We start from the raw sequence: 114455 nt of genomic DNA, 5'->3' as shown, positions 1-114455 counted from the left end.
CTGGGTGTGTGTGGTGGTTGGACCCCATGCTTGCTTGCTCACATGCCCCTTGCTGCTCTGCACCTGGCTCACCCTTGGCAGGCATGGGATCTGGGTTGGTAGTGCAAGCCGAGAGCAACCTGCTGGGCTGAGTGGGCTTGAGCAAAACTCTAGCAGAGGTGCCGCTGGCCACGGAGGTTTCTAGCTGGTGAAGCGATACCCAAAGGATCCTATGACATTAGTGGCTGCATGGGCAGGTGTATTGGGGGCGCTCCTGCTGCCCTGCTCCCATGTGCCTCTGAGCACTGCACTACATAGACATTTAGGCCTTATAATAACCCCCTAGAGGAGGCTGAGCTCTGCATTATACAGACATTTAGGCCTCGTAACAACCCCCTAGAGGAGCCTCAGTACTTAAGTAGGTCCCATTTGATAGATGAGGAAACTGAGGCTCAGTCGTCCATGGCTTGTCGAAGGTCACCAGCTAGTGAGCACAGAACCAGGTTAGCCCAGGTGGTACAGCTTCAGAGCTCACATGCGTAACTTGTTAAATTATTCCTATCAGGAAGCAGAACCACCATGAACAGATGGCTGATTGAAGGAGGGACCAGCATAAGGAAAGGGGCAGGATTCAGGGGTGGGAGGGGAAATCGATTTCCGTTTTGGATGCATGTCAGCATCAGCGTGGGAGTAGGCAGTGAGCTGTTGAAAATTCTGGAGTTCAGAAATAACCGTGTCTTGCAAATCCAGATGCAGAGGTCACTGCTTGAAGGTGGCAGTTTGCACCTTGGATATGAAGGAAATTGCTGAGAAGAAAGCAGTGAGAAGGTAGGGGCACCAAAATTCAAGAAATGGCAGGGAAGGATCTGTCTGTGTGTGGAGGGAGGAGGAGGTCAGAGGTGGCTGGAGCCCCAGGATGAAACAGGCGATGCTAGCTATCGGCCACCTGTTGACAAGGGTCCCAGACTCAGCATGCTGAGTGGGTCTTCTCCTTCCCCTCTGCAGCCTGCCTTGCTTCACTGTTGCAAGCTTCCTAGTAAACCAGTCTTCTCCCTGCTATAATTTTATATTGCTTGTTGAAACGGTATTCCAACAAGTAATATAAATATTTTTGATATACTATGCTAAATAAAACATTTAAAAATTAATGTCACCTATTTATCTTCATTTTTCTAATGTGGTCACTAGAAATTTACAATTGCACTTGTGGTTCCCATGATGTTCCTATTGGGTGGTGCTGTGCTCCCACAGTGCAACGACTTCAATCCGCCAAGACCTCTCGTTTGAGTTCAGCCAGGAAAACAGATACCACTCTAGACATCTCAAGCATGAAAGAACATAGCTCCAGGGAAGGCCAAGTCCTCACGAAGGGATGCAGAGCTCGGTGGTAAAGAGCACTGTTTTCTAAGAATTTGCTTTCAACAAAAATTGGGAACGCCCAATCAAGTTATTCGCTGACACAAATTAAAAGAGATTGATAGATCAGTATGTGATTTTGGCATTTAAGTCCAAACAATAGAATGACATTGCTACTACTCCTTCATACGGGTGCCTCAGAGGGTCCCCGCTAAGGCCTCTCCCTCTCCACCCTATGGGCAGCTGACCTGCCGGGGGCCGCACCTGCTGGAGGAGCAACTGCAGGGGAAGCACCTGCCCAGGGCGCATCTACAGTGTGCAGGCTGCGGACCACCTGGACAGGTGCCCCATCGGCAGGGAGGGCGGTCACGGGGTCCGGCCAGGTCGGGGTGGGGTCCTCCCGGGGATCCAGACACGGCCCTGTGGCCTCTCCCCGCCCCAAACCTTTCCTTCCTCTGCCCATCTCTTCCTCTCCTTCCTCCTTCCCCGAACAGCGCCCGCTCGCAGCGCCCCGCCCTCTCCTGGACCGCGCACTCCCTCAGCGGAGGCCCCAGGACGCGCACGAGCACGCAGTGGACGTCGGCGCGCGCACCGGGCATGGGCTCCCCTGCTGTGGCGCCGCGCGTGCGCGTTCCGTGGTGCCCGGTAGGGCACTGGGCTTAGCGGCCTGAGGCCGCGCCCTAAGAGGCGGGGCATAGACAGGAGGAAGACTGGAGGGCATGTGGGCGGGGTATGATCTGAAGGCGGGGCGGAGCGGGGGTGTGGGCGGGGCCCGAGGCTCGCGGTGCCCCAGCTCTCGCGATAGCGGCGCTTGATGACGACAGGGAGGGCGGGGCCCGTCTGGGGCGCCGGCGGGTGCGTTTGAATCTGGTCCGAGCGCGGGAAACGGCGGGTCCCCGAGCCCAGGTAAGAGCTGCGGTGCGGAGCCGGGATTGGGTTCAGAGCAGGGGCTGGGAGGTAGCCGGGATAGGGCGGGAAACCCCTCCTCAGCTGGTCGGGGTCCCGGCCTCCACTCCCCTAAAGAGGCGGCCGACCTGCGCGCGGGCAGTGCTGCCTCTGACGGGACCGGACAGAACCGGCGACCCCGGGCCATCCCCGCTACCCAGCTCAGCGACTCCCGTCCTTCCTGTCCATGTCAGAGGAAAATCCCAGCCCCGGGCGCGGGCACTGCCCTCAGAGAGCGACCCCCTAGCCCTGAGCATGGGCACTGCCCTCAGAGAGCGACCCCCTAGCCCTGAGCATGGGCACTGCCCTCAGAGAGTGTCCCCTCAGTCCTGAGCATGGGCACTGCCCTCAGAGAGTGTCCCCTCAGTCCTGGGTGTCGGTACTGCCCTTAGAGAGAGTCCCCCTGAGCCCTGGGTGTAGGCACTGCCCTCAGAGATTATCTCCCCAGCCGTGGATGTGGGCATTGTCCTCAGAGACATCAGTCTCCTGAACTCTTGTTGCTGGTTTGATGCCTCTTGTTGTGTCAGTGAAGGAGTTTGGGGATGGAGTGGGAAGTCACAGGTGGTGAGAAGGTAACAGGGATTTCTTCTTTTTAATGCTCAACTTGATTCAGTACCAGACCTCCTGTGCAAAGAGTAACCTGCTCTTCGGACTGATAACTGGATGGTGAGATGACTCCTTACCTTGAAAGTAGCATTCTGGCTGCAGGGCTGAGGTCTTATGCACATATGGTACAAGAAACATGGAATATTGCCACTTTGGGAGATGGATTGAAAAATTAGCCATTAAAAAATTACAGTCACTAATATAAGAGGGAAAATGGGAAATATAGGAATAAGTTTGGTAGGCTAGAGGAAGTATACCACTGTAGGTTGGACTAAAATGCCAAAGACATACACTTGGAAATAGAGCAAACAAGAAAAGTGACCAGAACTATGAAAAAGTGGAGAGTGTTCACAGACTTGCCAGGCGAAGATGTATGATTCCATGTGTTTGCTGCCCCTTACTGGATTATTTTTCTAAAATCATGAATTTGTCCTAGCCACTATTCATTATGCTTGTTACTGGCCACTCTCCCCTCCCTCCCCATTTTCTTTGTCAGTAAAAAGTGTGCCAGTCTTGCCTGATTTAAAGAGGGAGACACGTTGTCGTTCGGCAATTTCATCATTGCATGAACATCACAGAGTGGACTTGCCTACACCTAGAGGGTGTAGCCTACACACATAGGCCATATGGTGTAGCCTACTGCTCCTAGAATGTTACTGTACTGAATACTGTAGGCAACTGTAACACAATGGTAAGTATTTGCATCGCTAAACATATCTAAGTATAGAAAAGGCACAGTAAAAATCTGGCATTATAATCTTATGGGACTGTGGTCATACATGTAGTCTGTTGTTGACTGAAATGTTATGTGGTCCGTGACCGTAGTTCATAGTTCAGCCATTTGAGTTGAGGAATGAGATGACCAGACTTCACTGTTAACTTATTTGGGGAGTCATTAAACTGAGGTTATTTTCTGCTTCATTCAATTTAGACATTAAAATCTAGTATTATATGTTTAAGATGACTCTCTGCCCCCATAATTATTGGCAGTAATTTTGCATATTGCTCTATTTATAATGGTGCAGGTGGTTTTCATTTATGTTTAAAGTGAGGGGGCTCCTACTGCAAATATGTTCCATCATTTCTATTACCTCAGCTTTAGGTTAATGTTTTTTTAGTAGGGCACCAGTAGCACCAGGTATTGTGAATGCGAAATAGAATTTCCTGGAAAAACACAGGCAGGATGGAGGGTATACAAAGTCCCCTGAGCTCTCATTATCCCGAAGGGGTGGGAGGAGGGTGCTGTGGTTGGGCATGCCTAATGCATAGTCTAACAAGATCCCAGGTGACCCCCGGGGCCACTGTTTTCCATCTCACTTTGAATAACAAGATGACACTAACAGTGGGATTTTTTGATGGAGGAATGGCCTTTAGAAAGGGAGCATCTTCAGAATCTGCAGCTGGGATCAGATTGTTCTTTTGTTGAATCAACTCAGATCTGCCGAGCCAGCATCTTGCTAAGGTACTAAAATGGAAGAGATGGTGGTGAGCTTCCTAAGGCTATTTGGATTTTTCCCTCCTTAGTTGGTAATTTTATTAACAGTTGTTGATGAAATATCATTAATATCATGTTATTAACACCCCCAGTAAAGGAAATAAGTAAATTGTTTTTCAGCTATTATAATGTGTTTTATGTCAGAATATTTTTAGAAACTGTCTGCCATATGTGGTTCAGGAATTTTCTTGCAGTTCTTGGATGTTAATATCAAATTAAATCTTACAGGAAAAGATATATTTGCAAGTGTTTCGGTATGATTGTGTTTTCCACTAGGGTTACAAAATAAATGCCATTTGAAAAGTGCCATCTGTCATGGAAAAACGTGACACATTTGTACAAGCCGTGTCTAAGGAGCTGGTTGGAGAGTTTTTGCAATTTGTTCAACTTGATGTAAGTTTCATGTTTTAGTTTTGTTGTGATTTTTGACTGTGAATATGAAATATGTTCTAAAATCATTATGTCCCCAAACGAAACATAGTTATCTCAGTGAATCCTTAGTGACCAATGTTTATTTGAAAGAAGAAAACAAAACCCTTTATACTCAAATCTACCTGCTGGTGGGCTAAGCTAAGATGTAAAAGATAAACAGAAGTTAACCAGTCAAAGAGGGATGTTGGGGGGAAGGACCCATCTAACCAAGAAGGTCACTCTGAAGGCTAGAGAAGGTTTGTTGTGTTTGAACTTGAAGTTCAGCAGGAAGGCAGAAGATGAGGCTGGGGGCTAGGCTACACAGGTCTTTACCATTTTAAGGAATTCAGACTTTATCTTGAGAATGGTGGGTGCTTGAAGCAGGGAGCGAGCTGTAGGCAAGGGGGGAAGAGAACAAAAGAGAAGGAGAGAGAACTAGTGGACAAAATAGAGGTAAGGAGAAAAATATGGTTTGTCTTTTGGAAATATTCCTCTGCAAGTGAGAAATATGTCAAAGGGACATATTTAAGGCTAATCTCTTAGGTCGTACTCTTCATAATGATGGTTGAATTAGGAACTGGAAATGGGAAGCTGCTTGGTAGTGAAGTGATGGCACTATTGGACTCACTGGATATGGGTATGGTGGGGAAGGGCCCAGGCATCTGACTGTGTAGTACCATTCAGCAAGCTCATGAACGTGGGAAGAGGGCAGATTCAAGGGAGAAGGTGGCTCCATTTTGGAGGTGCCAGATGACTGGTGGTGGGATGTGCACCAGCGGATGGCCAGTAGTCAGACATGCACGTCTAGATACCAGGGGAAAGGGCTGGGCTAGAGACAGGTTGGGCATGGAAGCCTAAGTCGTGGGAATGCCTGCAGTTATCTCTGTAGTGTTTCAGAGAAAAGGGCCTAGGACACATCTCTGAGGAAGCCAGCATTGGAGGCACTGACCCTGAAATACGAAAGTGTCTTTGGGGCAGGAGACCCTTGGCACACTTGTCTCACTTGTTCTTATTATGTGGTGAAAATCAAATTAGTGACAACAAAGAATTAGGGAGGAATCTAATAATGAATTTGTCACTAGCAACATTTAAGAAATCGGTTTTCTTTATAAGAGAAATGAGCTTATAACATGTTTCGGTATTATAAAATGATATCCTGTAAACTTAAAAATAATCACAAATTCATAGGCATCTCATCACCATAGAAGTGTTTATAAGAGCAAATTAGATAATATAGCAGTAGCAGTGTATATGGATTGTATTGGAAATGTAGTACATACATATTTTAAAGTCTAAAAGATTGTTGTCGCAAAGTGCATACCATAATGTTAACAAAATCACAGCAAACTAAATTGAAAATCAGAGGTAAAAATAGCAACTCAAAATCACACTGGTGGCCACAATGACAGGTGCCCTTCTGGGGTGCATTGTTTCCAGCCACCTGTTGTGTGCCAACCAGCCTTTGCAGTGTTGCTGGGCAGCCAGCAGACATCTCAGGAGAATACTGAATTAGTCCTTATACTAATGAGGCATTAACTCTAGTTTATCAATAATAAGCTTCATTAACATTATTCAGCTTAGTACCTAGTCACCGTGTAGCTCTTAAATGTAAAAATGAAAATTTGTAGGATTGTGCATCACGTGGTTTCATCAAGTTGAATGACATAAATGCCGTTTTATATAATAATGATGGTTTCCCATAGTTCAATTTGATAAGAACTTAAATCAGTTTGAGGCCTATCAGGTAGATCTTTCCAAGTACAATTAGTTCTTCTATAATCCCACACATGCATTACCAACAGTCACTGCACTCTGCAGAATTGGGTAAAATAAATAAATAAATAACCCAGAGAGATTATGGGGAAAATGGAGTTAGAGGGACAACACTAAAAAATTTTGCCAGTGACACATTAAAAACAGGAACCTAATAAAACAGTAGCATAATTTTATATGTCAAATCACTAAGAAATGCATAAATACTATAGTAAACATGGCACTTTATCTTGAAAAATATTTACATTCTATAGTTGGAAGTGGGTGCCTGTGCTCCCAAGGTACACCTGCCCTTCTGTGTGTAAGAGGAAGAAAATTAGGTAGAACAGAGGAGAAAAAGGCAAGCTAGGCGGATGGGAATAGGGAGCATTAGAGAACACAGTGGGCCTGGGGAGGGTGCAGTGAAGTGGGGTTGGGGCTTTTGGGTCATAGCAGGTGAGGGGCACAATGTGTGGCCCAGGTGTGAATGGACTGAGCTGCTAGGTGTCTGAGATGTGTTTCATGGGATCCTGGTGGCTCCAGTCAGTGGGTGCAGTTTTCTGCATTCACCTAGTATTTCTTGCCTATGAAATCCCACATAAGCAAATGAGAAATTTGCCTTTGGTCAAATTGTTCCCTGATGTATTGACAATGTTGGAACAAGTTTTGATTTTCAAGCAAGTGTTCTAGAATGGAGCTGATTATACTGTACGCCCTTGTCCTTCTTGGAGAATCAGTGATGGGGTGGAGGACACAGCACTGAGGAAAATTCCATCATTTAACAAACATGTCCCAAGTGCCTTCTGTGTGCCAGGCACTGCACTGAGAGTTGGGGTTATAGTACACACAAAGCAAAGTTTCTGCACAAATGGGGGTTTATGTTCTAGTGGTAGAGGAAGAAAAACAAGACATATATGTAAATAATAAAGCAGGTGGAGGCTGGGCACAGTGACTCACCTCTGTAATTCCAGAGCTTTGGGAGGCTGAGGCAGGAGGATCATTTGAGGCCAGGATAACACCGGCCTGGGCAACATAGTGAGACCCCGTCTCTACAGTAATGTTAAAAAATTGGCCTAGTGTAGTGGCTTGTGTCTGTGGTCCCAACTACTTGGGAGGCTGAGGCAGTAGAATTACTTGAGCCCAGGAGTTTGAGGCTACAGTGAGCTATGATTGTGCAACTGCACTCCAGCCTGGGTGACAAAGTGAGACCCTGTCTCAAAAAAAAAAACCTACTACTACTGATAAAGCAAGTGAAAGTGGAAGTTGGGGACGATGGTGTGGCTAAAGAAAACCTCAGAGGAGATGATATTTGAACAGAGTTGGTACAGTCACATGACTCTTGATGAGGATAGGTTCTGAGAAATGCATCATTAGGTAATTTCATTGTGTGAACATCCTAAAGTGTGCTTACATACACCCAGATGGAGCAGCTCAGTACACACCTGGGCTAGATGGTACAGTCTACCGTCCTAGGCTACAAACCTGTATGGCATGTTACTGTACTGAATACTGTAGGCACAGTGTTGTAACACAATGGTGTGTATCTAAACATCGAAAAGGTACAGTAAAAACACAGTATAAAACATAAAAAATCGTACATCTGAATAGGGCACTTACTATAGCTGGAGCTTGCACAATTGTAAGTTGTTCTGGGTGAATAACTGAGTAGTGAGTAAATGTGAAGGCCTAATACGTCATTGTACACTACTATAAACTATAAACACATTACACTTGGGCTACAGTAAATTTATAAAAACATTTTTCTTCAATAATAAATTAACCTTAGCTTACTGTAACTGTTTTACTTGATAAACTTTAAAAAAATTTTAAACTTTTAAAATCCTTTATAATAACACTTAGCTTAAAACACAAACTTATTTTGCTTTACAAAAAATCTTTCTTCATTTTATTTTATTTTAACTTTTATATTCAGGGGTACATGTGCAGGTTTGTTACATAGGTCAACTTGTGTCATGGGGGTTTATTGTACAGATTATTTTGTCACTGAGGTATTAAGCCTAGTTATTAGTTATTTTTAGTTATTTAGTTATATTAGTTATTTTTCCTGATCCTCTCCCTCCTCCCACCCTCTACCCTCCAATAGGCCAGTGTGTGTTGTTCACCCTGTGTCCATGTGTTCTCATAATTTAGCTTCTACTTATAAGTGAGAAAATGCTGTATTTGGTTTTCTGTTGCTGTGTTAGTTTGCTGTGGATAATGGCCTCCAGCTCCATCTATGTCCCTGCAAAGGGCTTGATCTCATTCTTTTTTATGGCTGCATAGTATTCCATGGTGTATATGTACCACATTTTCTTTATCCAGTCTATCATTGATGGGCATTTAGGTTTATTCCATGTCTTTGCTAAAAATGCTTTCTTTATACCCCTATTTGATAGCTTTTTTCTATTTTTACTTTTTTTTTTGAGTTGGAGTCTTGCTCTGTTGCCCAGGCTGGAGTGCAGTGGCATCGTCTCGGCTCACTGCAACCTCCACCTCCCGGGTTCAAGTGATTCTCCTGCCTCAGCCTCCTGAGTAGCTGGGATTACAGACATGTGCCACCACACCAGCTAATTTTTGTATTTTTAGTAGAGACAGCGTTTCACCATGTTGGTCAGGCTGGTCTCAAACTCCTGATCTCAGGTGATCCACCCGCCTCGGCCTCCCAAAGTGCTAGGATTACAGGTGTGAGCCATCGCACCCAGCCATCTATTTTTACTTTTTAAACTTTTTTGTTAAAAACTAAGACACAAATACACCATGAGCCTGGGCCTGTACCAAGTCAGGATCATCAGTATCACTGTCTTCCACCTTAACATCTTGTCCCAATGGAAGGTCTTCAGGGGCAATAACAGATATGCAGCTGTTATCTCATCTCCTGTGATAACATTGCCTTCTGGAATTTCTCTTGAAGCACCTGCCTAAGGCTAGTTTACAGTTAACTTAAAAAAATGTAGAAGGAATATACTCTAAAACAATGATAAAAAGTAGGTTTGTTTACACCAACATTACCACAAATGTGATTAATCTGTTACACTATGATGTTTTGACAGCCATGGCATCACTAGGTGATAGGAATTTTTCAGCTCCATTATAGTCTTATGGGGCCACTCTCATATATGTGGTTTGTCATTGACTGAAATATCACTATGCATTGCATGACTGTATTTGATCAGAGATCCAAATGGGCCATGTAGAGATTTGGGAAAAGAAGATTCTAGACAAAAGGAATGGGAAAGGCGGAGACCCTGAGGCAGGGCACATTTGGGAAGCTAAGGGTGTGGACTTACTGAGGAGGAGGAGGGTGGCAGGGTTAGGGTGGAGAAGTAATTTCTTTCCTGTTGAAATAATTGCTAAGTTAAAAGAAAAGTTGCAAGAGGAATTCAAAGGAATCCTGAATACCCTACGTCCAGGTTTACCAGTTGTTACCACTTGCCACATTTTCTTTATCATTCTTTGTATTTACATTTTTTTGAATCACTTGAGTCAGTTGTAGGCATTGTGCCTCTTTATCTCTAAACATTTCAGTTTGTATTTTTCTAAAATAAAGATATTCTGTTATATAACCACATTAAAATCCTCAAAATCAGCAAATTTAACATTGTGGATAATCCTGTTAAATAACCCTCTGCAGCCTATGTCGTCTTCTCTTGAATCTGGATTGGGCTTGTGCCTGTTTTGACGGACGGAATATTGAGGAAGTGGCCTTCAGAAAGTTTGGCAGCTTCTACTTCCTCTTGGAGTCCCTGGTTGTCATGTAAGAAGTGCAGGATCACCCTCTGCTGGAGAGAGAGACCACACACAAAGGCTGGAGGATAAGACTGTAGAGGGAAACCTCATTAGTGGGCACCAAAGTGCCAGACATCCAACACCCAGCTGCCACCTTAAGCACAGGCATGTGTCCCCAAGAGTGAGCATCTGATTCAGGAGATACAGTAAAATTGTTGCTTTATGCTACCAAGTTTTTTGTTACGCAACAAGACTTCCCCTGCTTCATACGCATCGTGCCAGTCACAAGAGAATACCACCCTCTGGACATATAGACTACAAAAAGGCACCTTTCTGGGGCACAGGTGGCCAGGGCACTCACACAGGGAGGAGAGGCCCTGCAGGATGTCCACCCCACTGGCCCCTCAGCCTGGTACGCTCTGTACAGCACGGGGCTGCACAGCTTCTGCATCCTGGGGCTGGAGGAGGTTGTGGAGGGATGCCCACAGGCAGCTCGCTAGTCTGCACATGTTCTTTCTAACTGCTGGGCTTTTGTGTTGCCCTGCCTTTGCCCAGTGTCCTATGGCCCTAGAGGCCTGGGCCGTCACTGCTAATGTCGTGGCAATGCCAGGCAATGACCACCCCAAGGCCATGCTGGGGAGAGGTAGAACATTTTGATATTTGAACAGCTTTTGTCCCTCATCCTTTCCTTGCCCTTCCAGCCAGCTCTTCAATGCCCTAGGCAACAGCCACTCATTTCTCACATCCCCAGCTCCAAACAGCCTTCAGTGAAGCTGGGTGTGTGTCTCATTTTGTTGCTATAGTTTGTTACTGGAACCTCTCTCACTCATTTCTTCAAGGTTGATTTTTCAGGAAGGAGTTAGCAGCCCATCCTAATTTGTCACATAGGTGGATGGGCAGCTCTTTCTTTTCCTTCAGGCTATAGCCTTCAGCATACACCTCTAATAGATTTTAACAATCTGTAGGTTGTTATTCTTGCCCCTAGACTGTGAACTTACTCAGGGAAGGGTGGGACCTGATTCATTTCTGTGCTCTAACCATCAGTCAACTAGTATTTCCTGATGTAAGCATCATGGATCAGCCCAGTCATTTCTCTGGTCACCTTCAGTCACCAGAGTTTGACCTGAATAGAACCTCTTGATCTTTGAACACAGTAGCTGTGGTCCGTTACCCAGACTAGTGACCCCGGCACCAAAACTGTCCGTTAATGTACTGGAAAATTACCGTTAATGGACTTAAATGGGCCATTAACTTATTTTTTCTGCATAATTGAGGCATAAAGAATTATTCAACATTCACGATTGAATGTCTTGTCTATAGGTAGATCAAGATACTGTCTAAGGTCAAACATTTGAGAGCTGGTCTGTGTTTGCATGTGATTGACGGGCAAAGGCCTAAGGAAAATGGAGTAGAGAAATGAAGGGGAGGAGGGTCAAGGAAACGAGGAAAGAGAGGAGATAAAAGTGAACAAACGGAGGTGGAAAAAGCTAGATGAAAAATGAAGGAGCGCTAAGAAGAGAAAAACGCCAGGGCAGGAGAGGAGCTAGGAGAGCAGGAAGAGAGGATAGGGAGGGATGGAGGGCTTATGAGGTATCTTTACTCTAGTTTCTCCATTTTACTGTGTTTTTTATGACCCTGACAGTTTTGAAGAGTGCAAGTGGCTCTTTTGTGGTATAGCCTTCAATTTGCATCTGTTGAGGATCTGATTAAATTTTAGTGTGCATTTTGGCAGGAACCGCTTAGCAGTGTTAGGTCCTCGGCGCTGTCAAGACAGGAAGCGCATGGCGTGGTCTGTCCGTCCCTGTGTGGGTAGGTGTCCGCCAGGTCTCTTCTGGGAGCCTGCCTCTGTGGGAAAGTGGTGACACTGTAATGTCCTGCTGCTCACCAGGCTTCCACCCACTTGTTTTAGCATCTTCTGCCATAATTCCTGCCAGAGTCCATAATTATTGTGATGGCTATAAAATAGTGATTTTCTAACCTTGTATTGCATCTATATTTATTCACTGACATTCTAGAGCATGCAGGTGCTATTAATTAATGGTTTGATATTTATTATCAGTATGCTGTCATTGATTTTTTCTTTTTAGAGACAGGCTCTTGCTATGTTGCCCAGGCTGGAGTGTAATGGTACAATCACAGCTCACTGCAGCCCTCTCTCCCAGAGGGGCTGGCTTGGCCTCGTCGATGCTTATTTTATTCCATTGGTTATAATTAATCACTGTCACTGTTTTGGTGCTCACATTGTTTCAAATTTGGCTACAGGGAGTCCCTTTAACTGGATTCTGTGCCCTTTTGATGAGGGCCACTATTTGCTTCATCAAAGAGTAGGTGAGGTCATCTCAGATAAGAGGAAATGGGTTTAGAGGGTTGTTGGAGGAGATCTGAAATCATCTTGTTGGCTGGTGGGAGAGAATGATATTGAGGAATAAGTAGAAGGTGGTGTTGAGGGCCCACGTGGGGCTGGAGTCTGTGGCCACAGTATTATTATTGCCATTGTTATTGAACTTTAGACTACTTTTGTAACCTAATTCTAGGTATGGAGATGGTGGACATTTGGGTCCCTTTTAGGGAGGGTTTTGCTAAGTGGGTGAAATTTTAAAAACTCTGAAGATTAGGATACTAGGAAAGAATAGGTGGAGAATCCCCGTGCTTCTTCCCTTTTAGGAAGGGATTTTGAATACTGCAACCAAACTCTTGAACTTGTAAGGAAGTTAACACTTAACTTTTCTTTTGATGACATTATGAAAAGGATATGATTAATTTTTTGCATTTGAAATGTGACACTTGCTATTTATGTTACAGAAAGAGGCCTCTGATCCTTTCAGCCTAAAGGAATTACTAGATGAATTATCAAGGAAACAGAAAGAAGAATTATGGCAAAGGCTGAAGAATTTATTGACAGATGTGTTGTTAGAAAGCCCAGTGGATGGGTGGCAGGTAGTGGAAGCCCAGGGTGAAGACAGTATGGAAACAGAACTTGGCTCAAAAATGGTAGTATTTGTTTTTCAGAAATAAGAAACATTTTTCTCTTTTTTTTTGTTAAAAAATAACTGTTCATTGTGTATCATTGAATTTTACATTAAGACAAATTTTGAAGTTAGAAGTCAAGAATTTTAGAAGTTTAGTCTGTTGTAGTTTTATTCACTTTTCAACCCTACTGTTATTAATATAATACTAAATATTGCTGTTCTTTTAGGATGATTTACTTTTATTCAACTTTAATTCTTTTTAGAGTAAGCTAGAATTGTGGCTTGATTTTTAGAAAATTTGTAAGTGAAATTTCTGCTAAAAAATGATTTTAAGTTGATGATTTTAATTCACTCATGCTTTGATTTTTCATTTATAGAGAAAAAGCATAGAAATAATTTATGCAATTACATCTGTGATTCTTGCTTCTGTGTCTGTAATAAATGAAAGTGAGAACTATGAAGCCCTACTGGAATGTGTTATTATATTAAATGGTGAGTTGATTTTGTTATAAATGGCATATTTAGAAGTGGGAGTTGAAATACTTGTTTTTGTTTCTGTTTTTATTTATTTAGTTATATATTTTTTTTGAGACAGAGTTTCACTCTTATTGCCTAGGCAGGAGTGTATTGGCGTGATCTCGGCTCACTGCAACCTCCACCTCCCGGGTTCAAGCGATTTTTTTGCCTCAGCCTCCCTAGTAGCTGGGATTACAGGCATTTGCCACCACGCCCGGCTAATTTTGTATTTTTAGTTTAGACAGGGTTTCTCCATGTTGGTCAGGCTTGTCTTGAATTCCCGACCTCAGGTGATCCACCCACCTCGGCCTCCCAAAGTGCTGGGATTACAGGCGTGAGCCACTGCGGCTGGCCTGAAATGATACTTTGTGAAAGGAAACTAGTTGTTTTCATGAGCATTGTTGAATTCAGTAGCAGAAGTGGTATAAAGGTATAGCTTTGCAGTCAAGTTCTTTTTCTTCAGTTAGAATAGGAGCATACTTACATAAGAGCTGTCCTGAATACTTAGTTTATTTATTTTATATTTATCATTTTTTTTAGAGACAGAATCTCGCTCTGTTGCCTATGCTGGTGTGCAGCTCACTGTAGCCTTGACCTCCTGGCCTCTAGCTACCCTCTCACCTCAGCCTCCTTAGTAGCTGGGACCATGGCCCATGCTTTTTGTTTTGTTTTTTGGTAGAGACAGGAACTAACTGTGTTGCCCAGGCTGGTCTCAAACTCCTGGGCTCAAGTGATCTTCCCACCTTGCCCTGGCAAAGTGCTGGGATTACAGGCATGAGCCATTGTGTCTGGCCTAATTAGTTTAATTTAAGCTCCATTCAGATGTTATAGATGGTGAGATGGGCAGTACTCAGCAACTAACTGCTATTTACAGGTTTTTCAGGGAAGTCTGACTTACTGGACCAATGATCAAGAACTTGTTTAGAAGAAAATACCTGATTATGTGATAACCATTGCTAGGTAGTGTCCACTTAACTAAGAATTTGTGACATTGAATTTTTTCTTTAAGTATGTTCTGAACATGATCTGAGGAGTAATTGTTGACTCCTAGGGGAGTTTTACTGTATTGAAATTTAAATGATGGTACTTTTCAAGTTTTAACAAAACTGTAAAACTAGTTATTAATTTAGGAGGTACATTAGTCTAAGTTAATGAAAATATTTGATTATGAAATATATAAAATTTTAGTTACAAAAGTTGTAAAAATGTCTTAATGATTTTTAAGAAAACTTCACATACCCTCATCCCTCACTGTGTGAGTGTAATTAGTTTCATGTGACAAAGTATCTCATCAAGCTTCTTATTCTTAGCATCACTTGGATTTATGTATGTTTTATAGTACATTGTTTTATTCTGAATTCTTGAGTTGAAATACAGTGTCTTATTAAAAAGTCACCCCAATCATAATGAAAATAGCTTCCAAATGCTTTGTGAATTTTACTATCAGTTTATTTGTATGGTCTGCAAATAACTAGTGAAATGATTAGTGCTAACACTGTAGTTGCTATCAACTTCCCTGTTAATTCAGGAATGTTATATTAGTGTAATGACATTCAGATACCTACAGATTATAATTATGAGCATTAATATTATTAATCTAATTATTGAGCTTTTCTGTTAATAAAAGCACTGCAGTTTTTGTATTCATTATGTTAATTGCTTTGACTGTTTTTCACCTCTGAGCCAAAATTTGAGGCTGGCACATTGAGGGATAGTAGTGGATTATTGATTGGTCAGTAGACCTGTCTTGGCTCTGGTGTTAACAGAGATACCATTGGCATTGTTACACTGAGGTTTAGTTAGCCTCAGCATCTGCCTTTCTAAAATTGGTGATATGATTTCTCTGAGACTTCCAGTTCCAAAAATCTCTTTTCTGTTATGTCTGTTGAGGGTCTTTTTATAACAATTGTCAAACAGTTTTTTAATTAACATTATTTGCATTTTATAATTAATGTATATAAATCTTTGGCAAGTTAAACATAAACTAATATTATTTGCTTAGCAAAGCTTTAAATAATATGTAAAGTCATAATACTCTAAACTGTTGACTCTGAAGTAATAAGAATTTGCCTTACTAATTGGAAAATTACTGTGCTGTATTTTAGGTATTTTATATGCATTACCTGAGTCTGAACGAAAACTACAGAGTTCTATTCAGGATTTGTGTGTTACCTGGTGGGAGAAAGGCCTGCCTGCCAAGGAAGACACAGGAAAGACAGCCTTTGTCATGTTACTAAGGAGGAGTCTGGAGACTAAGACAGTATGTTCACTTTTTTTTTTTTTAAAGACAGGGTCTCTCTCTGTTGCCGACACGGAGTGCAGTGGCATGATCATAGCTCACTGCAGCCTCAAACTCCTGGGCTCGAGCAATCCTCCTGCCTCAGCCTCTCGAGTAGCTGGGACTTCAGGAGTACACCACCTAGCTAGGACTTTATTTTTAAATGTCTTCCTAAAATTCTAAACCTGCACTATTCAATGTAGTAGCCACTTGCCACAGAAAGCTGTTTAAATTTTAAGTTAAAAATAATGAAAAATTCAGTTCCTCAGTTGCGTTAGTCACATTTTAGTAGCTCTACAGTGAAATGTGGCTAATGTCTACTGCACTGGACAGTTCAGATGTATAAAATCTTCATCATCGAGGAAGTTCTTGAACTTGCTGAATTTTTAATTATTTTCCTTATGTTTTAAAAAAATGTTCTGTAGAGCTACAGGTGGCATTTGCAAATTTTAAAATCTGTTTTTATTTGTCATTATTTTTTAATCTTTGATGAATCAACTAGAATTACCATTATTTATGATATAAAATATACTTGATTTGAAATATGACTTTACTGTTCATTAAAAAAAGTGTAACATTTTTTGTGTCATTCCTAGGGTGCAGACATATGTCGGCTTTGGCGTATCCATCAAGCTTTATATTGCTTTGATTATGATTTGGAGGAAAGTGGAGAAATTAAAGATATGTTACTTGAGTGCTTCATAAATATTAATTATATCAAGAAAGAAGAGGTAAATAGGTATTTGTTTTTTGATCTGTTTGTGAGCTGCTTCTTAATAGATGTTTCTCCTGTGTTCACATGGCTCCTGTCTGCACCATGCTCGGTGTTGCCATGAAGGTCAGCTTAGCTACCAGGAGCTATTTACTGCACATCATATTTACTGCATGGCAGTACCGGAGAAAACATTTTACAAGTCCTTGCTTATTTCATCATTAAATTGGATGGTAACAGGTGGCTGTGTGAATCCTAGGGGAGCCGTAATTACATTTTAAATTAAGAATGATTAAAAATAAGGTTGAGAAAGCACTTCTCTATGAATGAGATCTGGCCTTCTGCCCTAATTCCATTTTAATTGCCATGTACTCAAAACTGTCATCCCATAATATCCTCCATTTCTTTTTTCTACCCATCCTGTAAATCCAGAGAGGCTTCTGGCCTGTTGTTGCACTGCCCATCCTGGGGTCAACTCCCACACGAGGCTACTGAGCACCTGAAATGGGACCCATCTGAACTGAGATTAGCCATAAGTATAAAATACACATGGATTTGAAGATTCAGTGGCAAAGAAATGAATATAAAATAGCTCATTAACAATTTTTGTTATATACTTAATATAATAGACAATATTTTATTGTCTATTATATTAAATATTGCTTTACATAAAATATATTATTAAAATTAATCTTCTTTACTTTTGTTAACGTGGCTACTAGAGAATTAAGAATTACAGAGAGGCTCGCATAGTTCTTCTGTGTTAGGGGCCTTCTGCAATTGTTTACTGAGCGTCGACTACATGCTCAGGCAGGGTCACTGGAGACTAGAACAAGCCTTTGCTTTGGATGCTCATGGCACAGCAGGCACATCTCTGAGGCAGAAGGAGGAAGTCATCCCTCCTCCCTGAAGGAGGTAGAGAAGGGCTTCAGAGGAGGAGGAGGACCAGCTCTGAGGCACAGAATAAGTTTCCTCCAGGTCTCACAGCTGCTTAGGGGCAGAGACAGAACTGGACCCCGGCGAGCCATCTGCAGTCCGCCAGACAAGGGGCCATGTGATTAGGACTGAGACCTTCGGCTCCCAGGGTCCTTGTTCACTTTATAGGTGGTGACCTTGGTCAGGCCTTTCAGCCTCAGTGTTTTCTTCTGTAAAATAGGAGCAACAGTTACTCTTTCACAGGATTGTTGTGAGGAACAGATGAGGTAATATGTATCAAACCGCAGCCCAGGTGCTGGTGGATAAGAACCCTTGGGGAGGGCTGCCCTGTGCCATCCTTGCTGTGTCAGCACCATCGTTATTACAAAGATGTTGGACACAGCCTGTGCCCCACACATGTCTCCAGGATTGTCCTGAAATGGGAGAGTGAAGAAATTCATGATGGATTCAAACAATAAACTATTTTATGTTGACTTATACATGAGGAGTTGATGAATCTTACTTGTTAACTTATATATGTGTGCAGATATATAACAGGCATAAATGTATGTGTGTGTTACAACCCCTACCCTTTTAAAAAAATTGATGTCTCCTTTGAATTTAAGATATCTAAGTGTGGTTTCCTACTCAATCATTAATTTGGTCAGGTCAGTTTCCAGTCTTTCTGGGTAAACCATAAACAGCTTGTACTGTACTGGCAGGTTACTTCCAGTGAATATTACTTTTTTTTTTTAACTTGCCTGTTGTAAACATGGTTACCCTGCATTTGAATCAAAATGTATTGCATTTCTGTAGGATTCCAGTTCTGTGCAGTGGTGTGCTGCTAAGAAATAAAGGTGCTATTCACTGAGAGAATTCTAGATAGATGTATTTTATGCACTCTATAGAGTATGAATATTGTATTCATTCTTTTTAGGTTCAGATATATAATCTAGTAGCATGCATATAAATTATCATCACATGATGTATTTATGACTTGAAGACTGTGTGTTTGGAAATTCTAGCTTGACAAACACTTAGCCTTTTAACTATATGAGTCCTCAGTTTTCTCATTTATAAATGAGAAGGTGAAATGAACTGGGATATTCAACTCCATTCCCACCCACCTATGCTAGACTTAAAGCTTTCTTTCATTTGAGACTATGGAGCCATCCATGACAGAGCCAGAATGAGATGTTTATGGACCCGTGGTTACTGTCTGTGGTCTCCATCTCTACACCTGTGGTCCTTGAGGACAGAGGTCAGTGTAGTGGCTCAGTGTAGTGGCTGCTCAGCCCTGGGGGAGGAGGCTTGTGTGGCTCCTGGCTGTGCAGGCCCCACAGACAGCTCAACTCGTGCGTGTGCTCTCAGTTATAACTACATGTGCCTCCTTTTTAGCAATAGCAATGTTTAGCTTACTAGATGTTCAAAGAATTGTTTGTTATTTGAAACTTTTTATTTGGTTGCAGTTTAAACATTATATCCTTTTTTTATTTATAGGGAAGAAGATTTCTTAGTTGTCTCTTCAACTGGAATATAAACTTTATCAAAATGATCCATGGGACCATTAAAAACCAGTTACAGGGATTACAAAAGTAAGTGTTAAAAGTACTTAAGATTTTGTGCTGTCTTAGTCTGGTTTTGAAAGATTCCATTTGGTCTGACTTCTTAAAGTTATAGTAATGGATTAGAAGCTTTAGAAATATTTATTATGTACCATTGTATCACTGGGTAGCTTTTTCCTTTTATAGGAAATCATTCTTTTCCAGTATTGACCACTGAAATTAAGGTTTTAATTTGTGATAGTTCTTTAAATAGTTAAAATAGTTTGCAGTTGAACCTTAGCCTCGCTCATAATAAAGCTATGTCCATGGTACATTGAATGCAATGTGTGCTTTTTGGTTGAACGTGGCCTGGCCAGTGTGGCTTCTCAGAAGAGCCTGTGGAATCTGCAGGAGCAGCAGGGAATGTTGCAGTCATGACTCTGCCACTCCCTGCGTGATGGAGATGTCAAGTGTATGCTTGTTGTTTGCCAGGCACAAGGCAGAGTACTTCATTTGCTCCAGCGCTGAGTACTCAGTCTGCATTTTAAAATTTAATCCTCACAACTCTCTTTTGAGGTAGGCTTTGCTTTCTAAATTTCCCAGTGTCAGGCAACTGTATAAGTACCAAGTTGGGATCTGATTCTGGATCTCTGATTGCAAAGCTACTGTTGTACACTAGATTGCTTTTTCATATTTCCTCATCTTCAGAATATTTGAGTTGAACTAATAGATTTCTAAGCTTATGCTTCTTAAGTTGGTACTGGTATTTTAGGGCTTCTTGTACCTGAGGAATTGGTAGCATGAAAAGTCCAACGTGACTCCAAGTCGACAATTTATTTATATGTAAATATTTTTGACTTTAGAATTTTGTTCTGGACTTATGCACTCATAGTTTCACAGAAAATAGTAAAGTTTTGGGTAAGCCTTGACTGAGAAGGAGGAAATAGTTTGTCACTTCAGTTTCTTTTCCCAAAACCTTCTCCATTTTCTACTTTTCGCTACAGGTAGATAACCTATTTCTATAGATGATTTGCAAAGCACTAGTTTAAACTGAGTTTTTTCTTCACTATGGTTGGAGAGTAGCTGAAATGATACATGTTGAAAGTATAATTCTTTAAATTTGCATTAAAACTATTTTGATCTTTTATATAGGTCTTTGATGGTATACATTGCAGAAATTTATTTCAGAGCTTGGAAAAAGGCTTCAGGGAAAATACTGGAGGTATTTTCATTTTTTTAAACGTTAACACTTATTATATTTTAGTTACTAAATAAGTAGTCAAAGAAGGGTTATTTAAGATCCATGTTTATGCACTCTGTCAAAATAAAGCCAAATAATGAAAGTCTATTTGATGGGCAATCCAGTCACTTGCTAAGATGTGTGGTTTGTGGGAGCTAGGACTGTGCTCTTTCAGCTGGGAGGGAGCTCTGACCCTGATCTTTCCAGCCATGTGCTCGCTGGGCATTTGGAACGTGGCCAGTCTGAATCAAGATGTGTTGTAAGTGTAAGAAACATACCAGATTTCAAAAACTTCATATGGAAAAAGGAGAATATAAAATATCTCAGTATTTTTTGAAAATGTTGAGTGAATGTTGAAATGATAGTGGTTTGGATGTATTAGGCGAAATGTGGTAGTTGGCCCTTTATGGGTTTTGCATCCATGGATTCAATCAACCAAGGATCGAAAATATTTGGGAAAAAAATGCATTGTACTTAACATGTGCAGACTTTTTTTTCTTGTCATCAGTCCCTAAACATATAGTGTCACAACTATTTACATAACATTGACATTGTATTAAGTATTATAAGTAGTCTAGAGACGATTTAAAGTGTGCAGGAGTGCGTAGGTTATATGCAGATGCTACTCCACTTTTTTTTTTTTTTTTTTTTGGAGACAGAGTCTCAATCTGTCACCCAGGCACCCAGGCTGGAGTGCAGTGGCGCAATCTCGGCTCACTGCAAGCTCCGCCTCCTGGGTTCACGCCATTCTCCTCCACAGCCTCTCCAAGTAGCTGGGACTACAGGCGCCTACCACCACGCCTGGCTAATTTTTTGTATTTTTAGTAGAGACGGGGTTTCACCGTGGTCTCGATCTCCTGACCTCGTGATCCGCCCGCCTCGGCCTCCCAAAGTGCTGGGATTACAAGCATGAGCCACCGCGCCCGGCCCAGCTACTCCACTTTTTATGAGGAATTTGAGCATCTGCAGATTCTGGTATCTGAGGGAGGTCCTAGAACTGATCCCCCATGGATACCAAGGGATGACTGTGTAATATTAATTTTACTTGTTTCTTTTGTCTGTTTTTAATGCAGCCACTAGAAAATTTAAAATTGCATCTGTGGCTTGCAGTCAATTTCTATTGGATAGTGCCATTGAGGGACTTCAAGTCACCTCTTTTAGTTACATTATTTTTGAGAATTTGAAGATATTTTCTTTGATTATGGGTAACTCTGGTGAATACATAGTATTTATGTTATAAAGATAGGGATATGTAATCCACAATCCCAACTCAACATCCAGACACCCTTTTGGACAAAAAAGTGTCTTTGTTTTCCCTTATATTTTTCTTATACCAGGTTCTCAATCATTTTATTTTTCTCTGAGAATAAAATTTTTACTCTAGGTCAGAAAGGAGCCTCTAACAACCCTGTGTTCTATCCTGACTTTTCATTCCTCTTTGGAGAGCAGGCCCTGCACTGATGGGCAGAGGGAGGAACCTGCAGGGTGGACAGAGGCTGCCCCATGTCTGGAGTTTACTTCCATCCTCTCTGCTCCTCTGCACAACTTACACTTGAGTTGTATTGCCAAGGTTTATCACTGACTTCTAGAAAATAAAAAATAGGCTGGGCGTGGTAGCTCACGCCTGTAATCCCAGCACTTTGGGAAGCTGAGGCGGGTGGATCACCTGAGGTCAGGAGTTTGAGACCAGCTTGGCCAACATGGCGAGACCTTGTCTCTACAGAAAAATAAACAAAATAAAAACTATTTGACTAGATGTATACAAAATTGGTACCAACAATGTGTATTTCTCAGTCTCACTCCATTCCTCTCTGCCCTCCCTCTAAGTTTTTCAGGCAAATTCCAGACATGACATTTCATTTCTACATACTACTTTGTTCATCTCTCAAAAATGTGCTTATAGCATGCCATTATAAGACCTAAAAATGTGACAGTAAATCCTTGGTATTTTTAAAAATAATCAAGCCACATTAAAATTTTTCCAGTGATCTCAAAATATCTCCTTAGAGTTTTTTTGAATTAGGACTCAACAAGTTGCCCACATGGCATTTGCTTGTTATACCATTAAAGTCGCTTATTCTAGAGCATTCCTCCCTCCTTTCCTTTTTTAAAATCTATGCCATTGGCATGTGAGGAAACTGGACCAGTTGTCCTGTAGAATGTTGGCATTCTGATAGTTAGCTCTAAAGGTTTGGATTCAACTTTTATGGCACAAATAACTTCCCAGGTAGTGCTGTGTATCTCATCTTTCATTGCAAGTCAGACAATGTGTGGTTGTCCCACATTAAGTGATGCTAAGTGACTTCAGGTGAAGGAAGTATTTTCAAATATAATGGGGAAGAGGAACTTGAGCATCTGCAGACTCTGGTTTGTATTAGTATTAACCCTAGGAGCATTTCCTTAGGTCCTTCCCCAAAGCCATAGAAATCCCGCTCATGTGTGAGGGCGGGCACAGAGTACAGGTACAGACATAGGGTCCACTGGGGTTTTTTGCTACTCTTAGAGGCTAGGCCTTCTAGTTGCTGCACTCTGAGTACCATTAGTGCATGGGACTGATGAAGGGCTTCCCACACCTTCCTTGCTCAGCCCTTCTCAGTAGTGGCCCTGAAATATCTTATTTACAGTTTCCACTGTAGAGGTAGTTCTGTTTTTGTTCTGTGGAGGCTGTTGGAACAAATCCAGTCTTCTGAAGGTTGTCCAGGTCAGTGATGAGTCAGAAGAGGGGACTCCACACTCACCATGCACTCAGTCTCTGAAATTTTTCTGATTTGAACTAGCCTTGAGTGGTAGGTGGAAGCTTACCTTGCCATTTGGCACAGATTGATATTTCATCAAATAAAAGAGAAGCAAAGCATTCTCCTTGATATATGAAAACCAAAGGAATTCTAAGAAGCATGGACTTAAAATAAGAAAGCTTGGACAAAAGGATCCAGGTTTTTTTCTCATGAAATGTAAGATGGACAGATCACACTCTTTTTGTACTCAAATGCTGCACTGCTTGTCAGGTTGTCAGTAGGACACACACACACCAAGTGCTTTGCATTGCATTTGTTATTTCAGACGATTGAAAATGATTGCATCCAGGACTTCATGTTCCACGGGATACACCTTCCGAGGAGGTCTCCAGTGCATTCCAAAGTGCGGGAGGTAAGATGGTGAACAGATTGTTTTTGAAATAATGTTTCCTCTGTTTTGTTTTTAGATAATCGTTTTGGTTAAATTTTAAAATTAAGCTTTCACATACATCAATTAGGGGGATTTCTCAGAACCTTGATATTTGATGTCTGGCAGTTTTATTCCTGCCACCAAAGTTTTAATGAGGAAAGCAAAGGTGTATTGTTGAGGTGGTTAGTATTGTATTTGAATGACCTTAAATTCATTTCTCTGTCCTGAGATTTTCCAGAATTATTGGTTTCTAATGGCCACTATCATTTTTTTCAAAGATCTTAGAGGGTATTTGAAATTATTTTTATTATTTTACTTATTAAATTCCAATTTTGCTGTTCTGCAAACCAAATGAATAAATGTTTTGATTGTTTCTTTTGATATTTTGTTCTGTAAAGGTAATTTCAGAATTTATATATGAACTTTACCTTTATATTAATAATTGTAAATGGACTGACTAGGTAAGATTCTATCATCAGTGCCATTACTACACTGATAGGTGTTTGCTGGATCATAAGGATCCTGGCAGGAGGAATGGGAGAATCTGGTCTGCTGTGTTTGGTTAGATTAAGCAGCTACTGTTGATCAGTGTTCTAACCCATGGGATGCCTTGTTTGCTTGCTGTTAGTTTTGGCAACCATATGTCAAGAAACCAAGTGAATAAAGACTACTCATTTCTTTGCTTTGTTGTATAGTGAAACTACTGCTATTTATAGAATGTAAATACACTAATTATATTAATTTTGGGTGGATAAGAAAATGTTTCTTTGCATTATTGATGATTTAATTTCAGTTACACAAGGATAAAGAACCCAGAGATTTATCTAGACTACTGAGTTTTCCAGAGGATTTAAAAAATCGTGATTGCATATATTTAGGATAAATATGTTCAATGAACTCCCTGTCCTACCCACCCCCCACCCCTATCCCAGTGTGGCTTTATTTAGTTGTAGTCAGTTTGGGTTATTTATTTCACATAGATGATTTGGTGTTTCAAATTTTATTTAGTAGAATTGCATTAAACTATGTATTTATGTAAACTATATTTATGTTTATGTAAACTATATGTGTAGTTTATATGTAAACTATGTATGTTTTCATACGTTATTTTCTGCTGTGGTAGTCTGAGTAATTAAGATATTATAAGTATAGATATCACTTTGGTAAATTTATGGAAAAATGCACAAAAAAATTTAAAGGGAGAATATTAGATTTCACTCAAGTGAAATGTGTTACTCAACTCCAAGTAATTGTTTTTGTCACAACTTATAACACATTATAGTTTCTTCCTCAAATTGTTTTTATTTGATAACTATTAAATTTATCTGATAAGTCATTTTATTGATATTGAAAGAGGTTTCAGGCAGTGCTTCAGACATCATTTGAAATTAAAAATCTCAATATTGTTGATGAAAATGTTCTAGAATTAGATAGTAACAATGGTAGCATAGCTCTAAATATTCTGAAAGCCACTGAATTGTATACTTTAAAACAGTAGATTTTGTGGCATGTGAATTAATTCTTAAGCTGTTTAGAAAATTTTTCTATGAAGCAAGCATACTGTTGATATCAAAATTTGATAGTATTATACACAAAAAGCAAACTATAGACTAATGTCACTTATCACCATCAATAAAAACTACAAAATAATAATCAGAAAAAAATAATCCCCATACTGCAGCTCTTCTAGGGTTAAGTTGATACAAGCTCACTTAAAGTGTAGGCTATTCTTTTATAGCCTGTTTAATCTTTCAAAATTTTCATGTTTCACTAATAAAGTTTAGCCCCAAAAGGTGTGAATAGAGAAGTAAGGCAAAATTAATTGTTGTTAGGGACATGAGTCTACAAAGAATTTTGGGAAGATTCTGACTGGGAAAGAAGTGGGTAGGAAAAGAAGAATGAAAGCTACAAGAATGATCATTTTCTGATTTTTTCATAAGTTTTGGGAGGAACTTGATACCTAAATTAATCTCGTACAGTGAGGGGTCACTAAGTGTGACACCCGCTTGTTACCAAGTTATGAAACAGTTACCTCATGTTGATAATAAAGAGGTTTAGTTAGTGTTTTGGAACAAGCATGAGCTATTAGAACCATTTAGGAATCTCCCCCTTTCCATTTTATCCTGAAGGTCGGAGGTTTAAAGGAGTCTTTTTCTGAGGTTATGTGGCTGTTGGCAGAATAGCAGAAACTAGAACCCAAACCATTTTATAGCCCAAGGCCATTAATCTTTTTATTTCAGCTGTAGATTCTTTCTTGTGATTGACTGCATTTACTACTGTCCTATATCCATTGAAGTTACTCCTGCTAAAGAATTGTCATAACATGTGGATGGCAGCCAGAGCCTACTTGTGGTGGAGAGAACAATTCTCCCTGTTGCTCTTTCCAAATGCCATTTTATTTTATTTGTTTATTTTTTTGTTAATGCCTTCCTTTTCCTTTTTTTGGTCCTTAGGTTCTGAGTTACTTTCACCATCAAAAGAAAGTTCGACAGGGAGTGGAAGAGATGCTTTATAGATTATATAAGCCCATCCTTTGGAGAGGATTAAAGGTATACATTTCAAATACTTTATCCGTGTTTGGAATGTACTACTTGTGCTTTTGAATTTAGCAAACTCTAATTCAAAATTACAATAAAATAGTAAAGATAAGGCTGGAGACTGAATGCTTTGTGAAATTTTTGAACAAATGTTTTTTTCTTTTATTAAAAGCATTTCTTGGTTTCATTTAACTGGAAATCTGGATTGGTTTAGTGCTAACTACACAGTTATTTTTAAGTAACCATGTTTAGGGAAGGAGATTAGAGGCATGCCATAAAGCAAACCAGCTGAGGCTGTAGGTGGTCTGCCGCGCTGGCCTGGGCTGTCCAGGGCTGTTCCAGTCCTTGAGATCTAACAAACACACAATAACTTTCAGTGCAGACAACCTGGTATCTTTAGTGAGGATGTGGGGTGACCTTTGAAGTCAGGAAGCTTTATCTTTTCATAGTTAATCTGTTGACATTGAACTGAGCAATGTCTGGTCAATTTAAATGTTATAATTGTCTGTAATTTGAAAATAAATTTGTATCAAGATAATTAAAGTGTTACTTTGGGAACACTGTACTTAAGCCTTCGTATGTTAACTCTTTGGGATTCTGAGATACTCTTCTTTTATTATTATAGGCCAGAAACTCTGAAGTTCGATCAAATGCTGCATTGTTGTTTGTTGAAGCATTTCCTATTAGGGATCCAAACCTTCATGCTATTGAAATGGATAGTGAAATTCAGAAACAGTTTGAAGAGCTCTATGTACGTACTTCAGGTGGTCAAGCTTCTTACAGATACCAGCTTTGTCCAGGCTGTGGCATGTACTGCTTGTGTGTGTCCCCACCTCCCCTGTAACAGCCAGAGCTCTGCTCCCACACGGCATGGTTTCTAAAGCTGGACTATTCTTCAGAGAGATGCCACTTCTCCCTGGGGCCTTCTGCAACAGCGTGGACCTGTGGTGTCTTTTTCTACTTTTGGGACGTTTAATTATTTATTACTATGTGTGGTTTTAAATATTTTATGCATGTGCCTGTTGTTTCCCCAGTGGAGAGGTGGTGTCATATAGTGGGTAAATCACATGCTCTGGTGTCAGCCTCCTGCTTTCTGGGGTCAGATTCCACCACTTTCACTTAATAGTTATGTGGCTTTGGGTAAGTCACTTACCTTCTCTGTGTCTTTCTCTGTAAGTGCGATTGCGATATTGCCTATCCTAAAGGTGTTGGGTAGCATAATGAGCAAACACTGGTTATATTTCAGGGCAAGCCTACAAATAACGCCTGTGGCAGTTGATTTTTTGGATGAGGTGCTAGGATGTTAAGGTGCGGCATTCATTTCCAGGGAGTATTGTGGATTCTTTTCATCTACTTAGTCTGTGTTTCCTAACACAGCTCACTTAAGCAGCGCATACTATCTACTGTCCTAAGCAGTAAAGTTTTAGGAAATAATGACAACAAAGTGCTGTTGTCATGCTGTCACCTATGGTGCTTCTGAAATGCTCCCTTTTGTTTTTATTTTTATTTTCTAACTTATGGAAAACCTGACATGCAGAAAGTTGGAAGTAATAGTATAATAGGCCTGCACAGTGGCTTACGCTTGTAATCCCAACGCTGTGGGAGGGCAAGGTAGGAGGACTATTTGAGGCCAGGAATTTGAGACCAGCCTGGGCAACATAGTGAGACCTTGTCTCTACAAAAAGTTAACAACAACAACAAACAAAAAAACAGCCCAGGGTGGTGGCACACGCCTGTGGTCCCAGCTACTTGGGAGGCTTCAGCCCAGGAGGTCAAGTCTACAGTGAGCCATGATCACACAACTGCACCCTAGCCTGGGTGACAGAGTGAGACCCTGTCTCAAAAAATAAAAAGAAAAAAAGTGTAATAAATATCTGTATACTTCTTCATGCACACACACACATCCCTAAATGAAGTCATTAGTATTTTGCTGTGTACGTTATGTGTATTTATCTACAATTCCTTTTTTTTAAAGATTCCTTATTTTTAAATTTTATTTTATTTTATTTTATTTTAGAGACAGAGTCATGCTCTGTCTCCCAGGCTGGAGTCCAGTGGCATGATCATCACTCACTGCAGCCTCAAATGGAAGGATCGCTTGAACCCAGGAGGTCAAGGCTACAGTGAACCATGATTATACTACTGCACTCCAGCCTGGGCGATAGAGCGAGACCCTGACTCTTATTTTAAAAAGAGAAAAAAACTTTGTGGACAACAAAATTTTAACCTCATGTAATTTTCACATGCCATAAAATGATAATTTGTTCATTTTTTCCAACCATTAAGAAATATGAACCATTCTTTGCACTGTGGGCTGTGTAGCAGCAGGTACCAGCTGGGTCTGGCTTGCGGCCTTGTTCACCAAAGCTGGCTGAGAGCTCCTGTCCCTGGTGCTGTACCTCTTGAGGCTTTAACTCAACCTTTAGATGGAAATTAGGCTCTTTCATGAGGAGACAAAGCAGGTGATCTGATAAATAAGAGCAGTGGTTATTTCCTGTATGCTCCGTGTACCTTAACTGTTTTCTCATGCTTTTTGCTTTATTGGTATTTCTTAAACCTGAGTAATATGGAGAACCTTTTTTTTAAAAAAAATAAAAAAGGGTGTAGGTGCAGTGGTTCACGCCTGTAATCTCAACACTTCGAGAGGCCAAGGAAGAAGGATTGCTTGAGCAATCCTGGGCAATATGGCGAAACCCCACCTCTACCAATTAAAAAAAATATATAAGCTGGGCACTGTGGTGCATGCCTATAGTCTCAGCTAATCAGGAGGCTGAGATGGGAGGATCACTTGAGGCTGGAAGGTCAAGGCTGCAGTGAGCCGAGATTGTGCCACTATACTCCAGCCTGGGTGACAGAGCAAGACCCTGTTTCAAAAAAGAAAAGGATTCTTTGAATGTTTTTAAATGAAGAGATGCGACAGAAACAGCATTGCAAGTCATGTGCTGTCATTTTGAGTGCTTATCTGGTGACGGTGTAATTGCAAACAGGTCTGGACACTGAGTCCAGAGAGGATGTGGTTGTAAGGTGATTGTCCAGAATATATTTTTATTATTTTTAAAGATTATTATTGAAAGTAATTCATAGAAAACAAAATGTATAAAAACTTCGGAATCCCAATTACAGGCCCTCAGATTCCTAAAGTTCTTTTCTAATTTTTTTTGTTTTTTTATCATCTTTTTTTCTTCCTGTTTGCCTTTTCTTAAATGACTGGTCATCTTTTCCATTCTTATGTTTGGATAGAGGATTGGGTTGGTAAGGTAGTTAGCAAGTGTTCTTCTCTAGTTGTGTAGAGTTGTGTCTCAGGTTTGCCTAAATGGGCAAAGTGCAACAGCAGGAGGGCTTCCCTTAGTTTCTGTGGAGGAAGAGCAGGCAGGCAGGTGACCCCTCAGTACCCAAGTACAAAGGGCCCTTTTCTTCTGGGTGGCATTGCTCTTCCTTCTTTTGCCTTTCTGGTGGCTCAGAGTTATTGCTGGCTCTTTTTTTGTTCTTCTTTGTCTGTTGCCCAGTATCTATTTCAGGAACTCTTTCTGGCAGATTACACACTTGGTTTAGAAACCATTTTTAAGACTTTATCCTGGGGGGCACATCCTTGCTCCTGAACTCCTGCTGGCCTGTATGCCTCATCAGGGATTGTTTGCTGCCCTTGTCACAAACTCTTTTCTCAGTAACCTGGGCTCTGGGTTCGGGGTTGATGTGAGCTCTCTGAGGTCACAGCCTCCTGTCTTTAGAGCACCCTTACCTGGGAATGTCTAGGTTACAACCTTTTATGCTCTTTTCTCCATGAATCTGTTCCTTATTCCTTTTCTTACAGAAATTTCTGTCTTTTTGTTTCTATTATTGCTAATAGAAATTGATCATTTTGGTCAAATTTGGGGGAGGAGATGGGGTAAATGCTTAATTTTAACTTGAAGCCTTTTTTTTCTAATTAAAGTAGTAAGAATTCTGTTGTGTTTTCAACATTTCTAATAGAAAACGTCATGCATAATAAAAAAGAGACTGGAGTAATAACATTACCCTGTGTGCCCACAACACAGTTTTACTCATTGCTGACTAATCCCAATCCGATTTCTTCTTCCCCTGTCTTGAAACATATTTGGGACATCATATCATTTCAGCTCTAAATGGGTCAGAAGGTATTGGTAAAAGATAATCTTTTTTTTTTAATTATGCCATGATCACAGCTAAAGATAAATTAACGATGATTCCTTAGTGTCTTTGGGTACCCATTCGTTGCTCTCATTTTCTCGTTTTGTTTGAATGTTTCTCTAATTAAGGCCCATGTGCTATGACTAACTGACATGTTGCTTAAGTCTCCTGGACCACGAGCTCTCTCGCCATAATCTTTCTGTGTTTTGTTTTCTTAAAACTTGCTATTTTTGTTGTCATTGAAGAAGCAAATTATTCTATGATGTTTCCAGCAGTCTGGATTTTATAGAACCCATTCCTGTGATGCCATTAGTGTGTCCCTCTGCCCTTTGTGTTTCCTATAAATTGGTAGTTAAATGAGAGAGTTGATCCGATTCATGTATTTGGGATTTTGTTTCGTGAGATTATTTCCCTGGTGATGTCAAGTACTCCCATCGGGGTACTTACTGCCTCACTGTCTGTTTTTGAATTTTTAGTACCACTGACGATCATGGCTTGGATTAGTTCATTACAAGTAGAATTATTTTATTCTGGGCTCTAAAATGCATTACAGCATTTTAGAATTCAAAAGTGTGGTGTACGTGGGCCATGCCTAATCTGAATGCCTGCCACGGTCGGCTGAGTGTGCAGGTCTCACTGAATGACAGAGCTGGTTTTGAGGCCCTGCTGTCAGGGGATATGGCAAATAAGGCACCCCATATTTCTTAAATACTCTGCTTTAGAAGTGATAGCAAGTAATCTCAGGTCTAGGAATCCATGTGTCCAGTGTTTCTACGCTCAAAGTTTCTCTGACTAAGTTACGAATCCCCGAAGTGCTCATGTGTGAAGCAGATGTTGATTTCGGGAAATAACTCAAGGTTTTTAAGCCTTTCTCCCCTCCTACTTATAGAGCCTTTTAGAAGATCCTTACCCGATGGTCCGTTCCACAGGGATCCTTGGTGTTTGTAAAATAACTTCTAAGTACTGGGAAATGATGCCCCCGACCATTCTTATTGACCTCCTGAAGAAGGTGACTGGGGAACTGGCATTTGACACGAGCTCAGCTGATGTTCGTTGTTCTGTCTTTAAGGTAAGATTTTTTAAATTATGTAAGTAATGTTTATTTATTGTAGAATAATTAGAAAAACAGGAAAAGAAAAAGATTAAAATAATACCTGTAATCCTACTCCACAGAAATAACATTTTTGACTTGTCGTATATCCAAAGTAAGGTTTTTAAAAACCAAATTAAAAGTGTTTTCTACAAAAAATGACGACTTGAACTAATAGTAGTGTAGGGGGGAAGGGGTCCCAGTACCGTTGAATTTATTCTCTTTTGTCTCTTTGTGTAATGTCTTGGAGAAATATGCTTTACATAGAATCTTGTACATATATTTGGATTCACTTAAGTAATTTTTTAGTATCTCCCCCCTATCACCAACACCAATTGTACCTCAAACCTTGCAAGAAGAACTCACATTTTATTTTCTAAGCAACCTGAACTGTCTTCAGGTTTATAGAAATTGTAATATGTATGTTAGATGGTAGTGGGGTGGCCACTGATCTTTTTTCCCCCTGACTTTGGTGAGAAAATGTGAAACGGCTAGGTGTGGAATGAACCAGAGGGAGGGGGCTACCCAGGCTGCAAAAACAAATGCTCTCGGAGGGAGGGTTTGGAGAATCTAAGGCTCTCAGAGAGGCCAATTCAGAGAATTTCTTGAGGGACTGTGAGATGACCTAAGAAGAACTGATCTCACTTTCCTACTACTGGAATCAACCGTTTAGAAGCTCTGACTCCCCTGAGCACAAAGCAGGTGACTTCCTCTTCCCTCATGTGCAAAACAGACATTTTCAGAGCAGCCCTTGGGCCTCGTGGCCATGCCCTAGTGGGGGCTCCTGTGGATCTTCCTCCCCACTTCTCAGGAACCTGCTTGCTTATTTTCTGTATTGGAAAAGTTTTCTGGGCTAGGTGCAATGGCTCACACCTGTAATCCCAGCACTTTGGGAGGCCAAGACAGGTGGATTGCTTGAGTTCATGAGCTCAAGACCAGCCTGAGCAGAGTGGTGAAACTGTGTCTCTACAAAAAGCACAAAAAAAAGTAGCTGGGCATGGTGGTGTGTACCTGTAGTCCCAGCTACTTGAGAGGCTGAGGTGAGGGGATGGCTTGAGCGTGGGAAGCAGAGGTTGCAGTGAGCCAAGATTGTGCCACTGCACTCCAGCTTGGGTGATAGAGCCAGACCTTGTCTCAAAAAAAAAAATTTTTTTTTTTTCTGTTGCATGTTCAACCTCTCCCTCTCAGCAGTACCCTTCCTATAGGTTTGTAAGCATGTTCACGTCTCTATCTCAGGCAGAGGCTCCCCCATCTCTCCTCATTGCAGAAAGATATTCTGAGGAGCATGTCTGTGTTTGTTGAGTGATCAGACATTTGGGCTCATGCCTGTTGCTCTGCAGTAATTGTTAGGAACAACCTTCTTACTCTCAAAAGAGTCTTAGTTTAGTGGTCACCGAAATAGTCTATCTCCATTTCCTGCCATTCCCCAGTCTACTGTAAAGCATCTTCTATGTCCACTACTCCAGTAAAGCATTTCTAGCCAAGGTTGATTTCACATGACTGCTTCACTAGACCTTTTTGACCTCTGAGCAGAATTCATTCCTACACCATTCCCTTGTCCTTCTGGATGTTGTGGTAAAACCTCAGTCCCTCTTCTTCCTCTTGGTCTTTGGTTGAATGCTCTTACTCTTTAAGTGCTGGCTGAGGAGTCAGGGAGCCATGTGCTGCTTGCCCTGTGATGGGCTCACCCTGGCGATCTGGTTTCCAGCCTTGCTGTAACTGCAGTTTGCATGTTGCTGGTCCCAGTTTACAGACAAGCGTCTTCTTGAGAGCTCTGCTCAGGTGACCAACAGGTAGCTCTGAGATTAAGATTATCCACAGCATGCAGATTAGGAAGTGCTCCTGGGGTGCACACCTGTGGAAGGGAAGGGACATTAAGCCATGACACAGCCTGGGAAAGCCTCGTGCAGACCCACGGGCAGCTTTGGAGCCAGCAGAGCCCTTCAGACTGGGCCCATGCTGATTCACTATTGCACACTGGCTGCCCAGGAAGAAGGCATTTTCTTCAGGAGGCCATCCCTAAGCATCCAGCTGGGGTGAATGCTTCATTTCTGATGGGGCCTTGGTTGTACGTCATAGCAACCACCCTGTCTCCACTGCTGAGTTTATGACCATCTTTTCCAAACCTGCTGCCATCCAAGAGTTTTATTTATTTTCCTCTCTCCCCCTTGCTCCTCTTTCTCCTTGAAGTGATGATGCCATCTGCTGAGTCACTCACTTGCGTGCTGTTCTTGCTTCTTCCTCCTTCACCCAAGTCCTGTCTTTCCCTTCCTGGAGTCTGAGGTTCACCTGCTCCTTCCTGTTGCTGTCACCCAAAGTGGCTGCAGCTCCCTGGCCAGTATTCTCTTGGTCCTGACCTTCCGACCACAGTCTGGTGCTTTCATGCTTCTGAGGAAACCCTTGCAGGGCCACTCTGAGATGCCTCCCGGGCCCAGATGGGTCATCTGTGAGGAGGGATGGGTGGGCTCTGGAGTAGAGGAAGAGTCAGCAGAGAATCTACAGAAGAAAGACCAGAGAAGTGGAAAGAGAATTAGGAGAACACAGTGTTGTAGCAGGGGCTACAGGGGCTGTGGGATTGGGGGAACTGGCAAGGTAGGTGGTGGCCGGTGGCCGGTGGCCAGTGGGAGGGCAGGATCAAGGGGAGGCTGTGGACCCAGGTGGAGCAGATGATTCAAATCAGTCTGCCCTTGAGTGCTTTGGAGGAAGAGCTGTATATACTTGAAATTTTTTGAAAAAATTATCGTCATTAAAATATATGTGGCCAGGTGTGATGGCTCATGCCTGTAATCCCAGCACTTTGGGAGGTTGAGGTGGGCGGATCACGAGGTCAGGAGATTGAGACCATCCTGGCTAACAAGGTGAAACCCTGTCTCTACTAAAAATACAAAAATTAGCCAGGCGTGTTGGCGGGTGCCTGTAGTCCCAGCTACTTGGGAGGCTGAGGCAGGAGAATGGCATGAACCTGGGAGGCAGAGCTTGCAGTGAACTAAGATTGTGCCCCTGCACTCCAGCCTGGGCAACAGAGTGAGACTCTGTCTCAAAAAAAAAAATATATATATATAACACACACATTTTTGGAATACTGTATATTCTTTTTTTTTTTTTTTTTTTTTCTTGAGACGGAGTCTCGCTCTGTCGCCCAGGCTGGAGTGCAGTGGCGCAATCTCGGCTCACTGCAAGCTCCGCCTCCCGGGTTCACGCCATTCTCCTGCCTCAGCCTCTCCGAGTAGCTGGGACTACAGGCGCCCGCCACCGCGCCCGGCTAATTTTTTCTATTTTTTAGTAGAGACGGGGTTTCACCGTGGTCTCGATCTCCTGACCTCGTGATCCGCCCGCCTTGGCCTCCCAAAGTGCTGGGATTACAAGTGTGAGCCACCGCGCCCGGCCAGAATACTGTATATTCTTTTAATAAAAACCTGTGAAAATGTCCTTTCTCCTGAAACTAGATGGAGAAGGCAGTAGAGCTTAAGCAGTGCTGGAGCTTGGGGGCCCAGACTGAGCCTTGGCCTATGGAGGAGTGCCACCTGCTACATGGGCACTGTAGTCAGCCAAGAGTGCGTTCGAGTCACACACGCTGGCTCTGTTCCCTCCAGTCCTCATGCAGTATCGAGTCAGGAAATGCAGAGTTCTTGGACTTGGTGCCTTTGGAGACCATGTGACCAGTAGTTATTCGTGTTTCTTTCAACTCAAAAATCCTCTAAAATTTAGCTAAGAGAGAGCATTAAAGATTTCTTTTATAATTGCTTTAATCTTATTTGAACAAAACAGTGGATGGACCAAATAGCAGTGGCTGGACCTATACTAGTTCATTAAAAGTATGCCTTTTATATGAAATAGTTCTAGAAAAAGTGGTACTTTTCATAGGTATATTTATTTCACTAGTAGTTCTAGTAAAGATGGAACCGAATGTTTTCTTTAATGAAGTTTTCCTACCTGAACCTTTCATTGGCATGTTCTGATTTTGAATCGTTTATCTTTCTCTCTGTTGTAGTGTCTGCCAATGATTTTGGACAACAAACTGAGCCACCCATTGTTAGAGCAGCTCCTTCCAGCTCTCAGATACAGTCTCCACGACAATTCGGAGAAAGTGAGGGTGGCTTTTGTGGACATGCTGTTGAAGATCAAAGCTGTGAGGGCTGCTAAGGTAGGATGAATAGGGCTTTTTTACTTAGGACATGAAATAGGGATATGTGTTCATCAAACAGAAAGAAAGTAGTTTTAATTCCACATTTTAAACTGATAACTGATATTATTTGACCAGTTATCTCTGTCAAAAATGTTTTGTGTTTTTCATCGAAGGTTCTAGAAATATTATCAATGTGTTTTCTTTTCGAAAGACGTTAATGTAAGCACCCCCTGCCTTCCATTATATTTTTATCATGTATGAAGGTTTTCACTGAGATATTTGGTGTAATATTTGGGTACTTGGCACCTGGTGAGCACTTCTGGAGAGTGTCTAGTATGAGCCACCCCCACCCCCCTCCCCCCTCCCCCCACACAAAGTGAAGGAAAGAGACACCCGCTTTATGAGAGATGTGCGTTTTGACGTTTTACAAACTACTGAAGTGGTTGTTCTCTTTCGGCTCTAGTTCTCTTCAGCTTTTTGCTAAGAATGTTGCTTATAATGTTCTTGACTTCATTATTATTTGGTACCATTGTGAACTTTCTTTCTCCACTAGTTCTCAGAAATTTTCTTTGAGTGCCTTTGAAACTCCTGGGCTCAAGTGATCTGCCCACCTTGGCCTCCCAAAGTGCTGGGGTTACAGGTGTGAGCCACCGTGCCCAGCCAATGATGGGGATCTTGTCACTGAATGTAGCACATATTACTTTGTGTGTTTTGAGTTTTGATCTGTGAATTTTTTTATGTTAGAAGAAAACAAAGGATATTTTGAGTGACCAATGTAGTATTAACACCCAATGTCATATCCAGTTGATTTACTTTGATGCTTTTGTTGAAAGTCATTGACCATGTGTGTGGTCCTTTTCTGGACTCTGTCCTGTTCTGTTGATCCATTTGTTGTGTATGGATCTTACAGGAAGTCTTGCAGTGTACATTCTCCAGCTTTGTTGTTCTTTCAAAATTCTTTGGCTACTTTAGGTCCTTTGCATTTCATATAAATTTTAGAGTAATAGCCAGGTGTGGTGGCTCATGCCTGTAATCCTAGCACTTTGGGAGGCTGAGGTGGGAGGATCACTTAAGCTCAGAAGTGTGAGACCAGCCTGGGCAACATAGTGAGACCTTGTCTCTTAAAAAAATGTAGAGTAAGCATGTCAATTTTTTTTTTTTTTTTTTTTTTGAGTCGGAGTCTCGCTCTGTCACCCAGGCTGGGGTGCAATGGCACAATCTTGCCTTACTGCAGCCTCTGCCTCCCAGGTTCGAGTGATTCTCCTGCCTCAGCCTCCTGAGTAGCTGGGACTAGAGGCGTGTGCCACCATGCTCGGCGAATTTTTTTTAAATTTTAGTAGGGTTGGGGTTTCACCATGCTGGCCAGGCTGGTCTTGAACTCCTGACCTCAGGGGATCCACCTGTCTTGGTCTCCCAAAGTGCTGGGATTATAGGCGTGAGCCACTGCGCCCGGCCAAGCATGTCAATTTCAATAAAAATACTGGCTGCAATTTTGATGGCATTTTTTTAAGCAGCCTGTTAAAACTGTAGTTCTGTGCTTTTACACTGTTGATGGGAGTGTAAATTAGTTCAACCATTGTGGAAGACAGTGTGGCAATTCTTCAAAGACCTAGAGGCAGAAATACCGTTTGACCCAGGAATCCCATTACTGGGTATATACCTAAAGGAATATAAATCATTTTATTATGAAGATATATGTTTGCATATGTTCATTGCAGCACTGTTCACAATAGCAAAGACATGGAACCAACCTAAATGCCCTTCAATGATAGACTGGATAAAGAAAATGTGGTACATATATACTATGGAATACTATGCCACCATAAAAAGGAATGAGATCATGTTCTTTGCAGGGAATGGATGGAGCTGGAAGCTATTATCCTCAGCAAACCATCGCAGGAACAGAAAACCAAATACCGCATGTTCTCACTTATAAATGAGAGCTAAATGATGAGAACATGTGGACACATGGTGGGGAACAACACACACTGGGGCCTGTTGGAGGGTGGAGGTAGGAGGAGGGAGAGCATCAGGGATAATGGCTAATGGATGCTGGGCTTGATGCCTAGGTGATGGGATGATCTGTGCAGCAAACCACCATGGCACACGTTTACCAATTTAACAAACCTGCACATCCTGCATTTGTACCCCTGAACTTAAAAGTTGGACCAAAAAACCCAGAAAACAAAGTAGACTTTAAGGCAATTATTGGAGAAAAACAACTTTTTGGGAATATTTTTATTTTTTGTTTTAATTTTTTATTTTGAATTTTCAAACATATATAAAATCAGAGCGACTAATATAGTGAATTAGATGTACCCATCACCCAGCTTCAACAATTATTGCTATGTCGAATCTTGTTTTATCTAAACCGTATCCAGGCCACACTGCCAGACTATTTTGAAATAAATTCCAGACATCATATGGTTTTCTTTGTATTTCAGAATGTATTTCTAAAAGATAAGCACTTAAAAACCACTCTACCATTATTTTATAAAAAATAAAAGAATAACTCTTCAGTAAAACAAAGCAGAAAACCGTAGTAGGTAAGGAGGGCGGAGGACCCAGTAGTGGGTAAGGGAGGGTGGAGGGTCCCAGTAGTGGGGAAGAGGGAGCAGAGGGACCCAGTAGTGGGTAAGGGGTGGCGGTGGGACCCAGTTGTGGGTAAGGGAGGCGGAGGGACCCAGTAGTTCGTAAGAGGGGGCGGAGGGACCCAGTAGTGGGTAAGGGCAGTGGAGGGACACAGGGTCTGTAAGGAAGGTGGAGGGACACAGGATCTCTGGCCCACCAGGTAGTTTGAGTGCCAGAGCAGAGCAAGAAAGCAGAACGTTTGCGTTTCAGTCCTTATCTTTGTAAGTGTAAGGCAGACAGCCATTTGGTTGTGAGGTCTCTGGAAAGGTTTGTGACGGGCATGCAAGCTAATTTCCCTTGAAAGTTAAGGTTACAGAATGACATGAGTACAAGAGGCAGTCTGACTGGCCAGAGGACAGCTGTTGGAGCTGACTGGAGGGCATTGTCTGTGGACAGGAACAACCTGGCAGCATGAAACCAGGCTGCCGGGCCTGGCGTGACACCTCAGTAATGGGTGCCCTGGCCCAGTGGAGGGTCTTGTACATGCAACTCGAGAAGGAATGAGAGTTATACCTTCTCTTTGTTTCCTTTGTTAACTGTGGTAGGCCTTGAAAGGGATGCCGGCAAACTCAAACCACACCGAGTATGGCCAAGAGATCTTTATTGGAGAGGTTGAGGTCAGGTTGCGCAGGAGAGAGAGAGAGCTGTTGGGTGGAGTAATTTATAGCCCCCAGGGCTATGTGGGCACTGATGATTGGATGGGGGGCGGGCCTGAAGGGAGGAGTAGGAGGTGACTTTTATTGGGTCTCATGTGGCGGGCCGACGTAGTGCTAGGTGAAGAAGAACCCGGAACCAGCGCCATCTTTTGGCGCCTTGCGTCACCTAACATTCCTCCCTATTGTTTCTCTTAGAGGTGGGTGGAGGGGCGTCGTATCTCATCTGGCTACTTCCTGCTGAGTGGGGGCGTTGAGAGGAGGTAAAGGGAGGACTGTTAGGGGCATTTATCAGTAGAGTAAGCCCGAGTAGTGTGGCGGCGTATGTAAACGCCTCTTGGGGTGTGAAGTCCGTGAAGGTTCCTCTAACATTGTGATCCATTCGAAGGGTAGCGATGGATTGCCTATGAGCCAGCTGTCGGTGCGGAGATCATTGAGAAATTTGTGGAATGGGTTGGCGGTTGTCATGACTGGCTTGGGTTAGCAGGTTGTGAGCCCGTCTGTGGAATCTGTCCCGTCCTTGCTGGTGGCTAAAAGTTGGTAGTTTCTGAGGAGAAGCTGGTTAAATGTTTGGTTAGATATGGAAGGGGTTTGGTTTTTCATAAACTTAATGAGGCAGGGGAGTACTGCGCAGAAAGCGAGGATACCCGCTGGGGGCCTAAAGAGGGAAGGAGCCAAGCTAAGAGGGGGGTTTTGAGGATTTCCCAAAGGGAGGAAGTAGTGCTAGCATTCATTAGTTTACGTTTTATCTGATGTAGGTTTTTAATGCTAGTTTCGATCACTTGGGACTCATTAATGTAATAACAACAGTTCTCCTGTAAGAAGATGCAAATACTGCCTTTTTCGGCTGTGAGTAGGTCGATGGCGCGGCGGTTTTGAAGGGTGACACCAGCTAGAGATGTGATTTGTCGTTGGAGGGCGGCTAGAGACTGAGCCGTTTCCTCAATGGCCGTCTGAAAATTGGGATACGCTGTATACCTATGAGAGAGGTTGTTAGAGAGATTCCAAGCATGATAGGTAGGAAGATTGCTTTTTTTTTTCTGACGGTCTTCAGGAGAGTTGGGTTTAGGGTGATTAAACTGATAGGCTGGAAGGCCTTCAGAGAAGGAGAGCAATGTGAGTTGAGGGACTAGCGTGGTGGGTATGCAGGGGCCAGGGATAGAGGAATTAATGGCTGTTACACCAAAAAAAAAAAGCTGTCTGGAGCTGGAAAGTTGGGGGGGGGTGACAGTTTGTTTGCACATTACATTGTGGGGCGATGGGTGGTAGCTGGTGTTGTAACAGGTAGGAATAGGGACGCTGAGGTTGGCAAGGAGGGGGACATGGGAGATTACAAAGTCGGTGGTCGGGGGGGAGGAGTTGCTTGTGTTTATGGAGCTAGATAGTGGAACCGCAGCAAGAGGGGGTTTGTTGATGTTTGCGCATAAGAAACAATCGGAAGTGGGGACCTGAGAGGTGTTTAATAGTAGTAATCCCTGATTGAGGAACGGAAGCCAGGAAGCCTGTATGGAGGTTGTGTCGGCCTGTGGATGTAGCTGGGATTGTAGTTCAGTCTCTCCTTGAGAAATATGTGTAATTTCGGCTAGCACCTGTTGGGAGTCAGTTTTTAGGGTACGGGTGATGGTTATAGTTTGTGCTGGATAAAACCAGGCGTTGCTTGGGTATATTCCCCCTGTGGCTGCCTGGCCCCAGATTGCGTTGGCTGGGTCGGTGATGTGAATTGCTCGAGATGAGGCATTGTTTTGGTGACATAATATATGAATGGGGTCTGTCTGTCTGTTTTTTTTGGTGATTTAATTCATAACACAGCTGGTCCAGGGACACCCACGGATTTAGGGCCATTCAGTTTTACAGGCGCTGTGGGATTGTTGGTGTGGAAAGCAAATGGCAAAGTGGAACATGTGGAAATAAGGGTCCTAACCGCTATTTATTATGGTGAGTTTAGGGAGGGGAAGGTTTACTGAGGATGCGTCGATGGAGCATCGGGTGTAACTGATGACATTGGTGTGTGACCTCCGGTTAGCGTTGTAGGTTTCTTTGAGGGTGAACAGGTAGTAGGGTTGTGAAGGGGTCCTGTTGGAAGAGGAAAGTCTGTAGAAGAAGATGTAAGAGGCGGAGAGCCAGAAAAGCGGGTTCGGAGCAGGCATGAGGGCGGCAGCTTACGCCTTAGGAATAGTAGGAAGGGAGGGCGTTTTAGAAATGCGAACTTTGAGAGGGTTATGGGGTATGGGCGTGCCTGGCTTTAGAGGGGTTTGTGGGTTCGTGTTTAAGGAGAGACAGGCAGGAGGGTGGTGGGATTGAGGGGTGCACATGTTTGGAAAGTTACAGCGGAATCGTGCAGGAAGGAAACTAGGAGAGACAGTACGCGGCAAGGGGGAAGGGTTTGTAGACTTTTATAGGTCAGGAGTTCCTTGAGTTGATGGGGGGAGGTAATGACAACAGCTGCCCTAAACGTTAATTTCTTTGACTCTTGAAGTAGTAGGTAGGCTGCAGCCAGGGCCTGAAGGCAGGGGGCCCACCTTCGCACAGTGGGGTCTAGTCGGCCGGCAGGGATGCAGAGCCTCCCATGGTGAGAGAGGAAGGGGTATATGTACACGGCGGCTGGCTGAACAGGGCGTCCCCTATTAGCCGATGGCTGTGTTGTGAGTCAGAACCTTCAAGCCGGTCGTCACCGAAACGAAAGAACTGATGGGCCTCTGTAAGGCCGAGGACCGTGGGTTACCTGGTACCAGGATTTTTTGAGCGAGAGAAGGGAGGAAACCCAGGCCGGACGAGTGAGGAGGGAAAGGAGAAAACTCAGTTCCCTGCGGGCCGAGTTCGCTCTCAGAATTGTTTGGATAGGTATGCAACTGCCGCAAAGGTGGGTCCATGCATCTGACCTAGGACTCCAAGAGCCAAGCCATTGTGCTTATGTACATATAGAATGAAAGGTTGTTGTAAGTCTGGAAGATGTAGGGCTGGGGAGTGACAGGAAGGGCTGCTTGACTGTGGCCTCTACAGGCTTGGATAGGGTACCTCGGGAGAGATCATATAGGGGCTTTGCTAATAAAGAGTAGTTGGGGATCCAAGTTCTAAAGTAGCCTGCTAGTCCTAAGAAGGAGAGTATCTTTTGTTTGGTTTTTGGGATGAGACTTGAGTGAGGGAGAGCTGGACCTTTTGGGGGGATACTCGGTAGCCTCGGTCAGCAAGGAATTTGAGAAGAGAGGTGGTGTCAGTTTGTGAGACAGTTAGAGAGGGACTGCATAGGAGGAGGTCATTAACGTATTGTAGGAGGGTGCACTGGGGAAAGTGTAATTTTTGTAGGTCTGAGGCAAGAGTTTGACCAAAGATATGGGGGCTATCCCTGAACCCTTGGGGAAGCACTGTCCATGTGAGCTGTTGTGACTGTTTAGTGTCTGGGTCAGTCCAAGTGAAGGCAAACAGGTCTTGTGACTGAGGGGAGAGGGGAATGGTGAAAAAGGCATCTTTAAGATCTATGACTGAGAAATGTGTGGCACTAGGAGGAATAGAGGATAAGAGCTGAGGTCTTGGACGAGGCGGAACGTACCATTGGGTTTTTTTTTCTGCTAGAATAGGGGTGTTAAATGGAGAATGGGTTGGCCTGAGGAACCCTTTTCTTTTCTTTTTTTTTTTAAATTGTATTTAATTTTAATTAATATACATTTAAATTTAAAAGTGATACTTGATCCAGTTATTGAAAAACTGAAGTTTGAAACAACTTGGGTATGTGAATCTGCTTTTTCTTTTTTTTTTATATATTTTATTTTATTTTTTTTTGCACACAAAACAATAAACATTTTCTAAAAGTACATACGAACAAAAAGATGCATATCAAACATATTAGGAAGGTTGCACATGGGAAGACGGGGAATAGAAATGGGGGGTGGGAATTAAAGAAAATAAACGAGAGAGGGACTTTGTATGGATCAATGATAATAACTCAATCCTCTATTTGACAAAGAAGAAGGAGAAGGAAGAGGAAGAAAAAGAAAGTGGGATAAAGGATCAGAAAGGGAGGAAAATAGAAAAAATTAGAGTACGACTCCAGGGTAGACCTGTTTTGTTGTCGCTTGGTTCGTTGGTTGGTTTGACAGTTGTATTTTTCATATGTTTCGCCATGTTGGCCAGGCTGGTCTCGAGCTCCTAGCCTCAAGCGATCAACCCGCCTCAGCCTCCCAGAGTACTGGGACTACAGGCGTGAGCCACCACATCCAGCCCCCACATTGCTTCTGGCCTCTGTGGTAGACCTCCCAGACGGGGCGGCCGGGCAGAGGCGCTCCCCACATCCCAGACGGGGCGGCCAGGCAGAGGTGCTTCTCACTTCCCAGATGGGGCGGCCGGGCAGAGGCGCTCCTCACATCCCAGACGGGGCAGCCGGGCAGAGACGCTCCTCACTTCCTAGACAGGGTGGCGGCCGGGCAGAGGCGCTCCTCACTTCCCAGACAGGGTGGCCACGCAGAGGCGCTCCTCACTTCCTAGATGGGGTGGCGGCCGGGCAGAGGCGCTCCTCACTTCCCGGACGGGGCGGCCGGGCAGAGGCGCTCCTCACTTCCCAGACGGGGCAGCCGGGCAGAGGCTCTCCTCACATCCCAGACGATGGGTGGCCGGGCAGAGGCGCTCCTCACTTCTTCCCAGACGGGGCGGCCGGGCAGAGGTGCTCCTCACTTCCCAGACGGGGTGGCAGCCGGGCAGAGGCGTTCCTCACTTCCTAGACGGGGCGGCCGCGCAGAGGTGCTCCTCACATCCCAGAAGGGGCGGCCGGGCAGAGGCGCTCCTCACTTCCCAGACGGGACGGCTGGGCAGAGGCGCTCCTCACTTCCCAGATGGGGTGGCTGCGCAGAGGCGCTCCTCACTTCCCAGACAGGGCGGCCAGGCAGAGGCGCTCCTCACTTCCCAGACGGGGCGGCCGGGCAGAGGCGCTCCTCACTTCCCAGACGGGGTGGCCGGGCAGAGGCTCTCCTCACATCCCAGACGATGGGTGGCCGGGCAGAGGGGCTCCTCACTTCCCAGACGGGGTGGCGGCTGGGCAGAGGCGCTCCTCACTTCCTAGACAGGGCGGCCGCGCAGAGGTGCTCCTCACTTCTTCCCAGATGGGGCGGCCGGGCAGAGGCGCTCCTCACTTCTTCCCAGATGGGGCGGCCGGGCAGAGGCGCTCCTCACTTCTTCCCAGATGGGGCGGCCGGGCAGAGGCGCTCCTCACTTCCCAGACGGGGTGGCCGGGCAGAGGCTCTCCTCACTTCCCAGACGATGGGTGGCCGGGCAGAGGCGCTCCTCACTTCTTCCCAGACGGGGCGGCCGGGCAGAGGCGCTCCCCACCTCCCAGACGGGGCGGCCGGGCAGAGGTGCTCCCCACCTCCCAGACGGGGCGGCCGGGCAGAGGTGCTCCCCACCTCCCAGACGGGGCGGCCGGGCAGAGGCGCTCCCCACCTCCCAGAAGGGGCGGCCGTTCAGAGGCACTCCTCACCTCCCAGACGGGGCGGCCGGGCAGAGGCGCTCCTCACATCCCAGAAGGGGCGGCCGGGCAGAGGCACTCCTCACTTCCCAGACGGGGCGGCCGCGCAGAGGCGCTCCTCACTTCCCAGACGGGGCGGCCACGCAGAGGGGCTCCTCACTTGCCAGGTGGGGTGGCCGGGCAGAGTCACTCCTTACATTCCAGACGATGGGCTGCCGGGCAGAGGTGCTCCTCACATCCCAGACGATGGGCGGCCAGGCAGAGACTTTCCTCACTTCCTAGACGGAGTGTCGGCCAGGCAGAGGCGCTCCTCACATCCCAGATGATGGGCGGCCAGGCAGAGACGCTCCCCACCTCCCAGATGGGGCGGCGGCCGGGCAGAGGCGCTCCTCACCTCCCAGACGGGGCGGCTGCGCAGAGGCGCTCCTCATAACCCAGACGATGGGCGGCCAGGCAGAGACGCTCCCCACCTCCCAGATGGGGCGGCGGCCAGGCAGAGGCTGCAATCCCAGCACCCTGGGAGGCCAAGGCAGGCAGCTGGGAGGCAGAGGCTGCAGCGAGCCAAGACCACGCCACCGCACTCCAGCCTGGGCAACACCGAGCACTGAATGAGCGAGCCTCCGTCTGCAGTCCCAGCACCTCGGGATGCCGAGGTGGGCAGAGCACTGGAGGTCAGGAGCTGGAGACCAGCCTGACCGACATGGCGAAACTGCGCCTCCAGCCAAAGGAGAAAAACCAGGGAGGGGTGGTGGCGCGCGGCGGCAATCCCAGGCAGCCCGCAGGCCAGGGCAGGAGAATCACGGGAGCCGGACGCAGGGAGTCTGCAGCGAGCCGAGTTTACTCCAGCCTGGGCCACAGAGGGAAGAAAGAAAGAGAGAGAGAGAGAGAGAAAGAAAGAAAGAAAGAAAGGAGGGAGGGAGAGAGGGAGAGAGGGAGGGAAGGAAGGCCTTTTTTTTTTTTTTTTGAGACGGAGTCTTGCTGTCGCCCAGGCTGGAGTTCAGTGGCAGGATCTCGGCTCACTGCAGGCTCCACCCCCGGGGGTTCATGCCATTCTCCTGCCTCAGCCTCCCGAGTAGCTGGGACTACAGGCGCCCGCCACCTCGCCCGGCTAATTTTTTGTATTTTTAGTAGAGACGGGGTTTCACCGTGTTAGCCAGGATGGTCTCAATCTCCTGACCTCGTGATCCTCCCGCCTCAGCCTCCCAAAGTGCTGGGATTACAGGCGTGAGCCACCGTGCCCGGCCAGGAACCCTTTTCTTAAGAGGTCTAAAATAATTGGTTGTAATCCTTTCAGGCTGGAGACGGGGAGAGGATATTGGGGTTGGCTGGGGAAGTGGTGTGGGTTTTTAAGGAATATTTGTACAGGAGGACAGAGTGCTAATGAGGAGGTGGTGGTGTCCGACACTATGGGGTTGACACTGGCTGGGAGCGAAGGCAGAGTAGGAGCAGGAGTTTGATCTATGGAACTCGCCACCAAGGCAATGAGTGAGGTGGATTGCGGGAGGGTGATTGGGTTGAAGGTGATGGAGGTTTTAAATTTAGAGAGAATGTCTCTTCTTAACAAAGGGAGTGGGCATTGTGGCATGACTAGGAATCGATGGGAAAAGATGTGGCCAGAGAAAGTGCAGGAGAGTGGAGGAATGGGTCTTGGACGTATGGTTTGGCCTCCGACCCCGACTATGGGAGATCCAAAGAGGGACGTGGTGCCCCAAAATTCCCTTAAAACCGAGAAAGTAGCTCCGGTGTCTAGGAGAAAGGTGATGGGACGTCCATCCACTGTTAAAGAGACCCTGGGCTCCTGTGTGGTGATGATTTGTGTCGGGAAGGAAGTCCTAAGACCCCGTCAGTCTTGAATGGCCAATCCTAGAAGATCGGGGGTAGGGATGGTGGCCGGCCCGGCCCCGCTTCGGGAGCCGGGGCAGTCTATGCCCCAATGGCCAGATTGGTGGCATTTAGGACATGGCTGGTTGGGGGGCCTGGGATTTGGGCACTCTCGGACCTAGTGCCCTTCTTTTCCGCATTTGAAACAGGGCCCTGGGAGCTGACGTTGGGATGGACGGGCAGATGACAACTTATGGCCGTGTGATCGAGGGGAGGCTTGAAAGGCTTGTGCCAGTAACTGGTACTTTTGCCTCTTTGCCTTCTCATCTCGATTGTGATACACCTTAAATGCCGTCGCTAAGATCTCGGTTTGAGGGGTGAGGGGGCCTTTGTCCAGTTTTTTTAGTTTACCTTTGATATCAGGAAAACTCTGAACAAAAAAATGGGACATGAGGAGTTGCCTGCCGTCTGGGGTTTCGGGATCTATGTTGGTGTGTTGTTGGAGTGCCTGTGTAAGGCGGTCTAGAAAAGTGGACAGGTTTTCATTTTTATCCTGTATGACTTCATGAAGTTTTTCAAAGTTAACTGCCTTTTGAGCTGCCCTCTGTAGACCGGCTATGATGCAAGTAGTGAAATGGTCTCGGGCTGATACTCCGTTTTGGGTGTTATAATCCCAATTGGGTTCATGCTCAGGTACTGCCTGCGCTCCTAGCGGTAGGGCTGGGGTTGTTTGATGAACCTCATCTGCATAAGTTTGAGCTTGTTCCTAGACTCGCCTACACTACTCGGGAAGGAGGGTGTTAGAATCATATAGATGTCATGGAAGGTAAGGCTATAAGCTTGGATGAGGTATTGGAATTCTTTGATATATAAAGCAGAATTGGAAGTGTAGGAGCCTAGGCATTTTTCTGTTTGTGATAAGTCAGCCATAGAAAAGCGGTCGTGGACTTGGACAATACGTTCAGCTCCTGCCACCTCTCTAAGGGGGGCAAGGACGGGGGGGTGTGACTTTGAGTGAGTGGTTGGGGGGCTGAAGGCCGGGGCTGACGGGATAGGCGGTTGAGGGTGTGGAGCGGGGGGCGGGGGGCAGCAGGAGGCTGGGCGACTTCCGGTTGGGTGGTGGCCGGAGGGCGCGGCGGAGGGTGGTGGTATGGGGGGGGTTTGTCGGCTGGGTTGAAGTCAGGGGCAGAGGGAGAGGTTGGCGGTTTAAGAGCGGCAAGGAGCTGCTGCGGTTTGCAAGGGAGACAAAGGTTAGGTCTATCCCGTAGGAGAAAGAAGCCGTGGATATATGGGATCGCTACCCATTTTCCTGTTCACTCGCAATAATTGTAGAGATCCTGGAGAATGTTAGGATTGAGAGACCCATAAATGGGCCATTTGCTTTGGTTGTCTAGGGGATATGTGGGCCAGTTTTGCTATTTGGGGTCTACCGTGGCCTTAGGGGCTTGAGGCGAGGCGCTTCGTGGGGGTCTCTTGCCTGCCTAGAGAGGTAGACCCCAGAGGGGAAGACTTACCGAGACAAGGCCGGTGTTGGGCGAACAGCTTGGCGAACAGGAGAATGGGTGAAGGCTGGTCGGGGGTTTGGGTTGAGTCTAAGAAGAGATCAGGATCCCACTAAAAGTGGGGAGTCCCGATCCGAGTCACGGCACCAAATGAAAGGGATACCGGCAAACTCAAACCACACCGCGTACGGCCAAGAGATCTTTATTGGAGAGGTTGAGGTCAGGTCACGCAGGAGAGAGAGAGAGAGCTGTTGGGTGGAGTAATTTATAGCCCCCAGGGCTATGTGGGCACTGATGATTGGATGGGGGGTGGGCCTGAAGGGAGGAGTAGGAGGTGCCTTCTTTTATTGGGTCTCATTTGGCGGGCCGACGTAGTGCTGGGTGAAGAAGAACCTGGGACCAGCACCATCTTTTGGCGCCTTGCGTCACCTAACAGGCCTGGGCTGCTGGGCTGAGCCCAGTGGGCCAGGAGATGTCAACACTCTCCCTTCAATGCATTGTCTTATTTTTAATTTTTTTTTTTTTTTTTTGAGACAGGGTCTCCCTGTGTTGCCCAGGGTGGCCTCAAACTCCTGGCCTCAAGCGATCCTCCTGCCTTGGTCTCCTGAGTTGCTGGGACTACAGGCGGGAGCCACTGTGCCCAGCCAATGAGTCTACTTCTATTTCTACAGCAGTGTGTGGCCTGTGCAGCTCTGATCTGTGCATTTGTGTGATACTGAAAGGCAGCGTGGCAGACTAGATAAAAGTGCTATGATCTTGTACTTAATCACTCTAAGCCTCCTTCTTACCTGTAAAGTGGGAATACTAATATCTATGCTGGGGGTGGTTGCAAAAATACAGTAAATAGTGGTTCAGGCCCTTGGTTCTGTGCTTGACATCCTCAGGCATTTCCAGAAAGGTTGGTTGCCAACAACACTGTCACCTGCAGGCCTGCTGGTGCAGTGTTCAGGGCTTGATGCCTCGCTCTCAGAAGTAACCACCCGCTGGGGCTGGAGCCTGTGGCCAGGAGGCTTTTGTGTGTTGGGACGGGCAGAAGGGGCTCAGGGTGGAGGTGGACAGAGTTGTTCTCTGGTCAGAATATGAGTCCTAGTATTTTTCTCTTTCTTGTCCTCTTAAACCATGACAGCACAGCCTCTCACCCTTAGGTAAGAAATCTCCAGTCCCTTAATTTCCAAGGCTTCAGTCAGGTTTGGCAGAAGATTCTTGTCCCTGTGGCTGTAGGTGAGAGCTGGGAACCTTGGCCCTGTCCACTGTCCTGTGGCTGCTTGAAGTACTGGGGTAATGCTCTGTCATTCCAATGCTAGAATGTGAGTAAACTGCCCAGTGCGGGATTTGGGGTTATTGTCCTTACTACAGTAACTTTTTCAGAAATACCAAGAAGTGCCTGAGTGGAAGTATCCCAGGGGCGCTTCAGGTGGTAGTAATGACAGTGTCGGATCTTGCAGATTTTGTCTGAGTTGAGGGTGTTCATATGTCTATTTGAATTTGCAGTATGAGATCATGACCTTGGCAAGAACAACTTCAGTGAGGGTGGACTGCAGTGTCGATGGGGTTGGGAGGTGAGATATGGAAGTGGAGGTGGAATGCAGGCACACTTAGGAGCAGGTCGACTGACAAGGGGGAGGGAAGGTGGGAGCCAGGAGATGGGAACCTCAGGTTGAGTTTTGTGTGTGGGTTTTTGTTCTAAGAGTTAGAATGAGGTAAACAAGAAAGATCAAATTGAAAATACCAGAAAGAAGGATTGGTCCTTGGAGCAAGGTTCTTGAGAAAAATGCAAGATCGAGGGTTTCGCCCACCATGCAGGTGAGGAGGCCGAGGCAGGGCTTGATGTGGTGCCATTCAATTTTGCTTTGTCATGTTCTGCATTTTTCTTTTGTCTTGAATTTCTTGTGCAGAAGATTGCTGCTTGCTTTCTGTAGGTAGTTCGAATGCTTTTGAGAAGAGGCACACTATGACTATGATCAATTCTGATTTTTTGCAGGTTGTCCGGAGGCTGCATGTGAGATGGGTGGGGGGAGATGAGACTAGGCTGTGGGGGTCCATGATGATCTGGGCAGGCTTATGTCAGAGAAGGAGTCACTGTGGATGGGACAGGCAGCCCCAGGGGTTCAGGAGTGATGCCCCTGCTTCTTAGATAGGAGATGGAGTGTCCATGTCAAAAATGGTATATATATTTTTACTCACTTTTCACATTAATGGGCCAAAAGTTAAGGTACTTTAAGAAATTAAAAAATATTAATTGACAATCATAGCTATCATTGGAGAGTTTCCTGTGTGTTAATCATGGTGTTAAGTAATTTTAATTAACCCTCTTAGCAACCTAATACTTCGGTGCCTTATATAACAGTACTTTTAAAAATATAGATTTAGCCTGCCTTCCTTTCTTTCTTTCTTTCTTTCTTTCCTTCTTTCCTTCTTTCCTTCTTTCCTTCTTTCCTTCTTTCTTTCTTTCTTTCTTTTCTTTCTTTCTTTCTTTTCCCTCTCTGGCCCAGGCTGCAATCTACTCGGCTTGCTGCTGCCCACGCCGCGGACTGCCTGGGACTGCCGGCACGCGCCACCGCCTGCCTTTTCGCTGCAGGCACGCGTTCGCCATCTTGGCCACGCTGGTCGCCAGGTCCTGACGCCGACTGCTCTGCCCGCCTCAGCCTCCAGAGGTACTGGGACTGCAGACGGAGTCTCGCTCACCCAGTGCTCGGTGTTGCCCGGGGCTGGAGCGCGGTGGCGTGGTCTGGCCTCGCGGCAGCCCCCGCCCCCCAGCCGCCTACCTTGGCCTACCAGGGTGCTGGGATTGCAGCCCCTGCCCGGCCGCCGCCCCATCTGGGAGGTGGGAAGCGCCTCTGCCCGGCCGCCCCATCTGGGAGGTGAGGAGCGCCTCTGCCCGGCCACCCACCGTCTGGGAAGTGAGGAGCGCCTCTGCCCGGCCACCCACCGTCTGGGAAGTGAGGAGCGTCTCTGCCCGGCCGCCCCGTCCGGGAGGAAGTGAGGAGCGCCTCTGCCCGGCCACCCACCGTCTGAGAAGTGAGGAGCGCCTCTGCCCGGCCGCCCCGTCCGGGAAGAAGTGAGGAGTGCCTCTGCCCGGCCGCCCCGTCCGGGAAGAAGTGAGGAGCGCCTCTGCCCGGCCGCCCCGTCCGGGAAGAAGTGAGGAGCGCCTCTGCCCGGCCGCCCCGTCCGGGAAGAAGTGAGGAGCGCCTCTGCTTGGGCGCCCCGTCCGGGAAGAAGTGAGGAGCGCCTCTGCCCAGCCTCCCATCGTCTGGGAGGTGAGGAGCGCCTCTGCCCGGCCACCCCGTCCGGGAAGAAGTGAGGAGCGCTTCTGCCCGGCCGCCCCATCCGGGAAGAAATGAGGAGCGCCTCTGCCCGGGCGCCCCGTCCGGGAAGAAGTGAGGAGCGCCTCTGCCCGGCCGCCCCATCCGGGAAGAAGTGAGGAGCGCCTCTTCCCGGCCGCCCCATCTGGGAGATGAGGAGCGCCTCTGCCCGGCCACCCATCGTCTGGGAAGTGAGGAGCGCCTCTGCCCGGCTGCCCTGTCTGGGAAGTGAGGAGTGCCACTGCCCGGCCACCCATCGTCTGGGAGGTGAGGAGCGCCTCTGCCCGGCCACCCATCGTCTGGGAGGTGAGGAGCGCCTCTGCCCGGCCGCCCCGTCCGGGAAGAAGTGAGGAGCGCCTCTGCCCGGCCGCCCCGTCCGGGAAGAAGTGAGGAGAGCCTCTGCCCGGGCGCCCCGTCCGGGAAGAAGTGAGGAGCGCCTCTGCCCGGCCGCCCCGTCCGGGAAGAAGTGAGGAGCGCCTCTGCCCGGCCGCCCCGTCCGGGAAGAAGTGAGGAGCGCCTCTGCCCGGCCGCCCCGTCCGGGAAGAAGTGAGGAGCGCCTCTGCCCGGCCGCCCCGTCCGGGAAGAAGTGAGGAGTGCCTCTGCCCGGCCGCCCCGTCTGGGAAGAAGTGAGGAGCGCCTCTGCCCGGCCACCCACCGTTTGGGAAGTGAGGAGCGCCTCTGCCCGGCCACCCACCGTCTGGGAAGTGAGGAGCGCCTCTGCCCGGCCACCCACCGTCTGGGAAGTGAGGAGCGCCTCTGCCCGGCCACCCACCGTCTGGGAACTGAGGAGCGCCTCTGCCCGGCCACCCCGTCTGGGAACTGAGGAGCACCTCTGCCCGGCCGTCCCGTCTGGGAAGTGAGGAGCGCCTCTGCCCGGCCGCCCCGTCTGGGAAGAAGTGAGGAGCGCCTCTGCCCGGCCGCCCCGTCCGGGAAGAAGTGAGGAGCGCCTCTGGCCACCCATCGTCTGGGAAGAAGTGAGGAGCGCCTCTGCCCGGCCGCCCCATCTGGGAAGTGAGGAGCGCCTCTGCCCGGCCACCCACCGTCTGGGAAGTGAGGAGCGCCTCTGCCCGGCTACCCACCGTCTGGGAAGTGAGGAGCGCCTCTGCCCGGCCACCCACCGTCTGGGAACTGAGGAGCGCCTCTGCCCGGCCACCCCGTCTGGGAAGTGAGGAGCGCCTCTGCCCGGCCACCCCGTCTGGGAAGTGAGGAGCGCCTCTGCCCGGCCACCCATCGTCTGGGAGGTGAGGAGCGCCTCTGCCCGGCCGCCCCGTCCGGGAGGAAGTGAGGAGCGCCTCTGCCCGGCCGCCCCGTCTGGGAAGAAGTGAGGAGCGCCTCTGCCCGGCCGCCCCGTCCGGGAAGAAGTGAGGAGCGCCTCTGCCCGGCCTCCCATCGTCTGGGAGGTGAGGAGCGCCTCTGCCCGGCCACCCCGCCCGGGAGGAAGTGAGGAGCGCCTCTGCCCGGCCGCCCCGTCCGGGAAGAAGTGAGGAGCGCCTCTGCCCGGCCGCCCCGTCCGGGAAGAAATGAGGAGCGCCTCTGCCCGGGCGCCCCGTCTGGGAAGAAGTGAGGAGCGCCTCTGCCCGGCCTCCCATCGTCTGGGAGGTGAGGAGCGCCTCTGCCCGGCCACCCCGTCCGGGAGGAAGTGAGGAGCGCCTCTGCCCCGCCGCCTCGTCTGGGAGGTGAGGAGCGCCTCTGCCCGGCCACCCATCGTCTGGGAGGTGAGGAGCGCCTCTACCCAGCCACCCATCGTCTGGGAGGTGAGGAGTGCCTCTGCCCGGCCACCCATCGTCTGGGAGGTGAAGAGCGCCTCTGCCCGGCCACCCATCGTCTGGGAGGTGAGGAGCGCCTCTGCCCGGCCGCCCCATCTGGGAAGTGAGGAGTGCCTCTGCCCGGCCACCCATCGTCTGGGAGGTGAGGAGCGCCTCTGCCCGGCCACCTATCGTCTGGGAAGAAGTGAGGAGCGTCTCTGCCTGGCCGCCCCGTCTGGGAAGTGAGGAGCTCCTCTGCCCGGCCGCCCCGTGTCTGGGTAGAAGTGAGGAGCTCCTCTGCCTGGCCGCTCCGTCTGGGAGGTCTACCACGGAGGCCAGAAGCAATGTGGGGGCTGGACGTGGTGGCTCACGCCTGTGGTCCCGGCACTCTGGGGGGTGAGGCGGGTTGATCACTTCGGGCTAGGAGTTCGAGACCAGTCTGGCCAACTTGGCGAAACATGAAGAATACAACAGACAAACCAACCAACCAACTCAGTGACAACAAAACAGGTCTACCCTGGAGTCATACTCTAATTTTTTCTATTTTCCTCCCTTTCTGATCCTTTATCCCACTTTCTTTTTCTTCCTCTTCCTTCTCCCTCTTCTTTGTCAAATAGAGGATTGAGTTATTATCACTGATCCATATAAAGTCCCTCTCTCATTTATTTTAACTCCCACCCCCATTTCTATTCCCCGACTTCCCATGTGCAACCTTCCTAATATGTTTGATACGCATCTTTTTGTTTGTATGTATTTTTAGAAAATGTTTATTGTTTTTGTATGCAAAAAAATTAATAAAAAAAGTAAAAAAAAAAAAAAAAAAAAATATAGATTTATTAATTCTAATTTCTCTACAGAAAGTCACAGATTTTGGTATAGTCATTTGAAGTGAATTTTCTTAAATATAAAAATTAGTTCCTTTTTTGGTTATGCTTGAAATTTTTCTTAAGCTGTTTCCAGGGTTGCAGGCACAATTGATTATTTCCTTCTGCATATGTGCTTTTCGCACAGTTTTGGAAAATATGCCCCATGGAGCACATTCTGGTTCGTCTGGAAACTGATTCTCGACCTGTGTCTCGGCGCCTGGTGAGCCTCATCTTTAATTCTTTCCTGCCTGTGAATCAGCCAGAGGAGGTCTGGTGCGAGCGCTGTGTCACCCTGGTGCAGATGAACCACGCTGCTGCCAGGAGGTTCTATCAGTATGCCCATGAACATACCGCCTGCACCAACATAGGTAGGGAGTGCTGTTATTTCTCAGTTCTTATTATGTTTCCCCCCAAAAGCATAGTACAAATTACAGAGTTCAGCATTTGTCAGTTTAATAAGCTTCATACTTTAATGCATTTCTGAATGATTTCCCTTAAAATAGTACTTTTGACTAATTGGGATTATAATTTCACTATCAGATAGTTAATTTTGTAGAAGAAACACATCTGTTAATTCTTGTTTATCCTAAACATTTCAGCAAAGCTGATTCACGTTATTCGTCATTGCTTAAATGCCTGTATCCAGAGGGCAGTGAGAGAGCCTCCAGAGGACGAGGAGGAAGAGGACGGAAGGGAGAAGGAGAATGTGACTGTGAGTAGAGCAGGGCCAGGCCGGGCAGATAGTGCGTCAGTGGGATCACTCCCATGGGCCATTATGTTAGGAATATTCCTATGTTTTCTTTATTCCTTTAGTATTGTTAATTAAACAAGTTATTTTGGAAGGTCGTAAATAATATTTTTGAAAGAATTGCTATGTATCCTTGGTAGTTCATTTTGGAGCTCAGGTAGGACTTAATACAGAAGAAAAATTCTTACCAGTCACATCTTGTCCCAGATTTTCTTTACCTTAAATGTCTCTGTGTGTTTCAATTCAACCCTAGGTGTAGCATGGCTGGATTGGATTCTGGGTACTCCCATATTTTTCAAAGTATAATTTATTCAACAATTCTTCAGAATCCAAAGTAACCAATTATATTAGAAGAAAATAACGTTTAAGACTTAGACACACTTGTTACTTATAAGCATTATCTTAAGCTTCTAAACTCCTACGCTTGTGGACATCTAAAGTAAGATTTTGGGGTCATTTTACAATGCCCACTACATTAAGAAACTGGACTTTAAAAGGAAATCACAAAACACAGTTTGCCCTGTGCTGAGGCACAGTGCTGGTGTGCTCCCCTAACAGCTGGTCCTGAGCCAAGTGCTTCTGGGTCTGACCCCACTGTGTCCTTCCTAGCAGGGGCAGCAGATGGCTCACCCAGGCCCTGCTCATGCCCCATGGTGCTTTCTCCTCCATCTCCCTCCACACCCTGATGGGCCACCAGCCCAGCCCTTCAGTCAGTTATGCTGGGTTGAAATTGTTCAGAAGGCACTTACCAAAAACATACAGGAAATAGATGGGGAATAGAGAGAAGAGTTCAGCGAGAGTGAGGGCCACTTCCGTCTTCACAGCCATTGGGCAGGCCACCTCCCTGGGCTCACTACACCCTCACTGCCAGTGTTCGGAGCTTCAGAGCTGGTTCTGCTCTTGGTTTCAGTGGAGTTTGAGTTTCTTCTCTCAGGGCTTCTCCCTCAGTATACGTCAGAGTTGCGTGACAGGCCTCCGCAACAGGGATTGTTGGTGGGTCTGGCTGTGTGTCTGTGCTGGTGAATGGGCATGTCCGCTTACTGGCATGCAGCCACAATGCACGTATGTGTGGCTTACAGTGTTGACAGCGTGGGACTGCTGGCTCTGGGTAGAAGAGGAATTTGTTAGAGTGTGTTTGTAGTTTAAAGTGAACATTCAGGTGATTACTGTGCACTCTCAGCATATGCTCAGGAAAGTGTAAGTAGGTCTATTTATTTTAAAACAAACTAAAGAAGCCCATGATCTAGTGGTAGTCGATCATAGTCATTATTCCAGCCTCTCAGGCTGTGTTATGCCTGCCTGTAGGGTGGAGTTGGCCAACCAGAGACTGTGTCCTTTCTGTGACCTGATAGGCTGGGTTTTGGTGGCTGAGTTTCAGTAGCAGTCACCTTGGAGGAAAGTAGGCTTTACCATTCCCCTCCCGCTGCATCGAGATTTGTGGTCCAAAGTGATGTCTTTTAATAAAGCAGAAGATACAGTGAAAGAAGAGGCATGTTTTTTAATGGGGTGTTACGTTCCTAGATGGATAGTTCATATGTTCTCATTTTTAGAGGAGTTGTCTTCATATAAACTGTTTCTTTAAAGGATATAGAGTTACTTTGGAATTTATATCCTGGGTGGGCATTTAAAAATAAATTTACCTCCCTAGGATATTCTAAAGTAGAGAGTAAAAGACATGAAAGTAAGACTGATATTCTTTACATTTTTGCTTTAGAGCTCTAATTCTGAGATGCTGTTACCTTTTAGTAGTTGTTATGATTAGATTCTTTCACAATAAAATTATTTTTATCTTAGGTTCTGGACAAAACACTGTCAGTAAACGATGTTGCATGCATGGCAGGTTTACTAGAAATCATTGTGATTCTCTGGAAAAGTATTGACAGAAGTATGGAAAATAATAAAGAGGCCAAACTTTACACCATTAACAAGTTTGCCTCTGTGCTTCCAGAGTATCTGAAAGTATTTAAGGTAAGTCTTGAACTGTACTTGTAAGCAAGGTATATTAAGGTTACGTTTGTTTAGAATTTAACAAAAGTTCTCAAACGTGTTTACCTCCCTGGATCTGTTTTCTCACCTGTAAAATGAGAGGGTTGGATTAGTGTTTGCCTTTCAGTATGGTTTCTTTCTCTTGCCCCTCTTGAGGGTGGAGATCTTGTGTCTCTGCTTCCATATCCTCGGCACCCAGAGAAATGTCTTGGGTAAGCACATGATTCTTCTGCCTGCGATGGTCAGCGACATTATTTCAGAATCTAATTTGATTTGCAGGGGTTTAAGAAAGAATTTTGTGAACATGGAGGTACAGTAGTACTCAAGTTCTGGGGGCAGTTAGGTACCCGAAGCCACCCAGTAAGCAAATATGTCCCTGAAGTATTTGAGTTGTGTGTGTTGTTGGGGCAAACAGTTGTGTGTGTGATTTCCTTTTTAAAAAAATTTATTTTGAATTGACAAAAAATATGTATACTTTATTGTGTTCAACATGATGTTTTGAAATATGTACACATTGTGGAATGGCCAAATCGAGCCTCACATACTTACCGTTTGGCCAGTATCACCTCACATACTTACCATTTCTGTGGTGAGAACGCTTAAAATCTGCTCTCAGTGATTTTCAAGAATATATTATATTGTTATTAACTGGAGTCACCATGTCATAGAATAGATGTTTTGAACTTATTCCTCTGATCTGACTGCAATTTTGAATCCTTTAACTAACCCTTCCCACCCCCACCACTCTTCTCTCTGCGTGATTTCTATTTGCATGCAGGACCTTCTCATTCCTTGACTTTTTACTTCTGAAGGAAGTTTATATTTCAAAACTAAATTTAAAAATAGGCTAACAGCATGTAAAAATGCAAATATATTCTTAACTATGAAGAAAGTGTGGTTCAAATATAGAAAGATCATAGGTCTTATGAACCACATTTCTCTTCCTAAATGTTACTCTTGCCTCTTTTTCTACCTGCTTATGTGACTTTGGACCATGTACCTTTTCTAACCCTTTCAAGGCTCTGAGCTTCATTCTGCCTCTGACGTGAAAGCGTGTCCTGTCCATGAAAGCAAACTGTATTAGTTGCCAAAATTGTATTAGTCTGTTTTCATGCTGCTGATAAAGACATACCTGAGACTGGGTAATTTATAAAGAAAAAGAGGTTTAATGGACTCACAGTTCCATATGGCTGGGAAGGCCTCACAGTCATGATGGAAGGCAAAAGGCATGTCTTACATGGTGGCAGGCAGAGAGAAAATGAGAGCCAAGCACAAAGGGAAACCCCTTAGAGAACCATCAGATCTCGTGAGACTTACTCACTACCATAAGAACAGTATGGGAGAAACCACCCCTAGGATTCAGTTATCTACCACCGTGTCCCTCCCGTAACACGTGGGAATTATGGGAGCCACAATTCAGGAGGAGATTTGGGTGGGGACACAGCCAAACCATAATTTACCAGTAAATGGTAAAGCTCATTAGCTGGGCGTGGTGGCTCACACCTGTAATCCCAGCACTTTTCCAGGCCAAAGCAGGAGGATTGCTTCAGGCTGGGAGTTTGAGACTAGCCTGGGCAACATAGTGAGACCTCATCTCTATAAAATTTAAAAAATTAGCTGGTCTTGATGGCCTGTGCCTTTTGGTCCCAGCTATGCAGGAGGCTGAGGCAGGATTGCTTGAGCCCAGAGTTTGAGACTACAGTGAACTGTGATCATACTACTGCACTCACTCCAGCCCTGGCAACAGAGTGAGACCCTGCCTCTTTAAAAAAAAAAAAAAAAAAAAAGCTGAAATTATGACCTGGGGCTGAGAAACCAGCATTATTTCAGAATATGAACAGAAGCCCATATAGGACACCAGGTGGGTTGGTGGACAGGGCAGTTGTGGCCTTGGGGTATTGGAAACCCTTAGAGGGTCTTGGGGTTCAGTTAATTCTGAGTATGTCTATAAGAAGTGTCTCCACCACTAAGGAAAATTGCTTCCTTCTCTAAGTAAAGAGATGACGGGTGAGCCACACAGATGGAATTGGCCGTCATTATCAGTATACTTGTAACATTAATAAGATATTTTCTTTTTCTTTTCTTTTTTTTTTTTTTTCTCCCTCTGTCGCCCAGGCTGGAGTGCAGTGGAGCGAGCTTGGCTCACTGCAAGCTCCGCCTCCCGAGTTCACGCCATTTTCCTGCCTCAGCCTCCCAAGTAGCTGGGACTACAGGCGCCCTCCACCGTTCGTGGCTAATATTTTTGTATTTTTAGTAGAGACGTGGTTTCACCGTGTTAGCCAGGATGATCTCGATCTCCTGACCTCGTGATCCGCCCGCCTCAGCCTCCCAAAGTGCTGGGATTACAGGCGTGAGCCACCGCGCCCGGCCATTAACAAGATATTTTCTTCCCATATCCTTAGTTGGGGGTAAGGATGGAGTCACTGTGAATGCAAATTAATTCCTAATCAGATTTTGATTTTGGTCTGTTTCTGTTTCATGTGTATTTTCAGGAAAATTATTATTATTTTTTTAGGATTCACCATGTCCTCATTCTCCCAGCCAAGAATATCTCTTATTGAGTGTTCTTGATGAAGGGTGTATGTACCCCCTTTTACTTATTGTTTTAGTAACAATAATTTAGCTGCAATTTACTAAGCACTGAGGACACTCTAAGTACTGTACTGGGGTTCTGTGTGGTGTAGTTCACTTTGGTTCTTCCAACAGTCCTGTGTTCATTTTGCAAAGGAAGAAACTGACTCTGAGAGCTTAACTCCTCTCCTCTGTGCTACGTCGGCTGTTGGGCTACTGAATCTGATTGGGTCTAGATTTGGTTCAGTAGCCTCAAAGCTTACTTTTTTTTTTTTTTTTTTTTTTTTTGAGATGGAGTCTTGCTTTTGTCGCCCAGGCTGGAGTGCAGTGGCACAATCTTGGCTCGCTGCAACCTCTGCCTCCCGGGTTCAGGCGATTCTCCTGCCCCAGCCTTCTGAGTAGCTGGGATTACAGGCGTGAGCCACCATGCGTGGCTAATTTTGAATTTTCGGTAGGGACGAGGTTTCACCACGTTGATCAGGCTGGTCTCGAACTCCTAACCTCAGGTGATCCAGCCGCCTCAGCCTCCCAAAGTGCTGGCATTACAAGGGTGAGCCACTGTGTCTGGCCTTTTTTTTTTTTTTTTTTTAATAGATATAATCTTGCCCTATTGCCCAGGCTGGAGTGGATGCTTACTGTAGCCTCTAACTGTTGACCTCACGCAGTCCTCTCACCTCAAGCTCACAAAGGGTTGGGATTACAGGCATGAGCCACTACGCCCCGCTGCATTTTCCATTGAACTATACTGTCTTCCTAAAGATATTCTGATTTTGTTTTATAACATTTTCTCTAAATAATTTCCTTCTCTTGGGATTTATGTTCAGGATACCAAGTGTATAGAATTAATTTTTTTTTCGTTTCATCAGTGTTGTTTTTTAAAGTAGATTCAGTTCATGACAGCATATGATTTTGTTTATCCTGCTTACTGGCATATTCCCAGGGTCTAGATTAGTACTGGGTACATAGCAAGTGCTTAATAAATATTTGCAAAGTAGTAAAATGTTATATAAAACTTTCATAACACTTATCAAGTAATTTTCTCTGCCCCTCAAACATGAGGCTGGTTTAAGTTTTCCCTTTGAACATGGAAAGGACTGCCATGGTTCTTCTTGAGCAACTTTGATAGTAAGTTATTAGGAATTTACGTAGAGAGACTTTCAGAATTTATAGTGTTTACATATGCTTTGTTTTGTTTTTCTTTTTTCGCTCTTAGGAGGATCGCTGCAAGATCCCTTTATTCATGCTAATGTCCTTTATGCCGGCCTCTGCTGTCCCTCCATTCAGGTATTTGCTCTGTTTTTCGGTACAGTAGAAAAGTAGGAATCCTATCCATTGTTGTGCTGAATTATTAATTCATGTCAGCAGATCATAACATTTAGCTTTCAGCTCACTGTAGCCTCTTCCTTCTGCCCTTCCCTCTCCCTGTGGTAGGGAACATATCAGGATGTGATTTTCAGTGGGCCCTAAGTTGGTACGTGACAAAAGAATAGACTGCATGGAACTGAAACTGTTACTCCACTTTAAGTCTGGGGTTACTTCCACACCAGGGAGGTTCTGGAGCACAAGGTCACTGTTGGTCACATGTGGCCCTGAGCACCTGGGCTTTGGCTATCTGAGCTGAGGTGTGCTGTGAGTACAAAATACACATGGAGTCAGCCTTGGGGCAAAAAGAAGAGTGTGAAATATTGATTATATGTTAAAATGATTTTGGATAGATTGGATTAAATAAGATTGTTACGGAAATTAGTTTCACCTGTTTCTCTTTGTGTTTTAAAATGGGTACTAGAAAATTTTTAATTACATTTGTGGCTTTTGTGTCTCACATAATATTTTTCATTAGAGCGCTACAATGTTGGTAATTATCTCAGTAAAAATTATTTTTATTCATATTTATGGAAGAAAAAGGAATATTTTGATGCTAAACAAAAATTGTTCTTCAAAAGTAGAAACTCTTGCTCTAGAATCTGGCAGGTGGCGCAGAACAAGAAGGATGAGGGCTTTGTGTGGCTGCTGTGCCCTGCTCCTTCAGTGTCCAGAGCTGGTCTCAGGTCTTGTGGTGGGATGCAGCTGTGCAGCAATTGTGGGAAACTGTATTTATTCCTGCATTGGAGAACATGGAAGTGCTAATATAATAACAAAGGCTTATGCACCATCAGATTTTAGCTTCTTGGTTTTCCTCACCTTTTACAAAGTAGGGGCGTCTCTGTTGAAATACTCGGTCTGATTTTCCGTCTGACATTTTCAGCTGTGGTGTGATTTCCACGCTGAGAAGCCGGGAGGAGGGTGCTGCAGACAAGAGCTACTGCACTTTGTTGGATTGCCTCTGCTCCTGGGGGCAGGTGGGGCACATTCTGGAGCTTGTTGACAACTGGCTGCCCACAGAGCATGCCCAGGCCAAGGTAGGTTGACATCATGTTTCTTTAAAATTAGGTGAGTGAGGATAACTGTGTATTAGAAATTATATGCTTTTCTAGGGACATGTGTTTTCATTATCAGTCTCTTCTTTCAGAGCAACACAGCTTCTAAACGTAGGGTGCAGATCCATGACACACGCCCAGTCAAACCTGAATTGGCATTGGTCTACGTTGAGTATCTGCTGACTCATCCAAAGAATCGCGAGTGCTTGCTCTCTGCTCCTCGGAAGAAACTTAACCATCTTTTGAAAGCCCTTGAAACGTCAAAGGTAACTTTGTGCCCTGAGAGTTGAGTGGTTTCCTATGATTGTGGGGGTGACAAATCAAGATGTGAAGCTTTCATATTTACAGTGCTATACAAGTGTTCTGGCTGGAACAGAATTGAGAGTGATCATGTCACCTCATTCAGTTGGTACAAGGCATGGAGCCTGGCCAGGGCAAGGTTGGGAGTCAAGTCCCAGTTGACACGTGTTCAGAAATCTCACATTTCTGTTGCATCTGCTAGGGCGCTAGGACTCAGGAGGATGGCCCTAGTTTCTCAGAACACACCCTCTGCAGGAGATGTGTCACATGCCCTTTCATGTGGACACTCACTCCCTGCAGTCCTTGGCAGTTTTTTCTGGGAATGTTTGCAGAGCATTTCCTGGGAACCCATCATGCTCCCAGCTGTCTCACGGAGGCCGTCATCTCTTCCTCTCCTCCAGGAGCCAGCCCTTTGAACACCCTGTCACGCTGCCCTCAAGTGTGACTGTACCAGAAGCAAAGCCCCAGCAGAGTGGAGCCAGGCAGATGGGAGGACGGGGCCTGGTCATGAGGCAGGGAGGGGACGGGTGGTGCTGCGTGCAGGGCAGATGGGAGGACGGGGCCTGGTCATGAGGCAGGGAGGGGACGGGTGGTGCTGCGTGCAGGGCAGATGGGAGGACGGGGCCTGTTCATGAGGCAGGGAGGGGACGGGTGGTGCTGCGTGCAGGGCAGATGGGAGGACGGGGCCTGGTCATGAGGCAGGGAGGGGACGGGTGGTGCTGCATGCAGGGCAGATGGGAGGACGGGGCCTGGTCATGAGGCAGGGAGGGGACGGGTGGTGCTGCGTGCAGGGCAGATGGGAGGACGGGGCCTGGTCATGAGGCAGGGAGAGGACAGGTAGTGCTGTGTGCAGGGCAAGGGCTGTGGACGGTGAGCTGAGCCTGCTCACCTGACTGTACATTTTCCCATGCCACCCAGCACCTCATGTCCAGGTGCAGAGTCAGCAGACACTGGGCTTCACCAGAACCGGGGTCTTTCCAGCTCGCCTGAGGATCAGGTGCTTTCCATTGTTCTTGCTGTACGGAGTGTGGTGGTGCCTTGTCAGTCAGCATGTGGCCCTTGGGTTTTTTCTATTACAGGCAGATCTGGAGTCACTTCTGCAGGCACCGGGTGGGAAGCCTCGTGGCTTCAGTGAAGCGGCTGCCCTGCGAGCCTTTGGTCTCCACTGTCGCCTGAGCATCCATCTTCAGCACAAGGTGCGCCTGCTCCTGGCCGTCTGTTAGGCTGATACGCAGTGCTCTTTTTGTTACTGATTTATCTTCTTGTTTTTGGACAGTTCTGCTCAGAAGGAAAGGTGTATTTGTCCATTTTGGAAGACACTGGCTTTTGGTTAGAAAGCAAAATTTTATCTTTTATTCAAGATCAAGAAGAAGACTATCTGAAGCTTCATAGGGTCATTTATCAGCAAATTATCCAGGTTAGAAGTCTTCAGACAGAGAAACCTTTCTCTTTACCAAGTTTGTTATGTTTGAGGATTTCATTTTCTACTTTAGAGTGGTAATTTTAGACATTACTGTTATTCTTAAAAACTTAGTGACATTTATCTAACTTTCTAGTTTATCTTTTCGCAAAGCATAAACTGCATACTTTCAGTGTAATTTTATACATTACATATAACAGGTGTTCGATTATGTTTTTGGAATTACATAAAATATGTCTCTAGATTTCTTATGAAAACAACAAGAATTAATGTATCTTTATGAAAATTCCTTTATAAAACATCTTTGTAAAAATCTGCTTTATAAGGTAACTAGCACATGGATAGGAGAAGCTTTGTGAGGCTGGATTTACTCCCTTTTTTAAAATAGCCTTTGTTGCTAAGTTGTCTGTCTCTTACAGACCTACCTGACTGTGTGTAAAGATGTTGTTATGGTAGGCCTTGGTGACCATCAGTTTCAGATGCAACTCTTACAGCGGAGTCTTGGAATCATGCAAACAGGTACAGTCAGGGCTGTTTTAGAGCAATAAATACTCAGAACCAGTCCTTCCCTCTCTCCCTCCTTTACTGTGTAGCTCAGAACTCTCACTTTTAAGTGACTGATTATAATGCAACCTGGCGTATCCCAAAAAAGGGATTTGTTAGGTGGTGCAGCCTGGAAATTCAAAGGTGTTTCTGTGTCAGACATGACTACAACCAGAGTTTGTGACAGGGTCCTTGGGATTCTGCCTGTCCTCGTGGTCAGTTTTGTTGCCAGGCTGACTTTCCTTGTGGATTGGGCTAGTGGCTATTTCCTGGCATCTGCGTGGGAAACCATCACCTTTTGGCTCTGCTCTGGCCATGTGCTCCTGTGGATGGGGCCGTGAGTCAGGAATTGTTGAGTGGTACCCCACCAGGACCCCCGGAAGTTGCTGTTACCACAGGGATAGAGTTAGCACAGGGTAACCCATGGCAACAGTGAGTGAGAGGACAGCCCTCTAGTCACATCAGATGATGATGGGAAAGGGTGTGGGGCCAGGGGGAGTGCACCTGGGGTCATTCCATATCTCCTTGGCCTTCTGATCACAGTCTGGTAAAGAAGAGTACTGCTGAGCTGGGACCCTGGTCCCTGGCCCCTGACCCCTAGCCCCTAGCTCCTAGCCCCTAACGGCCAGCCTCCCACCCCACCGCTTCTGTGGTGTAGCCGACTGCTGTGTAAACCTGTTTCTGGATGGTTTTTAAGTAGTATCCCAATATCTCAGTGCTGCATTTAATTCTCACTGAGATCTGTAAAAGCCTCAACATTTGATGGTGACATTTCTTTAAGCCTAGTTATTTGCTAGAAGAGATTGAAAATGATAATATTTAGTAAATTCAACATTAAGTTTTGAAAATTAGATTAAGTTGGTAGTCCAATTTCTAGTGGATCCATCTGTAGTCTCTTTCCCATAGCCTTAAATATCTTCATGGCAGATTCCAGAGGGGTCTGTGTGTGTGGACACTCCCAGTGTGTCTCTCTTCATGACGTTGCAACTGAAGTAGATGCTAGGAGAACACTGGAGCCAGGATCCTGGGCAGTGTCTTAGTTAATCTTTAATTATAAGCAAAATCATCCATCATTTGTTTAACAGATCTAAGGTTTAAGAGTAAATATTAAATAGACCAATATTATTTGCTTTAGCTTTTTAAATTTTTTTTTTTTTGAGACCAAGTCTTTCTCTGTCACCCAGGCTGGAGTGGAGTGCGGTGGCATGACCTCGGCTCACTGCAACCTCCACCTCTAGGTTCAAGCAATTCTCATGCCTCAGCCTCCCGAGTAGCAGGGATTGCAGGCGCCCACTACCGTGCCCGGCTAATTTTTGTATTTTTAGTACAGGCGAGGTTTCACCATCTTGGTCAGGCTGGTCTCGAACTCAAGTGATCCACCCACCTTGGCCTTTCAAGGTGCTGGGATTACAGGCGTGAGCCACCATACCCAGCCTGTTTAATTCTTTATAATTCACTTCTATTGTGAAAACGGCATTTTATACTTAAGCTTAATGATTGAAAGTCAAAATTATTTATTTTTTAAACTTCACTAATCATTTAGGAATTATTTTCCCGTAAGGACCGAATCTACTTTTATTACTTAAAAAATTTACTTTTTGGAGGAGCTAATTAATTATAACTAGAATTCTAGATCTCCAGTGTAGCCAGTTTCATTGTATGTCTGTTCTCTAAAAATAAAACGGAACCAACAACACTGTTCTCTTAATTCAGGTGTTGAGGGAACCACACTGCTAAACTTCTGTATGTTCACATGTGCAGTGAACACAACTTTTAGTTTAGTGGCTAAGTCTAATACACTATTATTGTTATTGAAGATATCAGTTTTATACTTAAATTGGACAAACGTCATACTTATTTATTTATTTTGGTTAGAATTTAGGTTAACTTCATCAACCTGGCTTTTGGTATTGGCTCACCAAATACCAAAGTGTAATAATCTTTTGTTACCATTATATACACGTGTTAAGTGAGAAATGTGTAATGATTTCAACAAACTTGTGTGATTAGAAAACTGATATATTCCAATTTTCTTTCTAGTGAAGGGATTTTTTTATGTTTCATTACTTCTTGACATTCTGAAAGAGATAACTGGAAGTTCCTTGATTCAGAAAACAGATTCAGATGAAGAAGTTGCAATGCTGTTGGACACAGTCCAGAAAGTATTTCAGAAAATGTTGGAATGTATTGCACGGAGCTTCAGGAAGCAGCCGGAAGAAGGCCTGCGGGTACTCAGGCCTCCCCAGGACGGGTTCGCTAGATGGGCTTTTCAGGGCTGGGTACACCTACACAGATGCACGAGCCCTGGCTGTGCTGTTCACGCTCGGGTGACGTGCAGTGTTGTGTAGGAGGTCCCTGCTGGCGAGGTGCACTGAGAGAGATGGAGTCGGTGTGGGAGTCCCCCGTGGTGGATACAGTGAGAGAGAGATGATGACCCCTGTGCATGGGCTGGAGGCAGGAAGGGCGGGAGCTCCAGCTGTTAGATACTACCCAATGGTCTTAGAACAGGATCCCAAGAGTTCAGGTTGACCAGACGGCAGGACAGGAAGCAGAGGACTGATTGCTCTAGGTTCTGAGCACATAATTGTTAATTTCACAGAGTTTTCCAAATAAAATATACCTTTCTTTTGAAAGATGCTAATTTTGATACTTGTAGAGTGACAGACATCTTGCCAGGTGAAATGCTAATTTCTGTCATGAGTTACCTCCCTGTCCTATGTTAACCTTCTCCAGGTTGGAAACAAGAGTCACAGACCTTGAAGGGGCCCGTGGCTTCCCTTTGCTGGTTGAAAGCTGATGTGAAGTGAGATTGTTGTATAAGCACTTCATATAAAAACCTGTCTGACAGATTTGCTTCATCCTAAAAACAATGTCATGGCAGTTCTCGTACCACGTGATGTTGTTATCAGAGAGAGCCATTACTTTTTCTAAGTGGTAGCTTAAAAATATCAATGAGCTATTATTTTTTAATGAAGACTTTTAAAAATGCTTAAATGGGAGACTATTTATGAAATATTGAAGACTCAGTGTCCTTCGCTGATAGAGGTCATTGAAGGTTGTTGGCCATACGTTTTCTAGTCTAGTTCAATTTGAATTAATTTGAAATGTTCCTGTTTTTGATGAATTTGTTTCAAGTGTCTGTGATCTTTTATGTAATGTAATTTGTGCCAAAACCTTTAGTTTTCCCATCAAACCTGTGTAGCTTTAGTCAGAATACATTGCCTCATAGCTGATGCCTTATTTTAATGTCATTGATGTTTTGCCTCTCTCCCTCCTTATTCCTGAGGGTTTTTCTTGGCTTTGGGGAAAGAACATCATCAGGGCAGTTCCCAGTGGGCTTTGGGTCTCGTTTATCATCTTCTGGCCGTGGTGCGTAGGAGGTTTGAGTCACGTTGAGTCAGCCTAGGAGTGAAATGTAGTGGGCACTGGTAGCAGGCAAACAAGATCAGTGACTCCTTGAGTCCTGGGGGAGGATAGTAAGAATACTTATTTTAAAGTGTCTTTTTGTTTTTTTCAAAACCATGGTTTTTAGTTGTTAAAAGTGACGTATGTGTTTTCTTGTAGCTGCTTTATTCTGTTCAGAGGCCTCTTCTGGAGTTCATTACTGCTGTTCAGTCTCGGCACACAGACACCCCTGTGCACCGGGGTGTACTTTCTACTCTCATCGCTGAGCCTGTGGTTGAGATAAGTCACCAGCTACGGAAGGTGAAGTGCTTTAACTCTGAAACTGCTGTGCCTCTTATTGATGACACAAGATGGTGTTTCTACTAGCAGCACATTCTCTACGTTTCTCAAAGTAGTTTTTAAGAATTTTCAAGCTTGAGTGAGTGGTGTACGTTCCTAGCAGCTACACCTCAGAGTTTGATAGCTAGTTAGTATTTTAGACTCATGTGACTATTGTGAAAGATATACCAAGGATATTACCACTCTTGATTAAAACAGAAATATAGTCCTTACATTTGAACATGCTTTTATGCTACGTTCAGGAGATTTAAATGAGTTGATAAGTTTCTTAAGATTATTCTCCCTCCTAAAAGGATAGAAGTAGTTGTAATCAGTGGTGAGCAGAATACAAGACTACTCTAGGACTGCTTTTATGGAATAGTTCACATATCTTTGCATGTTATATTATTAGCCTCCACCACCTTTTTTCATTTCTAAGCTAGGATATTCAACCTTGTAATGTCAGTTTAGACTTGGTGCAGTGGCTCATGCCTGTAATCCCAGCAGTTTGGGAGGCGGAGGCAGGTGGATCATGAGGTCAGGAGTTTGAGACCAGCCTGGCCAACATGGTGAAACCCTGTCTCTACTAAAGATACAAAAAATTAGCCGGGCATGGTGGCACGCACCTGTAATCCTAGCTGCTCGGGAGGCTGAGACAGTCTTGAACCCGGGAGGCGGAGGTTGCAGTGAGCTGAGATCACGCCATTGGACTCCAGCCTGGGCAACAGGGCGAGACTCCGTCTCAAAGAAAAAAAAATGTAGCTAATATCAGTTTAAACAGACAATTTGTTCATTATTACTGACTATCTTATTTTCCTACCGGTAGCTGTAGATGAATTGAAGATGATTATTAATACAGAAGTTATTAGCCTATTTGGTTAAAGAATGATATAATCAGGATGATAATTCAAGCCAAAACAAAAAATGGTGTTTTCCCACATGGAATATTCAGGGTGTTGTTTTCCTCTTCACCTCTTAAGAAAATAGTAAAAAATCATGTTTTCATATAGAGAAAAAACCTTCTCTGTATGAAAAGATAAAATCTGACAGGGAAGGTCATTGAATTATATGCATTTTTAATATTTACGTAAATCATAAATTTTGTAATATAAAATTATGACTAATAAAAAGATGTTAACTAAATTCTAAAACATCAAATAGAATTTAAGGCCTTCCTTAAAGCTTGAAGGGAGATCATTTTGGTTTGGAAAGTAATTACTAGATTACACAATAGAATAAAAACTAGGATTTGTTTATTCCGGTGAGCTATGTAGCTAAAAATGATAAAAAAAAGTTTGGCCTGTGAGTCACATCTGGCTCACCATCTGTTTTTTATCAATAAAGTCTTATTGGAACATAGCTGTGCCCGTTTGCTGTGCTTTTTCTGGCTACTTTTGTGCAGAGTTGAGTAATTATGACAGAGACCATTGCAACTCTGCCCACAAAGGTGAAAATATTTACTATATTATTTAAATATTTACCATTTTGTTACTTTACAGAAAAAGTTTGTTGACAGCTGTTATATTTCCTTACGGATTTTGTCTACTTATTTTATATGTGATTGTGGATTTGTCTCTTTTTTCATTTGTTCTGTCAATTTTCTTTTCATGTATTTTCTTGTATTTGGGAGCTTTTTCTTTTTGATGAATTGACTCCTATTATTGTGGAATATCTCTGGCTCTGACTCCTCATGAAGTCTACTTTGATATTTTCATAGCCAAACCAGCTTTCTTGTGCTTTGTGTTTGCATAGCATATCTTTTAAAACCCCACCCCCACATGGATGGGGGTTTAAAAAATCTAGTCCAACAACCTCTGACTTTTATTTGGCGTGGTTATAGTCCATTCTATTTTTTTTTTTTAGTCCATTTGACTTTAATGAATTTATTGATAAGTTTGGGTTTAAGTTAATATTAATGTTTTTTTTCTATCAGTCTGGTCTGTTCTGTTAGTCTTTCTGGTTTTTTTTTCTTTCCTGTCACTTTTATGATGATTAAGTGTTTTTACTACGCCATTTTATCTCTGTTGACTTTATATTATCTTTTGTGTAATTTTTTTTTTTTTAGTGATTTCTCTAGAGATCTCAGCATGCATGTTTAACTTATCTCAGTACCTTCAGAAATTATGCTTGTCCATTGCATGGTAGGAATCTCCAGTTGTGTTCTCCTATCCCTTATGCTGTTATTATTTTTATTTTAATCTGTCAATAGTCTTTTGTCTCACTGTTTAAGAAATGCATTTACAACAATCACTTTAAGATGTAAAGTATTTTAATGAGAAACAGTGCTATTTGATATATAGTGATAATTGACTTAAATATTCAAATTTGTATTATAACCCTGGCAGAGGAAGTGTGGGAAGACTTATTGGAAGTGCTGTCTAGGCCAGGCACAGTAGCTCACACCATAATCCCAACACTTTGGGAGGCCTAGGCAGGAGGATCTCTTGAGGCCAGGAGTTCGAGGCCAACCTAGGCAACATGGTGAGACCCTGCCTCTATTAAAAAATATTTAAAAATTAGCTGGGCATGGTGGTACACACCTGTAGTTTTGGCTGCTCGGGAGACTGAGGCAGGAGTTCAAGGCTGCAGTGAGCTATGATTTGTGATTGTGCCACTGCACTCCAGCCTAGGCAACAGAGTGAGACTATGTCTCTTAAAAAAAAAAAAAAGCAGTGTTGTTTAGTCATGCCTAAATGAAATCTCCTAAGATAGCCAAGAATCAGGCCAAACACAGTGGTGGAGAGATACAGGGGTAAGATAGGCATACTTATGTCTCAGCTATTACAGGTGGAAAACAAAGGCATAAGTTTCCACCTGGAGCAGGAATTCTGTACTTGGACTTTCTGAGGAGCATGTGGAATTCATGGTGAAAGGCTCACTGAAGCTCACAAGGCTGATAATTAAGAGCACAGGTCCAGGCAGGTGCCCTTGTGGCTCTAAACTTACATTACTTCACTGTGGGGTTCTGCCCTGCAGGGGCCACTGTGATGTGTAGGAACATTTTTGTTTGGCACAACTGGGTGAGGGGGTGGGCAACGTGCCCCTGGCATTGAGTGGGTGGAGGCCAGGGATGCTGTTCAGCCTCCAACAGCACCTAGCACAGCCCCCCAATCCCCCAAAGAACGAGCTGGTCAGGTCAGTAGTGCTGAGATTGAGAAACGCCGATTTAGACAGGAGTACAATGTTAAATTTATTTAGCATAAAAGCAATTATTTACAGTAGACGATAACAAAATAAAGATTTTTTGATGAAAGACTCATTGAGTAATATGTCTGTTTTTCCTTATTTTTGTCTCACTGAATAAGGACTTTCGTTCATTTTATTTATTTATTTATTTATTTATTTATTTATTTATTTATTTTGTCATATTGAGACAGGATCTCGCTCTGTCACCCAGGCTGGAGTGCCATGATACATGGCTCACTACAGCCTCAAATTCCTGGGCTGAAGTGATCCTCCTGCCTCAGTCTCCCAAGTAGCTGGAACTACAGGTATGCACCACCATGCCCAGCTAATTTTAAAATTTTGTTATAGAGGCAGGGTCTTGTCATGTTGACCAGCCTGATCTTGAACTCCTGGCCTCAAGCAATCCTCTTGCCTCAGCCTCCCAGAGCACTGGAATTACAGGTGTGAACCACCACACCCAGCACACTTATGTTTATAATAATAGATTATTCATAATTATTGTAGACATTTCAACAGTTAATAAATATAATTTTTTGAATTTCTGGAAAGTTTTTCTTAGGTGTTGAAGAAAACCCAAAGCAATGTAATTTACAAGTAAGTAAGCCTAGTCTCCGTTTACAACTTGCTGATCTGGAACTTTTTTAGGTTTCTGACATAGAAGAGCTTACCCCTCCAGAGCATCTTTCTGATCTTCCACCATTTTCAAGGTGTTTAATAGGAATAATAATAAAGTCTTCGAATGTGGTCAGGTAATCACTTTCTCTTTACTGTCCTGAAACACTCATCGTGGCTGTAAGCTCTCAGCAGCTTTTGTTCTATTCCTTTTACTCTCAAGTTTTTCAAAGCTATATTCTTTTCTGTGAGAAAAATGTTTCATATAATTTTTTCTCTATTTTATCAGTAATTAGAAATATTTACATTAAACTTACACAGAGAAAAATTCTAACTTTCTCTAAAGAATATTCATTTAAATAGTCTCAGTTATGCTTCTCATAACTTAAATTCAGTTAAGGGAGAACATAGAATGTTAATGTTTAGTAAAATACTTCTTACCAAGTGTGCTTTCAAAACACTTGACAAGGTTAAATACCAGTGCCATTTTCGTTGAACACGCAGCTGCTACTCATTTTCCAGTCCATATGTCACTTGATCAGAATTGCAGGGTTTGCTGTGGTGCACGCAGGGCTGACAGGCTACAGAGGGAATTGCTTTGTAGATGTCTGGTACCTGTCGAATTTTAATAGCAGATACATTCAATGAAAACTTTTAAAAGCACCGTCTTTAGCAGCTATGAGTCATCTTTTAACAACATACTAAATCTTTTTTGTGTGCACTGAGGGTATACAGAGTAGCCTTTTTCACTCAGCACAGCATCCCTGTTCCCAGCAGCATCCTCTGGTTTTAATGTCTCACTGTACAATCTGGCACACTCTCCATGAAAAGCATGGGGTGAGTTCAGTCAGCTTCCCATGTCCCCTGCAAACTGGGGTTTGTGGTTGTGGTTGAACCTTGGCTGTACTTCTTCTGCTATAATGTATTAGGGTCTACATGATACAGTAATTTTGATGTTTGTTGATTTTGTTGCAGGTCATTTTTGGATGAATTAAAGGCTTGTGTGGCTTCTAATGATATTGAAGGCATTGTGTGCCTCACGGCTGCTGTGCATATTATCCTGGTTATTAATGCAGGTTGGTTACATTCCCCTCCATCATCTGGAAGGTGGCTGGTGCACCTCACAGGTGCTGTCATGGGATGCTGGGGATCAGCCCCTGCACTCGGCTACTCCTGGCCAGCTCAGGTGTCCCCCAGCCTTTCCACTCCCTGCCTTCTCATGTGCTGGACACAGTGCTGTCCACCTGGGCTTCCTCTCCTTAGCCCACCCTGCATCTGTTTTTATATCAGCTTGCTCACTCTTCAGTGGTGGAGGTCCTGTTCATTTTCACCTTTTGCCACTAGGCCTGTTTAAGTGTTCCTCTGTGTGCCTCAGCATTGAATTTCTGTTGATTTGATGTGTTACCTGTATCTTAAAATCTGAATTTATTTTGGTTGATGATGGATATTTTGGTGTTAATATTTGATCTATCTACTATTTCTCATAAGCCTTAGCCTTGCCTATTCTGAATATCCCAACCAGTTCAAGTAGTACTGGGAAAATAATTGGAGGTATGTATAAGATGCTTAGCTCAGTATAAAATGTAGTAACATCCCTGCAGGGTGACTGCCTTTACCTTTCTGTATTATTTGCTCAGTTTTACTAATGTTGAAATTATTTTCAAAGATGATACATTGTAGATAGGGAGTGCTCCTATTGAAACAAACTCTCCCTGTAAGCCTAAATGGATAGGATATCTGCAGATTGATAAGAATACTCCTTAACTAGTTTGACCCAGGTTGGGCATAAGAAAAGACTTCCCTCAGGGACTCCCCTGCATTGAGATCACCACCAGGACAATGTTGAGGATGGATGTTGGATGCTGCCAGGTGCCTTGCCCTTAATACATCCTTAACTACCTGTGATAGTTAAACAGGGGAAGGACTCTGAAACAGGAGTGGTTTGCTGGCATGGACATAATCCTTCCTCTCATGGCTTCATGGGGTGAGGTCCATTTGAAGTCGTCTTCCCAGTAAACGTTTGTTTGATCTTTACAACATCCCTATAGAAGGGAGAATTACTATTCCACAGGTCAGTATGTAGGTTACCTCAAAGGGAAGGATAGGGAGGCCCAGCTTAGGGAAGTTGTACCACATGTGTAGCAGAGTGTTTGTCTTTGTGTAGTGATGTTAAAATCTTTTCTGTCTTTTAATATAATTTTCCCAGGTAAACATAAAAGCTCAAAAGTGAGGGAGGTTGCAGCCACTGTTCACAGAAAACTAAAGACATTCATGGAAATTACTTTGGAAGAGGACAGCATTGAAAGGTAAAGCAGAGATATTCACCAGATGTGATCATCTAAAACTGCTCATTCTTCTTTGGGTCTGCATGAGGTTGTGTTTTCATTTCTGCTGCTTACACCCAAGTGGTTAGGAGACTGGGGACTGTAAGGAGAGAAACATTTCTGTTGGCAAAGACCTTTAGCTTATGTTTAATTTACTTACTAATTCTGTCTTCAAAAACAAAACAAAACTGTCATTTGCAAAATTCTACTGTAGAAAAGTGAGGGCATACAAACTTATTTTATTTGGTTTTAAAATCAGACACTGTTTTTGGTGGTTGCTGCATTATTGAAACCATGGGCGTTTCCCAAGGATAGACATCTAGCGGACAAATACCCACATGGGGATGGGCGGTCCCTCCAGAGCCTCTGAGATGTGTGTAATTTCCCCCTTGCTGGACAGCCCATTGCTACGCACAGCCTACAGGCTACCAGTGTATTCGTAGGGCTGCTTTCCAGCTGGGTGTTTTTGCTGCTGTGTGCTGTTTGGTATGCACTGCATTTTACTATAGACTCGGTTTTGAATTGTGTTTGACTTTTAGATCAACCACAAAGAATTTTTTCTTGCTATTTTATGAGCTAAATAGGTGAAGCGTTGTAAAGCTCTGCACTAGGAAATTCACCTTTGCCTGGGAAACAAACCACTCTGCATAGCTACTTCCTCTGCAGAAAGGTTTTCCAAATCAGAAATTGCTAATTTGTGAATAAACTTCCAAAGTGTGGTTTTTTATAGACTGTCAGCCTGTTCTATAGACACAATACACTTAATGCTCACTTCACTAGAAAATTTGGTTTGTAGGCTGGGCACGGTAACTCACGCCCGTAATCCAGGAGTTCGAGACCAGCCTGGCCAACATGGTAAAACCCCATCTCTACTAAAAATACAAAAATTAGGCTGGGCATGGTGACTCATGGCTATAGTCTCAGCACTTTGGGAGGCCAAGGCAGGCGGATCTCTTGAGGCTAGGAGTTTGAGAACAGCCTGGCCAACATGGTGAAACCCTGTGTCTACTAAAAATACAAAAATTAGCTGGGCATGGTGGCAGGTGCCTGTAATTCCAGCTACTTGGGAGGCTGAAGCAGAAGAATTGCATGAACCTGGGAGGTGGAGGTTGCAGTGAGCTGAGATTGCGCCACTGCACTCTAGCCTGGGCAACAGAGCAAGAGTCCGTCTTGAAAAAAATAAATCAAAATAAAAAATAAAAATAAAATAATTAGCCGGGTGTGGTGGCACGCTTCTGTAATCCCAGCTACTCTGGAAGCTGGAGAGCTTAGTTAGCCTGGCTAGAGGTTTATCAATTTTTATTGATATTTTCAGAGAACTAGCTTTTGGTTTCTGTTTTTTTCTGTTGATTTCTTACTTTCAAGTATATTAATTTATGCTCTAGATTTTACTGTTTCTGTTTTTCTCACTTAGGATTTAATTTGCTCTTCTTTTTCTGTTTTCCGAAGGTGGAAGTTTAGATGATTGTTTTAGATTTTTCTTCTTTTCTAATATGTACTTTCAGTGCTATAAATTTTCCTTTAAGCACTGCTTCATCCCGCATTAAAAAACTTTTTTTTTCTATTTCTCTTTTTGTCCTTTTTCTTCCCATCAGTTTTTCTTTTGTTTTGTTTTTTGTTTTGAGATGGAGTCTTGCTTTGTCACCCAGGCTGGAGTATAGTGGCACAATCACAGCTTTAACCTCCCAGGCTCAAGCGATTCTCCCATCTCAGCCTCCCAAGTAGCTAGAACTACAGAAATGTGCCACCATGCACAGCTGATGAAAGGTTTTTTTGCAGAGGTGGGGTCTCACTATGTTTGCCCAAGCTGTCCTTGAACTCCTGGGCTCAAATAATCCTCCTGTGGTCTCTTGAAGTTCTGAGATTACCAGTGTGAGCCACCATGTTTGGCCTTTCCATCATTCTTGCTTTCATTTTATTCATCTCACAAATTTTTGATAAACTGTGCTGTCATTTTTATTTAGTTCAAAATATTTTTAAATTTCTCTTGTGATTTCGTCTTTGACCTATTTAGTTGCATTGTTTAATCTCTAAGTGTTTGGGGATTTTTCCAGCTTTCTGTTATTGATTTCTGTTTTAATTCCATTGTAGCCTGAGAGCAGACATTGTATTATTTCTGTTCTTTTAAATTCGTGGAGGTGTGTCTTATGGCTCAGAATGTGTTCTCTCTTGGTGAGTGTTCCATGTGAGCATGAGGAGAATGTGTATTCTACTGTTGCTGGATGAAGTAGTCTGTAGATGTCCATTATCTCCAATTGACAATGTTGTTGGGCTGAACTATGTCCTTCCTAATTTTCTACCTATTGGATCTGATAGAGGGTGTTATAGTCTCCAACTATAATAATTGACTTATCTATTACTTTTTGCAGTTCTGTCAGTTTTTGCCTCACGTAGTTTGATGCTCTGTTGTTAGGCCCACACATTGATGATTGTTACCATCTTTTCATTATGTAATGCTCTTATTTATCTCTGATAATTCTTCTTACTGTGAATTCTGCTCTGCCTGAAATTAATACTACTACTCCTGCTTTGTTTTGGTTAGAATGAGCAGGATATATCTTTTTCCATTCATTTCCTTTTTTTTTTTTTTTTTCAAGATATGAGGACTTGCTATGTTGCCCAGGCTGAGCTCTAACTCCTGGACTCCTGGGCTCAATCTGTCCTTCTGCCTCAGTCTTCCAATTGGCTAGGACTGCAGGCACACACCACCAGACTCAGCTAATGTAATTTTTATCTATATGTGTCTTTATATTTAAAGTGGTTTTTTAATAGACAGTATATAAATGGGTCATGTTTTTTGATCTTCTCTGACAATCTGTCTTAAAATTGGTGCATATATACCATATTCAAAGTGATTATTGATATAGTTGGATTAATATCCACCATATTTGTTATTGTCTTCTATTTGTTCCCCTTGTTATTTGTTCCTATTTCTGTCTTCCACTCCTTTTCTTTTGTGGTTTTAACTGAACATTTTATGATGCTGTTTTCTTTCCTAGCATATCAGTTATACTTTTTTTTTTTTTTAACTTTTCTTAGTGGTTGCTTTAGAGTTGGAATTTTTATTTGTTTTTATCTTTCTTAGTGGTTGCTTTAGAGTTGGAGTTTTCATTTATAACTAATCCACGTTTGCTTTCAGATGACACTATGCCACTTTACAGGTAGGGTGAGTACCCTATAATAACAAAATAATCCTAATCCTTGCCTCTCTTTCCTTATATCGTTGCTGTCATTCATTTTGCTTAGGTATAAGCAGACATAAGCATACATAATTGAATATATTGTTGCTATTATTATTTTGAACAAACTACATCTTAGGTTATTTAAGAATAAGAAAAATAAAAGTTTTTATTTACCTTCACTTACTCCTTCTTTGATGCTTCTCCTTTGTTTGTGTTGATCCAAATTCTGACCTATATTCTTTTCCTTCCCTCCAGAGAACTTCTTTTAATGCTTCTTTCAAGTCATGTCTACTGGCAACAAATTCTCTTAATTTTGGTTTGTCAGAGAGTCTTTTACTTCTACTTTATTTCTTTGCAGGGATAATGTTATGTAGTGTATCATTCTAGGTTGATCAATTTTTTTCTCTCTGTACTTTATTTAATTTATTATTATTATTTTTTGAGACAGAGTCTTGCTCTGTTGCCTAGGGTGGAATGCAGTGGTGTGATCTCAGCTCACTGCAACCTCCGCCTCCTAAGTTCAAACGATTCTTGTACCTCAGCCTGCTGAGTAGCTGGTATTACGGGCATGTTGCCACCACACCCAGCTAATTTTTGTATTAGTGGAGACAGGGTTTCATCATGTTGCCCAGGCTGGTCTCGAATTCTTGATCTCAAGTGGTGTACTCGCCTCAGCCTCCCGAATTGCTGGGATTACAACGGTGAGCCCCCGTGCCTGGCCACTCTCTGTACTTTAAACATTTCCCTATACTTTCTTCTTGGCTCATGTGGTATCTGAGAAATAGGATATAATTCTTTTTTTGCTCCTCAGTAGATAAGGTGTATTTTTCCCTATCTGGTTTCTTTCAATACTTTTTCTTTGTTTGATTTTTCTGTAGGTTGAATATGATATGCCTAGGTGTAGTTTTCTTTTTTTCTTTTTTTTTTTTTTTTTGGCGTTTATTCTATTCAGTATTCTCTGAGCTTCCTGGATAAATTCTCAGTTATTATTGTCTGAAATAGTTCTTCTGTTCCTTTCTCTCTTTTGAAATTCTTATTACACATGTTAACACCTTTTACAATTGTCTCACAGTTCTTGGATAGTTCGTTCTATCAAAACAGCCGCATTTTTGAATTGTTTGCTAATATTTTATTTGAGAATGTTTGCATTAGGTTTGAAATAAGATTAAATAGTTGTTGGTTGTTTTGTTTTGTAGTGTTTTGTTTTTGTTTTTTCAGTAGGACCTCTACCAGTTTTGCTCTCAGCATTAGTTGGTAACTTCTCCCTTTTCAGTGTTGTGGAACAGTTTAAATTACATCTGATGCTGTGGAACAACATACCCCCAGAAATCTGGGATGACTTTTCCCTATTTCTTTTATGTTAGTAGTTGGATCTGATTTCCTGTTACTGCTGAGTAAATTTTGGTAATTTACAATTTCTTGCATTGGTCTAGATTTTTAAATTTATTAACAAAATGGCTTGTGGTTTTTCTTTGTTTACTAATTTTAATAGAATAGAATTTACTCATTGAGATATACATATGGAAAAGAATGTAAATAATATGTGTACCACTGAATTAATTGTCATAAAATGCAGTCACAGGCCAGGTGCGGTGGCTTACATCTGTAATCCCAGCACTTTGGGAGGCCAAGGCAGGTGAATTGCTTGAGTCTAGGAGTTTGCAACCAGCCTGGACAATGTGGCAAAACCCTGTCTCTACAAAAAATACAAAAATTAGTTGGGCATTGTGGCACGCACCTGTGGTCCCAGCTACTCAAGAGGCTGAGGTGGGAGGATCGCTTGAGCCCAGGAGGTTGAGGCTGCAGTGAGCCGAGATCACGTCACTGCATTCCAGCCTGGGTGACAGAGTGAGACCCTGTCTTAAAAAAAAAAAAAATTCAGACACCACCTAAATCAAGGAATACACCTCCTGAACATGGCCCCTCTCTCCCTGTTTGAAGGTATCAGTCCACCCCAACACCTCAGTATAATTTTGGGCATTGTCCAGATGAAGAGCAAAGTGTGTGTGGTTTTATACTTGATATGATGTTTATGTTTACTGTGGCTTTTAACACCATTTCTTTTTTTTAACACCATTTTGTCTTTTTTTATTGTATGTCTGAGACTGGCTCTGTGGCTCACACATAGCATTTGTGAGTGCTTGTGCATAGAAGTGTGTGTTTTAGAGAGGTGGAGTGCCACCTGATCAGTTCACGTTCGTTAATTGTGTTACCTCAAATTTTCTATGTATTTACTGATTTTTTGTTACTTATTCTACAGAGACTTGTGTTAAATTTCTCATTATGCTTGTGAATTTGTCCAAGTATCCTATTTAGGACTGCTTTTACATTATATATTTTATGGTCCTGTTATTAGGTGCATGTAAGTTTAGAACTGCTGTATGTTCTTAATTGACCCTTTTATTTTAATAAAGGGTCTCTCTTTAGTCCACTTTGTCAGGTACTGAGATAACAATGTTGGCTGGGCATGGTGGCTCGCGTCTGTAATCCCAACACTATGGGAGGCTAAGGTGGGTGGATTGCTTGAGCTCGGGTTCAAGACCAGTTTGAGCAACACAGTGAGACCTCATCTCTACAAAAAGTACAAATATTAGACAGGTGTGGTGGCATGTGCCTATAGTCCCGGCTACATGGACAGCTGAGGTGGGAGGATTGCTTGAGGCGGAGTTTGCAGTGGGTCGAGATTGTGCCACCGCACCCCAGTCTTGGCAACAGAGCAAGACTTGTCTCAAAATCAAACAAACAAAAAACAATGTTTTTCTGTGTGTTTGTCAGGTTCCAGGAGGAGACCAAAACCACGCAGTGATTCGGATAGGGAAAGCTCAGTGTCAGGGATTTTTTTGTTTGTTTTTGAGACAGAGTCTCCCTGTGTTATCCAGGCTGTAGTGCAGTGGTGTGATCTTGGCTCACTGCAACCTTTGCCTTCCAGGTTCAAGTAATTCTTGTGCATCAGCCTCCCGAGTAGCTGGGATTACAGGCATGCACCACCACACCCGGCTAATTTTTGTATTTTTAGTAGAGACGGAGTTTCACCATGTTGGCCAGGCTGGTCTTGAACTCCTGGCCTCAAGTGATCCGCATGCCTCGGCCTCTCAAAGTGCTGGGATTACAGGGGTGAGCTACCGTGCCCAGCCGAGTGTCAGGGATTTTTATAGGGAGTTGGCACGATGGGTTATTGGCTAGTGAGAGTTAAAGAGAACTCTAGAGAATACAGGAGTAGCAGATGAAGAGAACACCTCCAACCCTAGGTGAGCACTGCCAAGGAAGGAGCCCCCCTACCCCGACAGGGAGACCTGGCTTCCTACATGGAAGAAATTGCTAGTGGCCTTCTGTGGGACCTGAGGACATCCACTCACCTGGGTGGGTGGTGGGCCGGGGGGATGTGGAGCCATCCCAGGGAAGGTGCTGGGGGAGCTGCTGGAGCCAGAGCTGGAAAGCCTGCTCTCTTGAGTCCTGCAGGCTCCTGTGTATGGCTCGGATCGGGTGGGGGCTTGTAGGGGTAGTTGTCTGGTGTGCTGCTTGTGCTGTCAGAGTCTGCTGGAGAAAGGGGGGCCTTACGGAAACCTGGAGAAAGTCCCCTCCTTCCCCAGTGACCTTCCAGCACCCCATGGTGATGGGACGTTGAACTGGGCACTAAAGCAGGTGGGTGGGTTTGGGCTCCTAGCGACTGAGTGAATGAAATGCATTCAATTATGTACTTTATTCTAAAAATGATTGAGTGTCCACTATGCTAGTTTTAATCAGGTTAGACTTTGCAACTATATATTTTAAGAAGAAACTCTCTCAGCACTTTGGGAGGCCGAGGCAGGTGGATCACGAGGTCAGGAGATTGAGACCATCCTGGCTAACATGGTGAAACCCCATCGCTACTAAAAATATAAAAAATTAGCTGGGCGTGGTCGCGGGCACCTGTAGTCCCAGCTACTCGGGAGGCTGAGGCAGGAGAATGGCGTGAACCCGGGAGGCAGAGCTTGCAGTGAGCCGAGACACACCACTGCATTCCAGCCTGGGCGACAGAGCAAGGCTCCATCTCAAGAAAAAAAAAAAAAGAAGAAGAAGAAGAAACCCAATAGACTATTGGCCTTAGGAGCTTGTTTTTAGGGCAGTGGTCTGATTTGGGGATGACGGAGGAGCACTTGTGCATTTCAGAAAATAAGTGGCAATGATGTAAGTGGTTCATCAGACACAAATATTTAACAAGATGACCAGAATTACCAACTGTAAGAATGTTAAATTGTTTTCACAGGATGTAGTAACAACCTCAAAAGTCCAAGCATTTTTCTTTATTAGAAATAATGTTGACTGGGCGCAGTGGCTTATGCCTGTAATCCCAGCACTTTGGGAGGCTGAGGCGGGCGGATCACCTGAGGTCGGGAGTTCAAGACCAGCCTGACCAACATGGAGAAACCCCGTCTCTACTAAAAGTACAAAAATTAGCTAGGTATGGTGGCACATGTCTGTAACCTCAGCTACTTGGGAGGCTGAGGCAGCAGAATCACTTGAACCCGGAAGGCGGAGGTTGCGGTGAACCCAGATCGAGCCATTGTACTCCAGCCTGGGCATTAAGAGTGAAACTCCATCTCAAAAAAAAAAAAAAAAGAAGGAAATAATGTTGCCAAGGAAGGTTTATTTGGATATAGAATAGTGTATACTATTCTGAAGATGAAAGGGAAGAGGAACATTGGTTTCTTACTAGGAATGCCTTCCATTTCCACTTACACTTAGTTTCGGGCTAACTACTTGAACTGTGTTAGTTACATTGAGAGAAGAAAAGACCTGAGAAATTCAGAACTTACAATGTGGAAAAGGACACGAACAGAACACTGGGCATGGAGCGTTTTGTTTCTCCATTATTCACCTGCATGCCATCCTCTCTACTAAGCTGATACACAGATGAAAAAAAGAGCTCCTCCCTTTAAGAAGGAAACATCCTAGAAAATAAATAGGTCGGGACTGTGAAATACTGGCTTCTTATTAAATATGCAAGAAGCAAACTGTAGAGAAACCAGTGTCTGCAAAAATCAATCTGACAAATTGATGAAACAAGAAAAATCAATCTAATGGAAGATAAACAATTAAGATTTAAGACTGTATTTTAAAATATTATTGACTTAATGTTGGACTAGAGACATTAAAGCAAGTAAACATCTTTAAGAATCTGGGAACCCCTTGCTCCAATTAATGTTTTAGGCAGTGGAGCTTGATTTAAAAGTGCACGTTTTCTTAACAACTGATCTAGTTTTCAGGGCTAGTATTCTGTTGACTGGTCTTTTGGGTGCTTAATAAAAATCGGCATCTCATTGCATTTTAATTGGCTCATCCCGTATAGCATATTGTAAACTGGACATTTTTTGAGGAGAAACAACATGCATTTGCCAATGCACTGGTGCATTTAAATGTCAAGTATGTTAAATTTATTGCTTTCATAAATAGTATCAAGATAGTAATAAATTTGTAATTTGAAATAAATTACAAATATAAATAATATATTTCTTAAGGTTTGTGTTACCTCATGAATTTTCCCCACTAATCATATTACAAGCAAATGACTTGCCAATATTAATTGTGCCTCTACTTGCAGGCAACTTTAATAGTACAATAATGTAGGTGCCAACATTAAACCTTGAAGGGAAAGAGTACTCCCTGAAAAAGTGGCCTCTCTTTTGTTATCAGGTATTGATAAATGAATATCAATTCATTTTATTCCGCTTTAATTTTAACAGTCTTTTTTTTTAAACGAATTTGAGGCTGGATGCTTTTTATAGCTTATTTAGTGGTATGCTTCTATCATCCATACCCAATGAACTTGGTGTGGATAATTTAAAAGTATTCATATATAAAACCACCCTTTAATAAATACAGACACTGTCTTTTTATCTTATTGTTTTTCTCAGAAAATTGATTCTGCTGTGTTTCTTGTGGCTGTGATCACCAACATGTGATCCTAACCTGACATAGACAGAAGGAAAGGTGGCGAAGTTTTGAGTCCTGGTGTTTGACACATTTTACAGATGTTAGTGCTGAGGGGACTTGCACATCGTCTGGTCTGCGTGTCTTGTTACATATCAGGAGAACCCTGGCCCAGGGAGCTTTTTGTCTAAGCTTTTTGTCACTGTCCCTTCCAACTTTAAAATTCCTTCATTTTGTTTTCTTCATTTGTTCTTTAGTATTCTTATTTCTCTGGTTTACATAGTGTATTCAGTTCTTTCATCAGGTAATAGAAGAAAGAGTAAATTTGAAGTATGTGGAATATCTTTTTAGTGCTGCAGTAGTGTTCCAGCAGCAGGAGAAAAATGGCCTGGGTCCCAGCTGAGTGGTCACGGGCAGTCTGCTTTACCACTTCTGCCTCAGTTAGCTCATCTATTAAAGGAGAACGATAAAGAGTCATACTTGTTGCCAGTCTAGACTTAGGTCAGTGTGAGTAGCTCTTTACTACCTGGTAAATGAGAACACTTGGCCCTGCGTATCCATGGGTTCCACGTTCGTAAATGCAACCAACCACAGTTTGACAATATTTGGGACAAAAATGGATGGTTGTGCCTCTACTGAATATGAACAGACTTTTCCTTGTCATTATTCCCTAATATAATATAACAGTATAGTATAAACGATATAGTATATAGTATAACAACTATTAGTATAGTAGAACAATATAGACGATATAGTATATAGACAATATAACAATTATTACCATAGCATTTACCTTGTATTAGGTATTGTAAGTAGTCTAGAGATGATTTAAAGCATACAGGAGGATGTGGGTAGACTATGCAAACACTACACCGGGGACTTGAACATCTGCGGATTTTAGTATCTGGGGGGGTCCTGGAACACATCTCCCACAAATAGTGAGGGTTAACTGTGCTTTTAACCTAACATTTTTCTCTAAAGTATTTTTAAATTCATGTTCACTTAAGGAGACAATATTATTTTTGAGTAATTAAAAATTAATTTTAGGCCAGGTATGGTGTCTGTAATCCCAACACTTTGGGAGGCTGAGGCAGGCAGATTGCTTAAGCTGAGTTCATGACCAGACTTGGTAAAACCCCATCTCTACAAAAAATACAAAAAAATCAGCTGGGTGTGGTGGTGTGCACCATAGTCCCAGCTACTTGGGAGGGTGAGCTGGGAGGATTGCTTGAGCCCGAGAGGTCAAGGCTGCAGTGAGCTGTGATCTCACTGCTGCACTTCAGCCTGGGTGACAGAGCATGACCCTGTCTCAAAAAATAATAATAATTTTAGATTTTGGAGGGTTCATGACTTCCTGGGCCTGTTCCCGTCTGTCTTGTCTCTGGCTGCTGCTGAGCCAGGCAGTTGCTGGGCTGACAGGTGGGCGGAACCTGGGCTGTGGACAGAGAGCACTCTCTTCTCCTTGGGTGACTCAGGGAATGGGCAGGAGACCCTGAGGCAGCAGGTCCAGTAGAGTCCCAGTGAGGCTGGGAGAGGGAAGGAGCCGTGGGGCACCCAGAATCTCCTGTGTCGCTGCATGGTGGCCTCCACATAGCGGTGCCCTCACCCCTAGTTCATCACAGGCAGAAATAACCACACAGAGGGTGGCCCAGGCATTTCCAGGGTGATAGTGGTGGGTGAGTAATAAGAGTCTTTGAGGAAGAGTCAACTGTAACCCCAAAAGGACAGTCTAGAGCTAACGTGTCACAGACACACTGCAGAGATGGTCCCTGTTGATAGTCAAATTCCAGAAAGGTCAATTTGGAGAGATGTCTCAGAACATAGAACATAAATACTCACGAGGAGAGGTCACGAGGTTGGGGATAGACTTGGGGGAAAAGGCCCAAGAGACCTAATATCAAGGAGAAGCAGTGATTCAACAGCGATAGGATGAGATTCCCCAGGGCTAAAGAAATATATGCAGATTCCCTTTTTTCTTTCACTAAATTCTGGATTGATGGGAAAAAAAATCATGGCTAAATAATTATGGATAAAATTCCTAAATTCCAGGAATAAAGAGAAAATCTTAAAATTTTTCTAGATTCATGCAGGCCAATACAGTGAAACCTGGTGAGTCTAAGCTGAGTGTGGCCCTCATATAAAGTGCATGCAGGTTTTGAAGACAGTATGGAAAAGAGAATGTGAACTATGTCATAAATAATTTTATATTGATTACAAGTGGAAGCATTTTGGATATATTGGGTTAAATGAAATATATTACGATGAATTTTGCTTAAAAAAATAAAAAGAAACAAGGTCTTGATCCATTGTACTCTGACCTCTTTCAATGTGATTACTGGAAAATGTAAAATAACGCATGTGACTGGCATTGACATTACAGGGGCTGTGGTAGACAGCAGTCTGTCTCCAAAGGTGGAGACCGGGTAGACATGAGTCTCACTTGCAGTGCTGAACACAGGAAGACAATAGGATTGTAAGAGTTTTAAATCTCGCTGAGATTCATTTGGAGTGAAAGGTAGATATTCATGTCCAGGAGGAATTCAGAGATGAGCTTTTCTGTATTGCATCTCTGAGGAGACTACTTTGGAGTGCACTGCAATCAAACAAGCATGCATTGGAACCATGTAGGAGTTGTGGGACAGTAAAAAAGGGAAGTCATGGTGAGCCATGCACTTTGTAAATATGTGTATTTAAAGGAACGGTGATATGCTACCTGTCTAATAATGATTCTTAAAATCGGCACACTGCCAGGGAAGTGAGGACAACGTCTGGCAAGGAAAGTACTCAGTGATCTCAGCCAAAGCCGCGGCCTAGGTGGGGCTGGGGAGGACGTGAGGAGGAAGAGTCTCGCCTTGAGGGACAGGGATGCAGGGCAGGGGAGTGGGAAGGTGAGGTTTTTCTAAAGGCCTCAGGTTATTAGAGGTAGTAGGTAAATGTCATGGTAGTAGAGTGTCTTGGTAGGTCACATAGTTTTTATTTATCTTGTTTTCTTGTGTAATAGAAAAATAGGCTCAGAACTGTGGGTGCTGGAAAGGAAGAACACACGTCCTATTTGCTCACCAGCATAGCACACTGCCCAGTGAGCACGTTTCATTGCCTGGGAGTGCTTGGTGTCCACCGTCAACCCAAGCCTGCGGTCCAGTGCCGTGTGTCCTGACTCCTGTGGGGATTCTGACTCCATTTTACATAAGAGAAACAATTAATGAAACATCTATAGATTATTTCAACTTTGTTTTTAAATGCACGGTTGCAAACCATTTTTAGATTATATTTTTGAAAATGTACATTTGGATAATTTGGTCGCTTTTTTCTGTAGCTAAATATTTCTTTATTTGTGTTTCAGATTTCTCTATGAATCATCATCAAGAACTCTGGGAGAACTTCTGAATTCATAACCAAGCCAACATCTCCAGACATGTAAAAATAGGGAAAAGGGATTCAAAATGAAATGCCTGTGTATTTTCCTATTGTTTTTAATGTTAATAACCCATATAATAGGGAGAGGGTGGGGTTTTTTTGTGGGAGTGTGGGAAGGTGGGGGTTATGGAGTAGATAACTCAAAACTTCTTCAATTTTGCCTAGTGCCTGCATAAATAATATATTTAATATGAAGGACTCCAGGTATGAATGGTGTAGAAATCCATGATTCCAAGAAAAAACACTTTTCTAGCAAACCTGGTTGTTTTTAAAATGACTTTTATATATGTAATATTGCTTGGAAACTATGAGTAATAAAGCAATGACAACATCCATTTGTTTATTTGAAAATATTAGGGGCCGGGCGCAGTGGCACACGCCTGTAATCCCAGCACTTTGGGAGGCTGAGGCAGGCAGATCACTTGAGGTCAGGAGTTCAAGACCAGCCTAGACAACATGGTGAAACCCCGTCTCTACTAAAAATACAAAATCAGCTGGGTGTGGTGGTGAATGCCTGTAATCCCAGCTACTCAGGAAGCAGAGGTTGCAGTGAGCTGACGTCACGTCACTGCACCCCAGCCTGGGCGACAGAGCAAGACTCCGTCTCAAAAAAAAAAGGAGAAAGTATTAAAATCCACCTTTATGGCCAGGAGTGAGGTGCTGTGATACTCCCTGAGTGGAGAGCCCAGGGCAGGGCCCACAGCAGTCTCCGGGTCCAACCTTCATGTTGCCTCTATGGGTATTGGGATGGGTCCTGTGGCTGTGAATGTGAGCAGCACAGACACCAAGTAGCTCAGCCTAAAGGCAAACCACTGTTACTCTGGTCTTTTCTTTCTGAGAGCTGTTCTGGTAGCAGTGGTGCTGACAGCCTCCTAAGCCACCCTGACCTCTCGCCTACCTGGTGGATGCCAGTTGTTTCATGGCCCCATGCTCCTGGCACTCTTAGTCAAAGATTCTGTGTCACGGTTGATCCTGTGGGCCCTCGTGGACCACCTCATGGTTGGAAATTAGTGCAGCTTAAATTTCGTGCTTATTCTGTCCTCAGCCCCTGAGCAAAAAAGTAAAGAAATGCCAGTGTTTCTGTGCCTGTATTTCTCTAAGAGGGTACAAGAAGTGGACTACTTACTGTAGTTATGAGCATTCAGGGTAAGATTTTGCCAAGGGATCTGAGAAATGGAAGGTGGGGAGTGGAATAATATTACAGCTTAATTCAGATAATTTTGAAAATATGACTTTCTAGACATCTTGGCTGACTAAACCATATTCTGAATTAGTGAGTGACATTGATAACGGAAATACAGTTCTATCAGATAGAGTCATTTATTTGGAAGGGTTTGTGCAAATCTAAGACTGGCGATTGAGTATGTGAGGGAGAGATTGCTGGTTTCTCCCCTGTTATTCATTCTCCTCTTTTTCCCCAGAAATACTATCTCTGATTTTGTCTCTGGGTACATGCCCTTCCTGAATAAAGACCACATTCACCAGCATTGCTTGCACCTACATGTGGGCATGTGTCCAGGTGCTTCCAGTAAGATAACAGTGAAGTTGTCATGGGCACCTTAAAAGTTATCTGTGTATCTTTGCCTTTCTTACATTCTGCCTGGAATGGGGTTGTGATGGATGGAGCTCTCACTGTCATGTTGGACTGTGAGGATCTACAGTTTTGAGCTACATTCCCGAGCCTACATTGTTTAAGCCCCCAGTGTCTTTGGAGAACTCAGTCTTGATAATTGAAAGCCATAACTCACAGCTAGTCTGAGGATGAATCCCTGTGATTGCCACCAGGCACTTGACGTTTTAATTAGCACTTCTGCTCCCAGAATTCACCTGCAATGTTCCAACACCAGTGTCACTTCTGCACCCAGCTAGAGGGGTAGCGAGAGGTTGGGAGCTGCCCCACCCCTGCTGTGGCACTCACTCCTCAGCCAAAGACTGGCAGAATCCTGGCCGCATGGCCGGGAAGGCAAAATACTCACCACTTTAAACATTTAAATATTCCCTGCATCAGGAGACATTCTTCACCACTCACCAAGACTCAAGGGGAGAGATCCCAGAACAAAAAATAAATAGATGTTGGGTGGCCAAAGACAGCAATAATTGTAATTTAAATTATTCTGATTGTCTAGATCAGTGGTTTTCAGGCTTTAATATGCATCAGAAACATGTGAAGTTTGTTACAGCGGCTGCTGGGACCCGGCCCCACACTGTTACAGTCTTGAGATTCATCCACACTTTGGTGGCTTAGCCATTCACCTGTTGAGGGTTGTTTGTTACAACGGCTGCTGGGACCCGGCCCCACACTGTCACAGCCTTGAGATTCATCCACACTGTGGTGGCTTAGCCATTCACCTATTGAGGGTCATTTGGCTGTTTATCCATTCACCTGTTGATGTTTGTTTGGCTATTTGCCCATTCACCTATTGATTCCCCTTTGGCTGTTTATCTCTATTGATGGTCGTTTGGCTATTGCAGATAAAGTTGCTAGGAACCTTCATGTATACAAGTCTGTGTGGGCTTGTTTCACTGGGTCAGTTTCTTGGAGTGGAAGTTCTGGTTAATATGTTAAGTCTACATTTAACTTTAACAAATCTCACAAATTATTTTCCATAGTTGTTGTAACATTTTATATTCCTATCAGTTCCTCCACATCCTCCCTTACAATGATTATTTTCAGTGTTTTTATCTTCATTCTGTTGGTTGTGTAGTGGTAACTCATGGTGTCTTTAATTTGCGTTGCCTGAGGACTGATGGCTGCACACTTCACTTATGTATCTGTGTTGGTGAAATACCAGCTCAAGTCTCTCATCTGTTTTTGTTGTATTATTGCGTTGTTTGTCTTGTTGCATTTTAAGCCTTCTTCAGATGTTCTGGATGCAAGTCTTTTATTAGGGTTAGGTATTACAGTACGTTGTTCCTATTTTTATTTTATTTTATATTTTATTTTTGAGACCAAATCTCGCTCTGTCACCCAGGCTGGAGTGCAATGGCACGATCTTGGCTCACTGCAACCTCTGCCTCCTGGGTTCACGCAATTCTCCTGTCTCAGCCTCCCGAATAGCTGGGATTACAGGTGCGTGTCACCATGCCTGGCTAATTTTTTTGGTGTGTATTTTTAGTGGAGATGGGGTTTCACCATGTTGGCCAGGCTAGTCTCAAACTCCTGACCTCTGTGCTGGGATTACAGGTGTGAGCCATTGCACCTGGCCCTATTTTAATTTTTTAAAATGGTGTCTTTCAAATAGGAAATTTTAATTTTGAAGAAGTCCTGTTTATCAGTTATACTCTTGTAGTTTGTGCTTTTTGTGTTCTATATAAAAAGACATGTAAAAAACCATGTTTATTTGTGTCCTGTATGAAATAACATGTTTTATTTTGGCTTGCATAGTTAACTGATGAGAATCTTACTGTTATTTCTACATTGGTGTCTCTGGCTGCTTTTATTATCTCCTTATTGAAACCTAAAAGCTCTGCTCTTGTGTTTAGGTCTGTGATCCATTTTGAATTAATGTTTATGTATGGTATGAGGTAAGGATTTATTTATTTATTTATGCCATATGGATATCTAGTAGTCCCTGCACCATTAGAAGGTAATATTTTTATCAAGGAACTCCATGATACATCTCTGGACCTGCCCTTCATCTAGACCAGCAGGGCTCAGCTGGGCATGAGTTTGCCCCCCTTTCCGTCAGTGGCACATGTGTCTTGGCGGGCTGGGTTGCCACAAAACGCCTCAGGTAGAAGGCACAGGACAGCCCTTGCAACAAAGAGTCATTCCAGCCCAGTGGTCAATGGTGCGATGTTGAGAAGCTCTGCTGTGTAAGTTTATGTTTTAGCTGTTATGATTAGGTGTGTTATCCATTTTAAGTTAATCTTGGATGTGGAGTCCAAGTTCAGTTTGTTGTTTTTGGTTTTTCCCCATATGATTATCCAGTTGTTCCTGCACCCTTTCTTTCTCCATGAAATCACCTTGCATCTTTGTCAAGATGCAGTTGGCTATACATGTGTGGGCTCTTCCTGGAGTCTGTTCTGTGCTCTGAGCTACGGCCATCCTTACGCCAGTTCCCAGGGTCCTTTTTATTTGAGCTGTACCTGTGTCTTAAAATTGTGAATTGCAAGTCCCCAATTGGCTCTCTGTTTTTTGATGTGGTTTTGGCTTTTCTAGCTCCTTTGCCTTTTCATATACATTGTAGAATCAATTTGTCAATTTCTACAGAAGAAAACATGCAGTACAATTCTGATTGTGATTACACTAAATTTACAGATCAAGCTGGGGATTAATTCACAAAAAGAGTCCGGCCACTTATGGAAAGAAGGCAAAATAGTAAGTTATGATGAGAAAGAGTGATATTCCTTTATTATTCGTGCAGGCAAGGGGAAGAGCAGTTCCACTCTTCAGTTTGTGGAGGGAATGCAAGGTTTTACAGAAAGGGTTTGGAATGCAGAAGAGGCAAGGGGGGCTAAGAGGTGCCAGGCGGCGTGACTTGCTTCAGTGGCCCTTCTTGAATTATTGTCCCATTTGGTGAAGGGGCCGGCACCATTGTGCATCCTACCAGGTTATAAATTAATCACAGTCAATCTTGTAGTCTGTCTTCAGCCAGGAGAGGGTTCCGGCCTTCAAGTAATCTTTTGTTGGAAAGAGAATTCCGGAGTTGCCTAGTCCCTTTTAGGACCCGACCCCTGAAGCTGCTAAGCAAATAAATGGCCAGATAAGAGAGCATGGTGTGTGCTTAACTAGTATCTGGGTAAATAAATGTGCATAAAGCATGGGAGCATACAGTGGGAAAAGAAGGAGAGTGGAGGGCCCGGGTTCGGTGGCTCACGACTGTAATCCCAGCACTTTGGGAGGCTGAGGTGGGTGGATTGCCTGAGGTCAGGAGTTCCAGACCAGCCTGGCCAACATGGTGAAACCCCATCTCTACTAAAAATACAAAAAATTAGCCAGGCGTGGTGGCGCACGCCTGTAATCCCAGCTACTTGGGAGTCTGAGGCAGCTGGAACCCAGGGGGCGGTGGTTGCAGTGAGCGGAGATTGCACCATTGTACTCCAGCCTGGGCGACAGAGCAAGACTGTTTCAAAAAATAAAAATGGAGGGGAGTGGAGGTTCACAGCACGTTCCAAGGCTGTATTTCAAGATGAAAGGTAACACGTATGCAGTTTGTCTCAAAGTTGTATCTTGAGACTGGGAAGGGGAAGAGAAAAAGGAAAAGAAAGGGTTTGAGGCTAGGCTGCGAAGCTGCTTGGGCAGAGGGAGAATTGATACTCAACAGTGTTGAGTTGTCTGATCCATGACCATGGTCTAGTTTTTCAGACATTCAATTTCTCCCAATATTTTGTCATTTTCATGATATAGGTCTTCCGTATGTTTTATTAAATTTATCCCTACGTATTTTGTGTTTTATGGAGCTGTTGTAAATGGTAGTATTTTTAAATTTTCAACTTCTAATTGTTTATACTGGAATAGAGGAAGGCAGTTTGTTTTTGTATGTTGACTTTGTATTCTACTTTTCTAAGCTCATTGATGACTTGTGGTAGTTTATTTATAGACTCTGTCATATTTTCTACTCAGATGATCAGGTTATCTAAAAATAAATGCCATTTACATCTTCCTTTCCAGTCTGGATGCTTTTATTGCTTTTCCTTTTTGTGGCGGTGAGAACCTCTAGTAAAATGTAGCCTGGAAGTGGTGTGAGCAGGCACTCTTGCCTTGTTCCGGTCTCCACAGCACAGCGTTCAGTCTTCCACAGCTCAATAAACTGTAGGTTGTTTATAGATGCATTTTATCAGGATGAGGAAGTGCCTTTCTATTCCTAGTTTTCTGAGAATTTTTTTTCCGTGAGTAGGTGTTAAAATTTTGTCAAATCCTTTTTATGCTTTTTTTTTTTTTTTTTTTTTTTTTTTGAGATAGAGTCTCACACTGTCGTCTGGGCTGGAGTGCAGTGGGTGATCTTGGCTCACTGCAACCTCCGCCTTCTGGGTTCAAGCGATTCTCCTGCCTCAACCTCTTGAGTAGCTGGGATTACAGGTGCCTGCCACCATGTGCAGCCAATTTTTTTGTATTTTTAGTAGAGATGGGGTTTCACTGTTTTGGCCAGGCTGGTCTTGAACTCCTGACCTCATGATCCGCCTGCCTCGGCCTCCCAAGGTGCTGGGATTACAGGCATGAGCCGCTGCGCCTGGCCTGCATCTATTAACTAACGCATCTACCTTCAAAAAATATTGTATCCCTTCATGAGTTGCACACAAACTTAGCAGCTTACCTCCACCTTCTGTTCACTGTGCTATCATTGTCATACATTTTACTTCTACATATGTTATTCCCAAAATTCATTGTCATTATTTTTGTTTTAAACTGTTAATTAACTTTTTAAAAGATTTAAACATGAGAGAAAATTGTCTTTTAAGTTTATCCACATATTCACTATTTCTGGCAACGTTCTTTCCTTTGTGCAGTTTCAGATTTCCGTATGGTATCATTTTCTTTCTTCTAAAGAGCTTTCTTTAATATCTCTTTAGCATATATCTGCTAGTTATGAGTTTTCTTGGCTTTTGATTATCTGGAAGAGTATTTTGCCTTCATTTTTGAAGGTTTAAAAAATTTTTTTAGAGACAGTGTCTTGCTCTGTCACCCAGGCGCAATCATGGCTCACTGTAGCCTTGACCTCCTGGGCTCAAGTAGTCCTCCTGCCTCAGCCTCCCAAGCAGCTGGAGGTACTGGCATGTACCACCACATCTGGCTTTTTTTTTTTTTTTTTTTGTAAAGACAGGGATTTGGGCCGGGCGTGGTGGTTCACGTCTGTAATCCCAGCACTTTGGGAGGCCGAGGCAGGTGGATTACCTGAGTTCAGGAATTCAAGACCAGCCTGGTCAACATGGTGAAACCTCGTCTTTACTAAAATACAAAAATTAGCCAGGCGTGGTGGCGGGCGCCTGTAATCCCAGCTAGTCGGGAGGCTGAGGCAGGAGAATCGCTTGAACCCAGGAGGCGGAGGTTGCAGTGAGCCAAGATCGCTCCATTGTGCTCCAGCCTGAGTGACAAGAGCGAAACTTTGTCTCAAAAAAAAAAAAAAAAGACGGGTTTGCCATCTTGCCTAGGTTGGTTTCTGAGGTATTTTTGCTAGAAAGAGAATCCTGGGTTGATATTTTTCTCCCAAGAGTTTAAGCATGTTTTACTGTGGCTTGTTTGGTTACTGATGAACATCCTACTGCCAGTCCCACCTTCGTGTCTCTGTCTGCCTTCATGATCTCTTTATCACTTTTTTGTTTGTTTGTTTTGTTTTGTTTTGTGACAGAGTTTTGCTCTGTCATCCCAGGCTGGAGTGCAGTGGTGTGATCTTGGCTCACTGCAACCTCTGCCTCCTGGGTTCAAGCAATTCTCCTGCCTCATCCTCCTAAGTAGCTGGGATTACAGGCATGCACCACCAAGCCCAGCTAATTTTTGTATTTTTAGTAGAGACGGGGTTTCACCATGTTATCCAGGCTGGTCTTGAACTCCTGACCTCAAGTGATCCACCTGCCTCGGTCTCCCAAAGTGCTGGGATTATAGGTATGAGCTAACACACTCGGCCTATCACTGGTTTTTAGCAATTTGATTATGATGTATTTGGGTGTGGTTCTCCCCATGTTTCTTCAGCTTAGGTTTTATTAGAATTCTTGAATGTGTTGGGTTTTAGTTATTAAATTTGAAAAATCTTCTGGACCTGTGGCGCAGCCTCAGTGAGGAGGGCCGCCCTGCACCCCTCACCGGCCCTGGTCTCCTGGGGCCTCACCCGAGTGATGCCCCACTATTGCACAGCTATTTGTTGTAAGAACTGCCAGGGACGAAACAATAAAGACCGGAAGCTGAGTTTTTATCCATTTCCTCTACATGACAAAGAAAGACTGGAAAAATGGTTAAAGAATATGAAGCAAGATTCACGGGTTCCCAGTAAATACCAGTTTCTATAGTGACCATTTTACTCCTGACTCTCTTGACATCAGATGGGGTATTCGATATTTAAAACAAACTGCAGTTCCAACAATATTTTCTTTGCCTGAAGACAATCAGGGAAAAGACCCTTCTAAAAAAATATCCCAGAAGAAAAACTTGGAAGATGAGAAAGAAGTATGCCCAAAGGCCAAGTCAGAAGAATCAGTTGTATTAAATGAGACAAAGAAAAATATAGTTAACACAAATGTGCCCCCTCAACATCCAGAATTACTTACTTCATTCATCTTCCTTGGTTAAGCCACCAGCTCCTAAAACAGGAAGTATACAAAATTACATGTTAACTCTTAATCTAGTTAAACAACATACTGGGAAACCAGAATCTACCTTGGAAACATCAGTTAACCAAGATACAGGTATAGATGGTTTTCACACGTTTTGGGAATCTAAATTCTACAACTATTACTTTGACAACTCCAAATTCAGAAAGTATTCATCAATCTTTGGAAACCCAAGAAGTTCTTGAAGTAACTTCTAGTCATCTTGCTAATCCAAATTTTACAAGTAATTCCATGGAAATAAAGTCAGCACAGGAAAATCCATTCTTATTCAGCACAATTAATCAAACAGTTGAAGAATTAAACACAAAGAATCTGTTATTGCCATTTTTGTACCTGCCGAAAATTCTAAACCTTCAGTTAATTCTTCTATATCTGCACAGAAAGAAACTACGGAAATGGAAGACATAGACATCGAAGACTCTTTGTATAAGGATGTAGACTATGGGACAGAAGTTTTACAAATTGAACATTCTTACTGCAGACAAGATATAAATAGGGAACATCTTTGGCAGAAAGTCTCTAAGCTACATTCAAAGATAACTCTTCTAGAGTTAAAAGAGCAACAAACTAGGTAGATTGAAGTCTTTGGAAGCTCTTATAAGGCAGCTAAAGAAGGACAACTGGCTATCTGAAGAAAATGTCAAGATTATAGAAAACCGTTTTACAACATATGAAGTCACTATGATATAGAATAACTAGGTTTTAAAACTATGGCTGTTAAATAAGCTTTTTCCAGCCAAACCAAACTACATGTAAAGTGAACTTTTTCCCTTATAAAGTTCTCATCTTAATGAACCTATGAGAGTGTTGTGAAGCTATGAACTGTATCCTATTCTTGTAATGCTCATTTAAGAAAGACCAGAGTGTTGGGCTGGAGAGAAAAGCAGTTTTATTATTGATAATTTTCCAAATTAAAATTTAGCACATAAAAGGATTCAGTTATAACATGAGAAAACAAAGAAGTGTTCAAAGAGCACAGACTAGAAGTCAGGTTCAGGAATCAGTCCTGGTTCTACTGCTGGCATATGACTTGGGCAAGTTACTTATGATTGTGCCTCAGTCCCTAATTTGTAAAATAAGCACTTACTAGATTTCTAATTGTCTACTTCTTTATAGTTCCTTCCCTTTTTTATTAAGATATTTCTATTAGAACACATTTTCTGTAAGATAATATCTACTTAATACTAGAAGTTGGCCAGAATTTGATGATATTAACTATGTATTATTTTCAATATTTATTGAATTCTGTGGTGTTTGACCTTTTGGCTGTAGTTACATATTACAGTTATATTATCTGTAATAGAAAGGAAGATAAACCTTTGTTTTTTGTTTTTTGTGTTTTTTTTTTTGAGATGGAGTCTGGCTGTGTAACCCAGGCTGGAGTGCAGTGGCCTGATCTCGGCTCACTGCAGCCTCTGCCTCCCAGGTTCAAGTGATTCTCCTGCTTCAGCCTCCCGAGTAGCGGGGATTACAGGCGCACACCATCACATCCAGCTTATTTTTGTATTTTCAGTAGAAACGGCGTTTCACCATGTTGGCCAGGCTGGTCTCAAACTCCTGACCCCAGGTGATCCACCTGCCTCGGCCTTCCAAAGTGCCGGGATTACAGGCGTGAGCCACCGCGCCTGGCCAAGATAGAACTTTTATAATTTTATTCCAGTTGAACTAAACTAAGGAACCACCCCATTAGCCCAGTTCTTAGGAGAGGTACTTCAAACTTGAAAGAATATGTATTTCGGTAACTTATATGTGGCTAACCATCAAATACATAGTCATCTAAGCTAAACGTTCTGTATTTATACAGTTATATTTATAAACCAAAAATTTTAATGAGGTTAATTTTAAATATATTTTAGAAATCACAGTTTGTATGTTTCTTAGTAGGTGTGGCCTTTAAAATATGTGCTTATTCATTGTTAAATTCCAGAATAATAGAGTAATACTTAATACTGTACATTCCCACTTATGTATATTTTATTAAAATTTATAAGCAAGAAATTATACATAAGTGCTCATGATCTTAGACAAATAATTTCTCCTAGGAAAGAGAAGTGATGGTAATGTAAATAAAAATACTGTTTATATTCACATGATTTTAAGAAAACTGTAAAAGCAAAGAGTTTAGTAATGACACCAATGTGACAAATAGATGTTTTCTTAAAATTGGCAGTCAATATAATTATGTTTCTGCCTATAATGTTGAGGAAGTTCTATCAGTCTGATTCTTAGTTTTCTCATCTGTTAAGTAGAACATACTATTACTTACCTTAAAGAGTGGCTTTGAGAATTTTGTAAGGAACAAACATGTTTTTGGTTCTGGAATATAGGAGGTGCTCAATAAAAGTTGACTCTGGCAAAAAAAAAGAAAAAAAACAAAAATCTTCAGCCATTATTTCTTCAACAACCTTTCCCTTACCTCTAGCTCCAATTACATGTGCGTTATCCTGCTTGGTATTTTCTGTGGCTTCTTCATGCTCTTTTTATTTCTTCCCAGTTTTTTCCTCTTTGTGTATTTTTCATTTCCAGGAGCTACTTTTGAGTCATGTTAATAGCTCCTCGTTAAGTTCATTTTTTTCTCTACCTTTTTAAACTATATGTTACATATTTATAATAACTGTTTTAATGTCCTTGTCTGTTCATTCGGTCATTTCTGGTCTATATCTTTTCTGGTTTCTCCGAGCTATTTGTTACTTTTTTGTTGTTATTGTTTTGTGTTTCTAGTAATTTTTGAATTACTAGACATTTTTGAATAGATTTTTGAATAGTTGATGGACATCATAAATTTTATATCATTGTTTGCTGGCTTTTGTTGTATACCTTTAAACAGTGTTAGAGTTTGTTCTGGCATATGGTTAAGTTACCTGGAATCAGTTGGATCCTTCTGAGGATTACTTTTAAGCTTTGTTAGTGTCGGTATAGAGCAACCTTTACTCTAAGACTAGCTTATTCCTACTACTAAAGCAATACCCTCTGGGTACTAAAGGAATACCCTTCTGGGTACTAAAGCAATACCCTCTGGGTACTAAAGGCTGGCCAACTCTCCCATACATTGCAAGGTCCTTCTAGTCTTGCTAGTGGGTATGTAAACTGTTCTTACCCCTGTATGGTCTCCAGGAACTATTCTGTCTACACCAGCCTGGTGATTCTTTCCCTGGTCAAGTTGTTTCTCTCCTGTTTGCATAGTTCAGAACTCAGCCAAAGACTCAAGTGAACCCCTCTGCAGATCTTTAAATGGTTCTCTTCTTAGCTCCCTTTCTTGGGTATCCTACCCTGTAGATTTTAGCTCTCTTGACCTTCCCAAACTCCATTCTGTCTCTCTTCTGAACACAATGAGGCCACCAGACCCTGTGTGTCTCCTCCCTGCCTAGAAACTGCTTCCAGAGAGTACCTGATGTGATCATAGGACCTACCTCGTTTGTTTCGTCCCCTCAGGAACTTGAGTCCTGCTGCCTGTTATCCAGTGTCAGAAAACTCATTTCACATTTGTGTGGTTTATTGTTTGGTCAGGCTGGAGGGTAAATTCAGTCCCTTGCTACTTCACCATGATGTGAAGAGGAAAAATCTTGAAAGTAGATAATTCTAGTAATTTTTTATTAGAACATTATGAATGTTACATTGTTGAATAGCTATGGGCTTTGTTTTGGCAGGTAGTTACATATGAATCAATTTGGTTCATTTGAGACCGTTTTTTCATATCAATAAAAAAGTATTTATTTTTAAAATGTGGTAGAATATATATAACAATTTACTATTTTACACTTTCAGCTCAGTGGCATTGAGTACATTCACATTATCGTACCACCATTACACCATCCATCTCTAGAACTTTTTCGTCTTCTGAAATGGAAACTCTGTGGCCCTAAACACTAGCTCCCATCCTCCCTCCCCTAGCCCCTGGCAGCTACCGTTCTACTTTCTGTCTTCATGAATTTGACTACCCCAGGCACCTCATATAAGGGGAATCATAAAATATTAGTTCTTTTGTGGCTGGCTTGTTTCACTCAGTGTAATATCCTCAAGGTTCATCTGTTGTAGCATGTGTCAGCATTTCCTTTTTAGGGCTGAATAATATTTCATTGTATGGCTAGTCCACATTTTGTTAATCCAGTCATCCATCCATGGACACTTGATTTGTTTCCACCCCCTGGCTATTGTGAATAATGTTGCAGTGAACATGGGTGGAGAGATGTCTCTGTGAGGTGTGCTTTAAATTTTGGGGGGTATGTACCCAGAGGTGGAATTACTGGATCATATGGTAGTTCTATTTTTAATTTTTCGAGGATCTGCCATACTCTTTTCCACAGTGGCTGTACCATTTTACATTCCTACTAGCAGTGCACAAGGGTTTAAATTTCTCCATATTCTTGCTAACACTTGTTATTTTGGGGATTTTGTTTTATGTTTTTGATAACAGTCATCCCAATGTTTGTGAAGTGGTATTGAGGCCTGTTTTTAAACATAACCGTCAGGGCTAGAGCAGCCGTTATTCTACCAGAAGTTCAGCTCTCCTACTGAGGTGAGACACCTCTACGATCTTGGCTGAATGACCTGGGGAATGACTAAGGACATTACTCTGGCTGATTAGAGTCTCTCACATTTCTGTGAATTCTTTATTTTTATTTTTTGAGATGGAGTCTCGCTCTGTCACCCAGGCTGGAGTGCAGTGGTACGATCTCGGCACACCGCCACCCCCACGCCCTGGGTTCAAGCAATTTTCCTGCCTCAGCCTCCCGAGTAGCTGAGATTACAGGCGTGTGCCACTACGTTCTGCTAATTTTTTTGTATTTTTAGTAGAGACGGGATTTCACCATGTTGGCCAGGCTGGTCTTGAACTGCTGACCTCAGGTGATCCACCCGCCTTGGCCTCCCAAAGTTCTGGGATTACAAGCATGAACCACTGCATATTTCTGTGAGTTCTCAGAACTGTTTGTCTTACAACTTCCTGATAGTTTTGTTTTGTTTTTCTAAAATCTAGCTTTTACATAAGAATGGCCTCTTACCCTTTTCAGATTCCTCAGCCCTTTTTCTCCCCAGCTTTCTCCTCTGCAGCTCCAGCCACCTCCGCATCCCACAAACCTGGGTCGCCATCTCCTCAAGTTAATGAGACCTCTAGGCTTTGTCTGTGGTCCCTCTCGCTGTGTTCATGGCCCAGAAATGCCTCTGGTTGAAAGCCAGGGTGACCACAGGGCTCACAATCCTGCATGCTTGCACCCGGTGTCTGAAAGCAGCTATTTAATTGTTTTGTCCATTTTTCTTTTTTCTTTTGAGTTGGAGTCTTGCTCCGTTGCCCAGGCTGGAGGGCAATGGTATGATCTCATCTCACTGCCACCTCCACCTCCCGGGTTCAAGCAATTCTCCTGCCCCAGCTGCACCCGCCACCATACCCGTCTAATTTTTGTATTTTTAGTAGAGACAGGGTTTCACCATATTGGCCAGGCTGGTCTCTTGGCCAGGCTGGTCTCAAACTCCTGACCTCGTGATCCGCCCACCTTGGCCTCCCAAAGTGCTGGGATTACAGGCATGAGCTACCGTGCCTGGCCTTGTTTTGTCCATTTTTGTAGTTGGTTACAGTGGGAAGTTAAATGCAATCCTTGTTACTCCATCTTGAACAGAAGTGGAAGTTGCTTTTCTCTTAGTTTATCTTTCTTGGATGCATCTCTTTTTCCTTCTTGGTTTAATCCCTTGTTTTAGTGGTGCACATGGTCCAGTTGCTTTCTGAGAAATGGGTTGTATGGAAAGTTATTTTTGGGAAATCTTTAATATAAAAAATATGCTATTATTATACTTGCTTGCTAGTTTATCTTGGTATAGAATTCTAGGTTGGAAATAATTTTTCCTCTTACTTATGATGGCATTGTTTTATTATCTTTTATCTTTCAACAGCTGAGAAGTTTAATGCCATTTTGATCCTTAGTCTTTTCCCCACCTCTTTATCTGAAACTTTTAGAATCTTTTTCTTGTACCCACTGATCTGAATTTCCCTGGGATGTACCCTGAAGTGATTCTGTTTTTCAACATTGTGCAGGTTACTCAGTGCCCTTTGTCACATCTTTGCATTCTAGGAAATTTTTTTAAATTACTTCTCTGATTTCCTTACCACCGTCTTGCTTTCTGTTTTTTCTCTGCATCTGGAACTTCTGTTGTAGTCTCGTTGCTTCCATGTCCTCTTTTCCCGACTTGTATTATCTGATCTCTCTGTTTCATATTAGAGGCGTTCCTTGAATATCTGGTCATCTTTGCTCATTTTTAAGATCAGGGCACTAAAAAACAGAATGAAACTCTTGACCATGTCAACTATATGGTCATAATAGGGTAGCCAGGTTAGATCTTTGAATCAGAAAACTCTTCATGTTGGTAGTTTTAAGTCTTTTCTCTTGGGCTGGCCAGATTGTTTTTGTTCCAATCTCCTGCCTGGTGAAGTGTAGGCCTAGCAGCCATTATTCTGGGTGCAGAGTGAGAGGAAGGAGGTACGGACTCTTCTTATTCAACAGTGTCAGTGTTTACTAACACCCTGTTTTCAGTATGGTGCTGCACCCTCAGTTCAGAGAGCCTCTATCTCATATGCCCTGGAAACTAAATCTCTAGCTGCCTACCAGAGAGGGCATGGGGATCTGAGGCTCTGTTTACATCTTTACTTTCTCTTAATTTTATTACGGTGGAACATTTATCAGCTGCATGACAGATTTATTTGTACCCTCATCCACTGCCCACCCCTTGGCTGATTTTGAAGCAAGTCTCAGATATCAAATAAAAACACAGCCACAGTACCGTTATTACATCTAAAAACAGTTATGTAAATAAGATGTTAACTATGTTAATAGGCAATTATGATAAAAATTGTGTAAGATCATCCCATATCTCAAATTCTTCAGTAGATACCTGTTCTTACAGTTTGCCAGCTTGAATGAGATCCAAATAAGGTTTATATACTAAGTGTCTTATGTTTCTTGTGGATTCTACTCCGTCGTTTTAAAATACTGCTGGTACTTGTTTTGTACACTTGTGTTTGTCCTGTGGGCTTGCAGAGATGCTGATTGCATCCTTGCACCATCATTTAACACGTTACTCTGTCTCTGTTTTTCCTGAGAGTTGGCGTTAAATCTTTATCATAGTTTGCAGTTCTCAATTTGATTAAATTCAGGTTTGTTTTTGTTTGACAGGGTTCCTCATAGGGAATATTGGCTCCTCCCTTAGGATGTACCTACCGCACAATAGCCTCTCTTTTTGTGATGTTACTAGCTATTGATGATAATTACCTAGATCTATTAATTCATAAAAGTTTGCAAAAAGTCATACTCTGAGAATTATATTTCTTTTTTATCAGCTGGAATATTTGGTTTGATTGCTCCCTTGTATAGATTGTATAGGAAAGGAGGGGAATTATTTACCAGTATTCAAAAACAGTGAGCATCTTCAAAAGGCTACGAATGAGAATTGTTAAAATTAGTGTCATTTGATGAGTTTCAGTCCATCATAGTTATTGTCCTTATTGGAGCCCATATTTTCTGGCCAGTGAGAGCTCATTCAGTTTGGCCTGTAGTCCTCATAATGTGACCCAAGCAGTTTTTGGGAGCCTCCCTGCTTCCTGGTGTGTTGAGTAGTCCCAGGCTGCTCTTGTACATTTCGTGCACTAGACCTAGAATCAACTGTTTTTCCGAGGACTTATGGTTTGAGTGGAAAATGGCAGTTGGAGACCATGGTCTGGCCTCTAGGAGTGTTATTGCCAACGGGTTGGTCATTGACCATTGTTTCTAGTGTTTTTCAGTAATCAGGGCTAGAAGATTATATAAGTATACATTTAAAAAGTGTACATATATAAAATTATACATATAATTGTATGCATGAATTTTTTTTATGATAATATAGTTATATGAAATTTTTTAGGATAAACGTGAGTTCATACTGATCATTCCAGTTCAAATTTAGGACTTGAGAATTTTAACTTAACCTTATTGGTCTTAGCTGTTTATACCCTTTTAACTGAGCCAAAAGTCTGAGTTCTCAGTGACAGCAATGTGATTACTCATTCAGTTCAGCAATACACTCCCTGTAGTCTAAGAGTAACATTGCAAACACTGCCACCATCAATGTGATTCTTGAAACAGTTTAAGATTTTGTTGCAGTTCTTTTGACCTTAGGGGTATATCCCCTTAGGGAACACAAACACAGCTCTTCTGTGTGACTGTTCTGCCCCCAGCTGGATACATAATCAGATATATTTGTTTAGTTTTACCACCAATTTGTAGGCATTGTTTTTAAAATCTGTCTATATTTTTATATTTATATGGTACCAAACATCAAGTTTTCAAAAAGGTATATTCAAATAATACATATTTCTGAATTTCCAAAATAGGTAATGTTTTTTAAAAATGTATGGTTTATTCTTCTGTTAAAAAATAAGCAGGCCGGCCAGGCGTGGTGGCTCATGCCTGTAATCCTAGCACTATGGGAGGCCGAGGCGTGCAGATCACCTGAGGTCAGGATTCGAGACCAGCCTGGCCAACATGGTGAAACCCCATCTCTACTAAAAATACAGAATTAGCCAGGCGTGGTGGTACATGCCTGTAATCCCAGCTACGCTGGAGGCTGAGGCAGGAAAATCACTTAGAATCTGGGAGGCGGAGGTTGCAGTGAGCTGAGATTGCGCCACTGTACTCCAGCCAGCTACAGTGGCCCACAGCTGTAATCCCGCACTTTGGGAGACCGAGGCGAGTGGATCGCTGAAGCCAGGAGTTCAAAACCAGCCTGGACAGCATGGCAAAACCCATCTCTACAAAAAAAATACAAAAGTGCAAAAATTAGCCAGGTGTGGTGGCACGCACCTATAATTGCAGCTACTTCGGAGGCTGAGGTGGGAGGATCAGTTGATCCCGGGAGGTCGAGGCTGCAGTGAGCCATGATGGTGCCACTATACTCCAGCCTGGGTGACAGAGTGAGGCCTGTTATACTAACATCCTTTCTTAGACAAATGGAAACATAGCAGATACATTTTATTTTACCTTTTTTTTTTTTTAGTTTTTAGCTTAATATATTCTGGAAACTTCTTCAACCTGTAATATAACATGGAGCTCTCATTTTTTTCACAGCAGCCTGGTGCTCCCTTATGTGCATGAAGCAATTTATCTAACCAGTGCCTTGTGGAGACTTTGGATGTTTTCACTTTTGCTTTTGCCATAGTACCACAATGAACAGCCTCGTGTGTATTTCTTCTCAGGCCTTCACTGGTATATAATTGGGATAGTCATGAAAGAGATTGCTAGAGGAAAGGGAGTGGATTTGTGATTTTTTGCCTAACTGCCTAGTTCCTGTCTCTAGAGGTTGCACCATTTTGCCTCTCATCAGCCATGCATGAGAAGCCTGTTTCCCTCAGCTTGGCCAACAGAGTATGTCATTGAGATTTTGGATTTTTGCCAATCTGATAGGTGAGAAATGGTATCTCAGTGTAGTTTTAATTTGCATTTCATGATGAATGAGTCAAACTGCTTTTTGAACAGACTCAGTGATTTTCCTTATTTACCACCATTCTCAGCGTAGCTGAACAGACTCAGTGATTTTCCCTTATTTACCACCATTCTCAGCGTAGCTGGTGCTACCCACTTCTGTCCCTGGGCCTGGGGACAGTGGATGTGTTTTTCCTTGTGGGATTGCTCCCCCAGCTCAGGGTTTGGCTTTCCTTGAGTATGCAGAGACAGAGACTGCTCTTTCTGATTTCCCCTTTTATAATATGGGTACTAGTATCTGTTGTCCCACTTTGTTCTTACAGGTCTATGCCTTTTTAAAAAGGCATTTTGTGTCTTACTGGGTTTTGCGGGTAGCAGAGGTAAATGCTTATGTTCGATCTACCCATCTTTAATAAGAATCCAAAAGGAACTTCTGTGCTGAAAGCCACCACAAACGTCAGCTATTTTCATGATTCAGGGGGAAAAAACCCACTTCCAGGTCCTCCACTGCACACTTCAGAACTTGGAGTAACAGTTGTGGTGGGCACTGCTGTTTGAAAGGGGCACTGCTTTTAGTTTTTTCCTCTGCTTCAAGTTGTGAATCAATTTCACTGAATCAATTGTGGCAATCAACACAAATCAATTCCAGAGCACGTGGCTTCAGCATGAGCAAAGTTCCTGGTTTGTGTGGATTCTTCTACTTGGGACTGGGATGAGTACATTTTGGGGGTGCTTCAGGGTGTTTTTTGTGCTGGGCGACATCAACTTCGTGTTGCCCGGGACTTTTCCAGGCAGTAGCCTTCCATGCAGGCCCCTACAGCCCAGTGTGTTGTCACATCCCAGGTGAGCCTCATCCTGTGGGAGTCACTGCAGCGTTGCCCTTTCTTTGAGTCAGAAATGTAGCATGAGGAAGTTATAAAATCTCGCTATATCCATTTTTCTTTATTTTCCTATTTGAGATGTGTGTTTTGTAGAGATAAGTTACCTTAATCATAACGGCAATATTTTAACTTAGCCTCATTGATCTTATGTGTGTATATCCTTTCCAGATTATGTAACATGGCACAGTGATATTTTTATGCTACCTTATCTGATATCGTCACATGTACCCTTCACTTTTTTTGATTCAGTAACATCTCAGTAATATAGTCCGCCCAAGTTTTTTTCCCTGAAGAGACCATTTTTCCATAGGGAAACTAACCTTCAAGAATGGATTTAGCTAATTCCATAGTGTCCCACATGATGATGAAGCTTAAAGTGTTTAAGTATAGTCAATGTACTCTATACTGGTGTATCATGGGATTTATTTCCAAACGAAAAGTATTCTCACATACTCTGATTTTAAGGGGCTTATGTCCATGTATGCTGTAGAAGATGCTTAGTAAATGAGTGGGTTGTCAGGAAAGCCCCAGGTTCAGTCTTTCTCTCGGAACCTTTTAGCTGATAATCAGCATCCTTAATTCAGTTCTGTGCTCCGCTGTTGTTAGGAATAGGTGTGGTTTTGCTGCCGCTTTTGAAATGAGATTGGCCTACTATGACAGAAAGCCTGGGATCCTCGACAGAACCTTGTCAACACGTGTGGGGTTCTTATTTAATTGACATCTCTAGCTTTTGGAAGCTGAATATGGAAATGGCTGGTATACCCCTCCTCCCACCAGTACCTTTGAGAACTCCAAAGTCTTGAAGGCAGCGATGCAGATGCTTAGGTGGCAGCCACTGTCATCACGTTCGGGAGGAAACTGTCTGTGGTGAGCGTCAGCAGGTGCATCCTGGGAAAGGGCTGAGTCGTGGCAGCAATGCTGCATTCTCACAACCAGGTCCCTTACCAGGGCCATGCAAAGAAGCTGTGAGTAAAATAACTGTTTTGGATAGAATTGGAATTGGTTTTCCCTGGAAATATTTTTTTTTTGGAAATATTTTTTATACACATTTTTTAGTACACATTTTTATAGAAAGAGAAAAGAGGTACCTCTGACTTACATTTAACGGCCTCTTGCATGTCAGGAGCCCTTTAACTTATTAAAAGCCTCCTTGGATCTGCTTTAAATTACTGCTGGTGAAGCGCTGTGTTTTCATGTGATGAAGTCAGCAAGGATGTCCAAGTTGGTGCAGAGGGTTGCTTCCTATTGAATAAGGAAAGTGAAAAATCTCAATGTAGCTCCCTAAGGCCATAACCCAGCCTTTCTGTTTCCTCAACTTGAGGCTGAAGAGCACTGATATCCTATTGAGCTATAGTGTTAACAAATTTATTGTTGGTGCATGGGAGGGAAAACAGCAACTCAACTTTTGCTCCTGCCTTCCAGGCCCTGGAATAAGATTACTTTTCCCACCCCACCCCAATCTTTCTGCAAACCAGCTGTTGGAAGTATCTCAGTGGAAACAGGGGACATATTTGTCCATGCACGTGTTCATCTGTGGGTCTCAGCAAAGCTGTTAACAGCTGTCAGGCTAATGCTGGGCATGCTTCCTAACTGCTCTGTGGGTGAGTTTCTTATTCTATAAAGGGAATAGATTGAAAAGGTATGAATCTAAGAAAAATCAGAATTCAGTATTCATGAAGCAGTGATTCCCAAAAGTTTTGGTCTCATACCCTGTATTAGGGTTCTGCAGAGAAACCAGTGGGAAGAGTGTGTGTGTGTGTGTGTGTGTGTGTGTATGTGTGACCTGTATTAGGGTTCTGCAGAGAAACCAGAAGGGAAGATTGTGTGTGTGTGTGTGTGTGTGTGTGTGTGTAAAATGAACTGGGCTGGGTGTGGTGTCTCACGCCTGTAATCCCAGCACTTTGGGAGGCCGAGGCTGATGGATCACCTGAGGTCAGGAGTTCGAAACCAGCCTGGCCAACGTGGTGAAACCCCATCTCTACTAAAAAATACAAAAAAAATTAGCCAGGCATGGTGGTGCGCGCCTGTAATCCCAGCTACTCTGGAGACTGAGGCAGGAGAATTGCTTGAATTCAAGAGGCGGAGGTTGCGGTGAGCCGAGTTGCACCACTGCACTCCAGCTTGGGGAACAAGAGCGAAAATCCGTCTTAAACAAAACAAAACAAAATAAAACAAAACAAAAAGAGGGGCTAGTCCCTGCAGTTATGAAGGCTGAATCCCATGGTCTTTCTACAAATTACAGACCCAGGGAAAGTTGCTGGTGTAGATTTTACTCTGAGCCTGAAGGCTTGCAACCAGAGGCAACCAATAGCAGAAGCCGACAGATGTCCCAGGTCAGCAGTCAGGCAGAGAGGTAGAATTGAACCTTCTGCTGCCTTTTTTTCTATTCAGGCCTTCAAGGATTGGATGAGAGGCACAAATATTGGGCAGGGCATCTGCTATTCTGAGTCTCCCAGTTCAAATGCTGATCCCTTACGGAAATTACCTCAAAGACACACTCCCCACTAAAAACACTCCCCCTTCACACGCATTGTCCCCTCACAGACACTCTCCAGTCACACATTACCCTCACACACCCCCCACTCACTGACAGTCTCCCCTCACACATTCCCCACCACACTCCCTCCTCACACACACTCCCCCTCATACTCCCTCCTCACACTCCGCCTCACACTCCCCCTCACAAACACTCCTCACAGCACTCCCCTCACATGCACTCCCCCTCACACACACTCCCCCTCACACACACTCCCCCCACACACACTCCCCCTCACGCCCCCCATACACGCTCCCACTCACACACACCCCCCCTCATACACACTCCCCCTCACACACACTCCCCCTCACGCCCCCCATACACGCTCCCACTCACACACACCCCCTCATACACACTCCCCCTCACACACACTCCCCCTCACGCCCCCCATACACGCTCCCACTCACACACACCCCCTCATACACACTCCCCTCCATACAAACTCCCACTCACACACAGTCCTCCTCACACATATTCTGTCCTCACACTTCCTCCTCACAAACACTCACCCTCACATACACTCCCCCCTCATACACTTCCTCCTAATACACATTCTCCCCCCACACTCCCTCCTCAGAAACACTCCCCCCCACACACTTCCTCACACACACTCTTCCTTCACACAAATTCTCTCCTCAAACTCCCTCCTCACACACTGCCCCTCACAGACACCCCCCCCCACACACACACACGCACTCCCCACTCTCACACATATGCCTCTCAGAGACGTTTCCCCATGCTCAGACACATGCCTGTCACAAACACTCCCAGAATCATGTTTGATCTGGGTACCCTGTGGACCAGTCATATTCACAAAAAAGTAACCATTGCACACCCCTGTGTAGTCTAGAAGCATTGAAAACCCCAAAGAGTTTGTTTCTGTGGTTTGCATCAGTCAATATTTAATGTATTAGAAATTAAAGCTGAGAAATTAAAAACATTAAAAAACAATAAATCTGTTACCTGCTAATATTATTTTTTGTTTATGGACAGGGTCTTGTTGTGTGGCTTAGCCTGGAGTGCCTGGTTCCTCACGCTCCTGAGTATCCGGAACTATAGATGTGAGCCACTGTGCCCAGTCCTTGCTAACATTCTTTGTGAATATGTGTTATTTTTCAAAACTGTACTTTCCCAAACAAAAGTGGCTAGTGAGCAGGGTGGTATTGTCTTACATATTTTCAAATTTCAGCTTAATTCTCACATCTGTTTCTACATTCACTCTATTGTGATTTATTGTTTTGATTGAAGTTTATGAAGAAAATCCCGCCTCACACAGATGTATATTTGGAGAATGCAGAAGTATTTATTAGCCTTTTAGATAATTGTGGATATTCTTCTTTGATGCTACATTATGTGTTGGCATTGGGGATTCCTTAAAGTTAGCTACAGTGTGGAATGTGAAACCATCAATAAAATTGTCACCGTCTGTGCCCCTAAGATCTGTTGGTGGACCTGCACTTCGAATAGATATTTTACCGTTCGTGGTGCTGTAACTGTTCATTGGGGAAGTATTGGTTGCCTGAGTTATGCAGCTCTTCCAAATGTTGACACATTTTGTTACAAAATTTTTTAAAATTACATTTGTTAATATCACCACTGATCTCAGAAAAGTCTTTAAGCTTTGGAAATCTGTCAAGCTCACATCATCAATCCATGTTTTTCAAAATTCCAATTTTTGCTGGAAAGCTCAGTGTTATCATTAGCAACAGATACTGTCACTTGTTCTTGAACTGAAGGACTTGTTTTTTGTTTGTTTTGAGACAGAGTCTTGCTGTGTCGCACAGGCTGGAGTGCAGTGGTGTGATCACGGCTGCTTACTGCAGCCTGGACCTCCTGGGCTCAAGCGATCCTCCCGCCTCAACCTCCAGAGTAGCTGGGACTACAGGCATGTGCCACCACACCTGGCTAATGTTTGTATTTTTTGTAGAGATGGGTTTTTGCCATGTTGCCCAGGCTAGTCTTGAACTCCTGGTCTCAAGCGATCTGCCCACTTTGGCTTCCCAAAGTAGTGGGATTACAGGCATGAGCCACTGTGCCCAGACCTGATTTTTTTTAAGCACCAAATGCCACCTATGAATAGCTGCAGATCACCTTCCAGCACCCTTGCAGGGAACATGGCAGCCCATGAAAAGTGGCAGGTTCAGCCACAACGCAGATCATCCAGATTATGGTAGGAATCTTCTCCTTGGGACAAATTTCTTCCTTCAGTTACAGCAGAGGAATTTCATACGTCCTTCCTGGATAACCAAAAAGACATGCACTCAGGGTCAAGCTTTAATAAGTTGATAATTTTATTTCCTCATCAAAGATATGCTTAAGCCAAACTGACCTTGTGTTTTCTGTGGCAAGGGCCATGGGGAACAGGATGCCTGTAGGTGCAGTTGCTGTTGCTCCCAGCTCCCACTCAGGCTCCTGCTGGGTCCCTCCATTGCCACAAATGCAACCCAGTAAAGAGCAGACAATGCATTACAATAATTGTGAAGGCAGTTTCCACTTTGGGAACCCCTGAAGGCGTTGTGGAGACCCCCAGGGGTCCGTGAACCACTTTTGGAAGACCATGGGTGATTCTTCCCATCCCAGGAACTCATCTGCGGGTGGAAGGGTGGAGGGTGAGGGTCAGCATCTGGAAGATCCCTCAACTCTGCAAGCCAGCACTTTCCCCATGAGCAGTGGGAGGTTTGCTGAAAGTTTTGAGCGTCTGGGGCAGGTGCATCAAGGCTGTGCATCTCATGCCTGCCACACCATCTAGGAGGGACGAAGCCACTGGTACTTTCCTCCCACCGGCCTGGGCTGATCAGCAGTACTTCAGCTTGGCGTTCATCTCCGGGTGGAGCTGGAGGCCACTGGTGCTAGCGGGCTGGCCTGGTCCACTTTCCTCCCACCTGGCGTCTAAGTGGGAAGCCAGCACTGGGTGTCTTGGGTCCACGTGTCCTCAGTCAGTCTCCCTCTACGTCTCTGCTGCCTCTCCCCTTTCCTGCTCCATTCTCCATCACCTTACCTTCCTGACCTGCTCTGTGGACCAGAACCTTGATTGCTGACTCTCAGAACTTCATGGATGCCAACCCACCTGGGGCCTGTGAGCCCAAGGGGGCTCTTCAGGGGGGTTCATAGGAGAGAAGAAGCCTCTGACTACACAATGCTGCCTCTGAGGCCAGCCCTGCCTCACAAAAGGGATGTTCTGCAGCAGAGACAGAGTCTTTGGTCTCACTGCCTGGGGCTGGCTTGCGTTCGCTGCTCAGGACTAATGAGAAGCCCGTCCATGGCACTTATGTGCTCAGCACCTTTCTCACCAGCGGGATCCCACAACAGTCCACAAAGTCAGTGCTGGCCCACGGGCCACCTGGCTGAGCTCAGAGCCGCTGCCTGGCCCAAACCAGCCAGGTGTGTGGTTCCTGTCTTTGGAGGAAGGTCATTGTTTTGAAAATCATGATTTTAAAATTAAATGTGATACTTTCTGCTTAGCAGAAAGGAAAGCCTAGAGGAAGCCTTGTGTTTTCAGGCTGCAGAGGCCATTAACAGGCACCTCCTGGGATCGTCGAGATGTCTGCACACACGTCATGGGTGGAGGATGGCAACACAGTGATGGCCTTTATTCTGTGTCTGTGGAAGCTCCAGCCAGGAAAAGGTTCAGAGTGCTAGGAGGCTTCAGGCCGGAGAGAGCGCTATGCAATGTTGCCTCACTAATTACCTGGGTTTACAGCACATTCTGGCCTTAAAGGGGGAGGAGGCAGCATTTTCAAAGGCTCAGAAAGACTCCCTGTCCCCCAGTTGCTCTCTTGCCAATGCCTGAAATTCTTTGTTAGCAACGTATTGCTCCAATCTAAGCATGGCTGTCTCTCCTAGGTCTCCTTTTACAAGTGCAGTGATTCTGAGAAAACACTGAGTGACTGGAGCTTCTGCTGAACGGTTTAATCAGCTCCCCATTATTTCTGCACTAGGAGGAGCCTGGGTCCCAGCTGGTACTTGGGGTACAGCTGGCCAGGTAGGGTGAGTGGGGGTCCCCTGCCCTCTGAGGGGCAGACAGTATGGGCTCCAGATGATGGGCTTATGTTGCAAGAGAAGACAGAAGCCTTAAGTTTTGTTTGAAATCCTCTGAATTTTATATGTTGGTAACTGATTCTTTTTTTTTTTTGAGACAGAGTCTCGCTGTCGCCCAGGCTGGAGTGCAGTGGCACGATATCGGCTCACTGCAGGCTTCGCCCCCCGGGGTTCACGCCATTCTCCTGCCTCAGCCTCCCGAGTAGCTGGGACTACAGGCACCCGCCACCTCGCCCGGCTAATTTTTTGTATTTTTAGTAGAGACGGGGTTTCACTGTGTTATCCAGGATGGTCTCAATCTCCTGACCTCGTGATCCGCCCGCCTCGGCCTCCCAAAGTGCTGGGATTACAGGTGTGAGCCACTGCGCCCGGCCAGTAACTGATTTTTAAAAACTCAAATTCCAAACTCCCTGCCAGTCCCAATGAGAACTTCCTGGACTGCAGGAAATGCAGGAAGAGCTTTCTGAGAGAGCAGCACCAGGGAAGGCGCCCGACTCACAGCTTGGAGCACTGTGACATGCTGCCACACATCACCACACGCCACCACACACCGCCACATACCACCACACGCCACCACATAGCACCACATGCTGCCACACATCACCACACGCCACCACACAGCACCACATAGCACCACATGCTGCCACACATCACCACACGCCACCACATACCATCACACACCACCACATAGCACCACATGCCACCACACACCACCACACGCCGCCACACACCACCACACGCCGCCACACACCACCACACACCACCACACGCCGCCACACACCACCACATAGCACCACACGCCGCCACACACTGGAACCCGGAACACAGATCCTTTGCGGGTGCAGCCCGGGCTGGTAGATAAGGAGGGCTCGTGTGAAAAAGTGTTTTCCTCCTGCTGAAGGATGAGGGGCCGGCCAGGGGAAGAGAGTTCCAGAAGCAGGGACAGCCTGTGAGGCCCTTGGCAACTGAAAGCCTGTCCTGCTGGATGGTGTCTCAGAAGTACGTCTTAGTGGGGAGCATGGGGAGGCTCTGGCCAGGCTGAGCTCTTCACCCACGGACGATGAAGACTGCATGGCTCAGGCAGAGGCGAGAGGTCCCCTGGGCTCCTCCGGGTGGGCTGCAAGCCTGGGCCAGACCCCTGGCCGGGCCTTGGAGATTTTCAGGGTGAGCTGGGCTCTGAGCTGCAGGACAGCATTCGCCACCCGGGAACTGGGGTGGGGCGGGGACAGAGCAGGTGGGTGTGGGGCAGAGGAGGAGGCAGAGACCTGCCCAAAGAGGGGCAGACCTGGGGGTGCTGAGGCGGGTGCTGAGGTGGTGCCCCTCAGCCACCAGGAGGAGGCTGGGCAGGTGTCATTGGGCAGTGGGCCCCTGAGGGTGGGAGAGGTGCGCTGCAATTTCGATGCTGAGAGAGGAAGATGAGGAGAGGGCAGCCTGACCAGGCGTCCTGTTTGGTTTGAGTCCTGACAGTAAGCCAGAGTGTCATAGCCTGAGACAAAGCTGCAGTCTGCACCATGACTCTGCTGAGAAAGTGAGTAGTTTCTAGTGCTTTCTCTTAATTGGGATAGAAAAAACAATTTGTTAGATTCTTAGGTACAAGCCTCATACCAGGGACTGTACTGTGTTAATTTGTCCGGTAAGAATCCCAGACTGGAGGAACAGTGGCCCCCGTATCTACCACCTGCTCCCACGGTGCCAGACGAGTCATTCTTGAAGATACACTGGGGCCAGGCCAGTGACAGGAATCCCTACTGGCAGTGTTCAGTCACTGTGGTGTGCAAATTTCTGAAATACCAGAAAAATTGACGTCACTTGAATAGAAATTTGCACTACAAAATACACTGATATTAAGCACAGTTTGATGAGTTTGAACAATGTATTCAACCACATGACCTGTGCTCCAGTCAAGCTGGGGAACGTTTCTGCCATGCCAGGAAGCACCCGCTTGCCCTTTCCCACGCGAGGCACAGTATTTAGGTTTCTGCCGCCATGAGGTGGCTCTGTCTGTTCTCGGGCTTCATGAGGGAAGCGCACAGTAGGCATCCCTGTGTCTGCTTCCCTCACCCAGCACACTGCTGTTAAGATTCACTCATTTGTTGCATGCATTAGTAATTCATTTCTTTTCATTATAGAGCAATATTCAATTTTTTTAATACACCACAGATTGCTTATCCATGGTCTTGCTTTTGATTTAATATTTAAGTAAGGAGGGAGAGCTCTAAGACTTCACTTTGCTCTTCATGCCTGAATGGGTGTTCTTCCTATTGGGGAACTGAGAGGTAGTTCTGCACAGTATTGAGGGTTAATATTCCAAAGACACACCTGGGTGCCTGAGAAATAATGTGGCACAGGCTTGGAGGCCCACTGTGACTGGAGGACATTGCAGTGTGCTGGCTCGCAGGGGCTACAATTAGTCTGGTCATTGTCCTAGATTCCCTGAAACTCTTCACGCCAGCCTTCCCAGGCCCAGGCTCTCTGGCAAACGGCCACAGACCCTTTGGGAAAGGGAAGGGAGTTAAAAGAGCGCGTGCTGGTGAAATGATCTGTATCCTTCCTGAAGCCCCAGGCTCTGTGTGTTGGGTGATTCCTTAGGAAATGGGTGAGAAGCTGTAACTTCATTGTTAGGCCTAAGTGAGACCTCACTTGCTAGGCCTGGAGTTGCTCTAGTTATATTGACCAGGTAAGAATGTGGTAGACTGCCTGGCTGTTTAGGTCCTCGGCCCTGGGGCTGGTGAGTAACCACTGGAGACTCCCGTAGGTCCTCTTGATTGTCAGCTGGCAGTGCCCTCATTGCTTCAGTGGTTAGTAGTGATGCCTGGTCTCTGCGCTCTGGGGTCTTTCTGTCCTTGTTGAAGCAGGCACCGTTTCTTCAGTGTTCGCAGCACCTGCTGCCCATGGGGAGTGGGCACTGGGGTACCTGCTGGGGACGGCTATCTCCTCACTGCTTTATTTCCCAAAGTTTGATAGCGGGAGCGTCTTCTGGGTGCCCATGACACATTACCCTGAATGCCAGCTTTCCCACTGCCATCCCAGCAAGGCCCAGACCTCGTGGGCTAAGAGAGACCTGCCCCTGAGTCCTGGCAGACTCCTGGCCTAGGGCTTTGTGGGTGTCATCCAAGGGTGGATTTGGGAGAGGTTAGTCAAACACCAGTAAATAATGCCCTTAAGTGAATGTGATTTCCTCCGTCTTACACATTTGCCATTAGGAACATGCCTCAGAATACGGTAGCTGCTATAAACATGAGGTTTTCAATGCAGAACACAGATCTGCAGGAACCGGGCTATCTGGGCCACGGTGCTGGCTCTCCCACTCAGTAGAAATGTGGCTGTGGGCCGGTTTGTGAAGTGGAAGATAATAATGGAACATCCTCCTTGGGTTGCTGCGAATAGTAAGTGAATTAATGCCTGAGTAAACCTTTCAGAACAGTGCCTGCACAGAGGGGTGGGGTAGAGATATCAGCTCCGATTCTCACTTTGTG

The 114455-nt window shown here is 44.1% G+C and overlaps 1 protein-coding gene, 1 long non-coding RNA gene and 1 pseudogene across 8 annotated transcripts; 2 read left to right on the top strand and 1 right to left on the bottom strand.

The window, feature by feature from the left end:
- Positions 1–2111: 2111 nt before the first annotated feature.
- On the top strand, positions 2112–86150 carry NCAPG2 (non-SMC condensin II complex subunit G2). Of its 6 annotated transcripts, XM_055269735.2 has the most exons (31): positions 2154–2241; positions 2894–2946; positions 3383–3577; positions 4248–4348; positions 4658–4774; positions 13073–13261; positions 13617–13731; positions 15861–16015; positions 16630–16764; positions 19161–19255; positions 20357–20426; positions 23505–23591; positions 26063–26158; positions 26772–26897; positions 31182–31361; positions 35374–35526; positions 53626–53848; positions 54080–54192; positions 56023–56196; positions 59999–60069; positions 61031–61184; positions 61295–61468; positions 62582–62698; positions 62779–62919; positions 63342–63441; positions 65506–65693; positions 67030–67170; positions 71020–71123; positions 71962–72062; positions 73193–73292; positions 85746–86150. In XM_055269735.2, exons 5-31 carry the CDS (start codon positions 4697–4699, stop codon positions 85795–85797), a joined length of 3432 nt encoding a protein of 1143 aa, XP_055125710.1. In that variant the 5' UTR covers positions 2154–2241; positions 2894–2946; positions 3383–3577; positions 4248–4348; positions 4658–4696; the 3' UTR covers positions 85798–86150. The 6 variants fall into 6 exon arrangements, with proteins under 6 accessions (XP_055125707.1, XP_055125705.1, XP_055125711.1 ...); XM_055269736.2 differs by lacking the exon at positions 3383–3577 and having other exon boundaries at positions 2134–2241; XM_063641758.1 differs by lacking the exon at positions 4248–4348.
- On the bottom strand, positions 82577–94063 carry LOC134736936 (uncharacterized). Its single transcript, XR_010121438.1, has 3 exons — positions 94022–94063; positions 86718–86867; positions 82577–82852 (listed from the first exon to the last, which is right to left on the bottom strand). It is a non-coding gene; the product is annotated as an uncharacterized lncRNA (long non-coding RNA).
- Positions 93615–96450, top strand: LOC129476896 (THAP domain-containing protein 5-like; annotated as a pseudogene). Its single transcript, XR_010121435.1, has 2 exons — positions 93615–93743; positions 93864–96450. The product of XR_010121435.1 is annotated as a THAP domain-containing protein 5-like (transcript).
- Positions 96451–114455: the final 18005 nt, after the last annotated feature.

This window comes from Symphalangus syndactylus, chromosome 6, assembly GCF_028878055.3.
Source record: "Symphalangus syndactylus isolate Jambi chromosome 6, NHGRI_mSymSyn1-v2.1_pri, whole genome shotgun sequence".
Lineage (NCBI taxonomy): Eukaryota > Metazoa > Chordata > Mammalia > Primates > Hylobatidae > Symphalangus > Symphalangus syndactylus.
The sequence above is the reverse complement of the archived record's forward strand: the minus strand, read 5'-3'. Positions and strand labels throughout refer to the sequence as shown.

What these genes read in the sequence shown, in the direction of transcription:
- NCAPG2 (XM_055269732.2), top strand. Translation starts at nt 4,697, where the DNA reads ATGGAAAAACGTGACACATTTGTACAAGCCGTGTCTAAGGAGCTGGTT. An exon ending in TCCTTTGGAGAGGATTAAAG is followed by an intron (nt 26,159 to 26,771) that starts GTATACATTTCA and finishes TTATTATTATAG; the next exon opens with GCCAGAAACTCTGAAGTTCG. An exon ending in GCATCCATCTTCAGCACAAG is followed by an intron (nt 62,699 to 62,778) that starts GTGCGCCTGCTC and finishes GTTTTTGGACAG; the next exon opens with TTCTGCTCAGAAGGAAAGGT.